This window comes from Oncorhynchus masou, chromosome 5 (assembly GCF_036934945.1).
Source record: "Oncorhynchus masou masou isolate Uvic2021 chromosome 5, UVic_Omas_1.1, whole genome shotgun sequence".
Classification (NCBI taxonomy): domain Eukaryota; kingdom Metazoa; phylum Chordata; class Actinopteri; order Salmoniformes; family Salmonidae; genus Oncorhynchus; species Oncorhynchus masou.
In genome coordinates this window covers 68,187,463-68,331,641 of record NC_088216.1, presented here as the reverse complement: position 1 = coordinate 68,331,641, position 144,179 = coordinate 68,187,463, and the positions used below count along the sequence as shown (strand labels likewise).

General features: G+C 43.6%; 1 protein-coding gene across 1 annotated transcript; it reads left to right on the top strand.

Moving 5' to 3' along the window:
• Positions 1 to 25,274: 25,274 nt before the first annotated feature.
• On the top strand, positions 25,275 to 143,240 carry LOC135529696 (succinate--CoA ligase [GDP-forming] subunit beta, mitochondrial-like). Its single transcript, XM_064958292.1, has 10 exons — positions 25,275 to 25,385; positions 48,783 to 48,924; positions 81,088 to 81,187; positions 82,174 to 82,264; positions 83,925 to 84,077; positions 84,761 to 84,850; positions 88,872 to 88,968; positions 92,537 to 92,698; positions 93,880 to 94,022; positions 143,070 to 143,240. The coding sequence occupies exons 1-10, from the start codon at positions 25,302 to 25,304 to the stop codon at positions 143,238 to 143,240; spliced, it is 1,233 nt and encodes a 410-aa protein (XP_064814364.1). The 5' UTR covers positions 25,275 to 25,301.
• The last annotated feature ends 939 nt before the right edge of the window (positions 143,241 to 144,179 follow it).

The window sequence follows — 144,179 nt, the reverse complement described above, 5'->3', positions numbered from 1 at the left end:
TACCAAAGACAGGTAGTCTGATATACAGTATATTGAACTTTTTTCTCCAGACATCACAGCACCAACAAAATAAAATAAAAACACAATTATTCCTATTGTTAAAAAAATAATCTTACCAGAGATGTTGGATTTGTTGCAGTTCTGCATTGTCCTCTTGGCTAATCCCTATACAGAGAGAGACAGTGGGGTGTGTGGAGCACAGTATCACGCTACGGAAGACACACATCTGCCACATTAACCCTCTGTGATTCTCCTCTGGACACTCTCTGCATGCCATGTAGCCTAAGCCCCACGGCTCCACTCTTCTCCCCTGGCCCCGCTGTGCTCAAAAGAGCATACTCCAAGGAGTTGATTTGCCTATGGAAATAAAGATGGTTAAAAAAGTTGTTAAGATGCACCTGTGTACAGTACATGCAGTAAACAATTTGTCATGCAGTGGAGATTTCTTCTGTAACAACAGGGTTGTTGGAGTGATAATGAATTGGAAAAGAATTGTATTGCAATGATGCACATAACATGTTTTTAATTTCATAAAACATGCCTTAATTAAATGTAAAAAAATGGAGTGCCTTTGTTCAGACAAGGAATGGCCCTGTAGATCATACCACTGCAACAGCAATTGCAAAGGTTCTACTATAGCGTTTTTCCTGACTTGAGCTGCAATTTTCCAAATTGTATTTTTCTGTATCAAGAAACAACAACAAAACAAGACCTGCATCGATCAGGTATTTAAGATGAATCAAATAAATCAGCTTACTCACAAGTACAACAAGGTTTGTGTACAGAAGAGTATGGTCAGCATTTCCAAAATAGCAGAACAATAAAGCTACAGTGACACTGTGAATTATGCCTCAGTTCATTTAGAAAATTGCTTTGATGGATTTACATTGGACCATTGCATTAGCAGGCTCCTCAGGGACTTCACTTCTCAACAGTCTGTGCATTTCTAGTGCACCGCTCAAACTGTGCCTCCTTTTAACTACCAGGCCTACACTCTCATATGTTTAGGAACTCAGCAGACTGTAATGCATTCATTATCTGAATGGAAACATCCCCTCAGATTATAGAAAGCCTTCAGACCCGAGTGATGGACTCAGTGGACTAGTGACTAGTTACCAAGCAACTATCAACAGGCCTGTTAATACAGTAGTTCATATTTTCAAGTGTAACATATGTAATATTTTAATGCAAAATATGGCGTCAAAATATCCGTTGTGTCATGGCTTTAAAGTACGCTGCTTAGATGAGTTTGGATGTTGTGGTCAATATGTTTTAAGGGAATGCTCGATGTGAGAATCATCATCAGCTTGTGTGACTTAGGAAGAGAATAATAGAAAGCCTTCTTTGTTCTATTAAAGTAAAAGAATCAGATGCTCTGAACTCTATTAGAGACCCTGTCAGTTCAAACTAAACAAGACACTGATTTGAGCAGAGGTGGTCTCAAGCTCAAAAGCTAGCAGGGAAAATGAGGGCGTTCAATAAGGTCACGACTGTGTCTTAAATTAAATATGAAATCTAATGAACTGTGGGACACAGGTTTAGTATTCTTACAGGAGACTAATATGCCTGCTCATTATCTGATCCTTACTGATCTGTTGTGCCAAATGCAACGTCCTGTTTTTCTGTAATAACAGGGCTTTTTGTACTTCTACTTTGATGTGTTTTCATTGCATTGCATTTCCCTTGTTCTTTTGGGTTTAATGTTTCTCTGCACTCAGATTCAGAATCACTGGGATAATCACCTTTCTGGCTGCCATGACCTAACCCCAACCATGACATTATAACTGTGTGGGTATGTGCTATTTACTGTAAAGAGTCATATCAAAGTATGATGCGTCCACTCTGACTTAGTCCCCCCTGTAGCATGCCCTAGCCGTCACTTAGAATTCCCTGCAGTAGTGTTCACTGGTAGTGCCAAGCGAGTACACCTCAGTCACAGGGAGGTCGTTTGGAGTTGAGGCTCTTGCCTCCTTGTCCCTGCTGAATAGACCACGTTGCTGTGTGGGTTGAATGAGAGTTTGGTACTCTGGCCTCATCTGTCCTCTGCACCACATTAAAATGAGTTTCAGCCCCCAGAGAGAAGCTATCTTAAACAGACAGGTAAAAAGCCATGTACCGTGTGCTGGAGGTCCTAAAGAGGACAATCCTGGAAAATAAAGAAAATTAATAAATAAAAGTCCCATTTTGTGGGGCAGGTGGCAAACAAGTGTCATGGAAAGGAAAAATGAATACAATAGCTGCAGGGAGAAATGAGTTTGAATTATAAATGATAAAAAAAACATTTATCAGATTTCTTACCTGCATTTTATTAAAGATGGATCCAGGCTCTGGATTCAGGATCCCCCTCAAACTCCCCCTTCTGTCGGAGAGGAGAAGAATGCCAATTACACACCTGGAGAATTCTCTGCCACCAATCAGTAAACATCATTAAAATACAGATGAAATGCTATGTGACTCCCAAAGAATCTCAATGATGAAAGTGCCATTTTACAGAAATGCAGGTCGTATAATATAAAGTGGTATTAAATCTCACAAATGGGATTTGTTATTGCAGATCTTTATCATTGTTTTATCATATTCTTATTCTTGCCTTGTTGCCCACTTGAAGCGGTCCCCCCTTGGTCTTAGTCAATGAAAAATAGACAGTAAGGAGTAAGTATGTTGAGTGTCAACATGTATATAGAACATCACTGAGGAGGCTTTCATTCCAAAAATATCTGACTACCTGATGACCCTGGCTGCGACGGCACGATTGCTCATCCACCATCCAAATGCAATCTTTCTTTTCCAATGCTTAATTTGAAGTTTTTGCGTCAGTGAGTGTGTGTGCGTGTGTGAGTGTTTGTGTTGTCGGGGCGTAAGGGACATATGCTGTTCCACATCAGAGGCAGAGAGGCGGGTAGAGGCAAGGCAAGGGAGGGCAGCATGACAGTACATTTGGCTTTTTCTGCTGCTGACCCCCAGACTATTCACGCTCTGCCCACTCATCACCGACCTCGAGGCTCTCGCTTCTCTAGAACAATGGGCTCTTTCATCAGGCTGCAGGCTGACTCCTCCATACACATGCTTTGGAAAACAGTTGTCCTATATCATGTGAGAAATATAATTTTACCAATGGAGCCATTGCATGCATTGACTCATACAAATGGGTTTGGTTTTGATGAATTCACAAACTGTTTGAATGAAATTGTTTGAAATGGTATATTCCACATATAACTTGTTCTGCTTCATTATGCTCACCATATGTTTGTTATTGAGACTGAACTTCAGATAGTCTGCAGGCACACTTCTCATAGTTGTTGTTTTTTACTTTGCATTCTGATTTATGCACCATATATGTATCTACACATGCACTAAGGCTATATAGCCTGCCATTGACATTGATGAGATACATTCATGAGCACAAAAAATTATACCGCGCTCTAATTTGATCCACATACAAGACAGATAATGGTGGAGAAATCAATGTAGCCGTTCTTCAACATAAAATGTCTACAGTACGTATTCAAATAGCTACATTGTGCAGCCTTGAGTGCAGTCAGGTTTTATTTGGTTTCAGACACACCCAAGTATTTGGCAGATCTGAGATCTTCAAAAACATGAAGAATTGTGTCTGGGCAAAGAAGGCTCTAAAGAACATTTATCATTACATGTTTGTTATGACAGATGGAGACAGTGGTATGGCTGAATTAAGGGGTTCAACTCAGCAGGCAACCTATTACTACTGGTATTACTACTGGTATTTTAAGGAGAGTTATTTATATTGTCATGTCAACAAAAATGTATTTAATAGCATGATCTGAGAATTGGGAGCTTGATAAAATGTCAGCCCTATGCAGCACAAATTCAGGGCTTGCATGAAATAAAATAGAAGAGACGGAGAGATTGAGAGAGGGAAGGAGGGGGGAACAAATAAACAGCATCATCAAAATGATGGAACCAAACTGGAATCCAATTGAAAGAGATTATCAGTACTGCACTAAAGAAGAGAAGAGCTGAGGTGAAGTGGAACAGTGTGTCTGATAAGATTCTGTGAGTACACATCAGAACCATTCTGCACGTTCCATGGAGAAGATTGAGATTGTATGCTCCAGTGTGGAAATCTTAGAGAATGTTATGTGGTTATTTACCACACAGGGATCGTTGATAAGAATTAGGGATTGAATTTCACGCCTATCATCTTGTTTCTACTTTCTGTGTTGTCTCTTATTAGTGACCATCAGACTGGCTCACATCGCACTTCAGGTATTGGAAGAAAAACATACATTACATGGACTAGTTAGTCTGATGCTGTATATGGAGGAACTCACTGTGGAGCATACTCCTCCTCCAGAATTACACATTTCAATATGTTAACCCAAATACACTATAGATAAAAATGTATGTGGACACCCCTTCAAATTAGTGGATTTGGCTATTTCAGCCACACCCGTTTCTGACAGATGTATAAAATCAAGCACACCGCCATGCAATCTCCATAGACAAACATTGGCAGTAGAATGGCCATACTGAAGAGCTCAGTGACTTTTAAAGTGGCACCGTCATGGGATGCCACCTTTCCAACCAGTCAGTTAATCAAATTTCTACCCTGCTAGAGCTGCCCCGGTCAACTGTAAGTGTTGTTGTTGTGAAGTAGAAACATCTATGCTCAACAACGCCTCAGTGGTAAACCACACAAGCTCACAGAACAGGACTGCCGAGTGTCCTCGGTTGCAACACTCACCACCGAGTTCCAAATTGCCTCTGGAAGCAATGTCAGCACAATAACTGTTCATCGGGAGCTTCATTAAATGGGTTTTCATGGAGTGGTATAAAGCTTGCAGCCATTGTACTCTTGAGCAGTGGAAATGTGTTATTTGGAGTGACGAATCACGCATCACCATTTGGCAGATCGACAAATCTGGGTTTGGCAGATGCCAGGAAAACGGGACCTGCCCCAATGCATAGTGCCAACTGTAAAGTTTGGTGGACAACAAATAATGGTCTGGAGCTGTTTTTCATGGTTCGGGCTAAGCCCCTTAGTTTCAGTGAAGGGAAATCTTAACTCTACAGCATCCACGACACTCTAGACGATTTTGTGTTTCCAACTTTGTGGCAACAGTTTAGGGAAGGCCCTTTCCTGTTTCAGCATGACAATGCCACTGTGCACAAAGCAAGGTCTGTACACAATTGATTTGTTGAGATTGGTGTGGAAGAACTTGGCTGGTCTGCACAGAGCCCTGACCTCAATCCCTTCGAACACCTTTGGGATGAATTCAGATGGCGACTGCGAGCCAGGCCTAATTGCCCAACATCAGTGCCCGACCTCACTAATGTTCTTGTGGCTGAATGGAAGCAAGTCCCCGCAGCAATGTTCCAACATCTAATGGAAAGCCTTCCCAGAAGAGTGGAGGCTGTTATAGCAGCAAAGGGGGGACCAACTCCATATTCATGTCCATGATTTTGGAATGAGATGTTCGACGGGCAGGTGTCCACATACTTTGGTCATGTAGTGTATATTTTAATCTGTGGAACATATCATGTTGTAATCTAAATCTATCATAAATATTGGTGTTACTTGATTGTCATTGTCTGGTGACATGTCGGCCATGGGACTACTCTTGGTATCAGTGTCGTCCAACTGTACCCCTAAGTGGCCTATTTCTGAAATTGTTATTAATGGCTCTCCTACTACTCCCCAAGCCAGGTCATATTTCATGTTTTTATTGGAAAGAGTGCACATTTGAGTTCATAATCGTCTCTGTATTGCGCCAGGGGCCCGTTACTCTCTAACTCCTGGGATTTATGTTGAACTAATCTCCAGGGAGAATGCTCTTAAAGCGTGTTGATGTACAGTAATGCATGACCAGGATACCATTGTACATTATAAAACACTGTACAGTAATGCATGACCAGGATACCAGAGTACATTATAAAACACTGGACAGTAATGCATGACCAGGATACCCGAGTACATTATAAAACACTGTACAGTAATGCATGACCAGGATACCAGAGTACATTATAAAACACTGTACACTAATGCATGACCAGGATACCATTGTACATTATAAAACACTGTACAGTAATGCATGACCAGGATACCATTGTACATTATAAAACACTGTACAGTAATGCATGACCAGGATACCAGAGTACATTATAAAACACTGGACAGTAATGCATGACCAGGATACCCGAGTACATTATAAAACACTGTACAGTAATGCATGACCAGGATACCAGAGTACATTATAAAACACTGTACACTAATGCATGACCAGGATACCAGAGTACATTATAAAACACTGTACAGTAATGCATGACCAGTATACCAGAGTACATTATAAAACACTGCACTCAGTAGAACCATACAGGGTTCTTCGGTCTTCCCCCATAGGGGAACCCTTTTTGGTGCTGGGTAGAACCCTTTGTAGGGCCACATAAGCCTGCAAATCACATTTTGCTGGCTTGCAAAGTGATGTGTAATTCCTATTGGAATGCAGCCAGAGTTGTCCAACAGGTGGAATTGTTAATCACCAGCAACCTGCATTCAGAATGACTGCCAGGGTAGGGAAGATTGAATACTGAGACTATTTCAATCATCTAAACTGGATTAATCATCTCAGAAACAGGTGCAATAAATCCAATTACTAACAGATTGGATTAGTTTAGAAAACTGTATGTTATTTATCTTTGTGTAGCATAAAATTAATAAATCAATCAATGTACATGCAAAACCACAGATACTACAGTAAAACAAACAATTCTGAAAATCTCCTTGCAATAGAGCATGCTGGGAAATATAATGTAGAACCCTTCTTGCCTTCAAAAGAATCATCAAAGAGCCATTTCTTTCAAAAATGGTTCTTAGGATGTTAAAGGTTCTATGTAGAACCCTTTGACTTACAAATAACCCTTTTAGAACCCTTTTTTCTAAGAGTTTGCAGGGACTGCTCTACTATGAACCAGCTGAGGAGGGGTGAGGGGGGTTGAGGAGGTGTGGGTGGGGGTAAAGAGAGAGCATCTCTACTCTTAATGCCCCTCTGCCCTGGGGGAAACCTAGAGGGGCACCGGAGGGGCATCTCTTGTCTATTATCCCCCTACCTCAACATTTCTTTAACATTTAAAATGTACTCCCAGAGCTTGGTGAAATTAGAGTTTACTTTGAATTCCTCCATTTTGGTAACCCTGCTCTGTTATGGATGTTGGGGTTTTTAATTTTTTTAAATTTAAGTAGGCCACAATCTCTCTTGGTTGAGTTGTTCCTGCTTATGTGGGCCAACTCTTATGTTACGAAGGCCCCGGATTTTAGATTCTGATTAGGCTGTGGTTATGCACCTTTTAGACCTGACAAGGCTGTTTCTGTACTTATGCTGCTCTGTAGGTTAAATATTTTCTACCTCCTCATATCTCAAGCCTAATCTGGATAATACTTCCATTTAGGTGGTCCAATTCCGGTTTCATTTTCTGATGGTCCGTCTATGTTTTGGTTGTGGTTTCTTGTTTTCCTGTATGTCATTTGCCCTTCAGGGAGAGGTGGGCCCCAGCTGTGATGAAAGGGAAGTGATTCATAATTCATGGTGTTGTAAATGTAGGCACACAGGCTAATGGGCTATGTGGCGTTATGTAATGAAATACAGCAGAATTATATTTAAGAATATTTTAGCACCCTTTAATAGGAGCCAAGGCTTTCTAATAAATTCCAAATGTACTGCTAAGCATAGCATGTTAATGTCATAATATCCTTATGCAAGAAACCCCTGTCTGTATACAACCATGTTCGGTGACTAACTGCTAGATACCAGAAAATAAATAACTGGTTTAATTTTACCACATAATTGACAGACAGACAGACAGACAGACAGACAGACAGACAGACAGACACAGACAGACAGAGAAAGAGCGAGAGAGAGACAGAGAGAGTTAAGAGAGAGAGACAGAAAGAGAGAGTAGAGAGTGAGAGAGAGAGAGAGAGAGACAGACAGACAGAGAGAGTAGAGAGTGAGAGAGAGAGACAGACAGAGAGAGTAGAGAGTGAGAGAGAGAGAGACAGAAAGAGAGAGTAGAGAGTGAGAGAGAGAGAGAGAGAGACAGACAGACAGAGAGAGTAGAGAGAGAGAGAGAGAGAGAGAGAGAGAGAGAGAGAGAGTGAGAGAGAGAGAGAGAGAGAGAGACAGACAGACAGAGAGAGTAGAGAGAGAGAGAGAGAGAGAGACAGAGAGAGTTGAGAGAGAGAGACAGAAAGAGAGAGTAGAGAGTGAGAGTGAGAGAGACAGACAGAGAGAGTAGAGAGTGAGAGAGAGAGAGACAGACAGAGAGAGGAGATAGAGAGAGAACACGGGCAGGAACGGCACCCTGGGGAAGATATACATGTATTCCTTTGTTCTTCTGCCACACTGAAAAAGGCTGCATCAATGAAGTCGACTGTTTCCAGATATAAACAAAGAAGGAAGAGTGAGGGTTTCTGGAAGGGTCTCACCCCTCTCCTCCACTCGACCATCTTTTCCAGGGAACACAAAGAGCATTATGTATGAGGCCCAGAAGGTCTCTGAGCATACTCTGCTCCTCTACACAATGTCACCCAGGCACCCTGCACAGGAATACACAACACCTCACAATAACACACATGGATACATACAAATCAATAAAGGGTTATGAGGTGATCATTCCTTCATACCTTTTGTATTGTGGTGTGATTAACAACCACTTACCTCAGAGATATGACATAGTCCTTTCTCTCAATAGAAGATTTAAAAACTATGATGGGAGTCACAAAGGAAGTCAGACTTATTGTGCCGTTTTCTTTTGAAGTGTCAAAGGGAAGTGACCCTTGAATATTTCATTCAGATTTCTTTGGATTTCCTCATGTAGCCTGTGTGAAACTTTCTCCCCATGAAATTCAATGAAGGGATGTAAAGATAAGAACGGGTCAAGTTACAAAAATCAACCATGGCCTGCATTCACAAAGCATCTCAGAGTAGGAGTGATGATCTTGGATCTGTCCATACAGTCTTATTCGTGATGATCCTAGGTCAGCACTCCTACTCTGAAGCGCTTTGTGGATACGGGCCCAGGTGTGTTTTTCAGATAAAGTTAGAATCATGCAAAACGATAGGGATGCTATTGAACCACAGCCTGCTGAGAGGTAACTGATGGCGTGCCCAAATAAGCTATTGAAAATAAAAAAACAAGAGGAACATTATGTGTTTTCATATTTCCTCATATTATGGTAACAGAACATTCCACCATGAATCCGAGATAAGACAAGAGGTACATTTCAACTTTGTACTTTGTTTGTCTATCTGTTTAATATTATCTCAAATAAAATAAAACAAAATGTTATTGGTCACATACACATATTTAGCAGATGTTATTGCGGGTAGCGAAATGCTTTTGTCTTCCTAGCGCCAACAGTGCAGTAGTATCTAAAAATTCACAACAATAGACACATGGATAGGGGCGTGCTCCCTCTGCTGTCTCCTGAAGTCCATGATCAGCTCCTTCAATTTGTTGACGTTGAGGGAGAGGTTATTTTCCTGGCACCACTCCACCAGGGCCCTCACCTCCTCCCTTTAATCTGTCTCGTCATTGTTGGTAATCAGGCCTATGACTGTTGTGTCGTCTGCAAACGTAATAATTCATTTGGAGGCGTGCATGGCCAGGCAGGGTGATCAGGGAGTCCAGGAGGCGGATGAGAACGTGTTTAGCTTGTCCAGGAGCAAGACTCAATATGGCTGGATATCCCTTTGTAATCCGTGATTGTCTGTAGACCCTGCCACATACGTCTCGTGTCTGAGCCATTGAATTACCGCTTGTCACCTTGGATCACTGTTACTCTAACTTCCGTGACGCATATAAGGCCTTGCCCGGCCCCCCTTTCGGAAAAGCTGACCACGACTCCATTTTGCTGATCCCTGCCTACAGACAAAAACTGAAACAAGAAGCTCCCACGCTGAGGTCTGTCCAACGCTGGTCCGACCAAGCTGACTCCACACTCCAAGACTGCTTCCATCACGTGGACTGGGACATGTTTCGTATTGCGTCAGATAACAACATTGACGAATACGCTGATTCGGTGTGCGAGTTCATTAGAACGTGCGTTGAAGATGTCGTTCCCATAGCAACGATTAAAACATTTCCTAACCAGAAACCGTGGATTGATGGCAGCATTCGCGTGAAACTGAAAGCGGCCACGCACGCCTCCAACTCAATCATCAAGTTTGCGGACGACACAACAGTGGTAGGCTTGATTACCAACAACGACGAGACGGCCTACAGGGAGGAGGTGAGGGCCCTCGGAGTGTGGTGTCAGGAAAATAACCTCACACTCAACGTCAACAAAACTAAGGAGATGATTGTGGACTTCAGGAAACAGCAGAGGGAACACCCCCCTATCCACATCGATGGAAAAGTAGTGGAGAGGGTAGCAAGTTTTAAGTTCCTCGGCATACACATCACAGACAAACTGAATTGGTCCACTCACACAGACAGCATCGTGAAGAAGGCGCAGCAGCGCCTCTTCAACCTCAGGAGGCTGAAGAAATTCAGCTTATCACCAAAAGCACTCACAAACTTCTACAGATGCACAATCGAGATTATCCTGGTGGGCTGTATCACCGCCTGGTACGGCAACTGCTCCGCCCTCAACCGTAAGGCTCTCCAGAGGGTAGTGAGGTCTGCACAACGCATCACCGGGCTCAAACTACCTGCCCTCCAGGACACCTACACCACCCGATGTTACAGGAAGGCCATAAAGATCATCAAGGACATCAACCACCCGAGCCACTGCCTGTTCACCCCGCTATCATCCAGAAGGCGAGGTCAGTACAGGTGCATCAAAGCTGGGACCGAGAGACTGAAAAACAGCTTCTATCTCAAGGCCATCAGACTGTTAAACAGCCACCACTAACATTGAGTGGCTGCTGCCAACACACTGACATTGACTCAACTCCAGCCACTTTAATAATGGGAATTGATGGGAAATTATGTAAATATATCACTAGCCACTTTAAACAATGCTACCTTCTTTAACTATGCTTATATAATGTTACTTACCCTACATTATTCATCTCATATGTATACGTATATACTGTACTCTATATCATCGACTGCATCCTTATGTAATACATGTATCACTAGTCACTTTAACTATGCCACTTTGTTTACATACTCATCTCATATGTACAGTGCCTTGCGAAAGTATTCGGCCCCCTTGAACTTTGCGACCTTTTGCCACATTTCAGGCTTCAAACATAAAGATATAAAACTATATTTTTTGTGAAGAATCAACAACAAGTGGGACACAATCATGAAGTGGAACGACATTTATTGGATATTTCAAACTTTTTTAACAAATCAAAAACTGAAAAATTGGGCGTGCAAAATTATTCAGCCCCCTTAAGTTAATACTTTGTAGTGCCACCTTTTTCTGCGATTACAGCTGTAAGTCGCTTGGGGTATGTCTCTATCAGTTTTGCACATCGAATTTTTCCCATTCCTCCTTGCAAAACAGCTCGAGCTCAGTGAGGTTGGATGGAGAGCATTTGTGAACAGCAGTTTTCAGTTCTTTCCACAGATTCTCAATTGGATTCAGGTCTGGACATTGACTTGGCCATTCTAACACCTGGATATGTTTATTTTTGAACCATTCCATTGTAGATTTTGCTTTATGTTTTGGATCATTGTCTTGTTGGAAGACAAATCTCCGTCCCAGTCTCAGGTCTTTTGCAGACTCCATCAGGTTTTCTTCCAGAATGGTCCTGTATTTGGCTCCATCCATCTTCCCATCAATTTTAACCATCTTCCCTGTCCCTGCTGAATAAAAGCAGGCCCAAACCATGATGCTGCCAACACCATGTTTGACAGTGGGGATGGTGTGTTCAGAGTGATGAGCTGTGTTGCTTTTATGCCAAACATAACGTTTTGCATTGTTGCCAAAAAGTTCAATTTTGGTTTCATCTGACCAGAGCCCCTACTTCCACATGTTTGGTGTGTCTCCCAGGTGGCTTGTGGCACTTTTTATGGATATCTTTAAGAAATGGCTTTCTTCTTGCCACTCTTCCATAAAGGCCAGATTTGTGCAATATACGACTGATTGTTGTCCTATGTACAGAGTCTCCCACCTCAGCTGTAGATCTCTGCAGTTCATCCAGAGTGATCATGGGCCTCTTGGCTGCATCTCTGATCCGTCTTCTCCTTGTATGAGCTGAAAGTTTAGAGGGACGGCCAGGTCTTGGTAGATTTGCAGTGGTCTGATACTCCTTCCATTGCAATATTATCGCTTGCACAGTGCTCCTTGGGATGTTTAAAGCTTGGGAAATCTTTTTGTATCCAAATCCGGCTTTACACTTCTTCACAACAGTATCTCGGACCTGCCTGGTGTGTTCCTTGTTCTTCATGATGCTCTCTGCGCTTTTAACGGACCTCTGAGACTATCACAGTGCAGGTGCATTCACACGGAGACTTGATTACACACAGGTGGATTGTATTTATCATGATTAGTCATTTAGGTCAACATTGGATCATTCAGAGATCCTCACTGAACTTCTGGAGAGAGTTTGCTGCACTGAAAGTAAAGGGGCTGAATAATTTTGCACGCCCAATTTTTCAGTTTTTGATTTGTTAAAAAAGTTTGAAATATCCAATAAATGTCGTTCCACTTCATGATTGTGTCCCACTTGTTGTTGATTCTTCACAAAAAAAATACAGTTTTATATCTTTATGTTTTAAGCCTGAAATGTGGCAAAAGGTCGCAAAGTTCAAGGGGGCCGAATACTTTCGCAAGGCACTGTATATACTGTACTCGATACCATCTACTGTATCTTGCCTATGCTGCTCTGTACCATCACTCATTCATATATCCTTTTGTACATATTCTTTATCCCCTTACACTGTGTATAAGACAGTAGTTTAGGAATTGTTAGTTAGATTACTTGTTGGTTATTACTGCATTGTCGGAACTAGAAGCACAAGCATTTCGCTACACTCGCATTAACATCTGCTAACCATGTGTATGTGACAAATAAAATTTGATTCGATTTGATTTGATTTTTCCATGCGGTAGCAGCGAGAACATTCTATGACTAGAGTGGCTGGAGTCTTTGACAATTTTTAGGGCCTTCCTCTGACACTGCCTGGTATAGAGGTCCTGGATGGCAGGAAGCTTGACACCAGTGATGTACTGGGCCACACACACGACCCTCTGTAGGCGCCTTGCGGTCGAAAGCCGAGCAGTTGCCATACCAGGCAGTGATGCAACCAGTCAAGATGCTCTCGATGGTGCAGTTGTAGAACCTTTTGAGGATCTGAGGACACATGCCAAATCTTTTCAGGCTCCTGAGGGGGAATAGCTTTTGTCGTGCCCTCTTCAAGACTGTCCTAGTGTGCTTGGGCGATGTTAGTTTGTCGGTGATCAGTCTTACCACTGTTGTGTCATCAGCAAACCTAATGATAGTGTTGGAGTCGTGTCTTGACGTGCAGTCATGAGTGAACAGGAAGTACAGGAGGGAACTGACCACGCACCCCTGAGGGTGTGTTGAGGATCAGCGTGGCGGATGTGTTGTTACCTACCTTTACCCTTTGGGGGCGGCTCGTCAAGAAGTCCAGGATCACAGTTGCAGAGGGAGGTGTTTAGTCCCAGGGTCCTTAGCTTATGATGCGATGTGAATGGCTTGTATTCATTCTCCTGCCTCACTGCACCAAAATTGCTCAATGAGTCACTAGTGCACGACAATCATTTTACAATAAAGTTGCCAATATTGCTTGTGTTTTACGTCTGCGGACTGCAAAGGAGACTGTAAGCCTGATCCAGCCTGCTCTAAACTAGCTTCTCCTATAAAAGATGGCTTAAATTTTTCCACAGGTACTCAATGAACATCCTACAGTGTATAGCTTTGTAATGCACACACTCAATACAGATATCCAAGATCATAAATCCTAGTCATAGAGATGACAGCAGTATGATATGCGAGGTTTCAGAGGGGGGAAAACAGGCTTCACTTAGAATTCAGCCGGGCCATGCAGAGGAGTACCGGGAGTTCAGGCAAATATTGGTTTTGTGTCAAAAAGCCACTTAAAAGTTAGATGTGTTAATCTTGTTGCTAATGGCCCTCTGAACATCTCCTTAATATTCTCCCCCCAGTCTCCTCAAACAGAGGTTGTCCCCACAAGGTTAATTAGTAGTGGATCCCCTGACATTCTCAAAGCGATGAGGGGTTCAATGGAGGAGGTACATACCTCCACACAACATTGGCAAACAAGGTTAATGGGCCTCCAAAATCTCTCTCTCACCCGCATTCATCTACATACAGTGTGTTACTTTTTACTCGTGTTGGTAATTAACAAGATTGAGGTGTGTCTGGGGCAATTATGCCCATTGATAAGATATAAACTGAATTTCAGCCAAGACACAGCAACAATGTGACAAACCTGTAAATCATAAGTGTTTTTTTCTCTTGTTCCCACTACATTAGTGAATAACTAACTGACTTGCTTGTGTAATTACATGACCAATATGACATAGAGCACTATTGGGTTACATATGAAAATGAATCAGCATAGCTGTGGTCACACATAATAAATGTTTAAAAAAAACATGTCTCCGAAAGATTTTTCAATTCATGTCTAATTCAGGCCATGTTTTTGATGTCACTGATTGTGAAGTAGCTGTTGTATTTGCCAAACAATCCCTCGAGAGAGAGACAGCAGCAGAGTACATAAGCAGCTATTCTGAGAAAAAAACACAGAGACATCCCTCACAAAGGTACAGTTGAAGTCGGAAGTGTACATACACCAAGTTGAATGTGCTTTTAAACAGCTTGGAAAATTCCAGAAAATTATGCCATGGCTTTAGAAGCTTCTGATAAGCTAATTGACATCATTTGAGTCAATTGGAGTTTTATCTGTGGATGTATTTCAAGGCCTACCTTCAAACTCAGTGCCTCTTTGCTTGACATCATGGGAAAAGCAAAAGAAATCAGCCAAGACCTCAGAAAAAAAACCTGTAGACCTCCACATGTCTGGTTCATCCTTGGGAGCAATTTCCAAATGCCTTAAGGTACCACGTCCATCTGTACAAACAATAGTATGCAAGTATAAACACCATGGGACCAGGCAGCAGTCATACCGCTAAGGAAGGAGACGAGTTCTGTCTCCCAGAGATTAATGTACTTCGGTGCAAAAATCAATCCCAGAACAACAGCAAAGAACCTTGTGAAGATTCTGGATGAAACAGGTACAAAAGTATCTATATCCACAGTAAAACGAGTCCTATATTGACATAACCTGAAAGGTCACTCAGCAAGGAAGAAGCCACTGCTCCAAAACCGCCATTAAAAAAATCAGACTACAGTTTGCAACTGCACATGTGGACAAAGATGGTACTTTTTGGAGAAATGTCATCTTGTCTGATGAAACAAAAATAGAAATGTTTGGCCATAATGACCATTGTTATGTTTGGAGGAAAAAGGGGAGGCTTGCAAGCCTAAGAGCACCATCCCAACCCTGAAGCACTGGGGTGGCAGCATCATGTTGTGGGGGTGCTTTGCTGCAGGAGGGACTGGTGCACTTCACAAAATAGATGGCATCATGAGGATGGACAATTATGAGGATATATTGAAGCAACATCTCAAGACATCAGTTAAAGTTAAAGTTAAAGCTTGGTCGCAAATGGATCTTCCAAATGGACAATGACCCCAAGCATACATCCAAAGTTGTGGCAAAATGGCTTAAGGACAACAAAGTCAATGTATTGGAGTGGCCATCACAAAGCCTTGACCTCAGTCCCATTGAAAATTTGTGGGCAGAACTGAATAGGCGTGTGCGAGCAAGGAGGCCTACAAACATGACTCAGTTACACCAGCTCAGTCAGAAGGAATGGGCCGGAATTCACCCAACTTATTGTGGGAAGCTCGTGGAAGGCTTCCCAAAATGTTTGACCCAAGTTAAGACATTTAAAGGCATAGCTACCAAATTCGAATTGAGTATATGTAAACTTCTGACCCACTAGGAATGTGATGAAAGAAATAAAAGCTGAAATAAATCATTCTCTCTACTATTATTCTGTCATTTCACATTCTTAAAATAAATTGGTGATCCTAGCTGACCAAAGACAGGGAATTTTTACTAGGATTAAATGTCAGGAATTGTAAAAAACTGAGCTCAAATGTATTTGACTAAGGTGTATGTAAACTTCCAACTTCAACTGTATCTGTGTCACAAATGACTTTGCATCAAGAGTCACACTTCAAAACTGACACTGAATAAAGGGTGTTTTCCCTGTTTCCCCAGAGTATACAGGATCACAGCACTAAGTATCATGTGACCCCATGTGTCCTCACTCCTCCCCTCGCTCCACTGTGATCTCTGTAGGCACGGCATGATTTATCACACCAATATCCCCCTCACCACTGCCCTGATTGCTTTAATAACTTTATTGACATTTCTTCAGATCCCACGGAACGCACATGTCCCAAGCATTTTTCAAGGGTGTCCCGGGACTACATGGACTTAAATGATAATCAACCTCAAGCATGTGCCTGGAGTTTTATGTGCCTCTATCATGTTGACTATTTATGTATTCAGCACAGTGGCCCAACTCCAATATCTCTCTCTTCTCTCCTCCCTCCCAGCTCCTCATCCTCAGTGCTCTTCCCCCAGAGAGAGGGGGATAAGAGAAGTCCAGCTTCTTCTCTGAGGTCACAGGCAGAACTGGAGCTGATGTGGCAGAGGTTTGTAAGGGAATGAAAAGGAGAAGAGGAGCAGCTAAGAGTTTTAAGTATGACCCAGTCCTCCTTTGGAGATGAAGGTGGCACAGCATGCAGTGAGGAGCTTGAGAAGAATTTGGCTTTCTGACTCTCTCATATGCACATCTAAGCCCTTTCCAGTCTCTGCTGGTCTGGCCTGGCAGTCAGTGCATACAGCAGGTGCTGTGTTTTGTATTGGTTATGAGATTCCAGCTCCCCAGACAGTGCAGTGAGGTATATCGTGTGTGATATTCAAGACTGAAATAAAACAGGGGCCGCTTTTAAGGCAGAAAATCAGATGTAACATTTTTATCGTAGTGATTTTTTGTAACGTTTGTTTAATGTGTTTGTTTGAGTAAGTAAAGCAGATTGAACACTCCTATGTGTTAGATACCTCTATTTCAAAACATGTTGTCAGCCTAAGGCTTGTGTAATGTTGCAAATTATATAGATTTTAAAAATACCTACAGATGTTTAAACACATTCTCTTACCAGCAAACTTAAAATGTTTTACATTTTAGCTGTGATAATTATTTAATCAAGATAAATCTTCAACAATTCCCCATACAGACCCTTCATGTTATTCCTCTAATAAAATGAATGTCCAGCTGAGTGGATAGTTATCTCTGATTTCAGGCTCTGGGAAGGATGTGCAGGTTGTGTAGGGTTTTTGTACTGACTCAAACCTCTTTAGGGCAATTGATAGAGCATGGCTCCTGCAACGCCAGGATGGTGGATTCAATTTCCATGGCCACCTATGTATAAAAAAAGTATGCAGACATGACTGTAGGTCGCTGTGGATAAAAGTGTCTGCAAAATGTTATATATTGTACATGTTCACTCCAAATACAACATGTAGGCACATAATTGCTTTTTACACCACACCATACAGTACCAGTCAAAAGTTTGGGAACACTACTCATTCAAGGGTTTTTCTATATTTGTACAACTTTCTACATTGTAGAATGATAGCGAAGGGGGTGATTTGCTGATGACAATGTCAGTGATTTATTTAGAATTCAAGGCACACTTAATTAGCATGGATACCACAGCATTCTGCAGTAATACACCATCCCATCTGGTTTGAGTTTGATGACCCAGCACACCTCCAGGCTGTGTAAGGGCTATCTGACCAAGAAGGGGAGTGATGTATCAGATGACCTTGCCTCAACAATCAGCCGACCTCAACCCAATTGAGATGGTTTGGGATGAGATGGACCGCAGAGTGAAGGAAAAGCGGCCAAAAAGTGCTCAGTATATGTGGGAACAACTTCAAGACTGCATTCCAGGTGAAGCTGGTTGAGAGAATGCCAAGAGTGTGCAAAGTTTCATCAAGGCAAAGGGTGACTACTTTGAAGAATCTCAAATATAAAATATATGTTGATCTGTTTAACACTTTATTGGTTACCACATGATTCCATGCGTGTTATTTAATAGTTTTGATGTCTTCACTATTATTCTACAATGTAGAAAATAGTAAAAATAAAGAAAATCCCTTGAATGAGTAGGTGTGTTTGTCATGCCCTAATCTGTTTCACCTGTCTTTGTGCTTGTCTCCACCCCCTCCAGGTGTCACCCATCTTCCCCATTATCCCCTGGGGACTTATACCTGTGTTCTCTGTTTGTCTGTTGCCAGTTCGTCTTGTTTTTCAAGTCAACCAGCGTTTTGTCTCAGCTCCCTCTTTTCCTCAGTCTCTCTTTTCTCGCCCTTCTGGTTTTGACCTTTGCCTGTCCTGACTCTGAGCCTGCCTGCCTGACCACTCTGCCTGCCCCTGAGCCTGCCTGCCATCCTGTACCTTTGCCCCACCACTCTGGATTATCGTCCCATGCTTGCCTTGACCTGTCGTTTGCCTGCCCCTGTTGCTGTAATCAACATAGTTACTTCAACACAGTCTGCATTTGGGTCTTACCTGAAACGTGATCGTGTCTAGACTTTGACTGGTACTGTTGATCCAAAGCAAATAAACAGAAAGTCATTTGTACACCCAGGAAAATAAAATGGTAAATCTAGACAGTTTTAATATGACTGTATTTATGACTATTGCCATATTATTGGAGTTACATATATACAAGTGTGGAGAGCTGGGGAGCAGGACTTAGACTCATACATAAACATTGATTTGAACCTGGGGGCACTTAGAGTGGGACAAAAAAAGATGATTAATTATTTTTGCATTCTATCATATGAAAAGATGTGCTGAGCACAGAATGACCATGCATTCTGATCTCCATCATGGGTCATAATGGTATCTTTCTCCCATTTTAATTTCCTCTTCAGGCAGCAGGTTTACGTTCTCTGTGACTAAGCTCCTAGATTCCCTGCCCGTTGACTCAGCAGTTAAGTGCATTAATTCCCCATCTCTCTGACTCATTTGGTATTCTGGGGATAGAAAACAAGGACTTCCTGTGGCTGCCTAATGCTACATAAAGCTGTGAGCAAACATACGATAAAACTGAGTGTGAAAGCGGAGCTTTGACAGGGATAACAGCACAGTAACAAGACCGGCAGCCATTTTGAAACTCTGTCCCTGAGTGTATCATATACTGCATTCAAAGAGGCACCATTGCACATCCAAATCATTGAGAGTGTGCCTCACAATGTCTTTCTTTTTCGGACAGGGAGACAGAGTGCAGGCATAGGAGTGGGGAGTAAATGAACTGAAATGAGCCTATTTGCATGGAGCCAGAGGAGAGTGGCTGGGGCCTTTAGTGTGAGCAGGGTGAATCTAAAAAGAAGACGCAAAGACTTAAGATCCTCTCTCTCAGGATGGAAAATCTTTTTCAGGGATACCCATAGGGCCCAAGGCTGTTCAGGCTGAGAATCAGCCTGTGAGGAGAGGGATGGAAGGAGGATTATTCAGTTGGCCCTCTCTCTTTTCTAGTCAGTGATACGCCACACCAAGCAGCCCATTTAATGAGACGGCACCGCCTAGCTGTCAATGTCTCATTGACTTATGAAGAGGGCCCCGGGACGTTCATCATTAGCACCGCACAGAACTCAGGGTTCAAACTCGCTGGCGAAAAATGGGGTTAACAGACTGATCAGAGTGAGGAGAAAAAGAAAGAGAGAGACAGAGAGACAGACAGACAGAGACCGAGATAGGGACAGACAGAAACAGAGACAGGAAGACAGAGAGAGGTAATGGAGACCAGATTCCACTGGGCAGGCCCTGAGATCTCAGTCACATGCAGTGAGCCCTGTGGGTTGGTAGTGAAGCCCTGCTGTTACATAAGTGTGAGGGAAGGGTGAGCAGACCACACAGTCTTCTGGGATATGTGGCTCTCCTCTTCGTGCCTATGGCCTGCTGAGTGGAAATTGGCTTTGTATTATGGAGGAAAACCACAAAACACTTGCGGTGCCTCCCTGGACTCTCTTATGGGAATAGTAGTGGGAGCGAGGAAGATCAGATGTGCGACATCATTATCTCCCTCTTAGAGTAGCGCTGAACGTGGTTGTAGAAGAGACCAGAGATGTTAATGAGGTTGGACATAAACAGGAGCTGCATAGAAGTTTCAGTGCTGTTTCTAATTACTATAAAGCTAGAGACAATGTATCCTTCGCTGACTAATTAAAGATGTATGTCTGGAACTCACATCACTATCTACATTGTGAATGAAAGTAAGTTCCTTTACTTCCCCTGTCCATCTATTCTATCCTTCTTTCCTTTCAAATCAAATCACATTTTTATTAGTCACATGCACCGAATACAACAGGTAGACCTTACAGTAAAATGCTTACTTACAAGCCCTTAACCAACAATGGAGTTTCAAGAAAATACCACAAAAAAAAGTAAGAGATAAGAATAACAAATAAGAGCAGCAGTAAATAACAATAGCAGTGCTATATTCAGCGGGTACCGGTACTGAGTGAATGTGTCAATGTGTCCTTTCGTCCATTCTTCCTTTGATGCCAAGTAAAATAATCTGCACATCATCTCAATGCAAATTTCACACCATACCTGTACCATCTCATCTCTCAAAGGTAAGTATAACTTTTATAACCATCAGAGAGTGTATGATGTTTTTTATGTTGGAATAAAAACACTATGGAATGACATTGAGGAAGTTATCACATCCATGTCTGAATGTTCTCTTTTTACACCCCAGGAACAACGAGGGACCTGCCATGGGGTGTTGAGATGAAGGTAAGAAGCCTGTGTGGCATGCAGCCACAAATTGGAATGTGTGTTATGGAAAGAGTGACACTCTGCTATGAATTATGATAACCAGTAACAGATTTGGCACCTATACTAATTCCAAAGAATAAACAGATTGTAAATCAGGAATACAACAAGCCACGTTTCTTTCCCGCAAGGGACAAAATACACATTTGCTTGTTCTGTGAGAGAGAGAACATCATCTTAAATTTAAAAAAATGTAATTGCATGAGTCAGACACGTTGGTATTCTGAAAGGCATGTCCATCTGGATGAAAAGGAAAACCATAAAGCCTGTTGATCACTCTGGTTGATTTGATCTGTTGTTAAAATTTGATAGCCTACTGAGTTGAAGATTCCAATTTCATGACAACAATGCATTGATACCATGGCACAGGGATTTTCATACATTAGGCATAATTTGTTGACAGAATCTAATATTGTGCAGAGCCAGCATCTTTACTTCATGTTTGCTCTTGCCTTGGTTATAAATTAGTGGAAGGCCAGAACTCCCAGAGAATATTTTACTTTACGGAATATGGATCACTGACTATTGAAAGCTCTACCCAAACAAGAGAGGTTGGTTGTCAAAGCAAAGAATAGAATAAACAGGAAGAAAATTCACCTCATTTGCCATTATAACATTTCCCACATTTGTACATGTCAAAAGTGGAATTCATTTTCACAGCCGAACAGCTTTGTTTATTTGACCGAAACAGGGCTGGAGAAAACACACTCATCTTTTTTTCGAGAGGTGCTTCATCACCTTCTCCTCCCCTCTGTCTCGCCCTCCCTCGTCTGCTGCTGACACTGATCATTTCTAAGCGTGTGTCTCTCTCAGTCTCTGTCATAATCACTGCTCTTTATGATCACTTTGCCCTCTCTGCCCTTTAAAGATGTCAGGGTAATGAGTGCTCTGGAGGACTGGGTGAGTGGGTTATTTAGCTATTCAGTTGAGCTCACACAATCCTTGTCTACTGAGGAGTGTGGCAGCCTAGTGCAGCACTGAATACACAAGGTCATTAAAGCGAAATGAGCTGGAGGCTCAAAACAGATGAGATACCAATCTGGGCACAGGGGTAGAAGTAACATAGTAAAGGTAAATCTGTCTCCTTCCATTTGGCATGGTATGTTACATTTAATATGGTATGCATTAATTTATGGATTAATTTAATCTGATATGTTATAAATTACAATTCGTATGATATGTTACAAATTCCAAGTTCTTGTGGCTAATGTTAGCTTGGTGGCTAACATTATCTAGGCTAGGGGTTGGGGTTAGAGGTTAAGGTTAGGGTTAAGATTAGGGTTATGGTTAAGGATAGGGTTAAGGGAAGAGTTTGCTAACATGCTAAGAAGTTGCAAAGTAGCTAGAAAGTAGTAAATAATTGCTATGTTGCTAATTTGATAAAATGCTCAAGTTGTATGTGATGTGATTCGAACATGCAACCTTTGGGTTGGTAGACATTTGCATTATATGCCTGACCAACCTCCTTCCTTTTGTTATTGCTTCAGTAACCTTCTGTTTTATTTAACCATACCAAATGTAACATATCATATTCATTTGAGTGTGACGGATTTACATTTACTATGTTACGTCTAGTCAATGGGGCGGCAGGGTAGCATAGTGGTTAGAGCGTTGGACTAGTAACCGGAAGGTTGCGAGTTCAAACCCCCGAGCTGACAAGGTACAAATCTGTTGTTCTGCCCCTGAACAGGCAGTTTACCCACTGTTCCCAGGCCATCATTGAAAATAAGAATTTGTTCTTAACTGACTTGCCTGGTTAAATAAAAATAAAAAATGAGACCAGGCTCATTTGACAATGTGCATGTTCTCTATTAACTTCACTCATCTTTCTGCACCTGTAACTTACGGTCCAGTAATATGTGTAAAAGAAGGTTTCCGTGAGAGAGGACTGTTTGCACATACATTATTTGACTGATATGGCATGGCACCTGCAGATGATAGATCTCTTTTAACAAATGAAAAGTTCTGTCTGGATTGTACTCTGAAGGTGACTAGTTTCAGGAAGCTAGGCATATGTCACACATCACTACTTCACAGGAGAGGCATTTGAACATATTTTTTATTTATTTATTATAGTGCGTTTTTTGGTGGAAATGCCTTCTGGAACATGTGAACTTCTTAATAACAAACTTGTATGCCATTTGTAAATAAGAATAAAAGTGTTAAATTACGAGCCTAGTTGGTTTAGCCACGATAAAAGTGAGGGACCTTCCCGCAATCCATGATTGGCTGAGATAATGTATTACGCTTCTATAACATGAGCTGCTCAGTATGTGTGAATAATCCTTTCTACCGTGGATTTTATGAAAGATACAGTTGCCATCGAGAACCGTAAAAGTGTTGCTACTGCTCTCAACAACATTGCTGCCCTGAATTTAGCAGGCGCTATCGACAAAGGTTAGTGGAAAAAGTTCTGATGGACTACTTCTGGAGGATGATCGTGACTCTAAAAATGAATCAGACAGTGAGGAAATATCTGACTTAGGTAATAACAATTTCATTGAACCAGACATTGTCGAGTCTTCTGATGACAGTGATGGGGAAGAAACGGTGATCAACAGTGTTGCTGTCACGATAGAAGTTGACAGAGTTTTGAAATCAGTGGAATGTCCGGTGGAAGCAGAGTATGAGAAGGAGATGGAGAAAAGTCTGGCATTTGACTGCATCCGTGACAGAGAGGGAGAAAGATCTGATGATTCTTATGGCATTGCACAAGGTCAGTGTGAAACGGAGTGACTTGACACAATGGGTCTAGCAAGCTGTACAAACAAAACGGTAACAACACAGGGTGTCTTACTTAGTTAAAGGGGGACAATCATGGACTACATAAAGAAAATCAGCCATGTAACGGACACCGACGTCTTGCTTCCAGACAAACTAAACACCTTCGTTGCCCGCTTTGACGAGAATACAGTGCCACCGACGCACTGCCATCTCTCCCTATCTCAGTCTGCTGTCCCCACATGCTTCAAGATAGCCAAGAAGATACCCAAGAAGGCAAAGGTAACTGAACTGAATGACCATCGCCCCATAGCGCTCACTTCTGTCATCATGAAGTGCTTTGAGAGACAACACTGGGGCCCCACAACTGCGGGGCCATGCACGCCTCCAACTCATTCAACAAGTTTGCAGACGACACAACAGTCACCAACAACAACAAGACAGCCTATAGGGAGTGAGGGCACTCGGAGTGTGGTGTCAGGAAAACAACCTCTCACTCAACATCAACAAAACAAAGGAGATGATCGTGGACTTCTGGAAACCGCAGATGGAGCACCCCCCTATCCACATCGACGGGATAGCAGTGGAGAAGGTGGAAAGCTTTAAGTTCCTCGGCGTACACATCACGGACAAACTGAAATGTGCCACTCAAACAGATAGTGTGGTGAAGAAGGCTCAACAGCGCCTCATCAACCTCAGGAGGCTGAATAAATTTGTCTTGTCACCTAAAACTTTTACATATGCACAATCGAGAGCATCCTATCGCGCTGTATCACCACCTGGTACGGCAACTGCACCGCTCACAACCTCAAGGCTCCCCAGAGGAAGATGTGGTCTGCACAACGCATCACCGGGGGCAAACTAACAGCCCTCCATTACACCGACAGCACCTGATGTCACAGGAAGGCCAAAAAGATCATCACATCAAGGACAAGAACCACCCGAGCCACTGCCTGTTCACCCTGCAACCATCCAGAAGGCGAGGTCAGTACAGGTGCATCAAAGCTGGGACTGAGAGACTGAAGCTATTTTTCAATCTCAAGGCAGTCAGACTGTTAAATAGCCATCACTAACACAGAGAGGATACTGCCTACATACAGACCTTGAAATTATTGGCCACTCTAACAAATGGATCACTAGTGACTTTATTAATGCCACTTTAATAATGATGCTGACATAACTTGCATTACTCATCCCATATGCATATACTGCATTTTATACCATCTATTGCATCTTGCCTATGCTGCTCGGTCATTGCTCATCCATATATTTTTGTGTACATATTGTTATTCTATCCCTTTACTTACATTTGTGTGTATTAGGTAGTTGTTGTGGAATTGTTAGATTACTTATTGATATTGCTGCAACTAGAAGCACAAGCATTTCGCTACACTCGCAATAACATCTGCTAACCATTGTATGTGACCAATAAAATTTGATTTTGCATATCTAAATATTCATATTGTCAATTTCCTAATATTCACTTTTTTCATATATTTTATCGTTGAAATGTTACATTTCTGTTTAACGACTGGTACAGAGGCACAATACATTGGCAAGTCAGGCAGATTGTCGTGGCGAAAATGTGGTTTTTATTGTAACGCCCACTTCCGCCAGCCTTCCTATCAGCGGTCAGATTGCGCGCACGCGGTCTTTCTCTTTCCCCGTCAACATGGCGGCATCCATGGCATCACAGGCTGTAGCAAGAGGTTTACACGGAGCAAGTGCTAAGTACTTATTTCTTGACAAATTCAAGGTACTGACATCATTTAAAATGTTGACAATAGGCTTTTCATTACGCTTTTACTGTCACTGAGAACTCACCAAACTCGCTGCTGTAGCCAGAACTGACGGATCAAAGTTGAGAAACAGCTCGCTGTTGTAACAGTCCATTATTACCTAACCATCGATGCAATTGAAATGAGATATCTTAAAACGAAACATATTTCCATGGAAGACAACTGTTGTTAGAACACTAGAGCACTGTCAGTAGACTTTAGTCACGAGCATCATGCATGCATTCTAGCCATTGTTGTACTGCACATAGTGATTTGAGTATCAAGTTTAATTGACAATAGTATAGAACTGCTGAATAATGAGGTTATTTGTGTGGCAGACAGCATTTTATTTGCAAGGTTGACCAACTAAAAATAATTAAATCGAGGTGCCTCAAATGAATTAAACTGTTATGTGATATTGATTGACCTTTGTTTTTCCCTGGGTAACTCACTATTCTACCTTTGACCCCAATTGACTTAAATGCTTCTATAGCGGTTAATAGTAATGTCAGCTTTCAAGATGGGGTAATGGTGCAAAGGTTGTTTCCTATTTGTACTTTAAACAGAATGTATGTAGATAAAGTGTCCCTGTTTGACTGATTGTTGCGAACTAGATTTTTTTCCCCCAGTTGCAACTTCAGTCAGGTCACTCGTTTATAATACACTTTGTTAGATGAATCAGAATATTTTTACATTTGGTGGATACGTTTTCTAAGAATACAAAATAGTAACGTGTTAGGCCATGAGATTGCAGAACAGCATGTCAATCAGCACACTAAGGGCAACCAGATTGAAACAAGTTGCATCATATGTACTCAACCTAGCATAGATTGATAGATTGTCGGTGCCTCTTAGCCTAGGCTAGTTGGACTTTTGGAGTCTCCTATGTTGACTTCTTCTCTTGTGCTTTTGCACTTTGTGCATCATCACATATGTTTTCAGAGTTATCGCAGTTTGTCAGTGACATTTGGGGATAGAGAATAACTTGGGAGTGGATGAGGCTTGATGTCTTTGTTTACTATATTCAGACCTCACTAATATAGATTCACACAATTATTCCAGCAGTGTTATGAAGTTGTGAGGAATACGTTTTTGAAAGGAGGATGGGCTATTTGTGGCCACAGTTTGAAGGTGGCTGAGTGCGTCATAGCAGTGACCCAGGGGAATAGTCCTATCTCCTATTGATAGATACAGAAGGCTATATTGATGTAGCTCAATATAGGCCTAGTTCTGCAGTCTAATTCTTCTTTCTTCTAATATTAATTAACCTGAAATAGCTGTGTATGTGTTTTTCAAGTAGCCCAGCCTAATTAACCTTACTAAATGATGGAGTCAATTAGCTATCATCAGAGTTTATTGCTAAAGCATCATTGCTGTTATGATCATTGTCATTAGCGTTATTGCCCTTTATCTACAGGTGAGATATATGGGGGGCACAGTTGACCTAATACCTACTTTTACCCACAGTATAGGCTAGCATCTGTCTGAAGCCCCAAACAGTTACTGAATCACTTACCATCCCACGACTAGGCTAACACGAACGGCACTCTCCTCGCAAGCGCAGTAGACAGACCACCAACATGGGTACTTGCTGCTTGAAAATCTAGTTTGGTATTCTGTGTATAGTGCTAAGTAAGCATATATTTTCATCTCGTTGGTACTGCATAATGAGACATAGCCTAGCTTTAGTACCTAGGAACTAGCTTCATCTATCAGGAAGAAGGCTTGGGATAATGAGAAGGCACACACTGCCAAGTTGTCTTAAATTGCACATCTTTATATTTTCTTAAAAGTTAAACATTTTGAAGATGATGCAAGCAACCTTAGTTTCCATGGTGTGTGTGTGATAAATTAGGTATTGGAGAAGGGCTATTCTCTAGTAACAGAGTGATGCTGAGACACTTGAAAATGTATGTCAAACTAAAACCAATGATTGCAAAGTTAAACAAACCATACAACTCTATGCACAAGGACTACATTTACCAATTTCCACAACAATTTACAAACACATTTAGGCATACTTGAAAAGCGGTGCACATGCAAAGTTTGTAACAGAATGATCGTTGGCACTGTCACTCTGTTTCCAAACTTTGCATCTGTAATGTAAAGTAAATGTGTTTTTGTACAATTTTCTATGGAAATTGTTAAAGCGTCTTTGTGCATAGTTGTATGGTTTGTTTAACCTTTTCGATTGCATATCATTAGATAGATGATCTTTTGGCAGATCTATTGTGGTATTTTCTGTTACCCTGGTGTTATTGACAACACCACCATGCCTAACTCTTGATGAAGCAGAGCTCAGCCATTTTCACCCATCTGGGCTAGAATACAATCTGGAGATGTTAAAAATGTCCCTCTGATTCAGGGGTTAAAACGCCCCCAGCCTCTTCTTGTGTTCAGACTCGAGGTCGACCGATTAATCAGAATGGCCGATTAATTAGGGCAGATTTAAAGTTTTCATAACAATCGGAAATCTGTATTTTTGGACACCGATTTAGCTGATTTTATTATTATTATTTTTTTACACCTTTATTGAACTAGGCAAGTCAGTTAAGAACACATTCTTATTTTCATTCTTATTTTCAATGACGGCCTAGGAACGGTGGGTTAACTGCCTCGTTCAGGGGCAGAAAGACAGATTTTTACCTTGTCAGCTCGGGGATTCAATATTGCAACCTTATGGTTAACCAGTCCAACGCACCAACCACCTGCCTCACATTGCACTCCACGAAGAGCCTCATCTTATAAAAAACAATCAATCAATCTTAATCACTAGTTAACTACACATGGTTAATTATATTACTAGTTTATCTAGCGTGTCCTGCGTTGCATATGATTGATGCAACGCAGGGGGTTGATTTACCAAAAGCGCATTTGCGAAAAAAAGCACAATCGTTGGATGACTGTACCTAACCATAAACACCAATGCCCTTTTTTAAATCAATACACAGAAGTATATATTTTTAAACCTGCATATTTAGCTAAAATAAATCCAGGTTAGCAGGCAATATTAACCAGGTGAAATTGTGTCACTTCTCTTGCGTTCATTGCACGCAGAGTCAGGGTTTGGGCCGCCTGGCTCGTTGCGAACTAATTTGCCAGAATTTTACGTAATTATGACATAACATTGAAGGTTGTATAATGTAACAGCAATATTTAGACTGAGGGATGCCACCCTTTAGATAAAATACCGAACGGTTCCGTATTTCACTGAAATAATAAACTTTTTCTTTTCGAAATGATAGTTTCCGGATTCGACCATATTAATGACCAAAGGCTCATATTTCTGTGTGTTATTATGTTATAATTAAGTTTATGATTTGATATTTGATAGAGCAGTCTGACTGAGCGGTGGTAGGCAGCAGCAGGCTCGTCAGCATTCATTCAAATACCACGTTCGTGCGTTTTGCCAGCAGCTCTTCCCTGTGCTTCAAGCATTGAGCTGTTTATGACTTCAAGCCTATCAACTCCCGAGATTAGGCTGGTGTAACCGATGTGAAATGGCTAGCGGGGTGCGCGCTAATAGCGTTTCAAACGTCACTCGGTCTGAGACTTGGAGTAGTTGCTCCCCTTGGAAGGGCCGCGGATTTTGTGGAGTGTTGGGTAACGATGCTTCGAGGGTGGCTGTTGTCGATATGTTCCCGGTTCGAGTCCAGGTAGGGGTGAGGAGTGGGACGGAAGCTATACTGTTACACTGGCAATACTAAAGTGCTTATAAGAACATCCAATAGTCAAAGGTATATGATATAGAGAGAAATAGTCATGTAAATACTACAACCTAAAACCTCTTACCTGGGAATATTGAATACTCATGTTAAAAGGAACCACCAGCTTTCATATGTTCTCGTGTTCTGAGCAAGGAACTTAAATGTTAGCTTTTTTACATGGCACATATTGCACTTTTACTTTCTTCTCCAACACTTTGTTTTTGCTTTATTTTAACCAAATTGAACATGTTTCATTATTTATTTGAGGCTAAATGGATTTATATTGATGTATTTATTATATTAAGTTAAAATAAGTGTTCATTCAGTATTGTTGTAATTTTCATTATTACAAATAAATAAAAAGAATCGGCCGATTTAATCGGTATCAACTTTTTTTTGGTCCTCCAATAATCGGTATCGGCGTTGAAAAATCATAATCGGTCGACCTCTAGTTCAGACTTCATCTACGTGCAATCTGCAGGAGCCTGGACATCTGCCAGCGTTCCAAACAATTGATTGTTTTAGTCTGTGATGGAACACATTGACTTCAGCACCACTTCTCTCCCCCAGTGGTAAACTCATGCAGAACTTCTAATCTAAGTTTTCTGGCTACAGCACCTGGTGTTGACACCCTCTCTCGCTCTCTTTTATGAGCCCAAGGGATAAGAGTAACAATCCAGGGTGCTGTTGTCTGTGGCACAGTATCAGAGCCCATGCAGGATGACTGACTGACTGGCAGGTAGTGTCACAATGGAGTCTCATCGGCTATGACAGTTGTCCGCTCCATAGGGAATTACATTTAAGATGATTTGTCAATAACAATGCGCAAGAAATCGCAATATTTCAGATGGATGGTGTATGAGGGAGAGAGAGGGGTAGATTGTTTTTTTCTCATGAATCAAATCTCCTGAATTCTTGTCTGCACAGTGAGATAATCCTCCAGCTGTTTTTCACTGTCGCCTCACCGTGCTGAATTTGTAAACATTTGCCACGTTCTTTAAGGTGTCACAGCTCTCTGGCCCCGTAGTGCTGCAACCCAGCGTCAGTTTGAGTAGGAAACGGCAGGGAGAAAGGAGCTCAATGAGAGACCATCCTGAATATTTTAGTGGGGGGTTGGGGACTGCGACGACTGGTTGCTGGAACTTCAAACGCCAGGCGGCTTCCCCATCTGTCTACAGCAAGAACACATTTACATTTCCTCCCAGCGAGGGATACAGTACAGTTAGCTATAACTGGATTTGAATATCATTTCGCCAAGGTTAATAGCCATTTCTGTAGCTCATAAGAGGTGTTTAGGCTTTTTCAATAATTTAGAAGGGCTGCGATCATTCTGAATTTGGCAGCCTGCAAAGCAAGAATGTACGGTAATGAATGAATGCACGCACACATCAACCCAGTCAATTCAGTTATTTGGGAGATGCTGGGAAATGGCAGCAGTTAAAATGGAAGGGTGAAGAGCAATATTGTAAACACATTTTAAGGTTATAGGCTACTGTAGGGCATTGACCTTGACCTAACCTATGTAACCCAGGTCCTGCACAAATCATTCCAGTGTGAGATGGAGCATCTTTTTTAAATTTTTACCTTTATTTAACTGGGAAAGTCAGTTAAGAACAAATTCTTATTTTCAATGACGGCCTAGGAACAGTGGGTTAACTGCCTGTTCAGGGGCAGAACGACAGATTTGTACCTTGTCAGCTTGGGGGTATGAACTTGCAACCTTCCGGTTACTAGGCCTACAGTCTAACCACTAGGCTATCTACACCTTCCTCCTCACTCTTATCTTCCCTCTAGAACTGACACCTGCAATTATGTGTCCCTATGAAGTCTCTTATTAGCTATGATAATGGCTAACTGTCCTATCTGTGGAGACCCAGAGACTTGGGTTTGTTCTCCAGCTAAGCCTGTCTGCAGCTAATTAAGCCCTGTTGTCCCTCACATTGCAGATGAAACAAATCTCAATGATCTAAATCCTGTAGCCATGCTCCACTGCTCCTGCCTCCTCTTCCTTCCCCACTCTACCACAGCACTGCTCCTGTCTCCTTTTCCTTCCCCTCTCTACCACAGCACTGCTCCTGCCTCCTCTTACTTCCCTTCTCTACCACAGCACTGCTCCTGCCTCCTTTTCCTTCTCCTCTCTACCACAGCACTGCTCCTGCCTCCTTTTCCTCCCCCTCTCTACCACAGCACTGCTCCTGCCTCCTTTTCCTTCTCCTCTCTACCACAGCACTGCTCCTGCCTCCTTTTCCTTCCCCTCTTTATCACAGCACTGCTCCTGCCTCCTTTTCCTTCCCCTTTTCCTCTCTACCACAGCACTGCTCCTGCCTCCTTTTCCTTCCCCTCTTTACCACAGCACTGCCTCCTGCCTCCTTTTTTCCTTCCCCTCTTTATCACAGCACTGCTCCTGCATCCTTTTCCTTCCCCTCTCTACCACAGCACTGCTCCTGCCTCCTTTTCCTTCCCCTCTTTACCACAGCACTGCTCCTGCCTCCTTTTCCTTCCCCTCCACAGCACTGCTCCCACAGCACTGCTCCTGCCTCCTCTTCCTTCCCCTCTCTACCACAGCACTGCTCCTGCCTCCTTTTCCTTCCCCTCTTTACCACAGCACTGCTCCTGCCTCCTTTTCCTTCCCCTCTCTACCACAGCACTGCTCCTGCCTCCTTTTCCTTCCCCTCTTTACCACAGCACTGCTCCTGCCTCCTTTTCCTTCCCCTCTTTACCACAGCACTGCTCCTGCCTCCTTTTCCTTCCCCTCTCTACCACAGCACTGCTCCTGCCTCCTTTTCCTTCCCCTCTTTATCACAGCACTGCTCCTGCCTCCTCTTCCTTCTCCTCTCTACCACAGCACTGCTCCTGCCTCCTCTTCCTTCTCCTCTCTACCACAGCACTGCTCCTGCCTCCTTTTCCTTCCCCTCTTTATCACAGCACTGCTCCTGCCTCCTTTTCCTTCTCCTCTCTACCACAGCACTGCTCCTGCCTCCTCTTCCTTCCCCTCTCTACCACAGCACTGCTCCTGCCTCCTCTTCCTTCCCCTCTTTACCACAGCACTGCTCCTGCCTCCTTTTCCTTCTCCTCTCTACCACAGCACTGCTCCTGCCTCCTTTTCCTTCCCCTCTCTACCACAGCACTGCTTCTGCCTCCTTTTCCTTCCCCTCTCTACCACAGCACTGCTCCTGCCTCCTCTTCCTTCTCCTGTCTACCACAGCCCTGCTCCTGCCTCCTCTTACTTCCCTTCTCTACCACAGCACTGCTCCTGCCTCCTCTCTACCACCGCACTGTTCCCATCCCAAACAGGCTGACGTCATGGTTTGCGCCTAATGGAGCCTCCTCCAGGTGTCCTCTAACTCCCCTAATGGCCGGGACATGACCTTGACTTCCTCTACAGCTCTCAAGAAAAGGGTAGGAGGCAAGGATGAGAAAGTGAGAGAGAATCACCACTGTCCTATCAGTTTTGGCTTAAAACAGGAACACTTCCCTGAGAATTTCAAATCGATTCCATCATCACCCTATTGGAGGGGTGTGTGTGTGTGTGTGTGTCAACACCTAATTAGTCCATTAATTTGAAGACTTTTTTTTCTGAATAAATCCTTATCTGCATTAGGCTCCTAATGCTTCATCGTGCATGATATTACTACATGGTTGGTTTTATGTGGGGATTTACAGATTATTCACATTGGCCTGTTTATGCTGCAAATTCAAATCATTCAGCCTTTCTGCTCTCCATTTCCTTAAGTGTAGGTTATGTGTTGTCGCCGTCACTGCTAACTAGCATGCAGTGGCTGTCTAATTGCAATACAGCTCATCTTTATGAGTCAGAACTCACATCAAACTGCCTCCTCATTAGCTGGAAAACATTTACCTACAATCAGGACACGCAGTGATTTTTATAACAAGTCAGTGCAGTGTCTACCCACGTGTCTACCCACGTGTCTACCCACGTTTCGGGCTCTGCTCTTGTAAATGGATCAGGATTCTAATCCCCTTTAACTCTACCCGGATGGTTAGCTAAACGGAGGCAAAGGGCCCGAGTTCAAAACCTGAATAGGAACCAATCAATTACGTACAATTGGCAAACTGGCAATGTGTTAATTTCTTAAACATTTTGATAATGCCCCTTAGGAGAATTCCAGTTAATTAACTCGGAGGCCATCCGTTGGTGCTAATTAGCCAGAGTAATTTCAAAGGGTTAGGGCCTGGCCATGACTAGTAATGAGGATTTTAACCCTGGGAGACGTCTGGGGACGCCACTGTATTAGAAGAGATTCAGAGCTGTATACACATCCTCTGTAAGCTGTCTGGCTGGCTCTATATCCGGTTCAGAAGAGGAGAGAGACTAGCATGATATAGTACAACTTTATCAGGTGTTTTTGTTAAACAAAGATTTAAAAACATGAATGACTATGCACTTTTTGTGTAGCATGTAGAGCAGGTGTTGAACAAAGTAGTGTGGCTGAAGGCAGAGTTGTACATTTTGGTGTGACCTCTTTCAGTGGACATGAATGGAAACATTAAATCAAAATCCTGTTCTCTAAAGACCATTTAGTTGCAAGATGTCCTTCTCACACCTCTCATTAGGTGTTGTGTTTTGGCTATAGCCTACTGTACTAAATAACATTTACATTTAAATGTAAATGTTATCCAGTACAGTAGCATAACATCTCTTCCCTTCACCTGAAAATATTGTCATTTAGGAGGCCTTGAAAGTGTTAATCATTTCAAAGTGTATTTGTTTTATTTAAATAAAGCCTTGACTAGACTCCCATAAGCTTCTCTTCCTATTCCCAAAACTATGCTGGATCCATACAGATTTGCTCATGAATATGTTTGTTAAAAAATGTGTATTCCCTTGTGGTTGAAAGCAGCTGCGTTTTTTTTTTGTTTTCTGCAAGGGCTCTTATCAGAATCAATCCCCTATCGACATATTGAGTTATTCGGTCTCTGTGCTCCTAATGGAGGGGCACTATGTCCAGCCTCTGAGACATGCTAATGATGATAGCCTTCCCTGAGAGGGTTAGAGGACAGGGCCATTGAAGGGCCATGTTCATTCTTCTTTTCTGCTTTAATGCAGCCGTTGGCCCTTAATGGAGCATGCCAGAGGCTTTTTTTATTCATACATCAAAAAGTTAAACATAACCACTCCATGAAATAATACCTCTAGATTTGGCATCTGAAGAGTGAATGAGTGAGGATGTTGGTCTCTGTCCAGGTGTCCTAATAAAGTATTGATTTTCCTCTCTGCCGTTTGCACGGGCTCTTCACCCCATCCATCAACAGAGTTCTGTTCTAGAAATGTCCTGTTGTGTTGTGTGTCTGGGAGCGTTCCTTCAGTTCATGTAGGATTTCCCTCCCCTCAATCAAAGCATGGCCTAAAATAGGGAAATAGCTTAGGCCTAGCCTACTTCATGAGATGTAGCCTACTTGACAAGGCCTTAAGGCCATTTTGTGGATGAGACAGTGATGTGAGCCATCAGGGGAGTGCTTCTGTTCTATGTAGTAGGCCTAAAATATACACGGAGTATACTAAACATTAGGAACACCTTCCTCATATTGAGTTGCACTCAGCATGGACTCTACAAGGTGTCCAAAGTGTTCTACAGGGATGCTGGCCCATGTTGACTCATGCTTCTCCTAGTTGTGTGAAGTTGGCAGGATGTCCTTTGGGTGGTGGACCATTCTTGATACACACGGGAAACTGTTGAGTGTGAAAAACCCAGCAGCGTTGCAGTTCTTGACCCAAACCGGTGCGCCTGGCACTTACTACCATACCCCATTTAAAGGCACTTAAATATTTTGTCGTGCCCATTCATCCTCTGAATGACACTCATACACAATACCTGTCTCAGGGCTTGACCATCTTTATTTTACCAGTCTCCTCCCCTTCATCTACACTGATTGTAGTGGATTTAAGTGACACCAATAAGGGATCATAGCTTGCACCTGGTCAGTCTGACATGGAAAAGCTGGTGGTGTTAATGTTTATACTCAGTGTACAGTACTGTATATCTTATGGCAGGTGTACCCAATTACTTATGCGTGTTTCTGTGTTAGCCGAATTGGACTAGCAAGCTCTACAGTGTGATGAGGCTGACTCAGAATAGGTCTCCTGTTAGTAACATCCTACTTTCTAAGTAATGATACTTCTGCATGACATTGTTCCTAGCTCACAAAAAAACAGAGTTTGCTAAACCACTGTCATTTTGTACCACTTGAAAGTCAGAGCTGAGGGTGCTTCTGAGTCTGCTGAATGCCATATGCCAGTTCTGAGGTAGGAGCAGTGTGCTTGCTGCCCTGGCTCTGTCCTTTTACGCCACTCCTTGGTGGAGCATCTGCGACACTGCACAATTTAATGCAGCTGCTGCCACAGCACTGTCCTCTGCTCTCTTCCTTTGTATGGGGACAGACAGGAACTCTGTGTGCTTTACAGAGAGGAGCCGTATGGACCGCTGCAACACATGCTTCACTCAGCACATTCGGGTTCTTTATGCATTTGTTTTTGGTTAATTATATTCATTTTTGAATGTCAGTTTATTTTAATGACTTTGGTAACTTACAGTATGCCTTGTTGCATTTTTCCCCTTCGTGTTGTGGCAAAATGACGAGCATATGGCCTAGGCCCATATTATATTCATTCCCTTTTAGGCTTTATATTCAGGTCATTTGATTGGCTGTTTGATGGTCGAGGATCATTTATTGATATTCTAGTAGTCAAAAGATTGTAAAAAAAAAAAAGACTGAAAAATAAGTTCTTGCCTGTATATTGGGGTAGGCTATGAGCCTAAAGTAAAAATGGCTCATCTCTGTATCTTGAAGTGCTTTGCTCTGACATTTTGTGATCACTGGCTGAATGTCAAGATTTTAGCTGTAAGCCTGTTGAAAGAAAAAATCTCCCTCACAGAATATTGTGGTCTTTACCAATAAAAGTACTTTTTGCTATCGCTTGAACTTGGTGGCCAGATCTTTGGCTGTACAATTTCTCATACATTGGTGTGAAGACCAGTGTTGATGGTCAGACAGGGACAGTGTTTGATAAATATACCAGCAAGGTGGAATTATTTTGTGACATAGGTTTAGGCTAATCTCTTGTGGAAAAACTAATTGATCTAATACCAGCATAAAATAAAACAACAAAACACAAGAAGCCCTATAGGCTATGTTAATGGAGACCTGTGAAGTGTCTAGTCACTGCCCGGCTATAGCCTATTGAGTAAAGACTGAGAGGAGAGAGCACTAAATGTGTTCACTGATGCATACCCTCTGAGGTGAACTCTCTCAAGATCTCATTTCCAGTGACAGTTATAGCCTTTCATGTTTTATGGTTCTACCACTCAGGAACATGTCCTTTTTTCACTTTCACAATGAATGAGACCTTGGCCATGTCTGAATACCCATACTAGCTTACTGCATACTACTTACCCATCGTACGTACCGTTTAGTGAAAAGTGTGAGATGTCTTTAAACTCTGAATAGAATAGGAATGGATTTATAGGCCTACTCAGGCTGGTTATAGGCAGACTATCGCATACAACCTATACCATAGCCCATCTATCCTATATGAAAAGGACTTGGTTCCATTTCATCATATTTATTAGTGAAACCAAAATTAACTAACATACTCTACCAGTTAAAGTTTGAACACACCTACTCATTTGAGGGTTTTTCTTTATTTTTACTAGTTTCTTCATTGTAGAATAATAGTGAAGACATCAAAACGACGACATAACACGTAAGGAATTCTGTAGTAAACAAAAGTGTTAAACACATTTTTATTTGAGATTCTTCAAAGTAGCCAGCCTTTGCCTTGATGACAGCTTTGCACACTCTTGGCATTCTCTCAACCAGCTTCAGGAGGTAGTCACTTGGAATGTTGTTCAATTAACCTAAAAGTTAATTTGTGGAATTCCTTTCCTTCTTCATGCGTTTGAGCCAATCAGTTGTGTTGTGACAAGGTAGGGTTGGTATACAGAAGATAGTCCTATTTGGTAAAAGACCAAGTTCATATTATGGAAAGAAATGCTCAAATAAGCAAAGAGAAACGACAATCCATCGTTACTTTAAAACATGAAGTTGAGTCGCAAAAACCATCAAGTGCTATGATGAAACTGGCTCTCATGAGGACTGCCACAGGAATTGAAGACCCAGAGTTACCTCTGCTGCAGAGGATAAGTTCATTAGAGTTACCAGCCTCAGATTGCAGCCCAAATAAATGCTTCGCAGAGTTCAAGTAACAGACACATCTCGACATCAACTGTTCAGAAGAGACAGCTTGAATCAGGCCTTCATGGTCAAATTTCTGCAAAGAAACCACGACTGAAGGACATCAATATTAAATAGAGACTTGCTTGGGTCAAGAAGCACAAGCAATGGACATTAGACTGGTGGAAATCTGTCCTTTGGTCTGATGAGTCCAAATGTGAGATTTTTGGTTTCAACCGCCATGTCTTTGCGAGACGCAGAGTAGGTGAACGGATGATCTCCGCATGTGTAGTTCCCACCGTAAAGCATGGAGGAGGTGTGGTTGTGCTTGCTGGTGACACTATCAGTAATTTATTTAGAATTCAAGGTACACTTAACCAGCATCTCTACCACAGCTTTCTGCAGTGATACTCCATCCCATCTGGTTTGTGCTTAGTGGGACTATAATTTGTTTTTCAACAGGACAATGTCCCAACACCTCCCAGGCTGTGTAAGGGCTATTTGACCAAGGAGGAAAGCGGTGGAGTGCTACATAAATGACCTGGCCTCCACAATCACCCAACCTCAACCCAATTGAGATAGTTTGGGATGAGTTGGACTGCGGAGTGAAAGAAAAGAAGCCAACAAGTGCTCAGCATATGTGGGAACTCCTTCAATAGTTTCTCATGAAGTTTGTTGAGAGAATGCCAATACTGTGCAAAGCTGTCATCAAGGCAAAGGTTGGCTTCTTTGAAGAATCTAAAATATATTTTTTATTTGTTTAACACTTTTTTGGTAACCACATGATTCCATATGTGTTATTTCATAGTTTTGATGTCTTCACTGTTAATATACAATATAAAAAAAAAAAGAAAATCCTTGAATGAGTAGGTGTGTCCCAACTTTTGACTGGTACTGTATATAAATTCAATCAAATAGCCTATTAGACACCAAAACGTATCAAATGTTCAAATCAAAAAGCTATTACACAGAAAAACGTGGACAGTCGGGTGCATCACAAATTCAGAACCTTCTGGACAGTAGCATAATAAACTAAAGTACTGATCATTGGGAACTAGATCAGAATGCCTGGTAAGGCTTGACCAAATAAATTAAATAATAGGCTGCAAAACGGCCTAGCCTGCAAAACTAAAACAATCCATATGTTCAAATCAAAAGGCGTGATTAAGATGACATCAATAACGCAGCATTATCCCAAGTCCCCGGTGCAGACACATTAAGTAATCAAAAGATGGTGATTTAGTTTAAAAGCTCTGCCGAAGGCCAAGAGAACAATGAGCAAGGCAGTTAACCTACAGTTCCCCGGGCGCCGAAGACGTGGATGTCGATTATGGCAGCCTCCCGCACCGCTCTGATTCAGAAGGGTTGGGAGAAATGCGGAAGACACATTTCAGCTGAATGCATTCAGTTGTACAATTAACTAGGTACCCGCCTTTCCCAATAAACACTTTTCAGTGAAAAAACTGAAATCCACTGAGTATAAAAAATACTTATCTTTTCAAAGATGTAGCCTACGATGCATTACTTTAAGCACAACAAAACTACTTAGCCTACATTGGTCACCAATGCAGATGCTTTTGCATCTTCCCAATTAAGTAGCCTAGTTTCTTCCAATGCATTGTGGAAACGTGTGCATTGAATTCTACTAGATGAAGAGCTGAACACGTCCTTTAAACCGTACTTGTTTTTCGAAATGTCCCATACCATTAAACATAGAAAAATGTCATACTGAGAATGTGTCACGCGTGAGTGATTACATTGTTTCCCCACTATTTGTTAATTTTGGTAGCACATTCCCCATATCTAATTGGTTTGCTGTTGTCAAAATCAAAATTAGTATGACATCTGGGCATTTAAAGGATACTTAGCATACTCAAACTGCCTACTATTTAGGATGCTAGTATGGCTATTCGGGCATGGCCCTTCTCCCCTAGCACCCTTTTTTCCTCTTGTTTCTCTCTCTCTGTCTCTCTCCCATTTTCTCATACTCTGCTTCAGTGGGTAGAGGTTGGATGTGAGTGTGTGGATGTGTTTTTGGCCCTAAGTATGACTTGCCTTTGCCTGATATATTGCAGTATATAGGACTGTGTGTCAGTTTGTATATGAGTCTGCACAGGCTGCTGGTATTTAATAGCGCCTGGTAAGTTGTCTCGAGCACTGATGAAGATAATTACTGTAGAGCGAGTGTCTCTGGGGAGGGCAGCCTCCTGCAAGTAAATCCTCCACTCACTTCTCTCTCCCGGGGCAGGCCTGCAAAACAAGCACGACTCACTCCCCTACTACCACCACCCTACATGATTTAGCCTACACATGACTTGGCAGTGACTTAACTTTGACTTGGCAGTGATCTAACTTTGACTTGGCAGTGACTTAACTTTGACTTGGTAGTGACTTAACTTTGACTTGGCAGTGATCTAACTTTGACTTGGCAGTGACTTAACTTTGACTTGGCAGTGACTTAACTTTGACTTGGCAGTGACTTAACCTCTTGATGCTATGGGGGCGCTATTTCATTTTTGGATAAAAAGACGTGCCCGTTTTAAGCGCAATATTTTGTCACAAAAAGATGCTTGACTATGCATATAATTGATAGCTTTGGAAAGAAATCACTCTGACGTTTCCAGAACTGCAAAGATATTGTGTGTGAGTGCCACAGAACAGATGCTATAGGCAAAACCAAGATGAAACTTCAACCAGGAAATTAGCAGGATTTTTGAGGCTCTGTTTTTCATTGTCTCCTTATATGGCTGTGAATGCGCAAGGAATGAGCCTGCCCGATCTATCTTTTCCCCAAGGTGTCTGCAGCATTGTGACGTATTTGTAGGCATATCATTGGAAGATTGATCATAAGAGACTACATTTGCCAGGTGTCCGGTGTCTTTTTCCAAGCGATTCACCAGAGAAAGGAGACTACCACGAACGATATATCAATGAAGAGATATGTGAAAAACACATTGAGGATTGATTCTAAACAGCGTTTGCCGTGTTTCAGTCGATATTATGGAGATAATTTGGAAAATTAATTTTCTTTTTTTTTTGTACCCAAACGTGATGTACAAAACGGAGCGATTTCTCCTACACAAAGAATCTTTCAGGAAAAACTGAACATTTGCTATGTAACTGAGAGTCTCCTCATTGAAAACAACCGAAGTTCTTCAAAGGTAAATTATTTTATTTGAATCCTTTTCTGTTTTTTGTGCAAATGTTGCCCGCTAAATGCTACGCTAGCTATCAATACTCTTACACAAATGCTTGTTTTGCTATGGTTCAAAAGCATATTTTGAAAATCTGAGATGACAGTGTTGTTAAGAAAAGGCTAAGCTTGAGAGCTAGCACATTCATTTCATTTCATTTGCGATTTTCATAAATAGTTAACGTTACATTATGAGCTTGAGGCTATAACTGGATACAGGTTTTTTTCATAGCCAAACGTGAACAAAACGGAGCGATTTGTCCTACACAAATAATATTTTTTTGAAAAACTGAACATTTGCTATCTAACTGAGAGTCTCCTCATTGAAACCAACCAAAGTTCTTCAAAGGTAAATGATTTTATTTGAATGATTTTCTTGTTTTTGTGAAAATGTTGCTGGCTGAATTCTAGGCTTATAGCTATGATAGCTATCAATACTCTTACACAAATGCTTGTTTAGCTATGGTTGAAAAGCATATTTTGAACATCTGAGATGACAGTGTTGTTGACAAAAGTCTAAGCTTGAGAGCAAATATATTTATTTCATTTCATTTGCGATTTTCATGAATAGTTAACGTTGCGTTATGCTAATGAGCTTGAGGCTATAAATAGAATCCCGGATCTCGACGCAAGAAGTTAACCTTGACTTGGCAGCATTTTACTGCCAAAGTCAAACAGGAAATTAAATAGAATGAAAGGGAATCCTGCAAAGCTCAAACATATGTGCCAGAGAATATCCTACTTTCAAAGAGAATAGGAATGGCAAGCATATAAACGCTCTCGCACTGTGTTGTCACAATACCAGTATTTCGATACTAAGACGTAAGGAAACAAAGGAAGCAGAACATGAAGCGGACTACATTTCTTGAGGAAAACAGTCCTAATTGTTGGAAAGAACAGTCACATTTGTTTTATTTTGCAAGCTATATCACAATATTTTACTTAAGTAGGTTTTAAAGGACCATAGAGCTCAGTCTGCTACGTGTTTTCATTTTTTGCCATGGAAAGTCTGGTATTGTAGTATCGCAATACTGGTATTGCAACAACACTGTTAATGCTGGTGCCTCAGCATTTCAAATATTGACACTAGCATTTCCTTTGACAAATTAAACACTAATCATTAGTGATTAGGCTTGGGCGATACCCCGGTATACAGTATAAATGGTATATTTCAAAATATAGACGGTATTGATTTTTGATACCATAACAACAACAAAAAGCTGAAGCAGCGCCCCTTGTGTGCACATTCGGTAATACCATATACCCAGAACGGTACAGAAACGTTAGGACGGTATCTGCATTCCTCCCAAACCTATTAGTGATTGGTGAAAATAATCAATAGTTATATATCGTGATATTATTTTTGGATGATATTATATTGATATTTGACTTCAAGTATCAATTAGTAAAGATTTTTTTTTAAATTGCTACTCTGGATAGCGTTAGCTAGCGCTAGTTGTCCCTTCGCCTTGTTCTTTATCTTCTTTTTAAAAAGTGAGCAAACATGTTTTCAGACCTTTTATTTCCATGACTGATCGAAACAACTAGTTTTCTCATGCTCTTTTGTCTCTCCACAGCAGACATATGGTGAGCAATACGTTTGGAACATCACATCGCAATAAAATTGCAGTATCGAATCGCAATACATATAGACTCATGAGTCATAATGCATATCGTATCCGCTCCAAAGTATCGTGATAATATCGAATTGTGAGGTCACTGGCAATTCCCAGCACTACTAATCATGCATTCCTGCATGTGGTTCCATTGTGGGGAAAGAAATCCACATCAATAACTCCCTTTAGACTGAGAGAACAGGCAATGGGATAAAAGTGCTATTTATGAGCGTGGCAGGGTAAAGTGTGGCTTTAGTCCTTCCTTGGTATTACAGTGGTGTACTGGTATGTGGGTCTCTCAGTCAGTGTACCGGGGATAAAGTGCTGTTGGCATCCCACTGCTGTATTGTTTGTCACAAGGTAACTGTCAGTGCCTGGAGGGACACCGCCAGCCCCACTTCGCATTCAGCAGCTGTTGTTTTAGGATCTTTCCCTCTCCTTTTCCCCTCCCTTTCTCCCTCTTTGGTGACAGAGAGGAGTCATCCCTAATCGCTCTGAAGTTTTTTCTGCTCCCCCTCTCCAACTGTTCACCAGGTACACGACAGCTGCTTATTTAAGGTGGTGTTTTTCAAGTTGCCAGAAATTAAAACGAGTTTGAAAATAACATTTTTTCTCCTCAGCAGACTTTGTCAGAAATTGTCAGATTAATATTGAGTTCCACTGGTTTTATTGTGCCAACTCATGCTAGCCGGTTAATGATCTACTTACTGTGAAGAACTCTCAAGCCAATGTTAGCTCTGAAAAGCAGCCTATTCCATCCCAAAGATGTCTCATTTCTGTTGAGTCCACAGAGACCCAACACCACTTCTCATTTTACAATGTTATTATTTTTAAGAGGCAGGTGTTATTAGGCCGAAACACTGTAGGCTCTTTCTGCTGACTTCATAACACTCAGTGTGCGCACTTGCTATAATATAACACACACACACACAGGGCTCTACATTGCGACATTTTAGTCCTAAATACCTTAGTTGTGTGCTCTGTGTAAAAAAAAAAGGGTCAGCGTAGAGCCCTGACACACACACACACTAGGGTTTCCGTTAGCCAGTTTTAATGTTTATTTTTTTATTTTTTAGAAAAGCTTATAAATAATTGTCACTGGCCAATTCTCTGTGAGAAGAAAAAAATCCCATTGCGTAATAGTGTTTTTTAACCTGTGTGTCGTACAGCAATTGCTCGGCCTCTTACCGCAAGGCACTTCAGAGGGTAGTCCATATGGCCCAGTACATCACTGGGGCTAAGCTGCCTGCCATCCAGGACCTCTATACCAGGCGGTGTCAGAGGAAGGCCCTAAAAATGGTCAAAGACCCCAGCCACCCCGGTCATAAACTGTTCTCTCTACTACCGCATGGCAAGCAGTACCGGCCGGAGTGCCAAGTCAAGGACAAATAGGCTTCTCAACAGTTTTTACCCCCAAGCCATAAGACTCCTGAACAGGTAATCAATTGTCTGCCCGGACTATTTACCCCCACAAACACCTTGTTTACGCTGCTGCTACTCTATCATATATGCATAGTCACTTTACCTATACACTCATGTACATACTACCTCAATTGGGCCGACCAACCAGTGCTCCCACACATTGGCTAACCAGGCTATCTGCATTGTGTCCCACCCACCACCCGCCAACCCCTCTTTTACACTGCTGCTACTCTGTTCATCATATATGCATAGTCACTTTAACTATACACTCATGCACATACTACCTCAATTGGGCCGAACAACCAGTGCTCCCGCACATTGGCTAACCAGGCTATTTGCATTGTGTCCCACCTGCCAAATCCTCTTTTACGCTACTGCTATTCTTTGTTCATCAGATGTGAGTTTCTAGATTTTTGTTTTAGATCCCGTCTCTCACAGTTGAAGTGTACCTATGCTAAAAATTACAGACCTCTACATGCTTTGTAAGTGGGAAAACCTGCAAAATCGTCAGTGTATCAAATACTTGTTCTCCCCAATGTATGCATAGCCACTTTAACCATATGTACATACTACCTCAATCAGCTGGTTAGTCAGTCTGACCAGTATGTAGCCTCGCAACTGTATATGCATGTCTTTTTACTGTTGTTTTATTTCTTTACATACCTGTTGTTCACCTAATACCTTTTTTGTACCATTGGTTAGAGCCTATAAGTAAGCATTTCACTGTAAGGTCTACCTACACCTGTTGTATTCGGCGCACGTGACAAATAAACTTTGATTTGATTCATTGATGGAAATACATTTGACCGGTTATGCTTATTGGTCTATAGGTTCATTTGCATAATTTTGTGGAATTAAGTTAGCCCGTGTGTATATTTGTTATTTATCACACGCGCACAGCATACAGAAGCTTTGAGTGGAAAGTCTGTCACAGCACAAGAGCTGCTGCTACACCATGTCAAACAGCAAACATTTTGTAAACTACATTAAAAAAATGCATACAGTACATACGTAGGCTACTTCAGCATACAGTACATATGTAGGCTACTTCAGCATACAGTACATACGTAGGCTACTTCAGCATACAGTACATATGTAGGCTACTTCAGCATACAGTACATACGTAGGCTACATCAACATACAGTACATATGTAGGCTACATCAGCATACAGTACATACGTAGGCTACATCAGCATACAGTACATACGTAGGCTACATCAGCATACAGTACATACGTAGGCTAAATCAGCATACAGTACATACGTAGGCTACTTCAGCATACAGTACATACGTAGGCTACATCAACATACAGTACATATGTAGGCTACATCAGCATACAGTACATACGTAGGCTACATCAGCATACAGTACATACGTAGGCTACTTCAGCATACAGTACATACGTAGGCTACATCAGCATACAGTACATACGTAGGCTAAATCAGCATACAGTACATACGTAGGCTACTTCAGCATACAGTACATACGTAGGCTACATCAGCATACAGTACATACGTAGGCTACATCAGCATACAGTACATACGTAGGCTACTTCAGCATACAGTACATACGTAGGCTTCATCAGCATACAGTACATACGTAGGCTACATCAGCATACAGTACATACGTAGGCTACATCAGCATACAGTACATACGTAGGCTACATCAGCATACAGTACATACGTAGGCTTCATCAGCAGGCATGTCTTACCTTGCTTCAATGTAGCCTAGCCAAAATCAGACCCTATCTGTGGAAGCAGTTATTTTGTTTAAGTCCAGTAGCCAAAGGCACAATCCTAGTCATATTAGTAAACCATGCTAGTTGTTGCATATTAGATCTCCCCTCTTTCTACATCAGTTAAGAACAAATTCTTATTTACAATGACATTCTAGGAACAGTGGGTTAACTGCCTGTTCAGGGGCAGAACGACAGATTTGTACCTTGTCAGCTGGGGGATTTGAACTTGCAACCTTTCGGTTACTAATCCAACACTCTAACCACTAGGCTACACTGCCTGCGTGTTCTGTTAAGATTAAGTACCATAATCTAAATTTCTCAAATGTCTTGTAAATGAAAATGGTGGTGCTGGACATTTGACCAGCACATCTTCCTAATGTTAACCCTGACACCACACACACAGCTAGTGTTCAGACTACAGGGGGACTGCATCGGCAGTCCCAGAGAGAACCTCACACTAGATAGATAAGGAGAGGACAAGAAACGTGTTTCTGCTTGCCTCATAGTGAAGTGGGCATGAGAGAGATGGTACGTGGCACCTTTAAACAAGGACAATGGTCAGATATTCCCCACACACAACTCACCAGCTCACTCTAACACACAACACTGTGCCCCCCCTCACTCACTTTATAACATGCAACACCTCGCACTACTAGATGAGGAACAATCCATCACACTGAAAACTGGTTGTTGCTGTGTTTTTAGAGACTCCAGAGACTCATGAGCAGCATCCTCTTCGCTCTGTTTGTGGTGTCCAGCAACTTAAGTGTGGGTAAATGCACTGCTCAACTTAGGTCAACAGAAGGGTTTTGAATTGAGGCAGTGTAAGTGAAAAGCACTTCATATTAAATGCTGTTGTGAGGCTGTATAACAATCTGTTGCCCTGTCATTGAACTGTTATATATAGGGCATAGTGCCAGTGTGCCACTGCCATGGGGCTGTCGCATGGCCTTGTTTCACAGTAGAACGTCTGACACCCCCTTGAAAGAAATAAAAGTAGGCATACATGTGAAACTCACTTCTTTCCAGGCAGAGACACAGGAAATGACCTACAAATGACCCTCGTTATTCAGTGATGTGAGGGAGACCAATCAGCATACTGCTGTACCTTCTATGGAAGCTCGGCTTTTCTGCCCTAATGAAGTCTCCAGTGCTCCTTACCCGGAAGGTGGTAGCGGTGAACAATGCATGCTAATACAATACTACGCCAGAAAGTTAAGGTTACTCTTAACACCATTCACCAATCATGCCGTTGCCCAGAGAGGGCTACGGATGATGTACCTTCTATGAATGCACCTATATGCTACCCTTTTCTTCAGAAACAACTTTGAAATCAAACTAATTGAATGGGATGACTAGAATCATAGATTTTAACATATTGATTTCAGTAAGCCGTACAGTAGGCCCAGTTCTTGATGGTCTTGTTTCCTTGCTCAGTTCAGAGTTCCTCCACTCAAATGAGTTGTGGATGCTCAGCGAAGTGACCTAGTGCTCTTAGCCTGTATCCCCTTTCTCTCCTCTTCTCATGAATGATGGAGAGCTCCCAGGCAGCTCTGTTTTGAGAGTAACGGCTTGGCCTTGTCATACCACTCACCACTAAGTCAGATGGCAGAAGCCCCTCCTTCCCCTCACCGGCATCAGCCTTCAGCCAACCTTTCCTTGTCAGTTTGCATGTTTTAAAGGATGTCTGAAATACGGCTTGTTTGATCAGCCCCTCAGACTTTGTTGCACTTGAGGAGGCCTTCATTATTCATCAGCATGTCTTGTAGTGGATCAGGACAGGATTACGCCTTCTGGCCCACACACAAGCTCTTAAGCAGAGACAGAATAAGGAAGGAGAAATTATTTCAAATTTGCACAAATAACCTTGAGACTTGGAGATGATGAACAGTATGGTTTGCTGTTTTTCCAGAGGCATAATCTCTGTCATGTAACTCCTGCAATACAGAAGTAGTCTTTAGGCTAGACTGCCTGAGTCCTCCTATCAGCAGAGGAATGTAGCCAAAATGACACTCTCCATGACCAAGACACTTGACTCGTCACAGTCGTCCCTTTTAATGTCACAATTAAGAACTGCAGCTGCCTTTCACATTGTTAAGGAAAACAGACTGACTGCACTGTGAATGCACACTCAGGGTAATGGGCCGACCTGACAACACTGAGGGAGTCCAACCTTAACACAAGTGTCTCACATTAAAACCCAATGTCTTTTTAATAGTGCCAACAGCTGGAGCTTGACAGCCTTGCTGCATTTGCTGACTGAGCAAACAGTTTTAACATAGCCTAGGCCCGTCTGCCTGTCTCATTATGGGGGGAGGAAAACGGGGGCAAGACTGAGAGATGGAAATGGAATGAGTGCACCCTGGAGAACTGAACGTAAATAAGACTTTATCAGAAACACCTGGCTATTCCTCTAACTGAGAGTCAGTCAAACCTTGAAGAACATCTGGGCTTCATTGATCATTCCTGAATGTAACCAGATGTTCAAACAACAGCTTGTGCAGTGTAAAGACATCTTTACGCATGTAGGCTTAATTTAAAACATGTCATTAGAGGAATGACATTTTCAGGCTGGCACCAAGGATGCCAACATGCCTGTCAGTCTCACCTGGCGCAAAGTTGAGGAGAGATTGACCTCATCACTACTGGTCTTTGTGCGAGGTGTTGAAGGTACCGAACCATCTGTTCAAGCAGTTGGCACATAGTTCAGATGGGCACTCATCGGTAGAACACAAGACATGCAACCAGAGGTCTCTTCAGTCCCAAGGTCCAGAACAGAGGCTGGGAAACGTGCAGTATTCAATAGAGCCATGATTACATGGAACTCTCTGCAACCCTAGGTAACACCCCTGGTAACACCCCAGGTAACACCCCTGGTAACACCCCAGGTAACACCCCTGTAACACCCCTGGTAACACCCCAGGTAACACCCCTGGTAACAGGTAATCTAGTAATAAAACTACATTTAAAAACATGATAAAAGAACACCTTACGTCACGATGGGGACTGTGAAGATGCTCACAGACAGTTGTATGTTTTTTTGTATCGTATTATGTACTTATGCGTTATACGTGGTTGTCTCGCCTGGCTATCTTGAGATGAATTCACTGGCTGTGGGTTGCTCTGGATGCTAAATTACTAGATCGTAATGTAAATGTAGTGCTATATACAGTACATTACATATTTTATTTGTTGTGTTTTGATTCCTGTTTGGACCCCAGGAAGAGAAACCACTGTCTTGGCGGCAGATAATTGGGGATCCTAATCCCACTACTACGCCTCACAGAAAACCTGTGCCGTTTAGTGTTAGTCCCTAGTACTATTACATTTGAGGGGCATAGAAAACCATGTTTTATTTGTCATTATATTCAAGTCGTCATCAACAGCTGCGTTACCTGATTCTGGATTCCTTTTAGCTACCGGGTGTTTATCTAGTTACTTCTTCAGTGAAATACTTGGTTACTTTTTCAAAAAATGTCAACCATTCTCTCTCTCTCTGTCTGCAGTGTGCACGGGTGAGTTCCAGGCGCTGGCTGAACCTGCAGGAGTACCAGAGCAAGAAGCTGATGCAGGAGAGTGGGGTGACTGTCCAGCGTTTCTACGTGGCTGACAATCCTCCCGACGCCCTGCAGGCCGCCAAGAGACTCAGTGAGTGGCTATCATACTAACACACACTGCAGAGTACTGACCCTACCATTCACACTAGAACTACATGTACAATATGCAGGTTGAAGAAGTGGCATTTATTTAGTTTATCAAACAAATACTGGTGGTGATTGTGGTGTTTCTGTACTGCAGCTTGTTTGAGAAGTGTCCTGACACTGACTTTGTTTCAGCTCTCTTTGCATAGCAATCCCCTGCCAGCCCTCTTGCAGATGTGCAAACTGCTGTGGTTCATCCTGGCTGAAGTGTTCTCAAGTTTAATGGTGTGTGTGCACGAGGTGTGTTTGGGAGCAGGGCCCAAGTTCATTGTGCTCTGTGATCTTGCAGGCTCTATTCTCATCACCCCACTCAACCATGTTAATTATTTTCACAGAGCACAATTTCTCATTTCAGTTTCTCTTTCACTGTATCGCTCGGTCTGTCTTTTAACACACACACAAGTTATAATTCAATGTCCTTGACGGCCCATCTCTAGCACATTGTTTTTGTCCAGTGAGATGTTGGGTGCTAAGGGTCTGCCAGGGGTTTTCTCAGTGGTTTGGCGTTGATGCAGGCCAAGATAAACGAAGGAGGAGGTGTAATATCTCTGTGACAGTCCCTTTCGTGCTCTCTCAGCGCTGAGAGAGTGGGCCAGCCGGATGGACGGGGACCAAAAACTGAGCCCTCGGCAGACCTACTCTGGCCAGAACCTTTGGCTGCTGTAATCTCTTGTTTATCTCTACCAACACAATGGGCTTTTCTGTTGTCCTGTAGTGACTCTAGAGCTCTATCTCTCTTTGTTGTCCTGTAGTGGCTCTAGAGCTATATCTCTCTTTGTGTTGTCATGTAGTGGCTCGCTCTCTCTCACTCTCTCTCTCTCTCTCTCTCTCTCTCTCTCTCTCTCTCTCTCTCTCTCTCTCTCTCTCTCTCTCTCTCTGTGTTGTCCTGTAGTGGCTCTCTCTCTCTCTCTCTGTGTTGTTCTGTAGTGGCTCTAGAGCTCTCTCTCTCTCCCTGTGTTGTCCTGTAGTGGCTCTAGAGCTCTATCTCTCTTTGTGTTGTCCTGTCGTGGCCCTAGAGCTCTCTCTCTCTCTGTGTTGTCCTGTAGTGGCTCTAGAGCTCTCTCTCTCTCTCTCTCTGTTGTCCTGTAGTGGCTCTCTCTCTCTCTCTCTCTCTCTCTCTGTGTTGTCCTGTAGTGGCTCGAGCTATATCTCTCTTTGTGTTGTCCTGTAGTGGCTCTAGAGCTCTCTCTCTGTGTTGTCCTGTCGTGGCTCTAGAGCTCTCTCTCTCTTTGTGTTGTCCTGTAGTGGCTCTAGAGCTCTCTCTCTCTCTGTTGTCCTGTAGTGGCTCTAGGGCTCTCTCTCTCTCTCTGACTCTGTGTTGTCCTGTAGTGGCTCTAGGGCTCTCTCTCTGTGTGTTGTCCTGTAGTGGCTCTAGGGCTCTCTGTCTGTCTCTGTGTTGTCCTGTAGTGGCTCGAGCTATATCTCTCTTTGTGTTGTCCTGTAGTGGCTCTCTCTCTCTCTCTCTCTCACTCTCTGTTGTCCTGTAGTGGCTCTAGAGCTCTCTCTCTCTGTGTTGTCCTGTAGTGGCTCTCTCTCTCTCTCGCTCTCTGTTGTCCTGTAGTGGCTCTAGAGCTCTCTCTCTCTGTGTGTTGTCCTGTAGTGGCTTTAGAGCTCTCTCTCTCTGTGTTGCCCTGTAGTGGCTCTAGAGCTCTCTCTCTGTGTTGTCCTGTCGTGGCTCTAGAGCTCTCTCTCTGTTTTGTCCTGTAGTGGCTCTCTCGCTCTCTCTCTCTATTGTCATGTAGTGGCTCTCTCTCTCTCTCTCTCTGTTGTCCTGTAGTGGCTCTCTCTGTTGTCCTGTAGGGGCTCTCTCTCTCTCCCTGTGTTGTCCTGTAGTGGCTCTAGAGCTCTCTCTCTCTCTCTCTCTCTCTCTGTGTTGTCCTGTCGTGGCTCTAGAGCTCTATCTCTCTCTGTGTTGTCCTGTAGTGGCCCTAGAGCTCTCTCTCTCTGTGTTGTCCTGTAGTGGCTCTAGAGCTCTCTCTCTCTCTCTGTTGTCCTGTAGTGGCTCTAGAGCTCTCTCTCTCTCTCTGTTGTCCTGTAGTGGCTCTAGAGCTCTCTCTCTCTCTCTCTGTGTTGTCCTGAAGTGGCTCTAGAGCTCTCTCTATCTCTCTGTGTTGTCCTGTAGTGGCTCGAGCTATATCTCTCTTTGTGTTGTCCTGTAGTGGCTCTCTCTCTCTCTCTCTCGCTCTCTGTTGTCCTGTAGTGGCTCTAGAGCTCTCTCTCTCTGTGTTGTCCTGTAGTGGCTCTAGAGCTCTCTCTCTCTGTGTTGTCCTGTAGCGGCTCTAGAGCTCTCTCTCTGTGTTGTCCTGTCGTGGCTCTAGAGCTCTCTCTCTCTTTGTGTTGTCCTGTAGTGGCTCTAGAGCTCTCTCTCTCTCTGTTTTGTCCTGTAGTGGCTCTCTCTCGCTCTCTCTCTCTGTGTTGTCCTGTAGTGGCCCTCTCGCTCTCTCTCTCTATTGTCCTGTAGTGGCTCTCTCTCTCTCTCTCTCTCTCTCTATTGTCCTGTAGTGGCTCTCTGTTGTCCTGTAGGGGCTCTCTCTCTCTCCCTGTGTTGTCCTGTAGTGGCTCTAGAGCTCTCTCTCTCTCTCTCTCTCTCTCTCTCTCTCTGTGTTGTCCTGTAGTGGCTCTAGAGCCCTCTCTCTCTCTGTGTTGTCCTGTAGTGGCTCTAGAGCTCTCTGTTGTCCTGGAGTGTCTCTCTCTCTCTCTCTCTCTCTCTCTCTCTCTCTCTCTCTCTCGTCCTGTAATGTCTCTCTCTCTTGTCCTGTAATGTCTCTCTCTCTCTCTTGTCCTGTAATGTCTCTCTCTCTCTTGTCCTGTAATGTCTCTCTCTCTCTTGTCCTGTAATGTCTCTCTCTTCTTGTCCTGTAATGTCTCTCTCTCTCTTGTCCTGTAATGTCTCTCTCTCTGTCCTGTAATGTCTCTCTCTCTCTTGTCCTGTAATGTCTCTCTCTCTCTTGTCCTGTAATGTCTCTCTCTCTCGTCCTGTAATGTCTCTCTCTCTCTCTCTCGTCCTGTAATGTCTCTCTCTCTCTCTCTCTCTCTCGTCCTGTAATTTCTCTCTCTCTCTCTCGTCCTGTAATGTCTCTCTCTCGTCCTGTAATGTCTCTCTCTCTCTGTGTTGTCCTGTAGTGGCTCTCTCTCTCTCTCTCTCTCTCTCTGTTGTCCTGTAGTGGCTCTAGAGCTCTCTCTCTCTCTCTGTGTTGTCCTGTAGTGGCTCTAGAGCTCTCTCTCTCTCTCTCTGTGTTGTCCTGTAGTGGATCTAGAGCTCTCTCTATCTCTGTGTTGTCCTGTAGTGGCTCGAGCTATATCTCTCTTTGTGTTGTCCTGTAGTGGCTCTCTCTCTCTCTCTCTCTCACTCTCTGTTGTCCTGTAGTGGCTCTAGAGCTCTCTCTCTCTGTGTTGTCCTGTAGTGGCTCTAGAGCTCTCTCTCTGTGTTGTCCTGTAGCGGCTCTAGAGCTCTCTCTCTGTGTTGTCCTGTCGTGGCTCTAGAGCTCTCTCTCTCTTTTTGTTGTCCTGTAGTGGCTCTAGAGCTCTCTCTCTCTCTGTTTTGTCCTGTAGTGGCTCTCTCTCGCTCTCTCTCTCTGTGTTGTCCTGTAGTGGCCCTCTCGCTCTCTCTCTCTATTGTCCTGTAGTGGCTCTCTCTCTCTCTCTCTCTCTATTGTCCTGTAGTGGCTCTCTCTGTTGTCCTGTAGGGGCTCTCTCTCTCTCCCTGTGTTGTCCTGTAGTGGCTCTAGAGCTCTCTCTCTCTGTCTCTCTCTCTCTCTCTGTGTTGTCCTGTAGTGGCTCTAGAGCCCTCTCTCTCTCTGTGTTGTCCTGTAGTGGCTCTAGAGCTCTCTGTTGTCCTGGAGTGTCTCTCTCTCTCTCTCTCTCTCTCTCTCTCTCTCTCTCTCTCTTGTCCTGTAATGTCTCTCTCTCTTGTCCTGTAATGTCTCTCTCTCTGTCCTGTAATGTCTCTCTCTCTCTTGTCCTGTAATGTCTCTCTCTCTCTTGTCCTGTAATGTCTCTCTCTCTTGTCCTGTAATGTCTCTCTCTCTCTTGTCCTGTAATGTCTCTCTCTCTCTCTTGTCCTGTAATGTCTCTCTCTCTCTCTTGTCCTGTAATGTCTCTCTCTCTCTTGTCCTGTAATGTCTGTCCTGTAATGTCTCTCTCTCATCCTGTAATGTCTCTCTCTCTCTCTCTCTCTCTTGTCCTGTAATGTCTCTCTCTCTCTCTCTCGTCCTGTAATGTCTCTCTCTCTCTCTCTCTCTCTCTCTCGTCCTGTAATGTCTCTCTCTCTCTCTCGTCCTGTAATGTCTCTCTCTCTCTCTCTCTTGTCCTGTAATGTCTCTCTCTCTCTCTCTCTCTCTCTTGTCCTGTAATGTCTCTCTCTCTCTGTGTGTTGTCCTGTAGTGGCTCTCTCTCTCTCTCTCTCTCTCTCTCTCTCTCTCTTGTCCTGTAATGTCTCTCTCTCTCTCTCTTGTCCTGTAATGTCTCTCTCTCTCTCTCTTGTCCTGTAATTTCTCTCTCTCTCTCTTGTCCTGTAATTTCTCTCTCTCTCTCTTGTCCTGTAATGTCTCTCTCTCTCTTGTCCTGTAATGTCTCTCTCTCTCTTGTCCTGTAATGTCTCTCTCTCTCTTTGTCCTGTAATGTCTCTCTCTCTCTCTTGTCCTGTAATGTCTCTCTCTCTCTCTTGTCCTGTAATGTCTCTCTCTCTCTCTCTCTCGTCCTGTAATGTCTCTCTCTCTCTCTCTCTCTCTCTCTCTCGTCCTGTAATGTCTCTCTCTCTCTCGTCCTGTAATGTCTCTCTCTCTCTCTCTCTCGTCCTGTAATGTCTCTCTCTCTCTCTCTCTCTCTCTCTCTCTCTCTGTGTTGTCCTGTAGTGGCTCTCTCTCTCTCTCTCTCTCTCTCTCTCTCTCTCTCTGTTGTCCTGTTGTGGCTCTAGAGCTCTATCTCTCTCTCTGTGTTGTCCTGTAGTGGCTCTAGAGCTCTCTCTCTCTCTCTGTGTTGTCCTGTAGTGGCTCTAGAGCTCTCTCTCTCTCTCTGTGTTGTCCTGTAGTGGCTCGAGCTATATCTCTCTTTGTGTTGTCCTGTAGTGGCTCTCTCTCTCTCGCTCTCTGCTGTCCTGTAGTGGCTCTAGAGCTCTCTCTCTCTGTGTTGTCCTGTAGTGGCTCTAGAGCTCTCTCTCTGTGTTGTCCTGTAGCGGCTCTAGAGCTCTCTCTCTGTGTTGTCCTGTCGTGGCTCTTGAGCTCTCTCTCTCTTTGTGTTGTCCTGTAGTGGCTCTAGAGCTCTCTCTCTCTCTGTTTTGTCCTGTAGTGGCTCTCTCTCGCTCTCTCTCTCTGTTGTCCTGTAGTGGCCCTCTCGCTCTCTCTCTCTATTGTCCTGTAGTGGCTCTCTCTCTCTCTCTCTCTATTGTCCTGTAGTGGCTCTCTGTTGTCCTGTAGGGGCTCTCTCTCTCCCTGTGTTGTCCTGTAGTGGCTCTCTCTCTCTCTCTCTCTCTCTCTCTCTCTGTGTTGTCCTGTAGTGGCTCTAGAGCCCTCTCTCTCTCTGTGTTGTCCTGTAGTGGCTCTAGAGCTCTCTGTTGTCCTGGAGTGTCTCTCTCTCTCTCTCTCTCTCTCTCTCTCTCTCTCTCTCTTCTCTTGTCCTGTAATGTCTCTCTCTCTCTTGTCCTGTAATGTCTCTCTCTCTTGTCCTGTAATGTCTCTCTCTCTCTTGTCCTGTAATGTCTCTCTCTCTCTTGTCCTGTAATGTCTCTCTCTCTCTTGTCCTGTAATGTCTCTCTCTCTTGTCCTGTAATGTCTCTCTCTCTCTCTCTTGTCCTGTAATGTCTCTCTCTCTCTCTCTTGTCCTGTAATGTCTCTCTCTCTCTCTCTTTGTCCTGTAATGTCTCTCTCTCTCTCTTGTCCTGTAATGTCTCTCTCTCTCTCTCTTGTCCTGTAATGTCTCTCTCTGTCCTGTAATGTCTCTCTCTCTTGTCCTGTAATGTCTCTCTCTCTCTTGTCCTGTAATGTCTCTCTCTCTCTCTTGTCCTGTAATGTCTCTCTCTCTCTCTCTTGTCCTGTAATGTCTCTCTCTCTCTCTCGTCCTGTAATGTCTCTCTCTCTCTTCTTGTCCTGTAATGTCTCTCTCTCTCTCTCTCTCTTGTCCTGTAATGTCTCTCTCTCTCTGTGTGTTGTCCTGTAGTGGCTCTCTCTCTTGTCCTGTAATGTCTCTCTCTCTCTCTCTCTTGTCCTGTAATCTCTCTCTCTCTCTCTCTCTCTCTCTTGTCCTGTAATGTCTCTCTCTCTCTCTTGTCCTGTAATGTCTCTCTCTCTCTCTTGTCCTGTAATGTCTCTCTCTCTCTCTTGTCCTGTAATGTCTCTCTCTCTCTTGTCCTGTAATGTCTCTCTCTCTCTCTCGTCCTGTAATGTCTCTCTCTCTCTCTCGTCCTGTAATGTCTCTCTCTCTCTCTCGTCCTGTAATGTCTCTCTCTCTCTTGTCCTGTAATGTCTCTCTCTCTCTCTATCTTGTCCTGTAATGTCTCTCTCTCTCTGTGTGTTGTCCTGTAGTGGCTCTCTATCTCTCTCTCTCTCTCTCTCTCTCTCTCTCTCTCTCTCTCTCTCTCTCTCTCTGTCCTGTAATGTCTCTCTCTCTCTCTCTTGTCCTGTAATGTCTCTCTCTCTCTCTTGTCCTGTAATATCTCTCTCTCTCTCTTGTCCTGTAATGTCTCTCTCTCTCTCTCTTGTCCTGTAATGTCTCTCTCTCTTGTCCTGTAATGTCTCTCTCTCTCTCTATTGTCCTGTAATGTCTCTCTCTCTCTCTCTCTCTATTGTCCTGTAATGTCTCTCTCTCTCTCTCTCTCTCTTGTCCTGTAATATCTCTCTCTCTCTCTCTCTTGTCCTGTAATGTCTCTCTCTCTCTCTATTGTCCTGTAATGTCTCTCTCTCTCTCTCTTGTCCTGTAATGTCTCTCTCTCTCTGTGTGTTGTCCTGTAGTGGCTCTCTATCTCTCTCTCTCTCTCTCTCTCTCTTGTCCTGTAATGTCTCTCTCTCTCTCTCTTGTCCTGTAATGTCTCTCTCTCTCTCTCTCTCTCTCTCTCTTGTCCTGTAATGTCTCTCTCTCTCTGTGTGTTGTCCTGTAGTGGCTCTCTATCTCTCTCTCTTGTCCTGTAATGTCTCTCTCTCTCTTTGTGTTGTCCTGTAATGTCTCTCTCTCTCTCTCTTGTCCTGTAATGTCTCTCTCTCTCTCTCTTGTCCTGTAATGTCTCTCTCTCTCTCTCTTGTCCTGTAATGTCTCTCTCTCTTCTTGTCCTGTAATGTCTCTCTCTCTCTCTCTCTTGTCCTGTAATGTCTCTCTCTCTCTTGTCCTGTAATGTGTCTCTCTCTCTGTGTTGTCCTGTAGTGGCTCTCTATCTCTCTCTCTCTCGCTCTCTCTCTGTTGTCCTGTAGTGGCTCTCTATCTCTCTCTCTCTCTCTCTCTCTCTCTCTGTTGTCCTGTACTGGCTCTCTATCTCTCTCTCTCTCTCTCTCTCTGTTGTCCTGTAGTGGCTCTAGAGCTCTTTCTCTCTCTGTGTTGCCCTGTAGTGGCTTCTGAGCTCTCTCTCTCTCTCTCTCTCTCTCTCTCTCTCTCTCTCTCTCTCTCTCTGTCCTGTAGTGGCTCAAGAGCTCTCTCTCTCTCTCTCTCTGTCCTGTAGTGGCTCAAGAGCTCTCTCTCTCTCTCTGTGTTGTCCTGTAGTGGCTTCTGAGCTCTCTCTCTCTCTCTCTCTCCCTCTGTCCTGTAGTGGCTCAATAGCTCTCTCTCTCTCTCTGTGTTGTCCTGTAGTGGCTTCTGAGCTCTCTCTCTACATTTACATTACATTTAAGTCATTTAGCAGACGCTCTTATCCAGAGCGACTTACAATTTGGTGAATTCACCTTCTGACATCCAGTGGAACAGCCACTTTACAATAGTGCATCTAAATCATTTAAGGGGGGTGAGAAGGATTACTTATCCTATCCTAGGCATTCCTTGAAGAGGTGGGGTTTCAGGTGTCTCCGGAAGGTGGTGATTGACTCCGCTGTCCTGGCGTCGTGAGGGAGTTTGTTCCACCATTGGGGGCCAGAGCAGCGAACAGTTTTGATTGGGCTGAGCGGGAACTGTACTTCCTCAGTGGTAGGGAGGCGAGCAGGCCAGAGGTGGATGAACGCAGTGCCCTTGTTTGGGTGTAGGGCCTGATCAGAGCCTGGAGGTACTGCGGTGCCGTTCCCCTCACAGCTCCGTAGGCAAGCACCAAGGTCTTGTAGCGGATGCGAGCTTCAACTGGAAGCCAGTGGAGAGAGCGGAGGAGCGGGGTGACGTGGAGAGAACTTGGGAAGGTTGAACACCAGACGGGCTGCGGCGTTCTGGATGAGTTGTAGGGGTTTAATGGCACAGGCAGGGAGCCCAGCCAACAGCGAGTTGCAGTAATCCAGACGGGAGATGACAAGTGCCTGGATTAGGACCTGCGCCGCTTCCTGTGTGAGGCAGGGTCGTACTCTGCGGATGTTGTAGAGCATGAACCTACAGGAACGGGCCACCGCCATGATGTTAGTTGAGAACGACAGGGTGTTGTCCAGGATCACGCCAAGGTTCTTAGCGCTCTGGGAGGAGGACACAATGGAGTTGTCAACCGTGATGGCGAGATCATGGAACGGGCAGTCCTTCCCCGGGAGGAAGAGCAGCTCCGTCTTGCCGAGGTTCAGCTTGAGGTGGTGATCCGTCATCCACACTGATATGTCTGCCAGACATGCAAAGATGCGATTCGCCACCTGGTTATCAGAAGGGGGAAAGGAGAAGATTAATTGTGTGTCGTCTGCATAGCAATGATAGGAGAGACCATGTGAGGTTATGACAGAGCCAAGTGACTTGGTGTATAGCGAGAATAGGAGAGGGCCTAGAACTGAGCCCTGGGGGACACCAGTGGTGAGAGCGCGTGGCGAGGAGACAGATTCTTGCCACGCCACCTGGTAGGAGCGACCTGTCAGGTAGGACGCAATCCAAGCGTGGGCCGCGCCGGAGATGCCCAACTCGGAGAGGGTGGAGAGGAGGATCTGATGGTTCACAGTATCGAAGGCAGCCGATAGGTCTAGAAGGATGAGAGGAGAGAGAGTTAGCTTTAGCATTGCGGAGCGCCTCCGTGATACAGAGAAGAGCAGTCTCAGTTGAATGACTAGTCTTGAAACCTGACTGATTTGGATCAAGAAGGTCATTCTGAGAGAGATAGCGGGAGAGCTGGCCAAGGACGGCACGTTCAAGAGTTTTGGAGAGAAAAGAAAGAAGGGATACTGGTCTGTAGTTGTTGACATCGGAGGGATCGAGTGTAGGTTTTTCAGAAGGGGTGCAACTCTCGCTCTCTTGAAGACGGAAGGGACGTAGCCAGCGGTCAGGGATGAGTTGATGAGCGAGGTGAGGTAAGGGAGAAGGTCTCCGGAAATGGTCTGGAGAAGAGAGGAGGGGATAGGGTCAAGCGGGCAGGTTGTTGGGCGGCCGGCCGTCACAAGAAGCGAGATTTCATCTGGAGAGAGAGGGGAGAAGAGGTCAGAGCACAGGGTAGGGCAGTGTGAGCAGAACCAGCGGTGTCGTTTGACTTAGCAAACGAGGATCGGATGTCGTCGACCTTCTTTTCAAAATGGTTGACGAAGTCATCTGCAGAGAGGGAGGAGGGGGGGAGGAGGATTCAGGAGGGAGGAGAAGGTGGCAAAGAGCTTCCTAGGGTTAGAGGCAGATGCTTGGAATTTAGAGTGGTAGAAAGTGGCTTTAGCAGCAGAGACAGAGGAGGAAAATGTAGAGAGGAGGGAGTGAAAGGATGCCAGGTCCGCAGGGAGGCGAGTTTTCCTCCATTTCCGCTCGGCTGCCCGGAGCCCTGTTCTATTGAGCTCCCTCTCTCTGTGTTGTCCTGTAGTGGCTTCTGAGCTCTCTCTCTCTCTCTCTCCCTCTGTCCTGTAGTGGCTCAATAGCTCTCTCTCTCTCTGTGTTGTCCTGTAGTGGCTTCTGAGCTCTCTCTCTCTCTGTGTTGTCCTGTAGTGGCTTCTGAGCTCTCTCTCTCTCTCTGTGTTGTCCTGTAGTGGCTTCTGAGCTCTCTCTCTCTCTCTCTCTCTCTCTCTCTCTCTCCCTCTGTCCTGTAGTGGCTCAATAGCTCTCTCTCTCTCTCTCTGTGTTGTCCTGTAGTGGCTCAAGAGCTCTCTCTCTCTCTCTGTGTTGTCCTGTAGTGGCTTCTGAGCTCTCTCTCTCTCTCTCTCTCTCTCTCTCTCTCTGTCCTGTAGTGGCTCAATAGCTCTCTCTCTCTGTTGTCCTGTAGTGGCTCTAGGGCTATCTCTCTGTGTGTTGTCCTGTAGTGGCTCTAGGGCTCTCTCTCTGTCTCTGTGTTGTCCTGTAGTGGCTCTAGGGCTCTCTCTGTGTTGTCCTGTAGTGGCTCTAGGGCTCTCTCTCTCTCTGTTGTCCTGTAGTGGCTCTAGGGCTCTCTCTCTCTGTGTTGTCCTGTAGTGGCTCTAGGGCTCTCTGTCTGTCTCTGTGTTGTCCTGTAGTGGCTCTAGGGCTCTCTCTCTGTGTGTTGTCCTGTAGTGGCTCTAGGGCTCTCTCTCTGTGTTGTCCTGTAGTGGCTCTAGGGCTCTCTCTCTGTGTGTTGTCCTGTAGTGGCTCTAGGGCTCTCTCTCTGTGTGTTGTCCTGTAGTGGCTCTAGGGCTCTCTCTCTCTGTGTTGTCCTGTAGTGGCTCTAGGGCTCTCTCTCTGTGTGTTGTCCTGTAGTGGCTCTAGGGCTCTCTCTCTGTGTGTTGTCCTGTAGTGGCTCTAGGGCTCTCTCTCTGTGTTGTCCTGTAGTGGCTCTAGGGCTCTCTCTCTCTGTGTTGTCCTGTAGTGGCTCTAGGGCTCTCTCTCTGTGTGTTGTCCTGTAGTGGCTCTAGGGCTCTCTCTCTGTGTGTTGTCCTGTAGTGGCTCTAGGGCTCTCTCTCTGTGTGTTGTCCTGTAGTGGCTCTAGGGCTCTCTCTCTCTCTCTCTGTCTCTGTGTTGTCCTGTGACGCCTCAGTGGATGTTTGTCTAACTACTCTTGACTCAGTTTAAAAGTGAGTGATATACACAGTTTGTGTGTGCGTGTTACACTCGCTGGCCACCTCAGGTCATATCATAGTTGGAATGTATACTGAGCTGCCCAGTTCCCTGTAGACAGTAAGCAAGTCTTTGTGAGTCTCTAGCCCCAGACTCAGAGCCCAGTATCAGGGTCCCTCTTGAGAGGACCAGGAATTTAGCAGCACCATGGGGAGTGGAGGTGACCAAGCACTGTGAGCCCTGATGCATGTACACTCTCTCACTCCCCAACACCCTCCCTTCTGTCGGGCTCACTTACCCATGAAGCAGTGGACCTGACAGCTCAATTGGAGTTGGGCTATCTGGAGGTCCACTCATGTACAATAGAGTAGAGAGACTCTCTAAAGTGGATGATGATTGATTTTGCCATTTCCCATTTAGGAGAGAACTTTTCATCTTGGATCTGAATCAGCAACTGTTTTTAAAAGATGAAAGCAGCGGTTATGGATTTCTGATGTGTCATAAGGATTTGCCACATCCATGTTTTGGAGCGAGGGGCAAACCTTAACTAGCCTATTGCTCACGTAAAGTAGACACATTTATTGTCCCCTCACTGGGACTGCTGAGTACAGGATGACTAAAGTACCTCTGTGTTCCAGAGGGCCACTCTGTGTGACAGACTGACACTATGACTCCTGCCTGCATGCTCAGAGCAAATGACCCAGCAGCACCTGTCCCAAACACAGCCCTGTATGGAAGGCACAGACAGGGGGGGCTGTAGATTTTAAAAGCCCCCTGCACCGTTCACTAATCTAACTGTCACAGAAAGGCAGCTCTGATGTGGTCCTCATCAGTTACATTGTGTACCAGGGTTTGCGTTAGCTGGTAATAGCCATCTTTTCCCACAAAAAAATCCCATTGCGTTTTTGCCTATTAATTGATGTGAAATACCAGTCGATACTGCTGAAACCAGTAGCCTTTTTCAAATCAACTTGCTTTCATTGTCCAGTAGCCAAATACACAATCCTACTCATATTAGTAACCAATGCTAGTTGTTGCATCTTTAGATTTCCCCTCTTTCTTAATTTCTAAGGGATATTTTCATCTCTGTCACATGAAACCGCTCAACGTGGTGTTTTCCTGCTAATTGCATTATGGAACTAACATTCACACGTAGCCTACTGCCTCACATTTGTTGTCTAATTCCTTACATTTGCAGACTTATGTAAGAGTCTACTATTCCTAATGTGATGATTTAGATTGGATAGTCATAATTTTGGATAATAATATAATTTGTTCACTGTTCTCAGAAAGGACTGTTCAATGCAGTGGAGTAGGCCTAGGCTATATCAGAACCTACATGTCTTCTCTCTCTGCACAGGAAATGTTGACCTTTTATAAACACATTTTATGCAATTCAACTACGCTTTATATAACTAGAGACATGAGCAAATGTCTTTTTTTATATGAGACAATTACAGGGTAGCCTAGTCTACTGACAAACAGATCAATGCAAATAACATTGTCTGATCCATATATTAAGCCAATGAAAAGTGGAGACACAAGTACAATATGACATCCATCTAACCTGGAGGAGAAAAGGATTGTCCAAAAACAAACCAAAGTGCCACTGACCCAATGATAAAGATAGTGAATATGTACACTCACCAGGGATATGGCTGCTGTTCTCTGCTGGTGCAAATAAGATCCTTTTAAAGTAAGTTGAGACGTTTGATAACTGAAAGACATTGGTTTCTTTTCATTCTCTTCTCTTTACAGCAATAGCCATTTGTTTCCTCAACAGTTTTTCCGCGATTGTACTTTTTGATATTTCGATATGCCTCTGCTTTTCACTGACAGTTGCAACTCAACAGTCATCGAGGCCTATTTTTTTGAAGAAGCTAAAGATCCTCTGTGGCCCAATCATTCTTTCTGGTGTAGGAGCCTATTTTGAATGATTTTATTTATTTATGTTTTTATAGAATAAGCTAATTAGGCTATATCATTTTGGCAATTCAATTTACTTTAGGGAAAGCTTTCCTAATGGAAAACCTGGAGTTTGTGTGTGTGCGCGCCACTGTGATTACACTGCCTAGGCCTTGCCACCGTGCCTCTCAACCACATCCCGCCAATAAGACTTTGGCATTAGAGGATGCAGCAGTCGTGCGCTGATTGGGAAAGGAGTGACAACTTCTCTGTCTTATACTGAGTGTCTCAATATATTAACCCAGAGGGGTTTTGACACATCTAGCAATGCAGTGCCCCACAATGTGCTGGCGAAATGTCTCTCCTTTGAAAACCTATAAGATGTTTGTGAATTTGAAAAGGGGCTGTCTATTTTTTTGCGTTTCTCCTCTGCAGAGCAGAATAGTCTGAACACCTTATCAACAATCATATTCAGTGTCTGTCAATGGAAGACTGAGCTGCTTTCCCCTCAACAGGGATGCTATCAAACACACTGGATATGGAATCAGCTTTTGAATATAGCCAGCCTGGCATTTTACCATTTTGAGATATGACCGCAGCTCATGTAATGAATAAAGATGATTTTTATTTTCATCGTTGCCCAAGCCCGTCCAGCCATCTAAACTCAAAGACACACAAAAACACCCCCCCCCCACCCCTTCCACACACACCTGTCCCAAGCAGCCAATGGGCGTGTGATTATTTCAACCACTTTTTAGAGCACAACACTGTTGACGGATGCATCTACTGAGTAAATCTTGATGGATTTTCACTCTAAATTCCCTATTATACTGTATTTGTTCTTCTCCTGCGTCTCCGGGAGCCTTCACGCCTGCCAAGCTTTCTGTCTGAGCAGTGATCGACGAACCAGACATTGAAAAACATTTGCTCTGATTCTATCTTCTCCATATGTTGAGCTTGTTTGATGAATGTGAGAGCAACATGCATTTTGTTTTGACACGCATGCACACACAGATGGTCACATTCTCTCTCAACACAAATGACATGTTTTGCTCCAGCTCCATTCCATTCAATGTGCAGTATAAGGTTTATTTTCTCAGTAATAAAGGGTGCCTCCCTACATACAGTATATTGGCCCACACAACATGCTGTGTCTTGAATCCAAAATGATTAGGACCCAATTCCTTAATAGGTGTGTGATTTAATGTGACTTAACAGGAATATTTACCAGTATATACGGTAGGAACGTCTATTCTGCTCGAGCTCTTATCATGCCGTCTCAATAGGCGCAGGTTGAGACGGCTAGTGGGATCCTATAGGCTTTGTGTGTTTCCTTACTAATGGTTGTATGTTAGCTCAGCAACATACAGCCATCTGTCAATTCAGCACTGTTGTCACATTGAACACTTTGAATACATCCTGACAACAAGTCCAGCACTCCAGGTGTTCTCTCTCTCTCTCCTGTTCCTTTTTCTCCCCCTCTCTCATTCTGTTTCCTTGTCACTTTTCCTCATTGGTTTCAGCTGTATTCTCATTCTTTTTTGTCTCTTTCTCCACTTCTACCCTTTTCTCTCTCCTTGCTTCTTGGGTCATTTTTAAAGTTATTCAGAGTAGACAGGTAGAATAACAATTAGCGGCAGGAATGGATTCATTCATTTCTCACAGATATGAATATTCAATGTAAACAGTGCAGCTTTATTCATGAGTCAAATCTTATGTGCTTATTAAATGCAGTGTTGGTTTGACATGTCAACGCACAGCATAATATTGAGATGGCCTGACATTAGGCTAACCCTTTGAGGAAGGTATGAGTGTGTAGACTTCAACACTCATTCCTGCTTTGCTCCTCGCAATGGCTACTGCCCACCAGTCCACCCATTATCAAGTATGCGTAACTGCATATGTGGAGTGTGTCTGAAAGTGGGTGCTGCGAAATAATTGTAAGGATCAACCTGAGTGGGTGTATATGTTATGTTTCATAAGTTAATTGGGCAGATTGGTTGCCACTCGACAATTTTGTGTGGCTGCTTCCTTGTAGTATTTTAGTTAATGTAGGAGGTTAGGAGAATTAATGTAGGTTAGGAGAATTAATGTAGGGGCTTCGGAGAATTAATGTAGCAGGTCAGGATAATTTTTATTTTACCTTTATCTAGGCAAGTCAGTTAAGAACAAATTCTTATTTCCAATGACGGCATAGGAACAGTGGGATAACTGCCTTGTTTAGGGGCAGAACGATTTTTACCTTGTCAGCTCGGGGATTCGATCTTGCAACCTTTCGGTTACTAGTCCAACGCTCTAACCATTAGGCTTCCTGCCACCCCTTATGTAGGAGGTTAGGAGAATATGGATAAGAGCGTCTGCCAAATGACTTAAATGTAAATGTAAATTAGGAGAATTAACGTAGGAGGTTAGGAGAATTAACGTAGGAGGTTAGGAGAATTAACGTAGGAGGTTAGGAGAATTAACGTAGGAGGTTAGGAGAATTAACGTAGGAGGTTAGGGAAATGGTAAGCTTCGCTAACAAGCAACAAGCAGCCACTCAAAACGGTCGAATGGCAAACAATCTGTCCAATTAGCTGTTAGGTTTCCATACACCTACTTATGTTGATCCTCCCACCTATTTCACAATGCCCACTTTCAGACACACTCCATGTATGTAGTTATCCATGACTCCCCACTATGCCATCATTGGCTTGAATGGGGATGCCTGTTTTATTCATTTTACTTCTATGGCAGCACCTGCAGGCAGGAGCGAAGGAGAGGAGAATGTGTTGTTTTTACACAGTTCTATATTGTTGATGCATTTACAGTGCCTTCAGGAACTATTCATACCACTTGACTTAGTCCAAATGTGTTGTGTTACAGCCTGCATTCAAAATTGATGTTTATTTTTATTTTTTGGGACACATCTACACAGTACCTCATAATGATGAATTAAAAACATGTTTTTAGAAATGTTGGCAAATATATAGAACAATCTATACAGAAATATCTAAGGTCCCACAGTTGACAGTGCATGTCAGTGCAGAAACTATACCATGCAGTCCAAGGAACTGTCTGTAGATCTCTGAGAATTATGATGAGGTAGAGTGTTGAAAGTGTCCAAGAACACATTGGGAAAAGATATGGAACTACTGAGACTCTGCCTGGAGCTGGCCGTCTGACCAGACTGAACAACCGGGCAAGAAGGACATTGGTCGGGGAGGTGACCAAGAACCCAATGACCAGTCTGACAAAACTACAGAGTTCCTTGGCTGAGATGGGAGAACCTGCCAGAAGGACAACAGTCTTTATAGCACTTCACCTATCTGGGCTTTATGGGAGAGTGGCTAGACAGAAGCACTCCTTAGAAAATGGCACATTACAGCATGACTGGAGTTTGCAAAAAGGCATAAGAAAGACTCTGGCAAAAGATTGTGGTCTATAGGCCTCCCGAGTTGCTCAGTGGTCTTAGGCAGTGCTAGCTGTGCCACGAGAGATCCTGGTTTGAGTCCAGGCTTGGACGCAGCCTGCCGTGACCGGGAGACCTATGGGGCGGCGCACAATTGACCCACCGTTGTCCGGGTTAGGGGGGGGGTGTGGCTGGCAGGGATATTTTTTTAGCGACTAGCGACTCCTGTGGCGGGCCGGGCACAATGCACCTGACAAGGTCGACAGGTGTAAGGCTTCCAGTTTAAGTGGGCGTTGTGTCAGGAAGCAGTGCGGCTTGGCTGGGTTGTGCTTCGGAGGATGCACGGCTCTTGACCTTTGCCTCTCCCGAGTCCATACGGGAGTTGCAACGATGGGACAAGACTGTAACTACAAATTGGATATGATGAAATTGGGGAGAATAAAAATATATAAAGATCCTGTGGTCTAATGCTTCAAACTCTTTGACCTGAATGCAAAGCTCTATTTCTGGAGAAAACCAGGCACAGCTCATCACCAATCTAACACCATTCCTACCGTGAAGCATGGTGTTGCGAGCATCATGCTATGGGGATGCTTTTCAGCAGCAGGGAGTGGGATACTGGTAAGGATGAGCGAACAATGAATGGAGCCAAATACAGGCACATCCTTGATGAGAACCTGCTTCAGAGTGCAAAAGACCTTAGACTGGAGCAAAGACATTTACAATGTCTCCAAGCATACAGCCGAAGCAATGCTGGAATTGTTTCTGAACAAAAATGTGAACCTCCTCGAGTGGCCCTGCCAAAGCCACAGACTTCAATCCCATAGACAATCTCTGGAAAGACTTAAAGATTGCTGTTCACCGCCGCTCCCCATCTAAATTAACCATTGTTGAGCAAATCTGCAAGAAAGAATGGGAGATAATCCCAAATCCAGATGTGTAAAACTGATAACACCCAAGATGACTCAAAGCTGTTATTGCCGCCGATGGTGCTTCTACTAAGTATTGACTCAGGGTGTGAATACTTATGTATAGATTTTTCTGTATTTCATTTTCAATACATTTCAGATTTTTTTTTCTCACTTTGTCATTTTGGGTTATTGTGTGTGAATGGGTGAGAATTTGTTTAATGTAATCCACTCTGAATTCTGTAACACAACAAAATTAATGAATACCCCATAATGGCAAAGCAAAAACAGGCTTTTATTTTTGCAAATGTTTATAATGAAAAAACGGATACAGCCTTGAGTCTTCTTGGGTATGACGCTACAAGCTTGGCACACCTGTATTTGGGGAGTTTCTCCCATTGTTCTCTGTAGATCCTCTCAAGCTCTGTCAGGTTGGATGGTAAGCGTTGATGCACAGCCAATTTCAGGTCTCTCCAGAGATGTTTGATCGGGTTCATGTCCGGGCTCTGGCTGGGACACTCAAGGACATTCAGAGACCTGTCCCAAAGCCACTCCTGAATTGTCTCCCAGTCCCTACCACTGAAAAACCTCTCCACAGCATGATACTGCCACCACCATGCTTCATCGTTGGGATGGTGCCAGGTTTCCTCCAGACTAGAGGTCGATCGATTATGATTTTTGAACGCCGATACTGATTACTGGAGGTCCAAAAAGCCGATTAATTGTCCGATTAAAAAAAAATATATATTTTATTTTATTTGTAGTAATGACAATTACAACAATATGGAATGAACACTTATTTTAACTTAAAATAATACATCAATAAAATCAATTTAGCCTCAGGTAAATAATGAAACATGTTCAATTTGGTTTAAATAATGCAAAAACAAAGTGTTGGAGAAGAAAGTAAAAGTGCAATATGTGCTATGTAAGAAAGCTAACGTTTCAGTTCCTTGCTCAGAACATGAGAACATATGAAAGCTGGTGGTTCCTTTTAACATGGGTCTTCAATTTTAGGTTGTAATTATAGGAATTATAGGACTATTTCCCTCTATACCATTTGTATTTCATTAACCTTTGACTATTGGATTTTCTTATAGGCACTTTAGTATTGCCAGTGTAACAGTATAGCTTCCGTCCCTCTAGTTAGCGCGCTAACTAGCTAGCCATTTCATTTCGGTTACACGAGCCTCATCTCGGTAGTTGATAGGCTTGAAATCATAAATAGCGCAATGCTTGACGCACATTGAAGAGATGCTGGCAAAACGCACGAAAGTGCTGTTTGAATGAATGTTTACGCGCCTGCTTCTGCCTGCCACCGCTCAGTCAGATACTTGTATGCTCAGTCAGATTATTTGCAACGCATGACACGCTAGATAATATCTAGTAATATCATCAACCTTAACTAGTGATTATGATTGATTGTTTTTTATAAGATAAGTTTAGTGCAGGCAGTCTCCATGTGGAGTGCAACGAGAGAGAGGCAGGTCGTTATTGCATTGGACGAGTTAACTGTAAGGTTGCAAGATTGGTTCCCCCGAGCTGTCAAGGTGAAAATCTGTCATTCTGCCCCTGAACAAGGCAGTTAACCCACCGTTCCTAGGCCGTCATTGAAAATAAGAATGTGTTCTTAACTGACTTGCCTAGTTAAATAAAAGTATAATTAAATAATAATTTAAATCGGCGCCCCAAAATACCTCTTTCCGATTGTTAAGAAAACTTGAAATCGGTCCTAATTAATCGGCCATTCCGATTAATCGGTCGACATCTACTCCAGACATGATGCTTGGTATTCGGGCCGAAGAGTTGAATCTTTGTTTCACCAGACCAGAGAATCTTGTTTCACATGGTCTGAGAGTCTTTAGATAGCTTTTTGAAAACTCCAAGCGGGCTGTCATGTGCCTTTTACTGAGGAGTGGATTCCTGGCCACTCTACCATAAAGGCCTGATTGGTGGAGTGCTGCAGAGATGGTTGCCCTTCTGGAAGGTTCTCCCATCCCCACAGAGGAACTATGGCGCTCTGTCAGAGTGACCATCAGGTTCTTGGTCACCTCCCTGACCAAGGCCTTTCTCCCCCGATTGCTCAGTTTGGCCGGGTGGCCAGCTCTAGGAAGAGTCTTGGTGGTTCCAACCTCTTCCATTTAAGAATGATTGCGGCCACTTTGTTCTTGGGGACCTTCAATGCTCCAGAAATGTGTGCCTCGATCTGTGCCTCAACACAATCCTGTCTCTGAGCTCTGTGGATAATTCCTTCGACCTCATGGCTTGGTTTTTGCTCTGACAAGCACTGTCAACTTGCGGGACCTTTTAAATAGACCGACATGTTCCTTTCCAAGTCATGTCCAATCAATTGAATTTACCACAGATGGACTCCAATCAAGTTGTAGAAACTTCTCAAGCATGATCAATGGAAACAGGATGCACCTACTCTCAATTTCGAATCACATTGCGAAGGGCTTGAATACTTGTTTGCATAAGGTATTTCTGTTTTTTATTTTTAATAAATGTAAAAACGGGTTTTGCTTTGTCATTATGGGATATTGTGTGTAGATTAACTAGGAAAATGTTTTATTTGATCAATTTGAGACGTAACATAATGTGGAAAAGAGGAAGGGGTCTGAATACTTATCGAATACACTCTTGTCTTTAAAAGAGTAGAAGTGGACAATTATTTAATCCATATTTTATTACACCATTCTGTGTAAAACAGTGCTATGAAATACAAAGACCTCCCACTGAGTAGTTTTACTGTAACCAGTGCAGTCCATGATGTAAGTGGTCCCTGACTACTGAACCAGTGTGAGAAAGAGGTGGTCTGTCTGATACTGTTTGACCACGACAGCCTTGCGGAATCCAGTGCTGATGGTGCGTTGCTGTAAGAGAGGCTCCTGGTGTCCTCCTGGTTCTCCCATGTCTCTGGCTGTTTGGCTGGCAACAGGGCAGCGTTTACACCTCTGACTGGCGTCTGAGATCAGCTGGAGCGTAGCATATGCTTCTCTCCTGAGCCACCGTTCTGCCGAGCTTGTACCATATGTCAACCCCGAATTCCTCCCCCTGTCTTTCTCAGCCATGCGTGACGTGTACTGGCATTCTTTCACATCTCTACCTCCCCGTTATTCCATGTTAAACAAACAACTGCCATTCTTTTTTTGCTTCTATTTATTTCCACCAGGGCCTTTGTTTGATATCTTATCTCCCTGGTGGGAAATGGAGGAGTGTCTTTTCAAAGTGTGTCGCTGGCATGTAGGCCTAGATGTTGTATGTCAGCTGGTCTCACTTGTTCTGTCTGTGGAGAGATGAAAGACCTGGGGATAGGATGAGGGTTTGTTTTCTTCTTGTGTTTCTAACTTCATTGTGTGGTTAACATAGCATTAACATGGCCACCAAACTGTTTTGTATTCAGTTGTGCGAATGTGCGACGTGAGAGTATGTTGTTTATACCCAGTGTGTGTGCAATGTTCCTGCATTTGTGTAACACCCATTGTCTTTCATTAAAGTGCAACTGCAGCCAGCTACAATACGCAAACCTGCTCAGGCCTCTGAATCACTAATAGAATGTGTGAGGGAAAGCAAAACAAAAGGCTACCGCTGCTCGTACGGAAATCTGTGAGTTTATGGATCATAAAGGGCCCTAATCATATCTCTGATATGTGTTTCTGTGGTAAAACAATCAGAAAGCCTCTCCAATGATTTTCTAAATACATTTTGAGGAATATGAGCTGCGTTTCAGGGACCACACAAATCAAAATGTAATTTTGGACTCGTGACAGCTGGGCTGTATTGACATTGCGGGAGGCACATTACCGTTACTCTTGCTTTAGGCCCTGTTGCCTCGCCAACGCGCCTAACACTTGTTCAGGCAGAAGGTATGGGGCCATTTATTTTGGTAATGTTGCCTCTAAATTGCATGTTTTAGTAGGGCTATTCCATGCTCCATTCAGCAGTAAATTTGTAAGAAATAAAAGTTTTTTCTTCATTAGTGCATTTGTTCCCATTTAAAAAAATTCCTGTGTCTGAATTGCTTCCTACTGTGGGGCCCTTTCTCATTCAGTTCTATTACACTGCACTCTGCTTGATAATGATGCTTTTTTCCCACCAATGAATGGGAATGACTTGGGACAAGGCCTACATTCTAGTAGGACTAGCTGTCGGACTACCTCATCATACATAGTTAAATAAATCCCGGCAAGTTTAGAAGTAGCCTAGTTAATTGATTAACATCAAACAGTATTATGTCTTGAGCGTCTAGTGAGCCGACAGATTCAGTGCAACCCTCATCTCGGCTGAGTGAGGGATTTGGAAAAGACTGGAATCTCAGCATTGTAAAGCTGGCCAACATGGATGGACTCCCATTCTCTGTCCACATCTCCCTCCTCAGCCAGCCTCTCTCCCAGCCTACACCCCCTCACACACTTCAAGCGCTTTAAAGCCCGCTTTCATCTCCCCCGTCTAGAAAACAAGCCTGAGTCTTTTGAAGAGCTCTGACACTCTCAATAACAACGAGAGCTGTATGAGTATTTTCTTCAACAGGACCGGTCCTCTCGTGATTATCAGAAGTGTTGGGATCAGTGTCCTGCATAGCTGGACCTAATGCAGTCTTTTATACTAGTCAGTTTGATACCTGGTGTTTTCACCTAATGTGTGTAATGTATGATGGAACAGTTTGATAAGGTGTAGCTTTTCTGATTCTTCTGAGGTAAATGGAATCACAGCCATTCTCAGTACTGAAACACTTCAGATATTGTGCTGTTTTGAGAGGCTTGGGGAGAGCTGGAGAGAGAGGGAGGAAAAAGGGCAGGCAGCAGTTTGATTGACATGGACATGAATGTTGGCAGCTAGAAGACTACTCTCCAGAGGGCAGATAAAGACGGTGGCGGTAGTTTTGGGTCACAGGCAGCCAGCAAGCAGCTAATACTCTGGCTGGTATAGACTCAATCATGTTCCCTGCCCTAAGACAAGTCTGTATGTGGTGGTGCACAAACACTGTTTCTGTAAATGACAAAATAGATTCCGCAAGTAGATTACATTTACATTTAAGTCATTTAGCAGACGCTCTTATCCAGAGCGACTTACAAATTGGTGAATTCACCTTCTGACATCCAGTGGAACAGCCACTTTACAATAGTGCATCTAAATCATTTAAGGGGGGGGGGGGTGAGAAGGATTACTTTATCCTATCCTAGGTATTCCTTGGAAGAGGTGGGGTTTCAGGTGTCTCCGGAAGGTGGTGATTGACTCATTGCTTGAGGAATTGAACTGCTAGTATTTTTTATATGGATAACATTTTACTTTAGGTGTCCTAATGCATGTTTTCATAATGTCTTTACAACAGCTATATAAAACATTTATCATAAGCTGTCAAATTGTCATAACAGTTATGATATTTATAGAACAAGTTGTAATGTGTTATAGCAAGTCTTCCGCTTATTGTTGCACTTTTTAGTAGTGGTTTCTTTGCAGCAATTTGACCATGAAGGCCTGACTCATGCAGTCTCCTCTGAACAGTTGAATGTGTGTCTGCTACTCTGAAGCATTTATTTGGGCTGCAATATCTGAGACTGGTAACTCTAATGAACTTACCCTTGTGGCAGGGCTTACAAACCATCATGGATGACAGAGGGAAACCCAGCCATGAGCTGCCCAGTAACCTGCTAAACAAGCTAAATGCCATCTATGCTCACATTGAAGCAAATAGCACTGAACCATGCATGAGAGCACCAGCTGTTCCGGAAGACTGATCATGCTCTCCATAGCCGATGTAAAACCTTTAAACAGGTTAACATTCACAGACGGATTACCAGGACGCTTTCTCAGAGCTTGCGCCGACCAGCTGGCAAGTGTCTAAACTGACATTTTTAATCTCTCCCTGACCCAGTCTGTAATACCTGCATGTTTCTAGCAGACCACCATAGTCCCTGTGCCCAAGTAAACCTTCCTAAATGACTATCGCCCCGAAGCACTCATTTGTAGCCATGAAAGGCTGATCATAGCTCACATCAACACCATCATCCCAGAAACCCTGCACCCACTCCAATTTGTATACCGCACCAACACTGCCCTTTCCCACCTGGACAAAAGGAACACATATGTGAGAATGCTGTTCATTGACTACAGCTCAGTGTTCAACACCATAGTGCCCACAAATCTTATCACTAAGCTAAGTACCCTGGGACTGAACACCTCCCTCTGTAACTGGATCCTGGACTTCCTGATGGGCCGCCCCCAAGTGATGAGGGAAGGCAACAAAATATCCACAACGCTGACCATCAACACAGGGGCGTCTCAGGTGTGTGCTTAGTCCCCTCCTGTATTCCCTCTTCACCCACAACTGCGTGGCCAAACGCAACTCCAACACCATCATTAAGTTTGCCGAAGACTCAACGGTGATGTGCCTGATCACCAACGACGATGAGAGGTGGTCTGAGACCTGGGAGTGTGATGCTAGAGCAGCAACCTCTCCCTCAACTTGAGCAAGACAAAGGAACTGATTGTGGACTGCATAAATCGGAGGGCTGAGCAGCCCCCATTCACCTAGGCAGGGCTGTAGTGGAGAAGGTTGAGAGCTTCAAGTTCCTTGGTGTGATATTATGGTCCAAGCACACCAACACCGTCATGAGGTGGGCACAATGTCTTTTCCCCCTCAAGAGGCTGAAAATATTTGGCATGGGTCCTCAGATCCTCAAAACGTTCTACAGCTGCACCATCGAGAGCATCCTGACTGGTTGCATCACTGCTTTTTATGGCAACTGCTTGGCATCCGACCGCAAGGCGCTACTAAGGGTAGTGCGACAGCTTATCACTAATGTGTTATATAGCTGTTTATGAAGGTGTTTTGGATGCATGCGTAAAGACACCTACAGCGAGGTGTTAATCTTTACACTCGGAGAGCAACTGAATGGAGTTATTCTACCTGGAAAACATTATTTTATTAAAGCTACAGCATCGTCTGCATAAAATGTTTTTTTCCTCTGTCTAAACAAGTTTAAGTGTTCCCTCCCTCGGTACCATGCCGTTGTGATTTTACGTGAATGGGGTTTGAATGGATTATTATGCAAATGTTCTTCAGGTAACTGTGAGCATTTACATAGCTATTAACTGTTAATGTTAAGTCAAAACAGCAGTGTGCTCTGCTGCTTTCTCCTTCCCAACTACCAAGCACAGTGGTGCCACAGCCAGCAAACACATCAGTGTCCTCCTTTACTTTTGGATCAGGTAGGGGTCTGTGGTCTGTGGAGTTGCAGGTAGCTCCACCACACCGCCCTTTCCTCCCCTGAGAACCAGCCTGGTCAAGGTCATTAACACAGGCTGGACAGGACCGACAGTGACGGCCTTGACGTGCTCACCTAATATGTGCACATATGCACAGTTTATGGCAGTATGGAGTAGGCAGAGCAATGTAAGTGATGCTTATAGTGTAGACATCTGCTTTTCCTGTATAGGATTTGTCTGTTGGCATCATAGCTGGCAGAGACCTTACAACTGGAGAAAACGACATGCTCACGGAAATTCTCTTAACAGCTTTAAATAGGCTTTGGAAAATAAGGCTTCCTTGAAAGAGCTGATTTCTATAAGCGGCTTATGGTAGTTCCACCTTCTCATTATGCTCCTTAACCTTTTCATTATATGTGGAATTATTTCTCAGACATATTCAGTATGGTGTATGGATGGCGCTAATCGTTTGTTAGAAGTCATTATGATTACCATTGTGCTTGACGCTTATGACGCACTCATTGTAGTCCTTGGGTTCCAGGGGATAAAGTGATATTAATCACTCCAGAGCAGTGGAAGACACACCATTCACTGCATGGTACTCTGCTCCACGTATTTTATTACTCACCTGTGAAACCTAGAGGAATGCTGCCTACGTTCCAAGTTCATCTCCTCAGTCGTGTTTGTATAAGCAGGCTTGAATATGCTCATCATAATGACCTCTGCCCTTTCCCTCATTGCTATTCCAGTAGAATGCCAATGTTGGTTAAATGACTATATGCCATTAATGAGACATTGGCTGATAAATTTAGACAACCATACCCCTGGGCCATTGTCTGTAAAGTCTTACTCCAGAGTGACTAACAGTTTCCACACTGGTCCAGGGGTTTGAACTCTGCCTCTCTGTCATAGAGTGCCACTTAGTCCAGCTCTGGAAATCTTTAGTACGGACAGTGTGTGGAGCCTAACGAGGAGTTGGCTGTCATGATACTACGGCAGGCAGCAGAGGTCTAGGTTGACGATGAACCCCTATAGAGCTCCACAGAGACTGCATCATTAGATACAGCCACATCCTCCGAGTGGTCGTTACCTGGCGCAGTTGGAATGGATAGTGCAACAGCATTGCCAGCTCAAAGGGTTCACATACTCTGTTTTTGGTGGCTTACCATTAGCCTCATACTAGTCATAAGGAAATAAAGGCTTACAAGTTTGTTAACTGCATTAACTTCTAAGCTTCATTACTGCAGCAGTGGAGAATGATAGTCCCAGGTGTGTTCTCGATACAGCGACTCATTATCTATCCTAAATGTTCCATATTGTTTATAGTCACATGTACAGGTTTGCAGGTGTGATTGCAGGGTACAATGAAAGTCTTTGTCCATAGGGGGAGTAGCAGGGGGGAGGGGTTGTCCATAGGGGGAGTAGCAGGGGGGAGGGGTTGTCCATAGGGGGAGTAGCAGGGGGGAGGGGGGGAGGGGTTGTCATTAGGGGGAGTAGCAGGGGGGAGGGGTTGTCCATAGGGGGAGTAGCAGGGGGGAGGGGTTGTCCATAGAGGGGAGTAGCAGGGGGGAGGGGTTGTCCATAGGGGGAGTAGCAGGGGGGAGGGGTTATCCATAGGGGGAGTAGCAGGGGGGAGGGGTTGTCCATAGGGGGAGTAGCAGGGGGGGGGGGTTAGGGGTTGTCCATAGGGGGAATAGGAGGGGGAGGGGTTGTCCATAGGGGGAGTAGCAGGGGGGAGGGGGTTGTCCATAGGGGGAATAGGAGGGGGGGTGCTTAATACTCCAATTATGCACCTTCATCTACAAATAGACATACCTCCCAGGCAGACTACCTAAACCAGACTACCTAAACCAGGTTAATTCCCAAATCCATGCATACAACACAGGACACTGCGATAACGTTCACCCTCCTCACTGCTGCACTTCACATAGTCAATTCTCTAGCAGATACAGAGGTTACATACTCTGGAATTCCTTTCTTCACATTGCCAAAATATCATCATCCCTCAATATCTTAAAGTGTAGTCTAGGGATCAGCCTGATGAACCAAACTTTTCAGTAGTCTCCTCCGTGTAGACTCATTCACACATAATCAAACATGATTTATCTTGTGAACTGATTATATAATGTACATTTTATAATTAGTATGTTCTCTTTTTACTTTCTACATAGTGTTTGATGCATCAATCTGTAGACACTGAATCTATTCACTTTGATTTGTTCCTGTGTGTGTGTTGATTGTCTTCTGAGTTTGGATTAGTCATCACATGTAGCTGCTACATTACTTGCGTTAAACTGGAGCAAACACTGGAGAGCTGGGCTGCTCAGTCTGACCTGGAGCTGGGTGCTGGGCTGCTCAGTCTGACCTGGAGCTGGGTGCTGGGCTGCTCAGTCTGACCTGGAGCTGGGTGCTGGGCTGCTCAGTCTGACCTGGAGCTGGGTGCTGGGCTGCTCAGTCTCCTCCGTGTACACTCATGACCTGGAGCTGGGTGCTGGGCTGCTCAGTCTGACCTGGAGCTGGGTGCTGGGCTGCTCAGTCTGACCTGGAGCTGGGTGCTGGGCTGCTCAGTCTGACCTGGAGCTGGGTGCTGGGCTGCTCAGTCTGACCTGGAGCTGGGTGCTGGGCTGCTCAGTCTGACCTGGAGCTGGGTGCTGGGCTGCTCAGTCTGACCTGGAGCTGGGTGCTGGGCTGCTCAGTCTGACCTGGAGCTGGGTGCTGGGCTGCTCAGTCTGACCTGGAGCTGGGTGCTGGGCTGCTCAGTCTGACCTGGAGCTGGGTGCTGGGCTGCTCAGTCTGACCTGGAGCTGGGTGCTGGGCTGCTCAGTCTGACCTGGAGCTGGGTGCTGGGCTGCTCAGTCTGACCTGGAGCTGGGTGCTGGGCTGCTCAGTCTGACCTGGTGCTGGGCTGCTCAGTCTGACCTGGAGCTGGGTGCTGGGCTGCTCAGTCTGACCTGGAGCTGGGTGCTGGGCTGCTCAGTCTGACCTGGAGCTGGGTGCTGGGCTGCTCAGTCTGACCTGGAGCTGGGTGCTGGGCTGCTCAGTCTGACCTGGAGCTGGGTGCTGGGCTGCTCAGTCTGACCTGGAGCTGGGCTGCTCAGTCTGACCTGGAGCTGGGTGCTGGGTTGACTTGGAGCTGGGTGCTGGGTTGACCTGGAGCTGGGTGCTGGGTTGACCTGGAGCTGGGTGCTGGGTTGACCTGGAGCTGGGTGCTGGGTTGACTTGGAGCTGGGTTGACCTGGAGCTGGGTGCTGGGTTGACTTGGAGCTGGGTCCTGGGTTGACCTGGAGCTGGGTGCTGGGTTGACTTGGAGCTGGGTGCTGGGTTGACCTGGAGCTGGGTGCTGGGTTGACCTGGAGCTGGGTGCTGGGTTGACTTGGAGCTGGGTGCTGGGTTGACTTGGAGCTGGGTGCTGGGTTGACCTGGAGCTGGGTGCTGGGTTGACCTGGAGCTGGGTGCTGGGTTGACCTGGAGCTGGGTGCTGGGTTGACCTGGAGCTGGGTGCTGGGTTGACTTGGAGCTGGGTGCTGGGTTGACCTGGAGCTGGGTGCTGGGTTGACCTGGAGCTGGGTGCTGGGTTGACCTGGAGCTGGGCTGCTCGGTTGACCTGGAGCTGGGCTGCTCAGTCTGACCTGGAGGTTGGAGATGTGGAAAAGTCCATATCGCACTACATTTTAAATTGATGTGATAATGACAAATAGAACAAGATGTTTAAGAAAGTGCACAACTTTTTTTTACTGTCCTTTAAAGCAACCAGTAGTTTGATGGTTAAAGCAACCAGTAGTTTGATGGTTAAAGCAACCAGTATTTGGATGGTTAAAGCAACCAGTAGTTTGATGGTTAAAGCAACCAGTAGTTTGATGGTTAAAGCAACCAGTAGTTTGATGGTTAAAGCAACCAGTAGTTTGATGGTTAAAGCAACCAGTAGTTTGATGGTTAAAGCAACCAGTAGTTTGATGGTTAAAGCAACCAGTAGTTTGATGGTTAAAGCAGTAGTTTGATGGTTAAAGCAACCAGTAGTTTGATGGTTGAAGCAACCAGTAGTTTGATGGTTAAAGCAACCAGTAGTTTGATGGTTAAAGCAACCAGTAGTTTGATGGTTGAAGCAACCAGTAGTTTGATGGTTAAAGCAACCAGTAGTTGGATGGTTGTAGCCATCAATTGTCCCATTAACAATCACCCATATTATTCTTTCATTTCAAACTTATAACATTTCTTTGGTATAGGCTCTAGTCTGACTTCCCCTATCCTCTCACTGTGGCCTGCAGACAGACAGTGAGTGCATCTCGTTCTCTCCAGATTGGCTTGTAGCCTGCGTCTGTCTCTTTATACAGTCCCCAAGTGCACAGCCTTTTATGGCTTAATTAAATATCAGACAACGCTAACTCTGCCGTCCCTAACCCTTGGGCTACATCCTTCCGGACCGCCGAGAGAGGAGGAGGACAGAACGTTTGAAATACAAAGAGAGGGGAGATGTTGTCGAGGCAGAAGTAACAGCCTCGATGCCGACTGCTGTCATCAGTAAATAGGCTGGGAGTTCATTTGCGTTCATTACTGGGAAATGAGTTAGCCCGAGGACGGCCGTGTAACTCAGATTACAGCTGATGCGATTGAAGATGTAGTTACATGTTAATCTCATTTTCTGTGTCTGTCCCTAAAAAAACTACAGGGAGAAGAAAATATCCCAATTCAGATTTGCCATGACTTTATATGGTTCCACTGGAAATAGATGGCTTGTTATGGAATGCTGCCACCCTGTCCCTTCCATTTTCATCAAGGGGATTTTCTATTCACCTTAGCTTTTACTGCTAATATGCATAACTTCTGAGAATGAATCATTTGATTCATATTATCAGTTTCACGGTTGTGCATGTTTTTGCATTTTACATGTTGTGTGGTGTCTTGGCCAAACCACTCTCTGTATCTGATGTCATCACTCCTCTGTATTCATTCATCAAAGTGCTACCTCTGGCTCCCAGAGTTCTTTGTGCTACATGCTGTTAGAACAAAATCACATTCATCTCCCAAAATGTGGCCTAACGCGCCTACCTGTCAATACTATCAACAAGGGGCATGGAGGCACAGTTTCATTGTTTTGTATTTGGACCTAAGATAACTGTCCGTAACAGAATAAAACACTTCTTAAAAAATGTTTTTAAATAGATAGCTGTTTCCTACAATGGCTGCCATTGATATAGAAATACCCTAAATATCCCTAAAGATTTACCTTTAAAAAGCAGTTTACTAGACACATTGAATAAAACATCTATATGAGTGTGTGAGTTATTGAGAGACTCGCACAAATCCATCAATGCTCTTCAGTGGCGTCATCTTCACACAAGTGTAACACTGCCTGTGTTAGGTGCTGTTTCATGTCTGGAGCATGAATGGATAATATCCAATGATGTGTGTGTGTATATATATATATATATAAACTCTGGATTGATGATGCTATGTATTGACCATTGAGAGGCTTTGAAGCCCCCAGTCAGCTGTGTTGGCACTCCCCAGTTGGAACAGTCCTTCATAGGAATGAATGGAATACTACAGTATTTGAATGTTTTCAAGGACAATATTACATGTATTTTGTTGTTGTCGTGGGCACAGTCATATTACTACTCTAAAAAAAATACTGTTTTAGTTTTTATGTTTAACTCACAATACAATTTAAAGTATGCATTAAAGTGACTGTAATAATAGAATAAAATGTGTCAAAAATGACATTGATACATGTTTTTTTATAGTTTCCTAAGTCTTTTTTTCTGTAATTGAGGATGAGTACCAAGACGTCAGCTCCGTGGCTGCAATACAGCACATCCTGTCAGCCATCCAGGGTTTACACATGTTATTGGTCTGCTCTGTGCTCACATGTTGGCCCGTTCACTGGGATCTGTGAGGGCATCATTACTTCACGATGCATTTTGACAGTTAAAAAAAATCCTGGGTGGTGGCAGCTTCAGAGAATCTACAATGATGACACTATCGGGGGGAAAACTGGAGATAAAGAACAGGCTGAGAGGTGTTTAGCATTCTTAACAAGCCACTGTAAAGGTCGGGTTTGTTTTGTATGTGTAATCAAGGCCAATTTTCCAAGTGAGTGATTTGATGAGAACGGTTCATTCGTTAAGAGGCTTATCTCTCCTTATCTCTCCTGATTCATATTATCCACTAAACACCTCTTAGGTGTATCTAGATACTCTTTTCCTGTGTGATCAATTGTATATGGCTAATTATTTAGTCTGTGGTGTGTTATCATGGCACCTTTTATATATTCTGGTCACGGTGTGAAACAGCATACCTCTCAATAACCAATCATATGTCTGGCTATATAGGATAAATATTTCCTTCATCATTCTTTTCTCCTTTTTTCCATCCATTTCCTTCTCTAGCCATTGCTTCCCATACTGCACCTTAATCGTCCTCATCTCTCACTCCTCTCCTCCTTCCAGAGACGACCCGGTCTCGGTCCGTTCTACACCTTGCAGCACACCTCTAGTCAGGGCTAAGGAATAACACCTTCCTCATTGGCTCCCCCTTTTCTTTTAACTAAAGTCGTTTCCTCATTTTCTCTGTTCCGTCCCTCTGCTGCACATGCCTGTAGGACACTCCATTTCATCTTGCTTTGAACTCCATTTTAATTTTGCGCTCTTGCAGTTCTTTTAATTGACATATTTATTAATGTATGACTACTCACAGCCCCTACATGTGCTCACCTTTATTCTCTCGGTCTTTCTCTCCTCATCCCAGGGCAGAACAGAGCTCACTAATTCAGTGTTGGTTTAATCCCTGCCATCTTCTCAGAGCCTATTTTGTCGGGGTCTTGTTCCTACTGGAACAGCCTGAGCCACTCCGCTTGAGGGGCTTTACTGAGAGTAAGAGAGCTATGTTCCTGGCCCAAGGTCCACGTGCCTTTCTTTACATGTTCTGGTTGCCCCACTGTTAGCCAATGGTGGAACTCCCTGCCAGGATAATGATCGCTCAAGACCATATTACATCAAGTTGCACCATTTGAATAGAGGGAGCCTGTTCAGTGGGTAGCTGAATAGACAGCTCAGTGCTCTACCAGAGGTGCTCTCTCTTGGTGTAGAAAGGAGGACTTGGAGGTGACAGAGAGGGCAAGTAGGGTAGGCCTATATGGTGTTAGCATTGTTAAAATGCCATAAAATTGCAATGGTCAGTCGAAACTCTAAAGAGAGTCGAATGACGCAAATTAACACATTGTTTAGATTGATACATGTTTGTGCGTCTAGCTTATGTCTTTGTAATCTGTTTGTATGTCTGTACCTTGTATGGGAGTATTTGCCTGTCTATATGGATATGTTCTTTCAACTTTCAATAGGGTACCCTCTCTACCCTGTATTTGGGAAGTTGGCTTTAGTCTGTAATTAGCAGAGCTAGGGGAGAATATCATACTTGAGCTGGAGTACCCTTCCCCTCATCCCATCACGTACCTCTCCTCCTAGCCCCCTCTTTCCCTATATCCCCCCTCTCCTCTAGACAGGACAGGAGCTAATGGAGACCAGGGTGATGGGTGAGATAACATTTTACTCAGAGACAGGGGAAGTGTAATGGGCTCTGTGATGATGTACCATTGGAGAGGTCTCATGCTCTTCTCCTCTCTCACCTGGCTGTCTATCTCTCTATCCTGCTGACAGAGCCCTTCTCTCTTTTTTCTAATCCCTCTCTCTTTCAGAAGCCAAGGAGATAGTCCTGAAGGCCCAGATACTGGCTGGGGGACGAGGGAAGGGCGTGTTCAACAGTGGCCTTAAAGGTGGAGTGCACTTAACTAAAGAGTGAGTACCCCTGCCATCCGCCACCCGCACTCACTGAGGTGTGATTTGAGTAATGGCCCCTTCAGAGAATGGTTCTGTTCTATTTCTCTAACTACTGCTTCAGTTCTCCCTCCTAGACAGTGTTGCTTTCCCTCTGTTCCAGCTACCTACACAGGACCCTGCAATAAAAAGCTACATTTGCTACTTTAGGGAAAACTGCTCCCAATTAAACTTTGAAATAGTGAATTTATCATTGGGAAATTGCACTGTGCGCAACTCACTGAATCAGGTTATTGGAATTGTGATATACAGCTCTGATTCAGTGGAGCTCAATCGAATTGTGTTCTTCTAGCACATAGTTATAGGCCTATATTGGCCAGATTTCCCTAACAGTAATCTACTGTTTGTCTATTTTATATCACATCAACCAACATCTTCATTGGCCAGCTACTAGATTAATGTTTCCTCTGCAAAAAAATGATGTAGCCAAGATAGCAGAGTGATAAGGCCTGAACTGTGATTTCTAACATATGGCTACGACATATGTATCATTGTCACCCTTTCAGTATTTGGGATAACCAGAAACCTTTCTAAGTGAACCATCTGAAGTTAAGCCTCCCCAGACAGTGACTTGTGCACACAGTTCACTCTCCTAACATCTATCAAAGCAAAACACTACCTCAGGCTTCATTTGTATTTTATAGAAACCAGAGCAAGAAGCAGTACAGGAATGAGACTCGCACTTCCTTTAAAGAGCAGCCGAAACCATGATATACTTTTTCAAGAGCAGTGCTTTGTCAGAACACATTACAATCGCACTGCAAATGTGCTGAACCATGTCTTTGTTGAAATGAAAACGTGTCTCAGGAGCTGAAAATAATTACTCTGTTATCTGCTATGGTGATGTCCTCTATTTGTGGAAGATGTTTATCCTCTAGCTTTTTATCTGTAATCAAAGCACTATTAATGAAGTAGTTGTAATTGAGACAGTCCTATCTCTTCTCTAGCCCCTCTGTGGTGGGTGAGCTGGCCAGTAAGATGCTGGGCTATAGCCTGACCACCAAGCAGACGCCAAAGGAAGGAGTGGAAGTAAAAACGGTAAGTCATAGCTGGGGGTTAAATAACTTTTCTGTTTTTCTCATTTCAGGGTCATTTCAATTCAGTAATACAGTTCCATGAAATGAATGACTGCACAAGCATTGGGGTAATAATACATTAGTTTATATAGTTTTTTTGTTCCTCTAGTTCTGGGGATAGGTCCCTGGTGGAGACATGCCATTTGAAGCCGGTGTCGTTTGTTGTGTTTGTGCTATTTGGTGTTATGGTTCACTGCGATAAATAATACATGCGAGTCAGGGCCTCTCTGAGACCAAAGTGTTAGTCACGTAAACAACCATTTCCAAGTGTCGCTAACAAGCAGGAATATTATTCTCCTCACTCACACTGCAGCCAAAAACACACTTCCAGGTAATGAACCTTCTCGGCCTGTAGCTTGTGTTTTCCTCTCTCTCTCTCTCTCTCTCTCTCTCTCTCTCTCTCTCTGCTCTCTCTGCCTCTTTAGTGGATTATGGCCTAGAGCTCCCCATTAACGCTTGTTTTCATTCCTGCCAGCCAGGCACACACCTCGCTCTGCTCCTGCCCCTGCTGCAAAGTTTAGGAGAAGTATCAAACTACTGTCACATTTTTATAGAAAGAGCTGGCGGGGAAGGCAGTTCACTACTGCAACACCAGGGCTGAGGGGAAAGAGAGAAGTCATTTCATATTGAAACATTAGCTGCACTATCTATCCATAGCATGTCATCTGTTAGATGAATGACACCACCATTTCTGATAGTTTTATTTTGTAAACTAAGCATATAGGAATATAACATTTATTAATTGCAGAAATGTATCATGATAAATTATCCCAGGGGGACCTATATGCAGCCCTGTGTCATGTATCACACACAAAAACCAGTACACACTAGATTAATTTCCCGAAACGTGCAGACATTCACAGACAAGGGAGATATGATGCTACCTGCTGTTAGTGGCTATAGTCGCAGGCCCCTCTCAAAGCCCATCTCAGTTTAGATTAGGCCTTGGATCAAAGTAATAAAGTAGCCAGAGAGCTGCAGCGATTGAACAGAACCCAGGCCTCTTAACATAGCCCTCTTTAACAGGCTGTAATTATATTGTCAAGCTCTGTTTCCCTGAATGAAAACCAGGAGTGAGCTGTCAGCCTGCCATTGTAACACACCCCCTTCACTTCACTATACTGCAGCCATCCTCTCCAGACACAGAGCATTATCTCTATTGGCAGGACAGACCAGGGGTGGGGAGAGGGGCAGGAAGTGATAGAAGAGGAGGAGGAGAGCATAGTAGATGGAGAGAGGGGCACAAAGAGCCAGTTCGATTGAGAGAAAGACCAGGAGAGGGTGGTAGTAGTGTGTAAAATAGATCAAGACTTTAAGGAGATAGAGAAAGACTGTGTTATTGCCTGTTTTCATGGGACATAGAGAATAATCGTCCTCACGCTGTCCAAATAAACTCTGTCAAGTTAGGCCCAGGGAGCTGATAACAAACAAACAACTCATCTCTATCCCTCTGTCTTGCCATCAATCTCTCTCTTGTCTCCATCTCCCAGCAGTGTGCTTCATTCCCAGTATCGTCTAGATTTAGACCCAGAAGTTCTCTGGGTTGTAATAATATGATCTGCTGTATCTGAGGCCAGTCTGTGATGTGAAGGTAGTAGACTGACTCTCTCCATACTGACCAGGTGATGGTGGCTGAAGCCCTGGACATCACCAGAGAGACCTACTTTGCCATCCTGATGGACCGGGCCTGCAATGGCCCCGTCATGGTGGGCAGTCCTCAGGGTGGGATGGACATAGAGGAGGTTGCCGACAAATCCCCAGAACTCATCTTTAAGGTACAGTACTGTGAGCTTTGCAACAGCATATGTTACAAATGACTAAAGATGTTGACAAGAAACCTCTCACCATTCACTGTACTTGTGATCCAATAGCTTAACATCTCTTTGCATAAACTACTGTACAGACATCCCTGGTATCCCTGTACTTCTGCCACACCATGTGCTCGCTCTCTCTCTCTCTTTCTTTCTTTCTCTTTCTCTCTCTTTCTTTCTCTTTCTCTCTCGTTCTTTCTCTCTTTCTTTCTTTCTTTCTTTCTTTCTTTCTTTCTTTCTTTCTTTCTTTCTTTCTTTCTTTCTTTCTTTCTCTCTCTCTCTCTCTCTCTCTCTCTCTCTCTCTCTTTCTTTCTCTCTCTCTCTCTCTTTCTCACTTTCTTTCTCTCTCTCTCTCTCTTTCTCACTTTCTTTCTCTCTCTCTCTTCTCTCTTTCTCTTTCTCTGATTGGCACAATGAATCCCTTGATAGAGAGATCCTTCTCTATGTTAGACTCTCATCTCTACAAGTGCCTGATAATTATAAAGCCATTGTTTCAAGCCCGGTTCTCCTTTCCTCACTACTGGCAGGTTTCCACCACTTAATTGCATATCGTGATTTAATATGAACATCCACTTTGTCATATGACCATCCAGTGTTTGAGTCTCCATTCTCTCTGCTTTCTCTTTCTCTGCTCTCGCATACCACAGGAAGTTATAGATATTTTCGAGGGCGTGCGAGATGACCAGGCGCTCCGCATGGCATCTAATTTGGGTTTCAAAGGACCTCTGGAAAGACAGGTAATAGGCCCGACAAAGCTCTCTGAGCCGCAGTGCAGAGAAGCAGAGTCGCGTACACACACCAAAGACCCACAATACTGAACTCAGACCTGATAAAACCAGATAGGACACTGCCTGTCTACTGGGCTCTTGCTGAATTACAAGGTTCATAGATCCCCATAACGTCCTTGAACAACAGACAAAGCTTTATAAGATCAAATTGCATTCGTCAAGTACACAGTTAACAGCAGGTATAATAGGTGCAGCGAAATGCTTGTGTTTGTTTACCGATATTAGGGGGAGTCCTCCCAAAATCATGAACAGACGTTGCTGATGAAGCCAATTCTGGTCAGTGTAAACCGGGTCAGAGAGACACACAAAAAGACAAACCCCAAAATTCAAATGTGATATTAAAAGTTATTCTCCAGTTCCTTTTAGACCCAATTGTCTTGTAGCATCATATTGCTAATTTCTATTCCTATCTATGAGCACATCAACTTAAAGAATCGGATTCTTTCAGAATGTTAAAATGCAGAAAAGGTATACATGAAATGAACATAAAAAATTGTCTGAGAGGTACACCATGTGTAATACGAGCCTGTCTTGACATTGAGTTTGTAGCATAACACTATCCTGAATTCAATCCAGAAATTACAACAATTCGTTACATACTTCCAACTGTGTCTTTTAAAGCACATTAGTTGCCACAGTCTTTTCGATTCACTGCTAATTACAGTGGTTCTGGGTGTGGAATTAAATGTATGGTTAAATATCTTGGCTGCTTTGAAGAGTCTTGGTGACAAAGTGTGTGATTGTGTGTGTCTGTTTGTGAGTGTGTGGCAGAGAGCAGTGCTTCCAATGTTTTCTGTCAGGCTGTTTTCATCATCAAAAGAGCAGCTCGGTTCCAGGGACAGACAGAGACATCAGTTCAACCCCTGATTCTTTGAAAAGAGGATTCATTCCAATGACGGCCACTCTAATAGTAATACTGCTCATTTTAGGATAAAGTGGCACAATAGACACATTGTAACTCTCATTCAGAGCTAATGCATTAATATGTACACAAAGGCTGTATTATAGTAGTTTAATTACTTTTTTCATTTGGCTTAGTCATGCATTCAATTATATAGCATGAATAATACTATATTATGTGTATACAGTGGGGCAAAAAAGTATTTAGTCAGCCACCAATTGTGCAAGTTCTCCCACTTAAAAAGATGAGAGGCCTGGAATTTTAAACGTAGGTACACTTCAACTATGACAGACCAAATTAGAAAATAAAATCCAGAAAATCATTTGCAAATTATGGTGGAAAATAAGTATTTGGTCAATAACAAAAGTTTATCTCAATACTTTGTTATATACCCTTTGTTGGCAATGACAGAGGTCAAACGTTTTCTGTAAGTCTTCACAAGGTTTTCACACACTGTTGCTGGTATTTTGGCCCATTCCGCCATGCAGATCTACTCTAGAGCAGTCATGTTTTGGGGCTGTTGCTGGGCAACACGGACTTTCAACTCCCTCCAAAAATTTTCTATGGGATTGAGATCTGGAGACTGGCTAGGCCACTCCAGGACCTTGAAATGCTTCTTACGAACCCACTCCTTCGTTGCTCGGGCGGTGTGTTTGGGATCATTGTCATGCTGAAAGACCCAGCCATGTTTCATCTTCAATGCCCTTGCTGATGGAAGGAGGTTTTCACTCAAAATCTCACGATACATGGCCCCATTCATTCTTTCCTTTACACGGATCAGTCGTCCTGGTCCCTTTGCAGAAAAACAGCCCCAAAGCATGATGTTTCCATCCCCAATACAGGGCTAAGATTGATTCACACTACACCGGGTCCGACGCTAGTCTTATGTGGCAGAGCTTGCAAACTATTACAGATTACAAAGGGAGCACAGCCACGAGCTGCCCAGTGACACAAGCCTACCAGACGAGCTAAACCACTTCTATGCTCGCTTCGAGGTAAGCAACACTGTGGCATGCATGAGAGCATCAGCTTTTCCGGACGACTGTGTGATCATGCAGCCAACGTGAGTAAGACCTTTAAACAAGTCAACATACACAAGGCTGCGAGGCCAGACGGATTACCAGGACGTGTGCTACGGGCATGTGCTGACCAACTGGTAAGTGTCTTCACTGACATTTTCAACATGTCCCTGATTGAGTCTGTAATACCAACATGTTTCAAGCAGACCACCATAGTCCCTGTGCCCAAGAACACAAAGGCAACCTGCCTAAATGACTACAGACCCGAAGCACTCACGTCCGTAGCCATGAAGTGCTTTGAAAGGTTGGTAATGGCTTACATCAACACCATTATCCCAGAAACCCTAGACCCACTCCAATTTGCATACCACCCAAACAGATCCACAGATGAAACAATCTCTTGCACTCCACACTGCCCTTTCCCACCTGGACAAAAGGAACACTTATGTGAGAATGCTTTTCATTAACTACAGATAGTAGTTACCCTCAAAGCTCATCACTAAGCTAAGGATCCTGGGATTAAACACCTCCCTCTGCAACTGGATCCTGGACTTCCTGACAGGCCTCCCCAGGTGGTGAGGGTAGGTAGCAACACATCTGCCACTCTGATCCTCAACACTGGAGCTCCCCAGGGGTGCGTGCTCAGCCCCCTTCTGTACTGACTGTTCACCCACGACTGCATGGCCAGACACGACTCCAACACCATCATTAAGTTTGCAGACGACACAACAGTGGTAGGCCTGATCACAGACAATGACAAAACAGCCTATAGGGAGGTCAGAGACCAGGCCGAGTGGTGCCAGAATAACAACCTATTCCTCAACGTAACCAAGACTAAGAAGATGATTGTGGACTACAGGAAAAGGAGGACCGAGCACGCCCCCATTCTCATCGACGGGGCTATAGTGGAGCAGGTTGACAGCTTCAAGTTCCTTGGTGTCCACATCAACAACAAACTAGAATGGTCCAAACACACCAAGACAGTTGTGAAGAGGGCACGACAAAGCCTATTCTCCCTCAGGAAACTAAAAATATTTGGCATCGGTCCTGAGATCCTCAAAAGGTTCTACCGCTGCAACATCGAGGGCATCCTGACTGTTTGCATCACTGCCTGGTACGGCTACCATGACTATTTTCATTGTGCCCCCCAACCCCTCTTTTTACGCTGCTGCTACTCTCTGTTCATCATATATGCATAGTCAATTTAAGTATACATTCATGTACATATTACCTCAATTGGGTCAACCAATCAGTGCTCCCGCACATTGGCTAACCAGGCTATCTGCATTGTGTCCCGACAACCGTCAACTCCTCTTTTACGCTACTGCTACTCTCTGTTCATCATATATGCATAGTCACTTTAACCATATCTACATTTATCTACTACCTCAATCAGCCTGACTAACAGGTGTCTGTATGTAGCCTCGCAACTGTATATAGCCTGTCTTTTTACTGTTGTTTTATTTCTGTACCCTACCTATTGTTCACCTAATACCTTTTTTGCACTAATGGGTAGAGCCTGTAAGTAAGCATTTCACTGTAAGGTCGGCACCTTTGACACAAACTTTGATTTGATTTGAATTATCTTATCAGAAGCTTCTAAAGCCATGACATCATTTTCTGGAATGTTCTAAGCTGTTTAAAGGCATAGTCAACTTAGTGTATGTAAACTTCAGACCCACTGGAATTGTGATACAGTGAATTATAAGTGAAATGATCTGTCAGTAAACAATTGTTGGAAAAATTACTTGTCATGCACAAAGTAGTTGTCCTAACCGACTTGCCAAAACTATAGTTTGTTCACAAACAAGTTATGGAGTGGTTGAAAAACTAGTTTTAATGACTCCAACCTAAGTGTATGTAAACTTCTGACTTCAACTGCGTACCACGCACTCACTCAGTAAAACATGACAAAATCACCTTTTTACGTGTGTTTAAAAGGTGATTTGCCATGTTTTATTAAGTGTGTGCGTGGTACTGAGTGGCCTTGGCGGGTCTGCTGTTCAGAGGCATATTGCTGGGTAATTACTGTCCTCTGTGGAACTAACAGGCTGCAGATCAGATTATGAGGCTCTATGATCTGTTCCTGAAAGTTGACGCCACTCAAGTTGAAGTCAATCCTCTCGGAGAGACTCCCGAAGGACAAGGTACGACTCTTTTTTTTCTTCCTCTTTGTGGTGTCTACATATCAGAAGTTCTTTTTATCTGGGTCTGTCTGTGTTTGTTCTCTCTCCCTCTCTTTTTCTCTCTCATTTGCTCTCTCACCATGGGAGTGTATTATGGGATTTTAGGTATACTGTATATTGTAGCATAACACTATCCTGAATTAAATCCAGAACTAATTGCCTCTTGAGTTAAACTCACAGATAAACTGATAGATGGCACATGTCTGCTTCTCCACAACTTTTGATGCATTGTTATGAAAAAAAATCTTGTTATAGGTCTGGTTCATCAGAGAGTGACAAGAAAATAACATATTGTAGCTTAGTATAATAATTGCTTATGAATATTGATGAGAGGTCTATTAATTTGTTGTGTACAACCAAGCTGTACTAGCAAGGCAGAAGCAGTGTTTCTGTAGACTCACATTGAAAGTAGATCAACTTGTTCTTAATTTTGTACATATTCAACGAGGGAAGTGAATCAAGTACCATGGATGTCTGTTTTTCAGTCGAGTTTGAACAACAAACCACAGTACTGAAGAACATCACTGTAGGCAGAAAGTTACTGCATGTATTTTCCATTTTGGTCTATTATTTTGACTTTCATTTCAGTGTAACTGAACGCTCATCACCAGAGGGACGGTAAAACTAAATTACTGTTCATCTCTGAAAATGTGCTACAGTGTTAATTTAAAAAAATAGTTACTAAAATATTTGTCAAACACCTATTTTTCAGGGGCAATTGATGCGACTATAACTTACTAAATAGACACTAAACTAAAGTTGACTAAAACGAGCCAAAATTATCTCTGACAAAAAAATTGACTAGTAAGTGGACCGAGCAAGAGTTTTTGGAGAGATTGAGAGCTTTTCAGTGATAAGCACCGAATATTTTTACAACTAACCCAAGATTAACCACAGCCAGTTATTTCCGATGGTAGAGAACAAACAGGGTGGTGGGCAGAGCCAAGCACCAGCTAGCAAGATCCTATTGGCGCGTTCTGGCATGTATTTGCATATTTCCGTTAGGGAATGCCTAATCTCGGGTACCCAGAAGTAAAATAATATTGTGAAAATGTGTAATTTCCTGTTTTACTTCTGGGGGAATTACATTAACAATTGTGAAAACCTTCATGCAAAGGAAGGAAGAGAAATCTCCTTCCTGGCAAACGGAAACTCTTGGCCAAACCCTTCGCCCAAGACGAAAACCCAAAACCAGGAATTACTGCTGCTGGTAATAACATAATTTTACATGAGCCTGGACAGATTCTCGCCGTTTCATCTGTCCGTGAGAATCTTTGAATCCTATTCTGTGAAGTGCGTGTATGCAATAATGCAATTTTCTAAAACTTTGGCAAAGGGTAAGGTCTACAAAACTTTGTCCATTCTGTTCGTAACAGATTTTACACCGAGCAAAAATAAATACGCAACATGTAAAATGTTCTAAGATTTTACTGAGTTACAGTTCATTTAAGGAAATCAGTCACTTGAAGTACATACATTAGGCCCCAATCTATGGATTTCACATGCCTGTGAATACAGATATGCATCTGTTGGTCAGATACCTTAAATAATTGATACCTTAAACAGATAACAGATACCTTAAATAAAAGGTAGGGGCATGGATCAGAAAATCAGTCAGTATCTGGTATGACCACCATTTGCCTCATGCAGCATGACACATCTTCTCATAGAGTTGATTGTGGCCTACACCAATTCAGTGGTAGAGGATGACGAACAGTGGGTACAGAAATTCTTTGGTTGTGAAAACCCACAGTTTCATCAGCTGTCCGGGTGGCTAGTCTCAGACAATCCTGCAGGTGAAGAAGCCTGATGTGGAGGTCCTGGGCTGCCGTGGTTACATGTAGTCTGCGGTTGGGAGGCTGGTTGGACACACTGCCACCATCTTTAAAATGTTGGAGGTGGCTTTTGGTAGTGAAGTAACATTAAATTCTGTGGCAACAGCTCTGGTAGATATTCCTGCAGTCAGCATGCCAATTGCATTCTCCCTCAAAACGTGAGACATCTGTGGCATTGTATTGTGAAACAAAAAAAACGGTCCCCAGCACAAGATGCACTTGTGTATTGATCATGTTATTTAATCAGCTTCTTAATATTCCACACCTGTCAGGTGGACAAAGGAGAAATACTTACTAACAGGGATGTAAACAAATGTGTGTACACCATTTGAGAGAAACTTTTTGTGCTTATGGAACATTTCTGGCATCTTTTATTTCAGCTCATGAAACATGGGACCAACACTTTACATATTGCATTTATATTTGTGTTCAGTGGTGTATCCACAGATAGAACAAGGCGTAGCCACAGATAGAACAATGAGCCAGATGTTTCAAAAGGACACAATGTTTTGGAATGTTCAGATAGAAATATGCTATGTAGAACAAATGTGTCTTTCTCTCTTGGTCTCTGTCTCGCTGCATTTGTGTGTGTCTGTTTGTTTTGTATGTCATGTGCATCTTCTATGTAGGCTGAATTATGCCAGATAATTCTTATATATTATTATTGTTATGCATGTTTGTCATTTTTCTGCTTTTGGGAAGAGAATAGGATGTTATGCAGAAAAATATGTTGGTAGGCTATGTATGTTTGTGCACATGGAAGTCAGTGATTGTTTACTATAGGTTAATGAAGCAATACAAATGTGATGTGACTAAAAGGGCCCACTGTTTGTGCCATTTTGACAACTAGACTAAATAATTATTTAAATGACTATAATGACTAAGACTAGACAGAAAAGAGTGTCAAAATGAACACTGTTGTACTGAAGTTGGTCACATACAGCAGATCCAGGAGACTCCACTTAGCTGCTGTTGAAGTTTGTTTCCCATTTATTTTGGTTCCCCCTAGTGTGTGTGTGTGTGTGTGTGTGTGTGTGTGTGTGTGTGTGAAGGGGGGCTGTCTGTTTGTATGGGCTGTGTGTGTGTGTGTCACATCACCTTTATTACTCTTGGGAGCTTTAGCCAAGGTAGTATTTCAGAGATGAGCCATTACATAGTGAATTTACCGTTGGTTCCATGGGGATCCCGTGTCCCACTACTGTCATTTGTCCTCCAGGCTTTTATAGAGTGTTGATAGATGAAGGCTCCAATCACCCTTGTGTAAATGGTTATGGTATATAGTGGGCCTTACAAAGTACAAATCCACAAGGAGCCGACCTCAGGATTTCAGCCCTGCAATGCTAAGAAACCTGAAGTAGCTCCACTGATAATCAACCCTTAATGAAAATCTGAAGTAAATACTTTGCTTGCAGTTAACATTTAGCTTAGTTTCTTTCGAACTGCACCTTGTGAAGTGTAAAAATAATATATTCTCCCTTAGAGGCACTGTCAAATACATAAACATGAGCTTCACCATTACGAATACTGAAGTAATTAAAAGTATAATAGGATTAGGTCACTTGACACATTTTATTTCATATTTTTTATTGAGTTTGTAAGAAATGTTAATTACATTTCCATTTCATATCCTCATCTATTTGTCTTCCTATTTATGTTTCTCTCTTTCTCTCCTCTTTCTCGCTCCCTTCTTTCAGTGGTGTGCTTTGATGCCAAGATCAGCTTTGACGATAACGCAGAGTTCCGTCAAAATGCCGTCTTTGCCATGGGCGACATGTCAGAGAGCGATCCCACAGAGACAGAGGCAGCCAAATGGGACCTCAAGTACATTGGCTTGGATGGAAACATTGCCTGCTTTGGTGAGTTCTGGTTTATGGCTGTCCACTGTCCACACACATGCATGTTCTATGCATTTAGCCATGGCTAACCCACACCAACTGGAATGGAGTTTTTTTGACTGGGCTGACTGGGCTCCTCTCCAGTCCAAATTAACAACCAGCTTTCTAATGACTCCAGAAGGAGGACGCTGTAACCAATTCTTTCTAATTAGCCATAATAATAAAAAGTCTCCAGTGAGCTGGATTGTTAGCATTCTCATTATAGGTCTCCCCTGTCATAAATCAAAGCTTTATAGTGTAATTCTGGGCTGCTAGGGAGTATCTCCTGGTTGCCCTGCAGCCTCATAAACGCTGTGGCAGTAAGATCACGGTTAGTGACTCTTTCCCGTGCCCAGCCTTTCCTACAGGACAACAGCTCAGAGCTGATGGGCTCCTTAAAAGCTCTGTAACCCACCAAAGTGACAGCTGTTAAAACCAGTTTCCTTTTATTGGGACTTCTGTAGGGGAGCTTGCCAGGATGCAGGCTTAGCGCTGATAACCCAAATGAGGTAAGACATTTATAGAGAGGCGTGTTGGCTTCAGCAGGAAGCGGCTGAATTACTTGGCTCCCTGGCAACACAGCACCAAGCAACCCAGCGGGATAGGGATGCTCTCATTAAGCGGCCTGATAATACGGGCCAACACGAGTGCGACAGAACTTCTTTTAATCAACACTTGCTTTCTGAAGTCAAGAGTGTTGCCGTAATCACGTTTCCCTCCACTTCTCAACTTCTTGACGTGTTAAATATCCTCATTAGACGAGTTTTAACAGTTGACCTCTTAAAGCTTTAAATTCTCTAAAGATGATTTGTTATTCCTTCTTCATTAGATCATTTACTAATTTATTTCACTGTGCACTCTTATGTTTTTGTTTTAATTATTGTATTAGGTAATGTTTATTGTAATTAAATCCCAACTACTTTTCAATGTCACAGTTTTCTCTCAAGGGTTTATGTTTGAATTCTCAACATAATTTTGATTAATGTGGGAAATCTAACTTCATTGGAGTATGGGGGAAAAAACTATCTATCTCCTCTAACTTTGCGATGAGCACAGCAACTATTTTGAAGTGATGCTCTGGACTTTAAAGGCCCTTCTCTGTTTTCTGAGAGCAGTAACACCTTTCTTTGTGGTTTAATTTCACCTTTGACCTGCCATTATAGTGAATGGGGCTGGTTTGGCTATGGCCACGTGTGACATCATCGACCTCCATGGAGGGAAACCGGCCAACTTCCTAGACCTGGGAGGAGGAGTGAAGGAGAAACAGGTTTACGAGGCCTTCAAACTGCTCACTGCCGACCCCAAGGTAGGAGCACATTTTATCCTTCAAACTGCTCTAAGATAGGACCACACTTCAAGCTTCAAACTACCAAAAGATGTAGGACCACACTTTATATAACAGTGCTGGGGAGAGGAGGTATACCGCCTAAAGACCGAAAACAAAGCTTATTCTCAATGCTACCGTAGCTAGTTCCATACCAAATTGTCAGTTGCTCTCAGAGAGCCAACACACTGTTCCAAGAACCTGTTGAATTCCCAGTTTGTCAGCTGCTCAACACTTTACCCAAGCGATTCTGTACATCTCTGTTGCTACTTCCTTTGTGTGTGTGGTTGTTTAACCATGAGTCCTGTCAAAGCTCCTTACCTCTACGGGATCAGTGTCCCTATACCGGGACGGTTGATGCTGATGTACGCCAATGTGACCGGATTGAAGTTGTAAGTAACAGCAAACTTTCCAGGACATAGACTTGTAATATATGGGCAGAAAGCGTAAATTATTGTTAATCTAACTGTACTGTCCAATTTACAGTAGCTATTACAGTGAAAAAATACCATGCTATTGTTTGAAGAGAGTGCACAACAACAACTTTATTCACGGCAACTGGTTTGATATATTCACATCTGAAGGTAAATAATGTACTTACATTCAGTAATCTTGCTATTGTCATCCTGCGGGGCCCAGAGATAAAAATGTAGCATAGTTAAAAATAAAAATAAATGTTTATATTAAAATGTAGGAACTGGGTTCTACAGTTTGAACCCCTGCTACCTCTGGCTCCACACCCACCTATCCCGGTCATCAAGATGTGTGAAACTTAAATTTTGTATTACCATATACATTTTGTATTTTCTCTATAGTTAAGTATTTGAAAATGTATCAATTGACCAATACGGCACAGTATGTGCAATGCTTCACCGGATCGATCTATAATTTTGCACACACACTGCTGCCATCTAGTGTCCAAAATCTAAATTGCGCCTAAACTGCAATATTATATTATGGAATTTCTCTTGCATTTCAAAGATAATGAAAAAGAAAAAGAAAACATTTTTTTTTCATATGAACTTTTTTACCAGATCTAATGTGTTATATTATACTACATTAATTTCATACACCTTTCAAATGGTATCAATAATATGCATATCCTTGCTTCAGGTCCTGAGCTACAGGCAGTTATGTTAAGGTATGTCATTTTTGGCCAAAATTGAAAAGAAGGGTCCCATCCTTAAGAGGTTTGAAGGCTTTATCTAGTTGGTTAGACACAAGTCCACCTTTGTAACAAAGACACAACATTCATTAGCGGGTTTGGCACCAACAGCCATGTTTCTCTCAGCGATGTGGTTTTAGAGATCATCTCCTAAATATAATGACATGGTATTATTGACTGTTGTGATGAATTGCGGCTCCGCAGCCACAATGAAACAAGCCTTTTAATGACTGCCGTCAGTCTTCTCCCAATGCTGAACGCAAACCCATTACTGTACATCCCTGGTGGAATTAATGGTCGGAACCTCCGAGGGAAAGATGTGTTACTGGCACCTTGGCTCTCTTTATGACTGTGGAATCCTAAATGATCAGATTACCAATAGTTCTGCAGCAAACAGCTGGAAGCTTGTAACTATGCCGCAGTGCTGGTTGTGTTGACACTCATCACAGCACTAATTCACTGTTTGCCATGACTTCACTTTATTTTTTTCTCCCAGTCTATTTGACAATATAGTTGTCTGCAGATGTGTCATAGAACAGTGTTAAATACGGTTCCTCCTATCCATTGTTGAATAGGCCAGTTTACCGCACATGTTTTTAATACATCAAAGATGAACGACATTGAGAACAAAGGGCATATAGACATGATGTGGCATTTCTTCATACATTTGCATAAATCTGGCATGATACTCATTGCAATACACAAGTCACTTGAATAACATGACTTTGCTTCACTTCAGTTTCATGTAGTAGCTTCAATAGTTGACTATTTCCTTTATTTAGCTATAGGCTAAATCAGACACTAGCCTAGTTCTGCCTTTTGGTTTTGAGGGCTCCAGTCACACACACATACCAGAGATGAATTTTAAAGAGGTGCAAGCAATACACTCCATCTGATGTATTGTCCCATTCAGATATCCACAGTGTATTTATAATGTTGGGCCCTGCATGAATTCATCAAGGTGTCGTAAAAATAGAATAGAATAACAGGAGAGAAAACAGTGGTAGAAGTGTTTCTCACTCCTCTGAGGCAGTGTGATCAAATTAATCCATTATGATGTCAAACCAGGTCATAATAGAGATGAATTTGCGGGGGGAAACGAGACAGCTTTTAAAGACTGCATTACACTTCCCAATTATTTTTGCATAGGGAGTCGTTTTCTCTTTATTCTGTCTTCAATTCAAAGCCAAAACCCCAGAGTAAAGGCAGTACCTGTCCCTCCTCCAGCAGTATAGAGACGAGACAGAGACACAGGCCCTCCCTTATGGGGGGAAAAAAGAGAGAGGATTGATATTACTCTGTGTACTGACATTTGCATTTCATACAGGGATTTGGAGACTCGTCAGATCTGTGGAGAGAATGTTAATTATTAGATTCCTGCATGATGAAAATCCTATTTTGCATTTTTCTTTTCATAATTTCCAAACTTTTAAGTACTAAGATTTCCTACAACTCAGTTCCATTTAGGCCTAGACTGTAAACAACTTGGGGCAGAGAGAGGCTATTGAGTGAGAATCAATAGCTTGCAATGCTAAGGATGCACATATTTTGTTAAATGTTTGAAATGTGTCCATTATACTGAATCAGGTACTTGAAAGCATACTTGTCATGACAGACTCAACATTCATGCTTACAACTGAATTTTTCATTATTTATTTGCTTTGGGATTGAAGATGTTCACTCATTCCAACTTTTCCATGAAATGTTAATCAGGAGTAGAGTGTTTATTTTGCCATATTAAATACATCAAGTCAAAAGCCTCGTACTTGACACCCAACAGTTTCCTCAAGTGTTGGTGTAGGGTGAGATGCCTAACTGTGACAGAACTAGCTGTATACACATGTTCACTAGTTCAGCAGTAAGGCGATTCCACGGAAACAGAGTGATGCTGAGACTCAGTTTTTTCACTTTAAAAGGTATGCCAAACAAATATCAATGATTTCAAAGTTAAACAAACCATGCAAGGACTACTTGAACATTTTACTAAAACATGTTTAATTAAAGAACAATGCAGATGCAAAATTTGGTAACAGAATGACGGTTTATGCCGTTGGTGCCATCACTCATCGTTTGACATACATTTTAAAGTGAAACATCGGCTTTATTTTGTTACTGTGAAATTGAAAAGTATTATACACTTACTACAGCCTACTACAGTATGTCTCTAGGGAAGCTGGTGCATTTCTGCATGTGAATATTGTCTTGTGTTCTCTGACCCTCATTGGTGTATCATTTTGACAGCCTTATTTCAGCTGCTAGGTTCCTCATAGCCGCTAACAGTTCATATGGTTACACATAGTATATCTCAGTCGCTCTACAACCCTGATCCACGCACCTGATTCTAATGGTTACACATAGTATATCTCAGTCGCTCTACAACCCTGATCCACGCACCTGATTCTAATGGTTACACATAGTATATCTCAGTCGCTCTACAACCCTGATCCACGCACCTGATTCTAATGGTTACACATAGTATATCTCAGTCGCTCTACAACCCTGATCCACACACCTGATTCTAATGGTTACACATAGTATATCTCAGTCGCTCTACAACCCTGATCCACACACCTGATTCTAATGGTTACACATAGTATATCTCAGTCGCTCTACAACCCTGATCCACACACCTGATTCTAATGGTTACACATAGTATATCTCAGTCGCTCTACAACCCTGATCCACGCACATGATTCTAATGGTTACACATAGTATATCTCAGTCGCTCTACAACCCTGATCCACGCACCTGATTCTAATGGTTACACATAGTATATCTCAGTCGCTCTACAACCCTGATCCACGCACCTGATTCTGATGGTTACACATAGTATATCTCAGTCGCTCTACAACCCTGATCCACGCACCTGATTCTAATGGTTACACATAGTATATCTCAGTCGCTCTACAACCCTGATCCACGCACCTGATTCTAATGGTTACGCATAGTATATCTCAGTCGCTCTACAACCCTGATCCACGCACCTGATTCTAATGGTTACACATAGTATATCTCAGTCGCTCTACAACCCTGATCCACGCACCTGATTCTAATGGTTACACATAGTATATCTCAGTCGCTCTACAACCCTGATCCACGCACCTGATTCTAATGGTTACACATAGTATATCTCAGTCGCTCTACAACCCTGATCCACGCACCTGATTCTAATGGTTACACATAGTATATGTCAGTCGCTCTACAACCCTGATCCACGCACCTGATTCTAATGGTTACACATAGTATATCTCAGTCGCTCTACAACCCTGATTCACGCACCTGATTCTAATGGTTACAGGGTGGCAGGTATCCTAGCCTAGATGTTAGTGTTGGGTCAATAAAGAAAGGTTGCTAGTCCTAATCCCCGAACCGACAAGGTGAAAAATCTGTCTCTGCCCTTGAGCAATCCACGTAACCCTAATTGCTAAGGGGTTGCCGTTGATAATGGCTGACCCTGGCCATGACCCCACACGAGGGAAAGTTGGGATATGCAAAGAAACACATTTCCAATTTATACATGCATATAATACACACTTGTACATTTGTGAAATAGGACCAAAATAAGCACCTACCAAGTTTTTGTTTATTTAAATAATTAGCTGTTTGAAAAGCTAAATCAGGTTAGTTACAACTGGGGTTGGAGTTAAAACCTACAGTAGGGTATCTCTCCAGGAACAGGGTTGTAGAGCCCTGGTATATCTGGTATCAATTGGTACATTATGACACTTGTTTCAATGACTACCAAAAAGGCCGTATTTAAACACCATTAACATGTAGTCTAATTTATAAATGAATACCAGGCAAATGGTAAAATAACACATAACCTGGCCCGTTCTATTATCTGGGAGATGGTCAACACTGGATAGTGTTTGTCACTGCCCTCTGTCTGTATGTCCACTGCCGTCTGTCTTTCCCCTATCTGTCTGCTCTCTCTCTCTGTCTGTCCACTGCTCTCTGTCTTTTCCCTGTCTGTCTGCTCTCTCTCTCTGTCTGTCCACTGCTCTCTGTCTTTCCCCTGTCTGTCTGCTCTCTCTCTGTCTGTCCACTGCTCTGTCTTTCCCCTGTCTGTCTGCTCTCTCTCTCTGTCTGCTCTCTCTCTCTTTTCTCTCTCTGTCTTCTCTCTCTCTCTCTGCTTTGATCTCTTCAGCTAATTCTATTCCAACTGTAAGATGCACCTGGAGCGTACAGCTGCTGCTAGAACAGACAGTTTCTGGGATTAGATATCATTAAACCTTGTTTCATTGTTTTCCCCCTCCCTTCTGCAGTTGGAGTACAGCTTGGATTAGGTACATTAGAAAGAGGAAAAGACAAAGGAAGAAAAAAGGCCGTATAGGCATAAAAAAAGAGATTGGAGAAATAACTTAAGTGAGTGTTGATGTGAATGTATGTGGGCAAAGCCTATTCATTTCAAATTCTGTCGCCCCCCCCCAACATCTAGGCTGTATCGCATCTGGCTGTGATTGGGAGTCCCATAGGGCAGCGCACAGCCTATGGGATGCTGGGCGCATTGGCCCAGCATTGTCCGGGTTTGGCCGGGGTAGGTCGTCATTGTAAATGAGAATTTGTTCTTAACGGACTTAAAGGTTAAATAAAATGTAAAACATTCACCTGTAGGCAGTGCCCAAATATCATCCTTATAACACTGAATAATGCTTTTCACAAGTTCACGTCCATTTTGTTCTGAACGCTGTATTTCCTAGGTGTTAGTGAAATATGGCGTCTATAAGATGAGGTTGTGCTCCTAGACTGTGTGACAGCAGGAAGTGACTGGTTAATTGTCACCTGTGGGTGTTTTCACACTGCTGTGTTTAAGGTGTGCCAGGAATGACACGGCTAGGTTCTCTGAACCTCGGCTTCAAGGTGAAAAAAAGTGATTGGCTTTGGCACATTAGCGTTTAGTTCATGCAGTTCAAAGGCTGAGAGAGGGAGAGTGTGAGACGGTGTGTATTTGGCTGGGTAACCAACTTAAGACGGAAATCACATTGGTGATTAGGCATGCTGAAGTTACTCACTATCTTCACCTGTGGCCTCCCTAATGGGTTATGTGTGTGTGTGTGTGTGTGTGTGTGTGTGTGTGTGTGTGTGTGTGTGTAATGTTTTTGTTCTAGAGGTGTGTACTCACGCTAATCATCCAGCATCACCTGAGCCTCCCCTTCAGCCGTTTGTGAGTGTCTGTGATGCCCTGTGTGTGGTTGTTTGCAGATGGTATTCACTAAAACTTTTGTGTTCCTTGCAGCAGTGTATGGTGCATTTCAAGCGTGAGTGTTTCTGCTCTGCCTCACCTGTGTCTCCCTCTTGGCCAGCGTTAGCTGCTCACACAGCTAGAGAACAGAGAACACCCTTAAGGACTATTTGTCCCGTCTTTGGCATGGTGTACCTCATGGAGAGTTCCTGTTCCCGTCACATTTCAGCTCCAAATCTCCCCATTACCTCCAGAGAATTCATGAATGGTCTTATTGTCCACTTGCAGTGGATATACCCCAGTGTATGGCAGTGCTCTTCCTTCTTCCAGTCTTTGATCTGCTAAATCCACTTAAGGCAGTGTTGTGATGGGCTCCCCCCAGCGTCACACTGCCTCACAAAGGTCTGCGGAGCAGGTCCAGCCACTCCACTCTGGACCTGCCACTCACTCTCTGTTCATAAGGAGATGTCTAAGCCCATGTGGAATGTCAGAGCACCTGCTTAGACATGATGTGAGGCTGTAGGAGACAGGACTCATTGTGGCTCTCTTTAAGAGCCCCACACTGTGACGTGATTGGTTGTGAGTGGCAAATCATCCTCTCCTCCTCGCGCCAGCGTTCAAGAGGCACAGTGGGAATGACCCCTCTTCATGTCCTTGGATCGGTTTCATCCACACTGCTATCACACAGTCTAAGGCAATCATGCACCTCACAAATACAAACACACCGAAACACACACATGCCTAGCTCTCCGGGGACTCAAAAAGTCAGTCATCATGGAGTTGGCTGTGGTGTTGGAGCTCTGGGTTTGCTGTGTGTGTGTGTGGGGGGGGGGATTGTGTCTCGGCCTGCAGGCAGGCCTCTGGGAACAGCCAGTCCCCTGTGTCGTGAACACAAGCATTGAGAAGCCAGCGAGAAAGCCCAGAAACAGGCTCCCACTCATTAACGGAGTTATTTCCCTCTGTATAGAGCATGAATCCTTGTATTACAGAGGGCAGGCTATGGAGCCAGCAGCTGAGACCTGTGCTGTGGGACCAGTAAACATTGAACTGGGGAGAACATTAGAATGACGAGCAGGTCATGCCATCAAGAGCACCTTTTGCTAAGAGTGGTAATAGCTCCCTGGGTGGACTGAGCTCTGAATGATGTGATTGTTTTTCTATGGTGGTGAGGTGGTTTGACTGCAAAGCACAATATTGACAGTGACATTTAAATCGTATGGTGCAGGTGAGTAGAGTAGGGAGCATTATTTCAGTAATCTTTAGCTAGGTCGAACCATGGACTAAAATCAGTGTTTCCTGAAATCAGTCCATCAAAGCTTAATGATTAGTTGATTATTTGAATCAGCTGTATAGTGTTAGGGCAAAAACCAAAACATGCACCTCTTGGGGTCCTGAGGACCGAGTTGAGGAAACCCTGGCTTACATACTACAGTACTAGCCTGGGTACCAGTCTGTTAAGCTAACATACCACTCCACTCTGTCATACCAAAGATGTTTAGCATTACAAGGAATGGAATAATAGCTCACCAGCCTGTTACCCAGACTACTACAGTACTATGGTTATAATGAAATGATCATATCCATAGAGAACTATGAGCTATAGGGGTCTCTTAAAAGCTCTCCAAGCCCATATCTCTGTGGAGATTCAGGAAACACTAATAACCTCGGTATAACTGCTGATCATGGACTAGCAGCAGACCCCATCAGACCTCAGTGGCCTGCTCAGTTCATCATGCTCAGTTCATCCCTCATTAGGCCTCCTTGACCCACTATACTGTAGCTGAAGATTTGCTTACAGTGCATTACTTTATTGCAGTCAATGATATAGTATACTGCACATCGTAGCTAGCTGTTCCACTTTCCTGCTTATAAGACCATAGCATAATGTGGGCCATTTCTACTTGGTGTCAGGTCCTTTGTTCACTGAGTACTGGGTCTGGCTGGGCCAGGCCTTGACATGTACAATGGGATGTTAATGGTAGGGAGAGAAGTCAAGGTTCTGGGACACTGTAGTCTAAAAGCCTTGGCTATGGAGCAGCAGTTCAAAGAAGCATTTTGACACTACAGAGACACTAGATACACAGTGTGATGTTTGAACTGAACTCGGTGTCAAAACGCTGGACTTTTCCTTTTTTTATATATACTTAGTTTAAGGAGCCCAGAAAAGCACACTGATGTTTTCTGGACTTCAGTTTGCTTGTTCACTTAATTTATTTGTGTTTAGTCTAATTGGTTGGGTAGAGAGTGCTGTTTTTATGAGGTGACAAGCTGTAGGCTACTCCAGGCAAGAAGCTCCAGTCAAGAAGCAAAAAGTTGTTTAATTTTCATTTTAGAAAACAAAATGTTTTTTGTTCATGTTTTGCCTAATTAACCAACTGTGAATGACAGACATGTTTATTAACACTAAGTGAATACAAGTTCTCTTGACACATTGTTTTTATCCTTGAGGATGTTTAGAGAGTAATGTCTCAGTCTGCTACATTCAGTTACAGGCATGATAATGATACCTCCTCATTTCAATACGTGGAATAAGTACTGCTTGTCACTGTGTTGGAGCATTTATTGCTGTGTCATCAGATGCCAATAACAGTTGAAAAACAATTGGAATGTGTAGTTAATGTTGCTTTGAAATGTTTTTCTTTGAGTTGTCGGGATGCTGTTGGTGAAATGACACCCTCAGAGACTTTGTGTATTGTCTTAATTTGTTTGTTCTTATTGTCTCTGTTTACCTCAGAAGGCTCAAAGAATGAGATCCCTAAATAACTTTACAATTGCTGGGTGTAATAGTGTTTTGCGTATCTAATTAACCCTTGTGTGGTGTTCATGTGTTCATGTTGTTGTTATTCACCCAATGTCCACGGGTCTGATGGACCCACAACGTTATTGGGTTTTTAAAACAATACAGCCATAACAATTGATGTAAAAACAACTTAACTTAATGTTGACTTATATCAATCACAAGCAATATAGATAGACAGCATACATGGTTAATATTTGCCATTTACCTCTGCTACATCACATTTATCAATAAAAGCTCTTCTTTTTTAAATAAAATGTTATTTTTGTTTACAAATCAATTATAGTCAAGACATGGAGTGGAATAAATCATGTTTATCTTGAACAAATATAAATGAAACAAGGTTTTATCACTTAATGTTTATTGCTTTGAATTGAACAAATTGGAAGGACAAATGTTACATGCAGTATTTTACAGAATGAGCCCTATTGAACACAAATTAAGTCCGGTCTACACACCACATGAGGGACAGTTATACTGTGTGTGTATTGCAAATGTATTTCTTGCACTTGATACATGTGTGTTGTCGTGTCTTTGGCGATGCCGGATTAAGTGATATGACATGCTATTCTATAAAATCATTGCTCCGTAATTAATATTACCTGATTGAGCTAATCATGTAAATGTAATTAACTAGAGAGTCGGGGCACCACAAAATAATATTTATAGAGCTGTTATCTTCCGAATAAACTCTTAAAGACCTAGTCATATTTTACATCAATAGCAGTCAATATAAATCGTCACCTTAATTCAGTCTCATCTGAAAGTTGTAAATTCTTGGTTATCTTCACGAACCCTGGCTAACAAGTTGAATCAGCAATACAAAATTGCGTTTCATTATTTATTTACTAAATACCTAACTAATCACACAATTACACATACACATAATTAATCATAACTTGATTACAAATTACATCATAAAGGAAAGCGTCCCTAGCGGGCGGAACAGATATATGGTTACACAAAGGAAAGGGCTGGGTTTGAGTGAAAGAGCGGGAAGACTGGGGAACAAAGGAAGAAGCTGTGCTATCGTAAATACAGTATCTTATGCATTCTAAATTACCGCCCATTTGGAAAAGGAAAATGCAATAAATATTTACTCTGAGCTGCGCTTCAGTAGGTTGGTGGTGGAAGGCCATGTTGCCCAACCGAGTCCTGAAGAATGTCTCTGCTGGTAAATTGAATACGTTGTAGTAACGTCGCTGTGTGGTAGACAGGATACTCTGTCTGTTCCTTCCTAACCTGCGTTTGCAGCTGCTGTTGCTAACTCAACGGCTAGGAGGAATCACTTATGTAGTGAATAAGAGTTCAAAGTTCATACCATTCGGAACCAAAGCTCATGCGGATGTTGGCTTCGTTCTGTAGTTATTATCTGAACCATTCTGACATCGGACCGTCGTCCTCACATCCTCGGAACAGGAGGTTGTATTATCGTCTAGGCTTTATATATGAAGGGAGAGAAGGGCGTGTTTGAAAAGTTGCATAGCCCATGTCCCTTCACAGGGGCGGGCCACTGATTGAGCAGAGCCCTACCTTATGAAAACCCAAATCTCACATTTTAGCAGCTAAAATCACATTTCATCCCATCACAAATAATTTTATATTCAAACATTTAAATTGAACAACAATTCCATGTGAATCCGATAACTCTGATGTGTAGACTTTTCACTGTAGAGTTTGTCATCTTATCATTGATGAGAATGTCTCAGATGACAACCAAACTGACATCATATTGATTAAGTACCACCGCATATGTTCAATTGGTCGGATTACCAGAATATAGTTCATTTCCCCCCACCTTCTGATGTTCCTAGAATCTCTGTTAACCAAGGGGTTTGCAAATGTAACATCAGTAGGGTAGACAGAGGAAAAAGGGGGAACGAGGTATTTATGACTGTCATAAACCTACCCCCAGGCCAACGTCGTGACAGTGTTTTATTTTTTTATTAAACCTTTATTTAACTGTGTACTGTTTCATTCTGTCCTTCTCGGGTCCACACACATTGCAGCACTTCTTGTTGCTACTGGCTGAAATCTAGAATGATGAAAACACTTAGTAAAGTAATTTTACTAACATTTCACTCACATATATAGTTAGAGCAGGCCAAGGTAGGAGAGTCGGACACACATCACTCACACTTACTTATGGCATTGGAGTTGTTGGTTCTGTGAGTCGTGCAGATGGGGCACCAGCATCCTCCTCACGATGGCTGCAGACGCTGGGGTCCTTGGGATATGTTGCCTCCTCTGGATTTGAGGTCTTACCAATGCCTTGCCCGTCTCCTCTGGAGCTTCCCTCTGTTCCAATTTGTGTTCAACCGAGATGTCCAAGATGTTGAGGAATATATCACAAGTGGCCAGCGTAGGAATCTTCTTTTGCAGCTGTAGCCAGTCACCAGCTTGTCTAAATGGTCCATCTCTCCTTTGGTGGCCTTGATGTTCCTGGCCACAGATTCTCCCATCCCTATGCAGCGTACTCATGAGTACCACATTTTTGCCTTCCTTTGGCATGTAGGACACGACTACGTGTCGGCCGTGAACACAAATTTGAGCAATTGATAGGCCTGTTCCGTGATTCATCAGCTGAGGTGGGAGCTCTGGCTTGTTTTTTCGTACTGTTCTTACCATCGTCAGCTTCCTCTTGAGGAGCTTCTGTCCCAGCTTGTGCAAAGTAAAAAAGTTATCGCATGTGATGTTATAGCCACGCACTTCCTGTGTCACGTCCAGGACAACCCGCATCCCTTGGTTCTTCTCAGGGGCTTCTCCATCTGGTTTCCCTGTAAGTTCCACACAGGGGCGGCAGGGTAGCCTAGTGGTTAGATTGTTGGACGGAAGGTTGCGAGTTCAAACCCCCGAGCTGACAAGGTACAAATCTGTCATTCAGCCCCTGAACAGGCAGTTAACCCACTGTTCATAGGCCGTCATTGAAAATAAGAATTTGTTCTTAACTGACTTGCCTAGTTAAATAAAGGTAAAAATATATATAAAAAATAAATAATAATATGATGAAGCAGCATCACAGGCATCTATGTTGTGGGTTTATACAGTATGTACTGCCTAAATGAGCAGCGGCCCCTAAATGGCATAAGCTGCTCATCAACAGTAACGTTGGGCCCAGGGTTGTAAAACAGGGGAAGGCGGTCCACCCACTTGTCCCACACTAACCTGATTGCAGCTAGCTTGTCTCTTTGGATAAGAGTGTCTGCTAAATTACTCAAATGTAAAACTGGTTTGATTGTGAAGAAACCAAAATACAATTTGCTTTCTCAAGAGTTCTAAATAATTGCTTTGGAATGCCCTTTACACACACAGCTTGTTATCTCACAGTAAAAGAGTTGACCATGGCGTTCAGTACAATTCCTTGATTAAGGTTAAAAACAAGAAATACGGCTGAATCTCCTCTAAATTGCACCTGCTGTCTATGTGAATGGCCCTGAGAAGAAGCACTTCATCCCAGCTGAAAATGTGGCGCCAGACAACCTGAACGGGAAGATTTTAATTTACTGTCCATTTTGAGATATTTACCGGACCCATGTTCACTGGCTGCGTAACCCATTAGTGCATCCACCCATGGTGCTCAGAGTGACAGAAACCACATTTAGATTATGGTAATGCCTCTTAACAGAACATGCAACTCCTGTAATGAATGTGGGAAAACCAATAGAACAGGAGGGAAAGGGCATATGAGGAAGTCTTTCATAGGCAGCACGCGTGGCAAAAGACCTAGCTGATTATTGAGTTGCGGCTGTCAATGAAAAGCATCTATTATATATATATATATATAATGATATAATTTAAAATCTTGAGACAAGAAGAAGGGGAGTGGTGTGTGGCCTCTCTCCAGAATGTCTGCGCCCACAGCATGCACTCAGCTGTCTCCTGTCTATTCTTGCGCATTTATTGTTTCATTGTGTGAATTGTTTGGCACCCGTAGTAAATGTACCTTTAATCCCGCTCATTTGGTTATTCATTTCTGTTAATGCATTGTGTTAATAGGCCTACAGTCATTTACCGTTCTCATTCTTGGAGTGGAATCGTTGTTTGCAGAGTTCACAACCTCCTACACTTGTGAGAAACAAGTTTTAGATTATTTCCTAACCATCATGTTTGGAGTGCTCCATGTGAGCAATGAGCATGGGTCTGGTTTCTCTGTCTTGTTAGTGTTGAGGGAGCACACATTGAAGTAGCCTACCTGCGTGTAAATGTAAGAATGTGCCCATTTTGGGTTGTTTTGATTTATTATTGTTTTAACTCACCACGCCCACCACTAGAAAGCTGAGCATCTCAGACATTTTTTTCTTCACCTCACACAGTAAGTGAAGTCTTTTTTATATATATATATCAATATATTTTTTTTTTTACATCCACTGCGAATTATAGCCTAATAGTTCCTCACAGTAGGCCAATTTGAGTAATATTTCCAACAATCTCCCCCTCGATAGTCTCGGTGTGAAAGAGCAAAATATCATGATCTGATGATCCCATATATCCAGTGGAAAAGTCATAAAATAACTGACTGATGAGCTCACTGGCATGAAAACTCCAAGGGCCCGGAATAGGCTAATTGATGTAATGTTGCAAGTTCGCTAGACTGCTTCAGGCTGGATCCAGTTGATTGATTTGATACAATGTTTCACTTCACTAGCGATCGCTCAAGTCAAGACATATAGAAAGGGAGGTAGACAGGCAGAGTAGAGAGATGAATTGCCATCAGGATATTTTCTACTGTTTTTATTTGTTGGCTTTATGTATTTTTAGTTAGTTGACAATGGAAGTTATAGGCCATCTCTGAGTTCCATGTACTAATTTAGGCTATTTAGGCCCCAATGCTCACAACGTGTCCATTTGACAGAGGCTGGCCCACTCGCATTAGTTCAATTGTAACTTTTTATATTTTTTGGTCATTTTAATTACGAACAACCAATGTGACACAGATTTTTGAGAAAGAAAATTATTATTATTTAAATGAAACTGTTCCACAGAAATGCGCGCTGGCACACAGATTGGTAGAAATGGTAGGATAAATTGTATGCTTCCCCAAACTTGAAACTCACAAGCCGCCAATGAAGTCTTTATAAAATCATTTCCTCCATGTTTTTATGGTTGGATTTTCAAGTAAGGTAAGACATGCCTCATAATATGAAGTGAAACATTCAGGGTTCAAACAATTTAAGTATGTTTTCAAAATGCATAGTGCCTCCAGCTCACATTGAAAAGTGGTGTGTGACACGCTAATAGCCTACCTACCATTGTTTTTTCTCCCAGTCAATTATCCGGCAACAATTATTTATCTGCTTAAAAAATACATTGATGGTCAAAAGCTGGCAAATATCGGCTCACGGAAACAGTGATTCACAAGAAGCCCGCACAGTCTGACACGGACAGATGGAGTTATCATACATGTGTGTTGTATGGAAGGTTAATTTCAGGAAAGATTAAGTTATGGAGGATTTTATGTGTGTGATTGATCTGATCACACCTTCAATGAGCTCATACCGGCAAGCGGTGCCGGAGCGCCAAGTCTAGGTCCAAGAGGCTTCTGAACAGCTTCTACCCCCAAGCCATAAGACTCCTGAACATCTAGTCAAATGGCTACCCAGACTATTTCCAGTGCTAATTGAGCCCTTGCCTCACTATTATTGCTACTTTTGTCATCTCAAAAGCAGGCCCCAGATAGGGCAAGGGACTAAGTAGCCCTAGAAAGGCCTTCAGATGCCATAGGAGCACAGCCTATGATTTAGTGACCTTCTAGAAGTCCAGCTTTGCTCCTATAGGAAAAGTCTGGATGGCTCAATTTTTTTGTCATGTTCTATAGCACCTTAAATTTCCCACACCACATGATTGTATTAGATTGAAAACCCTCCTCAGTCACTGACTGTGTTAGTCAGCAACAGGGGGTAGATTTTTCCTTTTTCCAATGTTTGGAGAAAGGGAACACAATAGTTCCTTTTCACTCATGAGGAAAGGGAAAGGGGGATACCTAGTCAGTTGTACAACTGAATGCATTCAACTGAAATGTGTCTTCTGCATTTAACCCCACCCCTCTGAATCATGAGGCACACTGCCTGAAGATGCAGTCTCAATGCTACAAGGAATTTCACCCAGAATACTCTGACTGAACACCCCCACTGATCATTAATATCATAGCATGAGAAGCTTGGCCATCTTTCTGCCTGTTTGCATGTGACTGAACATCCTGATGGATCCATGTTACAGTAACCAAGGGTGACGCCCCTCATTACTGCCCTGGCCTTGACGTGGCGTGCTGTGGTGTCCAGCAATACGAGCTTCCCCTCACTACGCCTCACAATTTAACGGATGATGCTTCCCTCCATCCGGACGGACGGGTGTCAGTCAGGCATCCGTCCATCTCTCTGTCTGTCCGAGCGTCTCGGGGGGCTTCTGGCGTGTAACGAAACATTGAGCTGATGGTGTGGCTAAGGCCTGGCTCATTTCACGCCTCTTGGCTTTGATGTACACACATGCTGCTGTTAGCTCATCTGAGACCAGATGATGAGATCAGGCCTGCTTTATGGGCAGTGTACTACAGTACAGTGTAGTGCAGCAGCATGTCCTCTGTTGTCCTCTGTCACAGCCTGACACTATGTCAACATGGAGCAGTCTAAAGAGGCGCATGCCATCGCAGTCAGGGGTAGCGTCATGTTGATAGATCATGGGTTCATTGCTGTGGGAAAGATGAATAAAGCCGCTTTGAATGTTACTCTAATAATGAGAGCGGACTTTGTCTATAAGCTGTGGCTCTAAAACCTAGAGAGATGTTGTTGGTTGGCGATGAGAACTGACTGTGTTAGCCCCGATATGACTCATCCCATGGCACACAATACACAGGAGATGAATATCCAATCCAGTAATTCAATAATCAGACATCCCTTTATTTGAGATGGAGGGCAACACCGATGATAATTTACCTGACACAGCCAAGGCTATAGCAAGTGATTAGGTCAGGTTAATCAAATCAAACTTTAGTTGTCACATGCGCCGAATACAAGTGTAGACTTTACCGTGAAATGCTTACTTACAAGCTCTTAACCAACAGTGCATTTCAAGAAGAGATAAGAAAATATTTACCAAGTAGACCAAAATAAAAAGTAGTAATACAAAAAGTAACATAATAAGAATAACAATAATGAGGTTATATACAGGGGGCAGCAGTACCGAGTCAGTGTGCGGGGGTGCAGGTTAGTTGAGGTAATCTGTACATGCAGGTGGGTTGAAGTGACTATGCATAGATAATAAACAGCGAGTAGCAGCAGTGTACAAAGGGAGTGGGGTGTCAATGTAAATTGTCCGATGGTGATTGTATTAATTGTTCAGTCTTTTGGCTTGGGGGTAGAAGCTGTTGAGGAGCTGCTTGGTCCTAGACTTGGCACTCCGGTACCACTTGCCATGCGATAGCAGAGAAAACTGTTGATAACTTGGGTGTCTGGAGTACCTGACAATTTTATGGGCTTTCCTCTGATGTACTGGGTCGTACGCACTTCCCTCTGTAGCGCCTTACGATCGGACGCCGAGCAGTTGCCATACCAGGCGGTGATGCAACTGGTCAGGATGGTCTCGATGGTGCAGCTGTAGAACCTTTTGAGGATCTGGGGACCCATGACAAATCTTTTCAGTCTCCTGAGGGAGAAAATGTTTTGTCATGCCCTCTTCACGACTGTCTTGGTATGTTTGGACCATGATAGTTCGATAGTGATGTGAATACCAAGGAACCTGAAAATCTCGACCCACTCCACTACAGCCCTGTCGATGTTAATGGGGGCCTGTTCGGCCCGCCTTCTCCTGTAGTCCACGATCAGCTCCTTAGTATTGCTCACGTTGATGGAGAGATAGCGGGATTTCTTATAAGCGTCCGAATTAGTCTCCCACTCCTTGAAAGCGGCAGCTCTAGCCTTTAGCTCAATGCGGATGTTGCCTGTAATCCATGATTTCTGGTTGGGATATGTACCTACAGTCACTGTGGGGACGACGTCATCAATGCCCTTATTGATGAAGCCGATGACTGAGGTGGTGTGCTCCTCGATGCCATTAGATGAATCCCGGAACATATTCCAGTCTGTGCTAGCAAAACTGTCCTGTAGTGTAGCATCCGCGTCATCTGACCACTTCCGTATGGAGCGAGTCACTGGTACTTCCTGCTTTAGTTTTCGCTTGTAAGCAGGAATCATGAGAATATAATTAGTCAGATTTGCCAAATGGAGGGCGGGGGAGAGCTTTGTGTGTGGAGTGAAGGTGGTCAAGGATTTTCTTTTTTTGGTTGCACCAAAAAAAAAAATAATAATCTGGTCAAAATTTGGTTAAACTGATTTAAGTTTGCCTGCATTAAAGTCCTCGGCCATAGAGTTGGTTGAAAGCAGTCTTGGTGCAAGCTTCGTTCTGTGGTGGTAAATAGACAGCTATGAATAATATAGATGTGAACTCTCTTGGTAGATAATGTGGTCTATAGCATATCATAAGGTACTCTACCTCAGACGAGCAATACCTTGAGACTTATTTCAAATTAGACATCGCGCACCAGCTGTTATTGACAAACAGAAACAACCTCGCCCCTCGTCTTACCAGAGGTAGCGTCTCTGTTCTGCCGGAGCATGGGAAATCCCGCTAGCTCTATATTGTCTGTATCTTTGTTCAGCCGCTTCTCGGTGAAACATAAGATGTTAGTTTTTAATGTCCCATTGGTAGGATAATCTTAAACGTAGGTCATTTAATTTTATTATCCAATGATTGCATGTGAGCAAGAAGAATGGATGGCAGTGGGAGTTTAGTCGCTCGCCTACGGATCTTCAGAAGGATGCCCGATCTGCGGCCCCTTTTCCTGCGTCTTTTCTTCATGCAAAAGGTGGGGATCTGGGCCTGTTCCAGTGAAAGCAGGATATCCTTTTTGTTGGACTCGTTAACGGAAAAAGTTTATGTCCAGAAGTTATTTCCGGTCATAAGAGACACTAGCAGCAACAAAATGCAAAAAAAGTAACAAAACAGCACAATTAGTTGGGAAAATGTAAAACGTAGCCATGTTTTTCTGCGCCATCTTAGTAGCTTATTTGTCTGTGCGTTTGTGTGTGTAATTTATGTGTGTGCTTTTCTCAGTTAATTATGGTTAATATTCTCAGTAGCCTGTGTATATGTTGCTGCTGTTGGTGTAATTTAGATTCCTCTCATTAACTCTGATCTCTGACAGGCTGATTCCTCAGCCCCTCCAGCTCTCCCAGCATGGACCCCTGTTTTTGAGCATGAGGTCAGGAGAAGCACCCTCTGTGGGCAGGAGAACATGCTACAATGAATTTGATGAGTTGTAACCAATATGATGGGATATGTGCCCATCCCTGGCTCCTCTCCTCTAGGCTTCTGCATGTCCTAGTCCATATCACATCATGTTTGTCCACTCTGTGGGAATGGAGGAGAGAAGGTCACTTAGATGGCGCTCTGGAAAACAACATCTGGGGAACACTGCTGGATATGAGTAATGTTTGTTTCTTAGTGATCTGCTTTCTGCAATTCAAGTAAATGAACTCCATCTAAATAAAAACCTGATAACTAACTGAAGGATATGTGTTATAAGGAATATGCTGTTTATTTAGGTTGTGTTGTACTCCTGTACCGCTGTCTGTTTCACCTTTATCCCAGACCCCCTCTCCTCTCCCTGTTAGGGTTGGCTATGCTGAGCTTCACTGGCAGCAGTTCAGACAGATTACTGTCACGGTAATTGGCTTTTCCAGACCTGATTTGATACTGTATGAGCCTCTTGTCTGATCCGTACACCTCTTTACTGCAGTAATGGAAAGATGATGAGGCCCACATGAAATGTTTTTCTCATCATATTGCTGGTGAAATCATACGTCTCGTGTTACCCCTGTCAGGAGCGCTGCTTTAGCACAGTCTGAACAAGTGCAGTATAGGGAGAATTGCATTAAAAATAGAAATGTCGCAAGGGAGAATTTATCCAATGTGCTTGTGAAACTGGAATATGAACCTTCGATGTATCATAGTTACTATTACCACACAGTAGTTAGTCAGTAGTTTCTTGTTGACATTTGTCTAGAGGTGTGTGTCTGAGAGACACAACTATTTTACTGCACTACACTACTATTAATACAGTCACAGCACTGCTACCAGTCTTGACACTGCTAGCTTTCATGTCCTACTTTCGGTGTAACCTGACTGTTACCAGACAAGTTGATACAGCAGCGTCTCCTTCAGATTTATCCCAACAGCTGTGGTAGAGCTGACATGGCTGTGTCTCTCCAGTTGCAGGTGCCTTAAGCCCAAATCACTGAAGTGTTTTTATGGGTGTGAATGAGCGGGTACATGCTGGAATTAGAATGCACCTTAGTGAATGAGAGAAAGCAAATGGGCCACGCGTGCCAATGCCGTCATGTGCTTCAAATTAGAAAGCAAGTCTATTTTTCTTGCGTCTACGCAAAGCAAAGCTGTTAAAGTGAGCGGATAAATTGCCTGTTTGTGCATTGTTATATCTGGAATTGTTTTAAAAGGTGTGTATTTAGTGTTAAGTTTAGCAGCAGGTGCCAACAATACATATTTTAAAACAATAACTTTAAGCCTACCTTTGTTTTTTTGTTGGTTTTTTTCACCTTTATTTAGGCTGGTAGGCTAGTAGGTAGGCTAGTTGAGAACAAGTTCTCATTTGCAACTGCGACCTGGCCAAGATAAAGCATAGCAGTGTAAACAGACAACACAGAATTACACATGGAGCAAACAATTAACAAGTCAATAACACAGTAGAAAAAAGGGAGTCTATATACATTGTGTGCAAAAGGCATGAGGAGGTAGGCGAATAATTACAGTTTTGCAGATTAACACTGGAGTGATAAATGATCAGATGGTCATGTACAGGTAGAGATATTGGTGTGCAAAAGAGCAGAAAAGTAAATAAATAAAAACAGTATGGGGATGAGGTAGGTAAAAATGGGTGGGCTATTTACCGATAGACTATGTACAGCTGCAGCGATCGGTTAGCTGCTCAGATAGCAGATGTTTGAAGTTGGTGAGGGAGATAAAAGTCTCCAACTTCAGCGATTTTTGCAATTCGTTCCAGTCACAGGCAGCAGGGAACTGGAACGAAAGGCGGCCAAATGAGGTGTTGGCTTTAGGGATGATCAGTGAGATACACCTGCTGGAGCGCGTGCTACAGGTGGGTGTTGCCATCGTGACCAGTGAACTGAGATAAGGCGGAGCTTTACCTAGCATGGACTTGTTGATTTCAAGTACAGGCATATAGCCTAGGCAGGCTACAGATGGGACACTCGAGGAACTCCGTTCAAGAGGGAATACTGTTCTGTAGAAATAACGAGACTTGCTAAATTCTTTATAAACTGCTAGGATATATTATCTACAACTCTCCTCACGTTCATGAGCGAACAGGAGGCAGGTACGGTGAGTCATAACAAACACAACAATAACTGACAAGGGCTACGTAGCGAACATAACAAATGCAACTGTTTATTATGGATTATCATGCTGATTAAGTTGGCATATACGTTATGCAGTGAATGTGCATTGATGCTCTACTGTCGCACAAATTTTGATGCGGTTGACGGCGCATCTCTGTGCGGTTTCGGCTTCATCCTCAACATTGAAGAGGAAACTGTGCTACATGTACTAGAGCTGTGCGATATGGACAAATCCATTTCACGATAAATAGCCTAGATTTATGCGGTAACGATGAATTGAACGATACGTTTAACAATGCACCACAGTTGTTTTTGTTATATTGTCCTTTAAACTACTACTACTAGTTTGATGGTTCCAGCCATCAATTGTCCCATTAACAATCACCGTATTAGCAAACTTATTTCATTTCAAACTTCATTGGGCTAGTTATTGTAAAGAATGATGTCAGCAAAATGCGTGCGATAAGTCATTAATATGGTCTGGGTCTATCAGTTTGTTGTCCCAGCTCTAACATGTATTCATATCCTCCTGTGTTTCCTGGAGCATCTGCACTTTTACTTTCTTCTCCAACACTTTGTTTTTGCATTATTTAAACCAAATTGAACGTTTCATTTTTTATTTGAGACTAAATTGATTTTATTGATGAATTATGATGTATTATATTAAGTTAAAATAAAAGTGATTATTCAGTATTGTTGTAATTGTCATTATTACAAATTTATATATATAAAAAATGTCTGATTTAATCGGTATCTGCTTTTTTTGGTCCTTCAATAATCGGTATTGGCGTTGAAAAATCATGATTGGTCGACCTCTAGTTGAGACCCAGAGCCTCCAGCTTGATGATGAGCTTGTAGGGTGCTATGGTGTTGAATGCTGAGCTGTAGTCAATGAACAGCATTCTTATATATTATTTTTGTCCAGATGGGATAGGGCAGTGTGATGGCGATTACGTCATCTGTGGACCTGTTGGGGCGGTATGTAAACTGAAGTGGCTCTTGGGTGTTAAACGCTCCCTAAAACACTTCTGTGAGCAGGCCTTTCTAATCGACCTGGCCCGGGTATCCTGGAAGGATATTGACCTCATCCCGTCAGTCGAGGATGGCTGGTCGTTCTTTAAAAGTAATTTCCTAACCATCTTTAATAAGCAAGCCCCTTTCAAAAAATGCAGAACTAAGAACAGATATAGCCCTTGGTTCACTCCAGACCTGACTGCCCTTGACCAGCACAAAAACATTCTTTGGCGGACTGCAACAGCATCGAATAGTCCCTGCGATATGCAACTGTTCAGGGAAATCAGGAAAGCAAAGGCTAGCTTTTGCAAACAGAAACTTGCATCCTGTAGCTCTAACTCCCAAACTTTTTGGGACACTGTAAAGTCCATGTGGAACAAGAGCACCTCCTCCCAGCTGCCCACTGCACTGAGGCCAAGGAACATGGTCACCACCGATAAATCCATGATAATCAAACATTTCAATAAGCATTGGTATTGCTTTCCCCCTGGCTACCCCGAACCCCGGCCAACAGCTCCCCCCCCCCCCCGGCAGCTACTTGCCCGAGTCTCCCCAGCTTCTCCTTCAAATCAGCTGGGCTAGGCAATCTGGACGCTCTCTTTATAAAACTGTCCGCCACCATTTTTGCAACCCCTATTATCAGTCTGTTCAACCTCTCTTTCGTATCGTCTGAGATCCCTAAAGATTGGAAAGCTGCTGCGGTCATCCCCCTCTTCGAAGGGGGTGACACTCTAGACCCAAACTGTTATAGACCTATATCCATCTTGCCCTGCCACTCTCTAAAGTCTTCGAAAGCCATGTTAATAAACAGATCACTGACCATTTCGAATCCCACCGTACCTTCTCCGCTGTGCAATCTAGTTTCCAAGTCACGAGTGCACCTCAGCCACGCTCAAGCTACTAAACGATATCATAACCGCCATTGATAAAATACAGTACTGTGCAGCCGTCTTCATCAACTTGGCCAAGGCTTTCGACTCTGTCAATCACCATATTCTTATCGGCAGACTCAACAGCCTTGGTTTCTCAAATGACTGCCTCACCTGGTTCATCAACTATTTTGCAGACAGAGTTCAGTGTGTCAAATCAAAGGGCCTGTTGTCCAGACCTCTGGCAGTCTCTATGGAGGTACCACAGGGTTCAATTCTCGGTCCGACTCTTTTCTCTGTATATATCAATAATGTCGCTCTTGCTGCACCTCTACGCAGACAACACCATTCTGTATACATCTGGCCCTTCTTTGGGCACTGTTAACTCACCTCCAAACTAGCTTCAATGCCATACAACACTCCTTCCATGGCCTCCAACTGCTAGTAAAACCAAATGCAAGCTCTTCAACCGATCTCGACCTGCACCCACCAGACTAGCATCACTACCCTGTTCTGACCTAAAATGTGTGACCTCCAACTACAAATGCCTAGCTGTCTGGCTAGACTGTAAACACTCCTTCCAGACTCATATTAAACATCAATCAAAAATAAAATCTAGAATCGGCATTCTATTTCGCAACAAAGCCTCCTTCAGTCACACCGCCAAACTTACTAAACTGACTATCCTACCAATCCTCGATTTCGGCGATGTCATCTACAAAATAGCTTCCAATACTCTACTCAGCAAACTGGATGCAGTCTATCACAGTGCCATTGGTTTTGTTACCAAAGTCCCTTAAACCACCCACCACTGCGACCTGTATGCGCAAGTCGGCTGGCCTTCGCTACATATTCGTCAGCAGACCCACTGGCTCCAGGTCATCTATAAGTCTATGCTAGGTAAAGCTCTGCCTTATCTCAGCTCATTGGTCATGATAACAACACCAACTCGTAGCACACACTCCAGCAGGTATATCCCACTGGTCATCCCCAAAGCCAACACCTCCTTTGGCTGCCTTTCCTTTCAGTTCTCTGCTGCTAGTGACTGGAACGAATTGCAAAAATCGCTGAAATTGGAGACTTATTTCCCTCACTAACTTTAAACATTAGCTTTCTGAGCAGCTAACCGATCGCTGCAGATGTCCATAGTCCTTCTGTAAATGGCCCACCCAATCTACCTACCTCATCCCCATATTGTTTTTTTTAAGACTTTTCTTCTCTTTTTGCACACCAGTATCTCTACTTGCACATCATCATCTGCTCATGTATCACTCCAGTGTTAATTTGCTAAATTGTAATTACTTCGCTACTATGGCCTATTTATTGCCTTACCTCCTCACGCCATTTGCACACACTGTATATAGACTTTCTTTTTTTCTGTTTTGTTATTGACTATATGTTTGTTTATTCCATGTGTAACTCTGTGTTGTTGTTTGTCACATTGCTTTGCTTTATCTTGGCCAGGTTGCAGTTGTAAATGAGAACTTGTTCTCAACTAGCTTACCTGGTTAAATAAAGGTGAAATAAAGGTGGAGGTGATATGATCCTTGATTAGCCTCTCAAAGCACTTCATGTTGACAGAAGTGAGTGCTATGGGGTGGTAGTCATTTAGTCATTTAGTTCAGTTATCTTTGCCATCTTGGGTACAACAATGGTAGCCACCTTGAAGCATGTGAGGACAACAGACTGGGATAGGGAGCGATTTAAATATGTCTGTGAACACATCAGCTGCTGGTCTGTGCATGCTCTGAGGACACGGCTAGGGATGATGTCTGGGCCAGCAGCCTTGCGAGGGTTAACATATTTAAATGTTTTACTCACATCAGCCACTGAGAAGGAGAGGGGGGGCTTTGTTAGCGAGCCGAGACGTTGGCACTGTATTGTCCTCAAAGTGGGCAGAGAAGTTAGTTTGTGTGGAAGCGTGACGTCGGTATCTGTGATGTGGCTGTTTTTGTAGTCTGTGATTTCCTGTAGATCCTGCCACATACGTCTCGTGTCTGAGCCGTTTCATTGCGGCTCCACCTTGTCCCTGTACCGGCATTTCACTTGTTTTGATTACCTTGCAGAGGGAATAACTAGACTGTTTATATTCAGCCATATCTCCAGACCTCTTTCCATGGTTAAATGCAGTGGGTCGCACCTTCAGTCTTACGCGAATGCTGCCATCCATCCACGCTTTCTGGTTAGGGTAGCTTTTAATGGTCACAGTTGGTACGACGATGGACAGGAGATGGCTGGCCTCTACCATCCCTCAAAATGCTGTTCTATCCTTCTAGAACAATCTGCAGCACAGGAGATTCAACTAGGCCAATAAACCATTGATTCAAAGAAGGATTTATATGTTAAATACACTCTCTATATGCCCTGTAGTGACCACTTGATGTATAGTTAAGCCTACACTAGTTTGACCTGGATTGAACCTACAATGTACAGTATATAAGCGATCTGGTATACTGTTTAGCACTTACGTATAATTAACGTATTCATCTTTCTTAAAGCTTAATTGAGCAAGATGTATTTATTGTTTCCCTCTACCTCTCTCCATTACCCTTTTATGGTTTTCAACACAGCCTCCCCCTGTGAAGGATGCATATTTCAGAGGCAGTGTTTGGTTCACTTCCCTCACCACTCCAGCCCTGCCAGGACACTGACTGTATCAATTTATAGAGCCCTTTCACATTTCACATTTCTCAGACCTGCTGTCATAGCTCTGTCTGCCAGGCAGCAGGAGAGAGGCAACGAGAGAGAGTGGGAAAAAGAGAGAGGGTGAGTGGAAGTTTCTCCATTTTAAAGCCCAGCAGTGATTACATTGTCCATCAGCCGCCAGGATGACCTGCATCAGCCACAGGATTGATGTTTGACAGAATAATTAGAAAACTGTCTCTGGTTGTAATCACTGAAGCTCATCTTTGGGTAGCAGGCTTCTATTCAGTAACTCCCCCCACTCGTCCACTCCCCAGTCCTGTCCTAGCCATCCAGGGAGTGCTCTGGGAGGGAGAGAGGGAGAGAGTTGATAGTGGTATGGTGGGGGCGTGGGTGGTTGGTGGTTGGTGTTTATTCTAGTGGAACTGGAAAGGCACATTGGAGGGAATGGGGGAGAAGTGAGTTAGAGAGCAGAGCAGTCACTGCCACCATCAGCTATGACTGCTACTGGCTCAGTAGGAGTGGGAGGGAACTGAAACAGTTAGGAGGGATTTTGGGGAATGGACTGGAGGGAAGAAAAAGCATAGACCGGCCAGTACCACCAGTAGCTGTTATTGGGATAATGCTCTTGCTATTCTGAGAGAAGTAAATTGAGCCGTTTCCAATACATTACTCCATTGACTGTACCCTGGCTAGTCTGTTAGGGCTCATGATGAGCTCTTCATTAGGCTGGCCCCTGCTGGACTGACCCAGTAGAGCAAAGGGCATAATATTGGTCCACCTTCCTCATACTGTAAATCCCCTGATTGCTTCTGTGGTGACCAATTGCCAGGGAGCCAGACTCCAGATGAGGCCCTCCTCTCTCCTCTGGGCTTTACCCCTTACCCTTTATGTAGTTTTGTGTTGTCTCTTCTCGTGATGTGTGTTTTTGTCCTAAATTCGTATTTTATTTTTAATCCCAGCCCCTGTCCCCACAGGAGGCCTTTTGCCTTTTGGTAGGCTGTCATTGTAAATAAGAGTTTTTAACTGACTTGCCTAGTTAAATAAAGGTGAAATAAAATAAATACCCTGGGCAGGTTGTCTCTCCTCTGGGCTTTACCCTGGGCAGGTTTTCTCTCCTCTGGGCTTTACCCTGGGCTCTCCTCTGGGCTTTACCCTGGGCAGGTTGTCTCTCCCCTCTGGGCTTTACCCTGGGCAGGTTGTCTCTCCTCTGGGCTTTACCCTGGGCAGGTTGTCTCAGGTTGTCTCTCCTCTGGGCTTTACCCTGGGCAGGTTGTCTCTCCTCTGGGCTTTACCCTGGGCAGGTTGTCTCTCCTCTGGGCTTTACCCTGGGCAGGTTGTCTCTCCTCTGGGCTTTACCCTGGGCAGGTTGTCTCTCCTCTGGGCTTTACCCTGGGCAGGTTGTCAGGTTGTCTCTCCTCTGGGCTTTACCCTGGGCAGGTTGTCTCTCCTCTGGGCTTTACCCTGGGCAGGTTGTCTCTCCTCTGGGCTTTACCCTGGGCAGGTTGTCTCTCCTCTGGGCTTTACCCTGGGCAGGTTGTCTCTCCCTGGGCAGGTTGTCTCTCCTCTGGGCTTTACCCTGGGCAGGTTGTCTCTCCTCTGGGCTTTACCCTGGGCAGGTTGTCTCTCCTCTGGGCTTTACCCTGGGCAGGTTGTCTCTCCTCTGGGCTTTACCCTGGGCAGGTTGTCTCTCCTCTGGGCTTTACCCTGGGCAGGTTGTCTCTCCTCTGGGCTTTACCCTGGGCAGGTTGTCTCTCCTCTGGGCTTTACCCTGGGCAGGTTGTCTCTCCTCTGGGCTTTACCCTGGGCAGGTTGTCTCTCCTCTGGGCTTTACCCTGGGCAGGTTGTCTCTCCTCTGGGCTTTACCCGGGGCAGGTTGTGGCCCTTACCTACCAGAGAACCAGGCTGCAGCCGAGGCAATATCTCAATGACTGTGGGCTTCTTTCCTCCCCCATCCCTCCCCTGATCATTTATCAGCTCCTCTGATCGCTCTAATACCCGAGAAAACCTATAATGGCTCATTGATATTCTGTAGAGTTCCACGGACAGCTTCAAAACCTACAGGTCTTAATGTCAGCCTAGGATCAACTGGTCATCTCACTGAAAGACTGCATGCAGGGGGACTTAGAAACGATTCCCTTCATCTGCATAAGTCGAATCTGGTCTTTGGTCGGGTTTTGGTGGCACATACAGGCGAAGACATTATACAAGGCCTTCCCAATGCCACAGAGAGGGCTGGGAAAAGTGCACTAACACGCTCAATCAGTGTATGTATCCGTGTCTTTTTGGAAATTAAATCTTGATAGCACCCATCTGTTTCGCCCTAGTTTCTGGTTTTCTGGCAGTTCGGCATCCCACGCCCCAGACCTGTCAGGACTGAACAAGCGGAGGAGAGACGGGGTTTGCAATATGTGTATTCTATCAGTTTCTAAATGACTCATTTAGCCAGAGCCGAGTCACAGCGGAAAGTAGTCATTGCTATTCAATAACTGCAGTGGTTCAGTCATTCACTCAGATGAATAACAGATGAGTGTGTCTGAAAAGCCTTTCTGTTTAGAGCAGAGGAGGCAGTGGGTGCTATATACTGGGGAGGTCTTTTGATATGGCACTATCAGGATTAATGCTCTACCACGTTATTTCATTGCCTCTAAATTGCCTTTCTTGCTAAACACCACCAGAGAAGGGATTTACTCAGTTTCTCCTGGCACTTTCTCTCGCTCTGCTCTCTCATTGAGTAGAAATACATTCCCTTGGGTATTTATGGGTCGCTTCTCCCCTGTTTTGGGCCCTATATAGGGCCCGGCAAGTTTGGGGTGTCAGAAATTAATAATTTGGGGAAATTTAACTAAACTCTTATGGCTGGCAATAATAATAATAAGGATCCCCACCTCATCCCCCATAAAGGTCATAAATCATATGTTATGGTCATATTCATACAGTATGCAATGTATATCAAGTCACCAAAAATGCTAACATTTAGTGTGCATGGAAAAAGGTATACCCTGATGGTCAATGTAAGGACATGCATTCCATCTCCACATTACCTTGTATGCATCCTACACATGCTCCTTTGAGCTATCTCACTCATTTACAATAGGAATCGTGAATGGTAAAAGAAGTATGAAGTTTCCCTCACAGGACGGTGCTGATCCACGCACCCTTGTGGGGCCCCCGTGTTGAGGATTAGCGTTGCGGAGGCGTAATTGCCTACCTTCACCACCTGGGGTCGGCTCGTCAGGAAGTCAAGGACCCAGTTGCATAGCGAGGGGTTCAGACCCAGTATCCTGTGCTTAGTAATGAGCTTGGAGGACACTATGGTGTTGAAGGCTAAGCTGTAGTCGATGAACAGCATTCTTACGAAGGTATTCGTCTTGTCCAGATGGGATAGGGCAGTGTGCAATGAGATGGCAATTGCGTCAGCTGAAGATCAGTTGGGGTGGTATTGAAATTGTAGTGGGTCTAGGGCTGTGGTCACCAAGGCATTCCTAGTAAAAAATAATTATAAAGAGTTACAATAAAGCCTTGCATTCCAATTTGTTAGATTTTTTTTGTGCTGTTGGCTATAGGTGCACTTGATTAAGCAGCCCCGGCGCTGGGAAGTCAGTGTTCCCATTTTTAACTATTTCATGTGTCTGATAGAACTCCGCCTACCCGGCGAGCCCAGAGAGCAAATTAAGTGCACTTATAAGCCTACCACTGGCCAATCTGATAGCTCAGATCACTGTCTGCACAGTTTCTAGCGCCATAGACGGTAAAAAGAAGCCTCGAACACACAGCAAAGTTGATTAGTGTAAGATCTCCATTTTTTTTAACCATGACTAGAGACTCAACGAGTATAGCAAAGAGCTGCTGTTTTTATGAGGAAGTGCATGTTGAAGTTGTTTAAAATGTGCATTCTCCCCATTTCCACTCGCGCTACAACCAGCACTGCAGCTGTAATGAATGAGTATAGCAAAGTGTTTCTTTAAGCTTGCATTGTTATTATTAGCTGCTTGTCTTTTTTAATATCGAGGAATATTTCACTTTCTCTGGTCATAGGAATAACACCAATTAGAGCATGAGGCAGAAATAATGCAGTGCGACTTAAGTTTCGCCATCAGATGGAAGACTGTCCCCTTTTCTCAGCAGAGAGAGAGGAGGGACGGCGATTCTCACCGCTGCTTCCTCCCTCGTTCCCATCAGACGGACCATCAGATGGAAGACTGTCCCCTTTTCTCAGCAGAGAGAGAGGAGGGACGGCGATTCTCACCGCTGCTTCCTCCCTCGTTCCCATCAGACGGACCATCAGATACAAGCCATCAGTCCAGTAAAAAAAGATAAGTTATTATGCTCAGTCAGCTGTGCCTCACAAGTAACACAACTATTACCAGTGTGATCATATACCCAAAATGTTGAAATGTAATTCAAAATAGTCTGAAAAGAACAATTGAAGCATAGCCAAAATGCAGTGACAATGTATTGGGCCTATAGCCTACTGCACAAACATCATTGCTAGAGAACTGTTAGGTTAATGGTTAATGTTGCATAGTAAGAGGGATGAGGCTAAATTAATGGCAATTAAGTCTGGCTGTGTAACCGATTGGCAAACATACTGCAAATTGAAAAATCATGCGACTAAACTGAATAAAAATAAGAAACTATACTATTAAACAAAGATAAATGATAAAAAGAAAGATAGTAAAAAGCTTTGGAAAACCTTAAATGACATTTTGGCAAAAAAAGGCAAACTAAGCTCCATCATTCATTGAATCATGTCTCATTGATCACAAAACCCACTGATATTGCAAACTACTTTAATGATTTTGTCATTGGCAAGATTAGCAAACTTAGGCATGACATGGCAGAAACAAATGCTGACCCTAAACATCTAAGTTAAACTCACCAAATTATGAAAGAAATAGACTATATATATATATCAAAAATGACAAGCCACCTGGGTCTGACAACTTGGATGGGAAATGACTGAGGATAATAGCGGACGATATTGCCACTCCTCTTTGCCACATCTTCAATCTAAGTCTACAAGAAAGTGTGTGCCCTCAGGCCTGGAGGGAAGCAAAAGTCATTCTACTACCCAAGAATAGTAAAGCACCTTTTACTGGCTCAAATAGCTGACCAGTCAGCCTGTTACTAACCTTTAGTAAAATTTTGGGAAAAATGATGTTTGACCAGATACAATGCTTCAGTAAACAAATTGACAACAGATTTTCAGCACTATTAACGCTAGAACTGCCAGAGTCCAACGGTCACTGATGTTTGATTTTGTAAGTACAAAAACCAGCCCCCCCAAAAAGCAATGTCCTGCTCCTCCATTGACGTTTCTTAAATGTTTGTATTTTACACTATTCATTTGTCAGAATGTTTTAATGACAAACCGAAAAGTATCCAGGGCCTTTTTACCAGTTTTTCTCACCTCTATTCCCAACTTAATTCACCATGTCAATGTGCTGTAGGATGTTGGTACCCAGCCAGGCACTAATGCATCTCTCTCTCGTCGCTGAATGAATGACCAATGGATGAATTGGTGATAATTGTGCACCTTACTTCACAAATGAATTTAAATGAGGCCTAACTGAATAATAGGGAGGAGGAAGAGGTTGATTTCATTTAGAAAGACAGTAGTGTAATGGTGAGTTTGTTATGCATATTTATCAGCAGCAAAAATGTGACTTGTGCCTTGGGGGTTGATACCATTCTCTTTTACATTTTACCTTTTTTAAAGAAGTTCTTATGGGACAGTTTTATTTACTATAATCTTATTATCAATCAAATGTATTGCGAGGGAAAGGAAAGCATGCAAAACATTTTCTTGACTCTATCCAACGAAGAAAAGGATCCCAGCCCAATGAATGAATGACAAATGGATGGAATGGGCAATAATTGTGCAAGTTACTTCACAATCAAATTTAAATTAGGCCTAACTGATTGATGAGGTTGATTTAATTTAGAACAACAATAATGTGATAATGATGTTTGTCTTATGCTTATTTATCACGGTTAGTGCTCATGTTAATAATTTGACTGCATATGCCCTGCAAGTTGATAACATTCTCTTTTTTGTTTTACTTTGTAAAATGTAGCAGTTTACAGGACTGTTTTATTTACTGTAACTCTATTACTCATGTAATTTATTATAAGGGAAATTATGCAGTAGGCCTTTAGAATAGTGCAAAATATATCCTTGACCCTTTTGAAGTTGATGAGCAGGAAACAAACGATGCCAGGCGGCCTGCTGGACAATCGAAACTACACCTAAACTATACACCCGAACTACACATAAACTATACTGGAAACTACACCTAAACTATACTGAAACTACACCTACACTACACCTAAACTATACTGAAACTAATTTCACACATAATAAGAGTTAACCTACAGACAAGATTAAATTGACAATAATCTGGTGAGTGACAATATTAGGTCTATCAGTTGTCAAATTGTACTTTAAGAGATGGGCGCATCTTATTGACAGATTCAGGAAAAGGAGCATTGCTTTATCAAATCTTCCTTCACATGTACATGGCTCACATGGAGGTAAAACATTTTTATTTCTATATAGTATCTGAAAGAGCATATTCTGCCATTTCTATGACAACTCATAATAAAATGTAAATGTGTTATTCTGTCGCCAATGGATGAATGGGTGATATAAAACAGATAGAAACTGGTAATGGTGCATGTACCTTCAGTTTTGGTTAGCCACCAAGTACTTGCTCAATGGCTTTCCATATCTGCTCAAAGTCAAAACCAGGCCATGGGGTGAGGGACTGTCTGAGACTGTGATTTGAGACTCGTGGCGCTGTACATGGGCAAAGGCAGCCATGGGGTGAGGGACTGTCTGAGACTGTGGATTTGAGACTCGTGGCGCCTTACATGGGCAAAGGCAGCCATGGGGTGAGGGACTGTCTGAGACTGTGGATTTGAGACTCGTGGCGCCTTACATGGGCAAAGGCAGCCATGGGGTGAGGGACTGTCTGAGACTGTGGATTTGAGACTCGTGGCGCCTTACATGGGCAAAGGCAGCCATGGGGTGAGGGACTGTCTGAGACTGTGGATTTGAGACTCGTGGCGCCTTACATGGGCAAAGGCAGCCATGGGGTGAGGGACTGTCTGAGACTGTGGATTTGAGACTCGTGGCGCTGTACATGGGCAAAGGCAACCATGGGGTGAGGGACTGTCTGAGACTGTGGATTTGAGACTCGTGGCGCCTTACATGGGCAAAGGCAGCCATGGGGTGAGGGACTGTCTGAGACTGTGGATTTGAGACTCGTGGCGCCTTACATGGGCAAAGGCAGCCATGGGGTGAGGGACTGTCTGAGACTGTGGATTTGAGACTCGTGGCGCCTTACATGGGCAAAGGAAGCCATGGGGTGAGGGACTGTCTGAGACTGTGGATTTGAGACTCTTGGCGCCTTACATGGGCAAAGGCAGCCATGGGGTGAGGGACTGTCTGAGACTGTGGATTTGAGACTCGTGGCGCTGTACATGGGCAAAGGCAGCCATGGGGTGAGGGACTGTCTGAGACTGTGGATTTGAGACTCGTGGCGCTGTACATGGGCAAAGGCAGCCATGGGGTGAGGGACTGTCTGAGACTGTGGATTTGAGACTCGTGGCGCCTTACATGGGCAAAGGCAGCCATGTGACCATAGACAATTTCTTCACATGAATTTCCCTGGCAGACAAGTTGATTGCAAAGTATATTAGCCTGCTCGGAACAGGGAACAAACAAAGGCCGGAGCTACCCCCCTCTGCACAAGACAACATACACACGGTGGCCAGATGGAAAATAAATAAGTGTTTGCATCCTCAGCACCATGCATCCAACTGTTGCCATCGGCAGTGACCAGAAGAAGAAATCAGAGATGGTAACAGACTACATTTGCACAAAGGTATAGATCTCTGCCATATACAAATAACCTTTCCATCTGCCAATCACCAAATACAGTGCATTGGGAAAGTATTCAGACCCCTCTTTTCCATGTTTTGTTACGTGACAGCCTTATTCTAATATTGATTTAAAATGTGTTTTTTTTCCTAATCAAGCTACGCCCAATACCTGATAATGACAAAGCAAAAACAGTTTTTTTTTTTGTTTTTTTAAAACATTTTTGCAAATGTATTAACATTTTTAAAAATAAACATCACATTTACATATAGACCCTGTCTACTTTGAAGAATCTCAATTATATTTTGATTTGTTGAACACTTTTTTGGTTACTACATGATTCCATATGTGTTATTTCATAGTTTATGTCTTCACTATTATTCTACAATGTAGAAAATAGTAAAAATAAAGAAAAACCTTTGAATGAGTAGGTGTCCAAAATTTTGACTGGTACTGTAAGTATTCAGACCCTTTACTCAGTACTTTGTTGACGCACCTTTGGCAGTGATTACAGCCTTGTCTTCTTGGGTATGACAGTTCAAGCTTGGCACACCTGTATTTGGGGAGTTTCTCCAATTCTTCTCTGCAGATCTTCTCAATCTCTGTCAGGTTGAATGTGGAGGGTTGCTGCATAGCTATTTTCAGGTTTTTCCTGAGATGTTCATGTCTGGGCTCTGGCTGGGACACTCAAGGAGATTCAGAGACTTGCCCTGAAGCCACTCCTGCATTGTATTTGGTGTGTGCTTAGGGTCGTTGTCCTGTTGGAAGGTGAACCTTCACCCCAGTTTGAGGTCCTGAGTGCTCTGGAACAGGTTTTCATCAAGCATCTCTCAGGGCTTTACTCCACTCGTCTTTCCCTCGATCCTGACTAGTCTCCCAGTAACTGCAGCTGAAAAACATCCCAACAGCATTATGTTGCCACCACCATGCTTCACCAGAGGGATGGTGGCAGGTTTCCTCCAGACGTGACACTTGGCATTCAGGCCAAAGAGTTGAATCTTGGTTTCATCAGACCATAGAATCTTGTTTTTCATTGGTCTTAGAGTCCTTTAGGTGCCTTTTGGAAAACTCCAAGTGGGCTGTCGTGCCTTACTGAGGGAGTGGCTTCCGTCTGGCCACTCTACCATAAAGGCCTGATTTGTGCAGTGTTGCAGAGATGGTTATCCTTCTGGAAGGTTCTCACATCCCCACAGAGGAATTCTGGAGCTCTGTCAGAGTGACCATCGGGTTCTTGGTCATCTCCCTGACCAAGGCCCTTCTCCCACGTTTGCTCTAGGAAGAGTCTTATGTGGTTCCAAACTTCTTCCATTTAAGAAAGATGGAGGCCACTGTGTTCTTGGACCTTCAATGCTGCAGGCATTTTTTGGTACCCTTTCCCAGATATGGCTCGACATGGCTGCTATCAACGCACATGTGTTGTACAAGCAATGCCTTGACAAGACAATCAGCAGGAGAGATTTCATCATGGATCCGGCATGTGAGCTTCAAGGCCCATGAAAACTGTGTGCAGTGCAGCCGAAGCTGTGTGCTGTCTGGACCTGAAGCATAAAGAGAAGACACGATTGATTCATGTGTAAAGACACGGGTCTAAGGTTACAATACAGCGTCCGATAGAATCAACGGATGACTTTTTATATCTTGTCATGAATATATATATTTTTTTAATGCAATAAGCCGTTACAATTCTTCATGCACTGGTGCTTGTCTTTAGGAACACAGCAAATGATTTCACCTGCACACCTGGCTGGTTATAATATTATCCTCATTTTAGTTTCTACTTTGTCAAAAGAAGCTGTATCTGGACTTTATTAGTTACTTTATTAGTTACTAACTCTAATACTAATTGAATCTACAAATAAAGTTGTTCAAATGGATTACACTTTAATGTTTTCTATTGTAAAGGAAACATTTTTTTCTAGGACTTTGTAGAGTTTTACAAATCATATCCTTGACTCCATCTAAACAAATAACTCGTTTTTTAGATGCCTTGGCAGCAGCTAATGGGCATCCGTAATAAATACAAATAGGCTAAGTGGTAGATCTCGGCTTGCATTTTGACTCAGAAAGTGGTCTTGACTCAGAAAATGGTGATGTTGGTTAAGGTGGACGACAGAAGTGAGTGCAATGTGGCGATAGTCATTTAATTAAGTTACCTTCGCTTTCTTGGGTACAGGAACAATGGTGGACATCTTGAAGCATCGTTAACAAGTGTGCGTTCTTAATTGGTGGTTGCATTCTTTCACCGCTACGATGAGCCTGTGACTATGTTTGCGCATATCAAAAGAATGTAGCTAGTTCAGTTGTTAGCTGCTGAAGTAAATGTTACTGTGAGGTGTAAATTATATGATTTCATTTGTGTGGGTGCATGCCTGAACAGTCTGTAGGTTAGGTTGGTAATATATCCAGACCTGTTGTTTGTCCACTCACTGATATGACTGTCTTTGGCTGAGGCATGCATGCCTGTCTGTCTGCCTGGCTGCTTCAGTGCTGTGGGTTAAAACGCCCAGTTGTTTACCCATTAGCAAATGCACTTCACTAAAGAAAAGTGGTGTGTCTATGCAAGCAGAGTGATAAAAAGAAGTTGGAGATGATTTGCCTTGCAAAACAACCCAGCTGCCATTTATGGCTCATTGTCTCCCAAGATCAGGTGCAATCTGAACTGGAATCATTTGGATAATTGACCTTCTGTGTGCATACATTAGAATAAATTAAAATTTGATTGGCCATGAAGCATTATGAACAAAGTAGGAATGTTGGTCTGTTATATTCAGTGCTGGTTTGTTGTGCTAGGTCTCGGAGGTGATTATGTATGCCATTCCCTGCTATTATGCATTCCTTCATTTTAATAAAGTAATTCTCGCTCGGAGCTGAGTTGAGCAGAGCACCACTTTGCTGGCTGAGCTCTGCAATGATTGAAAGGAGAAATATCTGAGGATTGTGTATAGTAATCACTGTTCACATTAAACAATGTCTGTGCGTGTACTATGTGTATGTGCCTGATAGTTTGAGGGGTTTGGATGTGTGTGTGGCTGTCTGTGTGTCTGCCTTTCCAGTCTAATCTTAACAGCTCTCACGCTACCCTCAAACAGTAGTGCTTTAAATGGAGCGATACTGTGTGTCTGTATGCACACGTGGCCCTGCATATCTCTGTTGGCCCCTTCCCATCCCTTACTGATCGACAGCCATTAACCCTGAAAGGGTTGAGGAATATTTATGTCTGCCTGTCAGCGGTGACATGCGACCCTCGGGATGAATAATATGCCTGCTGTACAGTCTCTGCCTTTATCACAGCACCATGGCAGCTACATCGTGTGTGTGAACATGCACAAGATCCTGAGGTGAGCAGCAGGAAATGAGTTCTACATCCCTGACTGACATCTGACAATGTCCCCTGCCAGTGCTGGTCTCTGTGCTCCCTTCTCTCGCTCCTGTGGCGTCTGCCTGCTGCCAGTCTCCCATCTTTCATTGCCTTGTCTTTCTGTCATGTCGTCCCCCTGTTGCTCACGCTCACTCGTGTCCTCTTACCTGACCTTTTTTCGGTCCAGATTTGACCTCCTATGTGTTTTCCACCTATTCTCTGTCTCACTACTCTTCTCATACTTGGCAAACTTGAGCCCTTTTTTCACTTTCACTCTAGATTGCTTCCATTCTCCCTCTTTAGGACCACGTATTGACAGTAGGTAGATTTCCCATGAAACCATTCTAGTGTCAAATGACTAAATCTCCAGCCTGGATTACTGATGGTAAATTGGTCTTTTGCTTTAGAGCCCTTGTTGTGGATTTTTTTCCTGCCCTCCCATCTGATTAAAAAACTATCGGTGGCAAACGCTGAGGGACGTGACCGAGTGCAGGGTCGTTCGACAGACTGACGGCTCCATCAGATATGCCTCTGTTTTAATAGTCACTTCAAACTCAACAACAAAGACACGATCCAACGCAGCGCACGCCACCATCTCCATAAAAAAGGGATAGGTGAAGTGCAAAGTGCAATTCAGTCTTTTCCAAAGTCGGGTTCCAAACTCGATGAGGCCCCCAGGGCTCCTTGCAAGCACTCGGTGCCTGGTAGCATAGAGAGAATATGAATGATGTGACCTGGGAAACAGCAATGGGATGGGAGAAAGCTCTGATTAGAGGCTGGGGTTGTTGGTTCAGTCAGGGTGGGGTGGATGGGGTGCAGAGGTACGTGTGTGAGCATGGAGGCCAGCAGCTTGCCGACATGAGCACAAATTGGAATTGGTTTATTTGGTTTTTCTAACACTGACTTAACGAGAAACTTAATGAGACACTAAATGAGACAATCCAATGTCATCAGGAGTATTTATTCCACTTCTGTAGATCAGCTGTCGACATTAAACAGCCCCTATTGTGTCAATAGATGAAATGCCATTTAACGCTGTGCTTTACATTTAACTTCGCCTTGATGTCTGTCACCTACCACGACCTTCACAAAACTGTCTCTTGTCTATACGCTGTAAACTGATAGAACACTTGGTAGTTTAGTGCCATGTACATTACTCATTGACTGAAGGAATCAACAAGTGAAATAAAAATATGAATGCATTAGGTTTTATAACATTATACAACTAGTTTGAGTGGGTGTGAGTCTGTGTGTATGAGTGGTTTGGTGTCTTTTAAATTTGTGGTTAGCGTCTTGGTAGCTGCTTTGTCTTGGCCATATTGGCGAGTGTGTTGAAAAGTGTCTGAGTGATAGGACGACTTGGGAGATGGGTTCACCGAGAGCCAGCTGTCACAGTTCACAACACCCCCGCTCTCTCACAAGAGAGATGGACCTTGAGGCGGAAATGACTGGCTCCAGTATCAATTCACAGGGACACTGTTGTTCCCCCCCCATCCCCCGCATCTCCACCTTCGCCTGTGCCTCCCCTGGCTTGCTGCAAACCCATTTCTGCCTTGATTGTTTTTTTCTTCAGCGTAGAGAGAGTGTGCTGGTCAGTCACGTGGCAACAGGGCCTGAGGAACAGAAGGACATGGTCATCTTCAGATCTCGCAGCAGAGAGCTTTTCAGGACAGCTGGATGTGTCAGGAGATGGAGAGAGAGAAGGACGTATTGTATAGGATAGGACATTGTTTTTCAGAGTGGGTTGGTTTGTGCTATGTCACTGTTAGGTCATATCAGGCTCAACAAATTGTTGACATTTATATTTCTTGATACCTAGTGATGACCAATGCAATGAATGGTTTCTGGATTTGTCATGACATATGGACAGTCACCTACCTGGTGCTTGAGTATTCCAGGAAAATAACTTGAGTATTCCAGGAAAAGGACATGGATTTGGAAGAAACGAGAGAATGGTCTTTATACAGAATCATACTACTTCTACAGCTATTTTTATATCTATGTTTTCTATACTTTCACACATACAAATATCTTCCAAATGACATTTGCACACACATTTGTTTATCTAAAGCTTTACGAAGAGGGACAATGTTTGCAGTAAAGACTCAGTAAAGCCATCTTTCCCTTGTGTGACGGTAGAGAAGCATCTCCCGTCCATTGATCACGAAGGTAGCCAGCCGTCAGTCACTGAGGGTTTCTTAAAATGAAGTGAAACTTTAGATGGCGGTGTCAAGATGTGTTTGTGAGCAGGCTTTCTTGACATAATGCTTCATCTCTTTCACTTTGGGCGAGGAGGAGCTGTCATGCTTCAACAGCCCGGATAATTATTTCCCTCTTATCCCCCTCGCCAGGCCCAATCCCAGCCTTCAATAGCATCCAGGCCTGCACGGCACCACGACACGTATTCCCCCGCATCTCTCTCTATCTCTGTCTGTCTCTCTCGCCCTCTGAAGAGTAGCACACCAGAGGGAATGGATTTGCAGAGAGGAAAATAGCCCTTAGATTTAATAAGATTGTGCCAAAAGGGAAAGCCAGGAGGAGGATACAAAGAAGAACTACAATCAAATGGACGGTCTTATTGTCCAGGCCAAGTGTCCTGTTTGTAGCGCTATACACAAACATACATATGCTATTTAATATCCATGCTGTGCACGTGTGTTGTATGACTGACCATGTATGTGTTTTTTGTCCTCAGAAGCGACAAGTCATTTTGAGGTGGGTTCAAACGGTTATTTGTTTTTGGGATAAACTGGGAGCTCCATTGATGTAGTGAGGAGGACTTCTGGTTTATATGGTGATTGCTTCACCGGGTTCTCCAATAGGCTAAGTAAGAGCTTTCAAACTATTGCTCTCACCTACCTGTGGGAAGGTGGTGGGGACCTAAATAGAACTGGGCCCAATACCACAGCTGAACTGCTGATTCATGGTACATCATTAGTGCCTGTAGGCCCTGTCTTCATTTGGAAAGGCTGCATGTTAACCGTTAGCCCCTGTTTGGGTGGTGCAGCCCGGACCTGGACCTGCAGGCCTGTCAGAGGAGGCTGCTGCCACCAGATAAAGCAGAACAATGTCCTTAATAGACCACAGAGAGACCAAGGATTTCCAGATGTTTCTGGACTATCTGCTAGGCTACAACAAACGAGATGTGTTTCCTCTGACAGATTAGCAGTGGTCAGCAGGGGTACACTGCTGTTAGTGTGAAGCACAGTGCTAAATATGTGTCGGAGTGATAATTCAGCAGTACACACTTACCACAGGGATGCTGGCAGCAGACAGAGGAAATGCAATTATGGATGGCTGGTTAGTTAGTTAGTTCAAATGAGCGGAAGAAAATGACTTTGTAGGTGTTGAGAGGTCTATAGGGGAGAAATATTATGGTTTCTCCTCATGTCTATTTTGTAGGTATCATGGGTTGTTTTGGGGCTGGACAAATTGACTTGTTGGGTTATAATGTTGTGTATATACCAGTCAGTGATATGACATTCATCCTCATATTGTGTTGAACATGAGGCATAGGCATAAAATATGAATGTGTTTTATAAAATGCATTGACACTGGGGATTTGCAGTTCCTCTGTCTGTCAGCGTAGAGTCTGCGAGGCTACATTTCATCCCATCTTAAATGCAGTTCCTCTGTCTGTCAGCGTAGAGTCTGCGAGGCTACATTTCATCCCATCTTAAATGCAGTTCCTCTGTCTGTCAGCGTAGAGTCTACGAGACTACGTTTCATCCCATCTTAAATGCAGTTCCTCTGTCTGTCAGCGTAGAGTCTACGAGACTACATTTCATCCCATCTTAAATGCAGTTCCTCTGTCTGTCAGCGTAGAGTCTACGAGACTACGTTTCATCCCGTCTTAAATGCAGTTCCTCTGTCTGTCAGCGTAGAGTCTACGAGACTACGTTTCATCCCGTCTTAAATGCAGTTCCTCTGTCTGTCAGCGTAGAGTCTACGAGACTACGTTTCATCCCATCTTAAATGCAGTTCCTCTGTCTGTCAGCGTAGAGTCTACGAGACTACGTTTCATCCCATCTTAAATGCAGTTCCTCTGTCTGTCAGCGTAGAGTCTACGAGACTACGTTTCATCCCGTCTTAAATGCAGTTCCTCTGTCTGTCAGCGTAGGGTCTACGAAATGACTACGTTTCATCCCCCATCTTAAATGCAGTTCCTCTGTCTGTCAGCGTAGAGTCTACGAGACTACGTTTCATCCCATCTTAAATGCAGTTCCTCTGTCTGTCAGCGTAGAGTCTACGAGACTACGTTTCATCCCGTCTTAAATGCAGTTCCTCTGTCTGTCAGCGTAGGGTCTACGAGACTACGTTTCATCCCATCTTAAATGCAGTTCCTCTGTCTGTCAGCGTAGAGTCTACGAGACTACATTTCATCCCATCTTAAATGCAGTTCCTCTGTCTGTCAGCGTAGGGTCTACGAGACTTTCATCCCATCTTAAATGTTTCATCCCAATGCAGTTCCTCTGTCTGTCAGCGTAGAGTCTACGAGACTACGTTTCATCCCGTCTTAAATGCAGTTCCTCTGTCTGTCAGCGTAGAGTCTACGCAGTTCCTCTGTCTGTCACTACGTTTCATCCCATCTTAAATGCAGTTCCTCTGTCTGTCAGCGTAGAGTCTACGAGACTACGTTTCATCCCGTCTTAAATGCAGTTCCTCTGTCTGTCAGCGTAGAGTCTACGAGACTACATTTCATCCCGTCTTAAATGCAGTTCCTCTGTCTGTCAGCGTAGAGTCTACGAGACTACGTTTCATCCCGTCTTAAATGCAGTTCCTCTGTCTGTCAGCGTAGAGTCTACGAGACTACGTTTCATCCCCTCTTAAATGCAGTTCCTCTGTCTGTCAGCGTAGAGTCTACGAGACTAAACTTCATCCCATCTTAAATGCAGTTCCTCTGTCTGTCAGCGTAGAGTCTACGAGACTACACTTCATCCCATCTTAAATGCAGTTCCTCTGTCTGTCAGCGTAGAGTCTACGAGACTACACTTCATCCCATCTTAAATGCAGTTCCTCTGTCTGTCAGCGTAGAGTCTGCGAGGCTACGTTTCATCCCATCTTAAATGCAGTTCCTCTGTCTGTCAGCGTAGAGTCTGCGAGGCTACGTTTCATCCCATCTTAAATGCAGTTCCTCTGTCTGTCAGCGTAGAGTCTGCGAGACTACATTTCATCCCATCTTAAATACAGTTCCTCTGTCTGTCAGCGTAGAGTCTACGAGACTACGTTCCATCCCGTCTTAAATGCAGTTCCTCTGTCTGTCAGCGTAGAGTCTACGAGACTACGTTTCATCCCATCTTAAATGCAGTTCCTCTGTCTGTCAGCGTAGAGTCTACGAGACTACGTTTCATCCCGTCTTAAATGCAGTTCCTCTGTCTGTCAGCGTAGGGTCTACGAGACTACGTTTCATCCCGTCTTAAATGCAGTTCCTCTGTCTGTCAGCGTAGAGTCTACGAGACTACGTTTCATCCCATCTTAAATGCAGTTCCTCTGTCTGTCAGCGTAGAGTCTACGAGACTACGTTTCATCCCGTCTTAAATGCAGTTCCTCTGTCTGTCAGCGTAGGGTCTACGAGACTACGTTTCATCCCATCTTAAATGCAGTTCCTCTGTCTGTCAGCGTAGAGTCTACGAGACTACGTTTCATCCCGTCTTAAATGCAGTTCCTCTGTCTGTCAGCGTAGGGTCTACGCAGACTACGTTTCATCCCATCTTAAATGCAGTTCCTCTGTCTGTCAGCGTAGAGTCTACGCAGACTACGTTTCATCCCATCTTAAATGCAGTTCCTCTGTCTGTCAGCGTAGAGTCTACGAGACTTTCATCCCATCTTAAATGCAGTTTCATCCCATCTTAAATGCAGTTCCTCTGTCTGTCAGCGTAGAGTCTACGAGACTACGTTTCATCCCATCTTAAATGCAGTTCCTCTGTCTGTCAGCGTAGAGTCTACGAGACTCTTAAATGCGTTTCATCCCATCTTAAATGCAGTTCCTCTGTCTGTCAGCGTAGAGTCTACGAGTCTCTTAAATGCAGTTCCTCTGTCTGTCACGAGACTACGTTTCATCCCATCTTAAATGCAGTTCCTCTGTCTGTCAGCGTAGAGTCTACGAGACTACGTTTCATCCCCTCTAAAATGCAGTTCCTCTGTCTGTCAGCGTAGAGTCTACGAGACTACACTTCATCCCATCTTAAATGCAGTTCCTCTGTCTGTCAGCGTAGGGTCTACGAGACTACACTTCATCCCATCTTAAATGCAGTTCCTCTGTCTGTCAGCGTAGAGTCTGCGAGACTACATTTCATCCCATCTTAAATACAGTTCCTCTGTCTGTCAGCGTAGAGTCTGCGAGGCTACGTTTCATCCCATCTTAAATGCAGTTCCTCTGTCTGTCAGCGTAGAGTCTGCTGTCAGCGTAGAGTCTACGAGACTACATTTCATCCCATCTTAAATACAGTTCCTCTGTCTGTCAGCGTAGAGTCCCATCTTAAATGCAGTTCCTCTGTCTGTCAGCGTAGGGTCTACGTTTCATCCCATCTTAAATGCAGTTCCTCTGTCTGTCAGCGTAGAGTCTACGAGATCCCATAAATGCGTTTCATCCCTCTTAAATCCGGGATAATGGCTTAAATGCAGTTCCTCTGTCTGTCAGCGTAGAGTCTACGAGACTACGTTTCATCCCATCTTAAATGCAGTTCCTCTGTCTGTCAGCGTAGAGTCTACGAGGCTACATTTCATCCCATCTTAAATGCATTTCCTCTGTCTGTCAGCGTAGAGTCTACGAGACTACGTTTCATCCCGCTGGATAATGGAGGCTGAAAAGCCTGTTTCTACTGTGAAGCTCTTTCGCAGTTTGATGTGAAAGGGCCTTGACGGTATTGGAGCAGAGGCTGCTATGATCCTATTATGTGAAGTTTGAATCATTCACTGGGCCAGGTAGAACTCCTCATACGTTACAGGCATCAAGGTTCCCAAAGGATCCCGGTACAATAAACTTTATTCCTTTATGCTCTGCTGCAAGCAAATAAATCGCTTATATTTATCCTAGCTCAAATGATGAGGCTACTGTATCACAGGGGCAATTGGAGAATGGTACAATGTATGTTATTGAATTGCATCCGAGTTGATTTGAATTGATCTTTGTGTGATTTTGGGTTGGTCAGAGTTTGAGTCCGAGCTCGAATCGACTGGGTCACATGTAAGATTGACTTTTGAATGGAGAAGGGATTGAACCAAAGGGAATGACCCTAACATTCCTTTCTGCTATTAATCAGTGTGACATTTAAAGAGCCAGATCTACGGTGGAGAGGCTCTGTGGTTCTACTGCAGCTCAACGTCTCTAAAGCCACTACAGTATGTAACCAATATGTCGTCAACCGTTTGCAGAATGGCTCCCGTGCGTCATCCAGGTGCAACACATTGGTGACGGAGGTGACACCTTACCCCCTCATGACATATTTACAGAGCTTTCTGAATATGGTGTTGTCTTCATCCATTTCCTGAACACTGAGGATACAAGGAACTTAGAGAGAGTGTTTTAGACCTCTGCTCATGGTGGCGCTGTGTGACAGCAGGTGGTTGATCATGTGTGCCTAGTCTTTTAACTCTGTAACGATACATTGGAATCATGGCTAGTGATCACACTTAACCAAACATTTCTCAAATACTGTGTTGCAACCGTTAAAAGCCTGTTAGGTGAAAGTTGATCTCTTGTACATGGGCTAGGGGGCTGCTCTGTTTAACATGTTTTTGAATGACAAAACTCCACTGAAGTGAAGCCAACTATTTTTCATCCATATTTCTATAAACTGCTTTTACTTGCATGCGGGCATACATAAATCATGTCTCATGTATCATTTATATACATAGATGTTAATAGGACACTCGTGAATGGAAGAAATATGGTGCTACTGAATAGAGCTGGGATTGAAAAATGTGCTGCTGATGGCAACAGAATAGGGCTTGTACTGAGCTTCAGAACCAGTATCTTAATATTTATTGCCCCCCAGTGGTGAGGAGACAGAATAGCAGGACATTCACCAGTTTTACCCCACGCATCCCTGTGTTGTGTTCTGTAAATCAGCCTCAAGCGCTGATGGGAAACTTCAATCACTCTGTGTGTCGCCAGAAACCGGCCGAACCACACGGTGCAGGAAACATTAATTGTGAGATGTGCTTGTCTTACTGAACATGATTTTTATTGAGTTTGATTATCCACAACAGTGCTGTTACAGTATGTACAGTAAATCACACCTGGGAGCCACCACGGTGGTCCACAAGTCAGATCATGGACATTGATTGGGCTTCCTTGAGTGACATTGTATAAAGTTAAACTTGAGTGTAATATGTATGTTGATGTGTAGATATACCTTTCCTAGTGTGGTGTCCTTGGAGTATAGATAGTCTAATGAGCTACAGGGGGAAATCAATGGCAGGGCTAAGGTTCAACAGAGCTTGGAGTATTGACAGATCTCACCACCAGAAGCCACAGCGACCTCTGCCTGTCTCTCTTTCTGTCTTTCTCTTATCTATTACTCTCGCTCTCTTTCTAGCTTGCTGTAACTCTCCCTTTCTAGTGCTCTCTCTTCTCGCTCTCCTCTCACTCTCTCCTATTGCTATTTTGCTCTCCCTCCTCTTGCTATCTTGCTCTCTCTTCTCGCTCTCTCTTCTCGCTCTCTCCTCTCGCTCGCTCTCCTCTTGCTATCTCGCTCTCTTCTCGCTCTCTCTTCTCGCTCTCTCCTCTTGCTCGCTCTCCTCTTGCTATCTCGCTCTCTTCTCGCTCTCTTCTTCTCGCTCTCTTCTCGCTCGCTCTCTCCTCTCGCTCGCTCACCTCTCACTCTCTCTCCTATTGCTATTTCGCTCTCCCTCTTGCTATCTCGCTCTCTTCTCGCTCTCTCCTCTCGCTCGCTCTCCTCTTGATATCTCGCTCTCTTCTCGCTCGCTCGCTCTCCTCTTGCTATCTCGCTCTCTTCTCACTCTCTCTTCTCGCTCTCTCCTCTTGCTCGCTCTCCTCTTGCTATCTCGCTCTCTTCTCGCTCTCTCTCGCTCTCGCTCTCTTCTCACTCTCTCCTCTCGCTCGCTCACCTCTCACTCTCTCTCCTATTGCTATTTCGCTCTCCCTCTTCTTGCTATCTCGCTCTCTTCTCGCTCTCTCTTCTCGCTCTCTCCTCTCGCTCTCTCTCCTATTGCTATTTCACTCTCCCTCCTCTTGCCATCTCGCTCTCTTCTCGCTCTCTCCTCTCGCTCTCTCTCCTATTGCTCTCTCCTCTCACTCACTCTCCTCTTGGTATTTCGCTCCCCTCTCGCTCTCTCCTCTCGCTCACTCTCCCCTTGCTATCTTGCTTGCTCTCTTCTCGCTCGCATCGCTCACTACTCTCGCTCCTCTCGCTCGCTCTCCTCTTGCTATCTCACTCTCATTCTCTCTCCTCTTGCTCACTCTCCCTTGCTATCTCGCTCTCGTTCTCTCTCCTCTTGCTATCTCACTCTTGTTCTCTCTCCTGTTGCTATCTCGCTCTCCTCTTGCTATCTCGCTCTCATTCTCTCTCCTCTTGCTGTCTCGCTCTCGTTCTCTCCTCTTGCTATCTCGCTCTCGTTCTCTCTTGCTATCTCGCTCTCGTTCTCTCTTGCTATCTCGCTCTCGTTCTCTCTTGCTATCTCGCTCTCGTTCTCTCTTGCTATCTCGCTCTCGTGCTCTCTCCTCTTGCAATCTCGCTCCTCTCGTGCTCGCTCCTCTCATGCTCTCTCCTCTTGCTATCTCGCTCCTCTCGTGCTCTCTCCTCTTGCTATCTTGCTCCTCTTGTGCTCTCTCCTCTTGCTATCTCGCTTCTCTCTCTTGCTATCTCGCTCCTCTCGTGCTCTCTCCTCTTGCTATCTCGCTCCTCTCGTGCTCTCTCCTCTTGCTATCTCGCTCCTCTCGTGATCTCTCCTCTTGCTATCTCGCTCCTCTCGTGCTCACTCCTCTTGCTATCTCGCTCCTCTCGTGCTCTCTCTCTTTGATATCGCATGCTCTCTCTCTTTGATATCGCATTCTCTCCTCTTGCTATCTCGCTCTCGTTCTCTCTTGCTATCTCGCTCTCGTTCTCTCTTGCTATCTCGCTCTCGTTATCTCTTGCTATCTTGCTCTCGTTCTCTCTCTTGCTATCTCGCTCTCGTTCTCTCTCTTGCTATCTCGCTCCTCTCGTGATCTCTCCTCTTGCTATCTCGCTCCTCTCGTGCGCTCTCCTCTTGCTATCTCGCTCCTCTCATGCTCTCTCTCCTTGATATCGCATTCTCTCCTCTTGCTATCTCGCCCTCGTTCTCTCTCCTCTTGCGATCTCGCTCTCGCACGCTCCTCTTGCTATCTTGCTCCCGCGCACTCCTTTTGCTATCTTGCTCCCACGCACTCCTTTTGCTATCTCGCTCTCTTCTTGCACTCTCCTCTTGCGCTCTCTCTCCTCTTGCGCTCTCTCCTCTTGCTATCTCGCTCTCTCTCCTCTTGCTATCTCGCTCTCTCGCCTCCTGCTATCGCGCTCTTTCTCCTCTTGCTTTCGCTCTCTCTCCTCTTGCGCTCTCTCTCCTCTTGCGCTCTCTCTCCTCTTGCGCTCTCTCTCCTCTTGCACTCTCTCTCCTCTTGCGCTCTCTCCTCTTGCTATCGCGCTCTCTCTCCTCTTGCTATCGCGCTCTCTCTCTCTCTTGCTATCGCGCTCTCTCTCCTCTTGCTATCGCTCTCTCTCTCCTCTTGCTATCGCTCTCTCTCTCCTCTTGCTATCGCGCTCTCTCTCCTCTTGCTATCTCGCTCTCTCTCTTCTTGCTATCTCGCTCTCTCTCCTCTTGCTATCTCGCTCTCTCTCCTCTTGCTTTCGCGCTCTCTCTCCTCTTTCTTTCGTGCTCTCTCTCCTTTCTTTCGCGCTCTCTCCTCTTGCTATCATGCTCTCTTTCCTCTTGTTATCACGGTCTCTCTTGCTATCACGCGCTTTCTCTTGCTCTCTCTCTCGCTATCGCGCTCTCTCTCCTCTCGCGTACTCTTCTCACTCTGCTCTCGCTCTCTCTCCTCTCACGTACTCTTCTCACTCTCCTCTCGTGCTCTTTCTCCTCTCGCTCTCTCTACCTCTGTGATTTTGTCTGATTGTAATGCTGTAACTGGGCAGAGGCAGTGTCAGGATTAGACCAATCTGCTGTCTGTGCCTGGGGCAAGAGCTACCTAGGGCCAAGGGGAACACACACTCACACCTCCAGGCTGTGGAGATGACATCTACCTTTAGAAAGGAACATTCAGGCCCTGCTTCAGATCTCACCTACAGTAGCAGGATGTAAGGCAGACAGTGAAATTGTTTTATGCAAGTTTGGACCAATGAGACTCTCTCTCACACCACCTCTCACTCACTATAGACGGAATGTTCTGTGGAGAAGCAATTTTGTCTGTGTGTGTGTAGTGCATGTGTGTGTCTTTGGCATGGCTGTCCCTGTGTTATTGGTTATGGTACTGGCTCTAATAGTGTGCTATCAGTCACAGACGACAGTGATGAACAACACCTCCACCTGAGGACTGCTTCTCCTTGGAGATTGACAGCTGCTCCACATTAATATGGCTATCTGACGAACACACACAAACACACACCATGTAGTGTGTCCTCAAAGAGGACATATTCAATGGCAAACATATAGAATGTTGTCTGACTTGAATCCAGGAAAAGCACACTCATCAAACGGCAATACAATTCTTGAACCAATATGTTGTATTCCAATGTTCAGTCTATACACTGGCTTTTTTTTAGTTAGATCTCAAGAATGTGACCCAAGGAGATTGGATTTGGCCCAAGAAGAGTGTGTAAACATCATTAACTCACACACGCACACGCACACACACACACACACACACACACACACACACACACACACACACACACACACATTCACACACACAGTGGCTCTTACAGATTAGAGATGATAAACAAACATGCATGATTAATCCTCTGCTCACACTAAACTTTTCACACAACTGCCCTGAGTAATTACTGTTGTGTTTTGTTAGTGTAATTACCCTGCCTGGCCAGACATCACACCGTCTGCCCTGAGTAATTGCTGTTGTGTTTTGTTAGTGTAATTACCCTGCCTGGCCAGACATCACACAGTCTGCCCTGAGTAATTACTGTTGTGTTTTGTTAATGTAATTACCCTGCCTGGCCAGACATCACACAGTCTGCCCTGAGTAATTACTGTTGTGTTTTGTTAGTGTCTGCCCTGAAATTACTGTTGTGTTTTGTTAATGTAATTACCTGCCTGGCCAGACATCACACCGTCTGCCCTGAGTAATTACTGTTGTGTTTTGTTAATGTAATTACCCTGCCTGGCCAGACATCACACAGTCTGCCCTGAGTAATTACTGTTGTGTTTTGTTAATGTAATTACCCTGCCTGGCCAGACATCATACAGTCTGCCCTGAGTAATTACTGTTGTGTTTTGTTAATGTAATTACCCTGCCTAACCAGACATCACACAGTCTGCCGCAGGTTTACTGTTTCAGTCTTTTCTCTCCCTCTATCACTTTACTGTAAACATTTTTAGTCTTTTCTCTCCCTCTATCACTTTACTGTAAACATTTTTAGATATGAAGACATCAATATGTCTAAGACGATTTGTAGGTGTACAGCACAGGAGAACCCATTATAAGTTTGAACATTTCTTAGGACTATAATAACCCTCCTGTCCTCCGGGCCACAGGTGGAGGCCATCCTGGTGAACATCTTCGGGGGCATCGTCAACTGTGGGGCATCACCAAGTCAGCTGGACTGTGCAGGCATCATTGCCAACGGCATCAGTCTTTACACTCCCGGCCCACAGCTTGCACCCCTACCTACCATCAGTGAGCTGGCTCTAGCTCAATCAGTTTGACCCATTGGTTGTCAGGCTGGAGGGTGGGTACTGTACAGGTGGTGCTACACCCACAGCTCTACACCCCTACCTACCATCAGTTTGACTAGTCTTTACACTCCCGGCCCACAGCTCTACACCCCTACCTACCATCAGTTTGACTAGTCTTTACATTCCCGGCCCACAGCTCTACATCGCTACCTACCATCAGTTTGACTAGTCTTTACACTCCCGGCCCACAGCTCTACACCCCTACCTACCATCAATTTGACTAGTCTTTACACTCCCAGACGCTAGCGTCCCACCTCGACAACAGCCAGTGAAATTGCAGGGCGCCAAATTCAACACGAGAAATCTCATAATGAAAATTCCTCTAACACACAAGTATTATCCACCATTTTAAAAATAAACTTATTGTAAATACAACCACAGTGTCCGATTTCAAAAAGGCTTTACGACGAAAGCACACCAAACAATTATGTTAGGTCAGTACCTAGTCAGAGAAAAACACAGCCATTTTTTCCAGCCAAAGAGAGGAGTCACAAAAAGCAGAAATAGAGATGAAATGAATCACTAACCTTTGATGATCTTCATCAGATGACACTCATGGGACTTCATGTTACACAATACATGTATGTTTTGTTCGATAAAGTTCATATTTATATCCAAAAATCTCAGTTTACATTGGCGCGTTATGGTCAGAAATGCATTGTCTCAAACAAACAAACGTGAAAGTGCAGAGAGCCACATCAAATAACAGAAATACTCATCATAAACATTGATAAACGATACAAGTGTTAAGCATGGAATTATAGATACACTTCTCCTTAATGCAACCGCTGAGTCAGATTTCAAAAATGCTTTACGGCGAATGCACACTTTGCGATTATGTTAGGTCAGCTCCTAGCCACAGAAACCCATACAGCCATTTTCCAAACAAGGAGAGGTGTCACAAAAGTC

Excerpts from the sequence above, each read along its gene's own strand:
- LOC135529696 (XM_064958292.1), top strand. The coding sequence starts at position 25,302 with ATGGCGGCATCCATGGCATCACAGGCTGTAGCAAGAGGTTTACACGGA. Across the intron at positions 81,188-82,173 it reads GGAGTGCACTTAACTAAAGA|CCCCTCTGTGGTGGGTGAGC; the intron begins GTGAGTACCCCT and ends TCTCTTCTCTAG. Across the intron at positions 88,969-92,536 it reads AGAGACTCCCGAAGGACAAG|TGGTGTGCTTTGATGCCAAG; the intron begins GTACGACTCTTT and ends CCCTTCTTTCAG.